Here is a 142,914-nt window from a genome sequence, read left to right as displayed (position 1 = left end):
CTTCAGGATTGGCTAGTCTGGCCTGTCATTTTCTCAAAGCCAGAGAGAGACAGCCAGAACTCGGTTTTACACCGATCAACATTTCTATCCACTTGGGGACAATATTCAGGCTAGGGGAACTCATATTAATGTTGAAATACCTCATAAAATGAAAATTTCATGCCATGGGACCTTTAACAAATGTATTAGTCTGGCATCAATGCAAATATGTTTTCACAATATGTAACACTTAATTAATCTAATATTTTAAGACAGATAGATTAGACAAAAAACAAAAAACAGATAAATAGCTGATATACATGTCAGTTTTATGGTTAAAGGGATAGTTCTCCCAAAAATGAAAATTAGCCCATGATTTACTCACCATCAAGTCATCCGAGGTGTATATGATATTCTTCTTTCAGACGAAATAAAATCTGAGTTATATTAAAAATGTTCTGGCTAATCAAAGCTTTATAATAGCAGTGCTCGGTTTTTGAAGTCCATAAAAAAATGCATCTGTCCGTCAAATAATGTGCTCCACGCGGGTCCGGGGTGTTAATAAAGGCCTTCTGAAGCGAATCGATGCGTTTGTGTAAGAAAAATATCCATATTTAAAAATGTATTTCATTTTTTTCTATGGCTCTGCATCAGCCGTCCCCGCGTCATCACTTCCAGCAAATATGGTCAAAATGCATGCAAAATACAGACGCGCTCATAGATATAGATTCCTCATTAGTGCCTGCGTGGATCGGTCGAATGAGGCATCTACGTGTATATATATCTTTGATTGCGCCAGTATTTTGACCTTATTCGCCGGAAGTTATGGCGCTGGGAATACTAGATGACATTCGTCTGATAAGAGGTAAAAAAATAACATAAATACTGTTCGGTTTCTCGCAGAAACCAATCGTTTTGTGTCTTAAGACATCAATGTGTCGCCACGAGCCGCATGGTTTAATAAGGATTCGTATGTCTATGTGTTTTTACTCTCATTGCTCTCATACTCAATATCCCCATTGACATGCATTATACGACTATCACACTGCAACGGTTGGAGTTAAAAATCTTAATTTGTGTTCTACTGAAGAAACAATGACACCTACATCTTGGATGCCCTGTGGGTAAGCAGAAACATAAAAATTTGGTTTTTGGGTGAACTATCCCTTTAAGCCCACTTAAAATTTTAATTAAAAAAAATATTACACCAAATGTAGTAAATGTAGTATTAAATAATTTGTACCTCTACCTTCTCATCCTTATAATTAAACAGACCTTTTTGTTACTGTATTGATAAGAATTATTAATACAGTCACTCATTACATACACACAGAGGTTAGCCAATCATAACAATGGTCATTTACATATAGAAATAACCTGTTATGATTGGCTAACATCTGTGCGTATGTAATGAGTGACTAATTGACAGTACAGAGAGATGCTTTTTTTTCTCCCTTGTGTGTGTAAAATAGAGATGCGAACATAATTCGCTGTGCGTACACACGGTGTGACCTTACCATCAGGCAGGTGTCGGCACTCCAGCTGGTCCTGTCTCAGTTGCCCCTAGCTACTGTCTTTAATAAGCTGAGACTCTTAATGGATCTAAAAATACACACACACACCATGAAGTGTGCACATAATTGTAATTCTGGAGAGGTTGTTGATTTGATTTTCTCTGTAGATGGCATGTTCGGCCGCTGCGAGGCTGCTCCATTAACAGACGTCTACACATACGACGTCACGACAGCAACGGTGCAGAGATTCCGCATGCTGCTTCAGAGACTGGCACACAGAGGTGGGTGCAACAATGTCACCATAGCAACTGCACACATCACTGTCGCCATGGTTATAAAGGCTACTCCTAGAGCTCCTCAGTATTCGAGGATCAAATCAAAGGCTCTGTGTGTCTGACAGTTAATGTAAGATGAGTGTGTGGCGTTTTACCTAGAGTTCATTTCACATGTCAATATCTTCTGCTTTGATTCTGTTCCTGCAGGGCTGTCTTGGGAAGATGACGTCACTCAACAGGTTTTAACGAACGAGTTCTCCAAACTACGCAAAGTTTCCCTTCCATTACCGGAGCACAGGTGAAACACACTAACATTTGCCAGTTAGTTTGTTCATAGCTATAGGAAAGAAAAATCAAAAACAGGATCTTTTATTAAAGCCGGCATGAAAAGAAAATTGCGATCGTCTTTTCTGTACATCTGAGTAAAACGGCTTTTGCTTAAGTCTCCTACTTTTTAGATTTTTCCCCCTGCAAAAAACAACAACAAAAAACTAATTTGTCTCCCATATAGTTGTAAAAGATCAATAATCTCACACACTGTGCTCAGATTTACCATCATACTAGTCTGCAATTAAAAGTCAGAGACTATAATATGAACTCAAACACTTCTCATCAAAACTATACTTATTTACATAACTGATAGCAACTTCTGGATAAAAACAGTCCTCTGGGTATGAAGTTTAGCAACACAGTTTATTCAATTCAATTCACATTTAAAAAATGATGTGAATGAAAGTGATTTAGCAATTTATTTAATTGGTTAACAGTAAGTTTCCTTCCTATATACGGTGAATAACTGTTATAGATCTATAGAAGATGCCACCTTATATTTAATGTTATTTTATAATAAAATAGTCAGTCTTATTTTTTTTCACTAAGTGCAAATAGCTGTAGATGTAGATTTACTAAGTGAAATAGCATGCTAAGTGAAAATAGTGATATTCTATTTACACCATATAAAAGTAGCAGTTATTTGCAATATGTGTAAATGGTAATTACATGTAATTTATACTTTATTTTGACAGACACATACTATTTGCACCTCAGTATTGTTGTACATTAACAGGATGCAATAATAACAGAGTGTAAATGATTATATTTATTAAAATTATTAAATGGATGCCGCCTTAAATAAAAGCCCTCCCTACACCTACCCCTACCCCTACCCAATAAATGCTTTTATTATTAAAAGCATCTATCGCTAAATGGCATCTATTGCTAAACTGCACTGGCTTCCAGTTCATTTTTGGATTCATTATAAGGTGTTGCTCTATGTCTATAAAGCTGTCCATGGTCTGGCCCCAGAATATATTACGGATCTGATTCATATGAATTCTAGTAGACCTCAAAGATCATTAAATTGCCTACTACTCGCAATTCCTAAAACACGTCTCGTGGTCGATTCCTAAAACCCGGGTCGATCGCGTCAAAACCAAGATCCTTTAGCCATATGCTTTACTGATTGCCCCCTGAAGACATTGAAATACGAGCGTTTTAAAAGAAAAATATTGTTTGGCCCAAACAGGCATTGTTAGGTGGAGCTAGTGCGAATAGCACTTGCCAACAAGACACGCTATTTGCACTTGGTGTGGATAGATACGTATTTGGCTAACCTAAATGCTGTGTTCATCCTGCTTGGTCATTTTATTGGGTTATTTTTAACATTTTTACCCAGTGCTGGGTAGTTTTTCTGTGGTCACGCTATGAATTTGACGGGTTGAAACTTAAATGTCTGACAGACGAAATGGCACAAGGTAAAGCTGTTTTTGGTAACACTTACAATAAGGTTAATTTAGTAGGGAGGTTAAGCCCAAAAAATAGGCCTTTGACTTCAAGTCATGATGCAAAGGTCACCTTTGGTATGGAAGTACCTTAGGGTCATACAAATAAATGTAACCTAAGACACAAGTGAGATCACACTTTGTATCAGAAATGAACAGGTTTTTTAAAAAATGGCCGCCAATGTGCAGAAAATACTGTAGAGCCCATATCTTTTCTTCTGTTATCGCTATAATGTCAAATTTGGTGTCAAAGTGTACATTTTTGGGGTCAGGGAATCCAATAAAATTGGTTTCAAGTAAATATGCACATTTCACATAAAAATTGTGTCATCAGAGTGACTTTACTTATATTTTCCTTCATTTACATTTACATTTAGTCATTTAGCAGACGCTTTTATCCAAAGCGACTTACAAATGAGAGCAGTTGAAGCAACTAGAACAGTCAAGGGCAACAATATGCAACACTATGCAAGTGCTGTAACAAGTCTCAGTTAATCTAGCACAGAACAGAATTATTATTATTTTTTTTTTTTATAAATTAGACAGAGAATTAATAGAATGATAAGTGCTATTCTTGATTGGTCAGGTGCTGCTGGAAGAGATGTGTCTTTAGATGTTTTTTGAAAATGGCTACAGACTCGGCTGCACGAATTGAGATAGGCAGGTCATTCCACTAAGTGGGGGCAGTCCAGGAAAAGGTCTGTGAGAGCGATTTCATGCCTCTCTGGTATGGCACCACAAGGCGTCGTTCACTGGCAGAAAGTAAGTTCCTGGAGGGTGTATAAATCTGAACAAGCGAGTTTAGGTATATTGGTGCAGAGCCAGTGGTTGCTTTGAAGGCGAGCACCAGTGCCTTGAATTTGATGCGAGCGGCTATTAGTAGCCAGTGCAGACTGATGAAGAGAGGCGTGACATGCGCTCTCTTTGGCTCATTAAAGACCACCCTCGCCGCTGCATTCTGGATCAGTTGCAAGGGTTTGATAGTGCATGCCGGAAGGCCCGCTAGAAGAGCATTACAGTAGTCCAGTCTGGAGAGAACAAGAGCTTGTACCAGGAGTTGTGTTGCCTGCTCTGAAAGGAAGAGTCTAATCTTCCTAATGTTGTATAGTGCAAATCTGCACGACCGAGTTGTTGCAGTAATGTGGTCAGTGAATTTTAGCTGATCATCAATCACAACCCCAAGATTCCTCGCTGTCCTGAATGGAGTTATGGTTGATTAACCTAGCTGAATGGAGAGATTGTGATGAAGTGCTTGGTTGGCTGAGACCACAAGCTGTTCTGTCTTTGCAAGGTTTAGTTGTAGGTGATGTTCCTTCATCCAGGCAGAAATGTCTGTTAGGCAGGCAGTGATACGAACACCAACCGTGGGATCCTCTGGTTGAAATGAAAAGTAGAGTTGAGTGTCGTCGGCATAGCAGGGATAGGAAAAGCCATGTTTCTGATCCCAGTGATGAAATGTAGATAGAGAAGAGAAGTGGTCCAAGCACTGAGCCCTGGGGAACACCAGTGGCTAGATGATGTGACTTAGACACTTCACCACTCCATGACACCCTGAAGGACCTACCTTAGAGGTAAGACTTGAACCACGGGAGAGCAGTTCCTGAGATGGCCATCTTCATGAGAGTTGACAGGAGGATCTGGTGATTAACTGTGTCAAAAGCAGCAGACAAATCCAGGAAGATAAGTACTGTGGATTTGGAAGCTGCTCTTGCCTGTCTCAGTGCCTCCGTAACCGAGAGCAGGGCAGTCTCAGTTGAGACTTGTTGTTGTTCTTTTCAAGAAACGTAGAGAGCTGGTTAAACACAACTCGCTCAAGTGTCTTTGTAATGAAAGGCAGAAGGGATACCGGTCTGTAATTTTCTAAGAGTGCTGGGTTTAGAGAGGGTTTCTTAAGCAGTGGGGTTACCCGAGCCTGCTTAAATGCTGTGGGGAAGGTCCCGGTGTGAAGAGAGGTGTTGACAATGTGAGTGAGTGCAGGAGTAACAGAAGAAGAAATGGCCTGAAGGAGGTGGGTGGGGATAGGATCAAGCAGACAGGTAGTGGGATGATTAGAAAGGATGAGTTTGGAGACATCTGCTTCGGAGAGCAGAGAGAAGGAGGGGAGCGTGTGTGTGATGGTTGTTGAGATGTGTGTGTCGGTTTGTGGTGTGGAGAATTTGCTGCTGATGGAGGAGGTTTTGTTTGTGAAAAATTATGCAAAGTCATCAGCTGTAAGAGTTGATGAAGGAGGGGGGGGGGACAAAGGAAGCGAAAAGAATGTTCTGTAAAGTGCACGGGAGTCAGACGAGTTGTTGATTTTGTAGTGGTAGTATGTAGTTTTAGCAGTGGAGACATTAGTTGAGAAAGAAGCAAGAAGAGACTGATACAGGGTTAGGTCAGTAGCGTTTTTAGTTTTGCGCCACTTCCTCTCTGCCGCCCGGAGTCCAGAGCGATGTTCGCGGAGAACATCAGACAGCCAGGGGGCAGAGGGGGTGGTGCGGGCTGGCCTGGATGAAACGGGACAGAAGTTGTCTAAGCAAGATGTTAGAGTGGAGCAAAGAGTGTCAGTAGCACTGTGAGTGTCTAGTGCTGAGAACTGAGCAGGTGGAGGGAGTGAGGATGAGAAAGTGATCTGAGGTGTGCAGTGGAGTAACTAAAGTGATGTCTGTGGAGCAGTAGCATATGTAGATAATAGGGCTGCACGATATGAGGAAAAGCTGCGATGTGCGATAACATTGTTTAATATTGCGATGACGATATGACTTGCGATAAATATTCAAATGTGAATGTTAGCTATACTGTTCCTATGTCTTAGTGCTTTAATAGGTCGTGTTCAGTGTTGGGCAGTAACGGAATAGCCTACATGTACCTACATGTACCGGCACCATGTATTCAGAATAGCCTACATATTATGAGTAACTGTATTCCGTTACAGTTATAATTTAAATAGTTGATATTTAGAATACAGTTACATCGTTGAAATCAATGGATAACATTAATGATACTTCTCTGTTTCATGAGTTTATTTACTCTCTAAATAAATTAAGGCAACTCAATGCATTTCTCAGAACGCCCCAATATGAAAACAAAAAAAATGCACAGTTTGCGTGATCAGTCACAATGGAGTCGGAAGAGGAGCAGAGGGAGCAAGAGGTAGAGATGGAGCCAGAACAACAGAGCCAGGGAAAAAAAGCGTTTTTATCTTGGAAATTCAAACAGCATTTCATATTTAAAAAAAGAGAAGGGAGAACGAAATATGACACGGCAGTGGAACTGTGCAGTGGAGCGGTGGTGGGAGTGGCGGCTACAAACGCATGCACGCCTATATTTTTTATATAGCCTATATTATATATATAAATTCGTCATATATTCGTTAAATATATTATTCGTTTATATTTTTTATTTTCAAAATGTAGGCTATTTAATTGAGGTGTGTATATATATATATATATATATATATATATATATATATATATATATATATATATATATATATATATATATATATATATATATATATATAATATAAAATATATAGCCTACACCTCAATTAAATAGCCTACATTTTGAAAATAAAAAATATAAGGCTCAAACATGCGTGTTTATTTTAGTAGGCCTACTTCCGTCAGGGAAACAACATACTACAGTCTGTAAAACATTTAAATAAATATCTGTAAATAATCTAAATATAAATAATATAAGTTAAATATTAGTTAACTTCTTAACCCGCACCGGTTCGTGGGCGGGGGGGTTGACGGAAGTGGGGGGGTGTGTACTTTTATTTACTTTTGTTTTATACAAAATATTCAATCAACTATCACAAACTATGCATCATTTGAAAGCTAAAACACTCAAGATTCATGTTCTGAACTTGTTTTTGCAATAAATACACCAGAGAGGAAAGGGTTAAATGAAACGCTAAAGGACCGTCCATGTAAACATTAGCAAAATATCAGCGTTACTCATCTTTCATCTCCTGTCGTTCAGATCAGATCGGACGAATCCAATAAACACCCGCATACATCTCTGTGTAAGAGTCCATTCTTCAAAATGCATCCCACTTTTTAATCCAAAACAACGAAAAAATAGGGAAAAAACTAAAAATCCTCCGTTGTTTGCAAGAGAGTTTTGAGTTAGCGTGATCAATCATGTCCATTTTCAATGAAATATCGATTCTATTCCGTGTCTGGCAAACTCCCCCTGCTAGAATAGTTTCTCCCACGTGCAATGCTTCAACCCTCGTCTCTCTCCTTCAATCAGAGTCTCTTCTGGGATGCATCATATAGAGGAAGTGCCTTACAGGCTTGGTGAGCTGTCAATCATTGCGCCCATGGTTTTCGTTGGATAAAGGCACTCGGTGCCCAGCCAATGCCTTTCCAACAAAGGTTTGATTGATGGACTTAGTAACCAATCAAAAGGCATTATCTTGCGCAGTTTGCGTAAGTAGGCTTTGGTGAATACTGTTTGTGCGCTGGCTGCGCGTTCTCCATGGCGCAACTGCAGTGGAGCGCGCAGTCTCTCACTGACGCTTCCCATCAGCTAAATGAGTTTTTTACACTTTGTAATCTCTGTAAATAGTTGCTTTAGTTTTTCAGTAACTGTTTATCCATTATAATTAGTAGTATATTGCAGTTTATTGCAGATTTATTTGAATGAAAAACTACTCTTTACAATAGCAAATGTTCTGAAATAAATGGCCTTTTTGAAATGACGCCTAGACTTTTCTTGACATAAAAGCTCACAGAAGCTACATTACTGAGAGAATCATCCTCATATTTGAATCATGACATGATTAGACATTCAGTTTTATATTTAAGTTATTTTCAGGCTCTTAACATTAAATTATAATATTTTTTTCCCTAAGTGAAAACAAAAAACAAAAAACGTGAGTCACTTACATGTATATTTACATGTATATTACTCTGTTCCCATATTACTTTGAGTTATTATGACTCTTGGGTAGCAATATTTCAAGTGTCTAGTTTAAAATAAGACCAGGTTTATGAATATAGACCATAGGGTTTAAGAGCTGCAGACATTTTCATTTGGGTATATCGTTTTCAAAGAATTCTCAAAAATGGGGCGCTTGTTAAGTTAAAGAAAAAAAAAATTATATTTCCCCATAGACGTCCGTCATATGCCTCTTTGCGCTGAAAGGGAAGACACGAGCAGGAAAAAAGCATCGTTTTCTAATATCTTCATGTTTTCTCCCGATGTTCCAAAACTGATAGGCTACTTGTAGTAAAATGTTTAGAACGAAATTATCTTCCGCAGGGTCAAGAACTGAGGCTTTGTTTGATTATGCGCTGTGAGAGAAAGCGAAACTAAAAATCTCCAGCGTGTATGAAATGCGCTATACACAAAATCTTGACCAAGTCTAATAGCAAGCACAAACTGTGTTAAATAAAGTAAAGTTTGAAGTAAAATCTGTATCTGTCCTACTCCATTTTCTACTTTACCACAGTAAATGATCCGAATATAGCCTACTCCTAAATAAATCAAACAAGGAAGAAATGTTTAATCCCCTGTCAGAGACAAAAATGAGGATTTGGGAAAATAAATAAGAGATTCCATGTCCAGTAGAATAAAATGGAGTAGGCTAAGCCTATTGTTAAATTCGTTGAAAATCGTGTGACCAGATAGCAAAACGCAAGCAATTCAACTTAGGCTAAATTTGGCTCACCACACAAAGCTTCCTCTCTCGTGCGGCATGAATCCATATGTTTCCAACATTTAATTGTGAACATTTAAAATTATTTATTTTGTAAATAAAGCTTTGTGCTTCACTCGTAAAACAGCTTCACATACAAAAAAAAGTGTTTTGGCCGACCACCGCCGGTGCTCCTGCTTAGTTGACGTGCAACTTTACATTCTCCTATGTGCTGATTTACTAGAGCCGTTTGCCCCGTTTGACGTCAGCTAAATATTTTGTGTTTAGTAAGCAATTTGATGGCCGCATTCCTACACTTATAAAATGCAATTCAATGTGGAAGGAATCCAAGTGTTCAGAATACGTTACTCAGATTTGCGCATGTAATAAACTGTTATCCCTTATTCATCGTGTCAGGCTGTCTGTTGCGATGTGTTCATCGCGCGAGTTCATATCGCGATGACGATGAAAATTCGATGTATCGTTCAGCCCTAGTAGATAAGGTCCAGATGTTTACCTGATTTGTGAGTAGCTGTAGTAGATACTCGCTTAAGGTCAAATGAGGTCAGAAGAGTGGTGAAGTCTGCAGCCTGGGGTTTATCAAGGTGGATGTTGAAGTCACCAAGCAGTACCAGAGGAGTGCCATCCTCAGGGAAGTGAGAGAGTAAAATATCCAATTTCTCCAAGAAGTTACCCAGTTGACCTGGAGGGCGATAAATAACTACAACATGGATTTTAGCAGGGTGAGTGATAGTGATTGAGTGTGATTCAAATGAGCAGTTGCCAGATGGAGAAGGAATGGGCTCAAATTTCCAATCATTTGAGATGAGCAAACCAGTACCTCCACCCCTCCCAATCGGGCGAGGGGTGTGTGAAAAAGTGAAATTATTTGAGAGAGCTGCAGGAGTGGCAGTGTCTTCTGGTTTGATCCAGGTTTCAGTTAGAGCCATGAGACTGAGATGTGAATGAGTGGAAATAGATTAAATAAAGTCTGCTTTGTTTCCAGCAGACTGGCAATTCTAGAGACCAATTGGAATTGACATTAATGTTGCAGAGGAAATAGGTACACTACGCATATTATTAGGATTACGGCGTGAATCAAAAACTTTAATTTTGTATTTAAGCAGTGCAGCTACTTCTGTACATTACATTTGTCCTAAGTAGCATGAGATTTGGACCAGTCAGGAGTAGCCTATAGCAAATCAGTTCCTGCAACAAAACATCCCATCTGCACCAGGAGCTGTGACACCTGTTGAAGGTCAGAGGTGACAGGTTAACACTTTGAGGTTCGTATGACTTTCTCATTAAATAGAAACATGTTTTTAATGTTAGATAACTAATAACTAGCTAGCTAGTAACTAGTTGGCTTCATTATAACTAGGTTGCTAGTAACTAGTTAGCTTCATCATAACTGTATTAATTTTTATTGAAGCAAGCACATAGCCTACCAGGCGTTTTAGGAAAAAAGGGTGAACAAATTGCAAATCAAACTCAACTGATTTTGTATCCTCAATAGGTCCTGAGTTTCTATGCCCTAAGGTACTTCCATACCAAAGGGGACCTTTGCATCATGACTTGAAGTTAAAAGTCATTTAACCTCCCTACTAATTAGTTAACATAGGGCTTTGTAAACACAGGGGGGCGGTACTTCTGCCTACGTCTAGCGCGACCTTTCACAATACAATGCAAAATGCAATTTCCTTTGATAATTACCCATGATTATCTGCTTATCTGCTACTTTTATAGTGATTTCTGCAGTCATGGCTTAAATCTTGATATTTCGACAGGCCACAGGGTTATGGGACTGCTGTTGGAGAAAGGAGAATGAAATCATCGGAGGCTGAGGTTAGGAAGACCCTGAAATACCTGCAACACCTGGGACTGCTACCAAAAACATCACAGAAGGTGAGTGAAGTGTGTGTGTTCTCTGTGATGGGTAGGTTTAGGGTTAGGGTTAGTGTAAGGGATTTAATATACAGTTTGTACAGTATAAAAACCATTATGTCTATGGAGACTGGACAGTCCCTACAAAGATAGTAAACCAGACGTGTGTGTGTGTGTGTGTGTGTGTGTGTGTGTGTGTGTGTGTGTGTGTGTGTGTGTGTGTGTGTGTGTGTGTGTGTGTGTGTGTGTGTGTGTGTGTGTGCATTTCTGTTCTCAACTGATTTTGCCTCAGGATTGATAAGTAATCAATAAGTAATTACATTGGGCATCAAGGGGTGACCAAACACAGTAGCAAAATGGTTTATCATATAAAAGTAAACAAAAAACTTTAAAATCAAACATGAAATTAATATAAACTGGATAGGCCCAATAATATGCAAAATTATTAACATGGCAGGCTGAATAGGACAAATTATAGTTTGGTATATTCATAAACATTAGCAAGTGTGATTTAACAATCTATTGGTTTTAAGCTGTTTTAAATGTTCATCCTGTGTAGGGGTCGGAGCTTCAGTATTATCGCCCTGGAGGACCACGCCCTGCCACTGACTCCTCCCCTCCTGAGTTCATTCCAGAGGTTCCCTATCATTCAAAGTCTTACCCCGACCTCAGCCAATACCAGAGCGATGCGGCACAAGCTCACCAGCAGCAAGAAGGATCAGATCTACTCACAGCCGCTCTTCAGAAGTATCTTTCCAAGAACATACCACCTCAGCCTGTTCTGGGGGAAAGATCCAGAGCGGACCGGCTCTTTTTAAAAGATGGATCAACAAAGACTTCTGCCAGTGATTCTCTTACACCTGTGGATGGTATGATCTTCTCTTCTCTTCTCTTCTCTTCTCTTCTCTTCTCTTCTCTTCTCTTCTCTTCTCTTCTCTTCTCTTCTCTTCTCTTCTCTTCTCTTCTCTTCTCTTCTCTTCTCTTCTCTTCTCTTCTCTTCTCTTCCTTTTTGCACCTGTTCACCTTTTCAGTGATCATTTAGTGTCATCTGAAACCTGTACTACTTTCTGTGAAATGCAAAACGAGATGTTTAGCAGAATATCAAAGCTTCTCTTTTCCATACAACAAACAGTAGAAAGTGAGAGTCTGTCAAGCTTAGTCAAGCCCAGTTTTGTGAAGAGAGAGCCATAAGTAAACTGGGCTTTTTTTCTGGCAATTTTACTAGTGGAACAAAAAGTAAACCCTTAACCCTCTATTTCACGATATTTCCTCACGTTAATGCAGTAAGTCATTTTAAAAGTATTTTTTTATCAAATGGATAGTTCTGGTCCTTGATTATGATTGGTCACTCTACAAACATACACCAGTGGCGCATTACATTTACATTACATTTACATTTATGCATTTGGCAGACGCTTTTATCCAAAGCGACTTACAGGGACCTTATTACAGGGACAATCCCCCTGGAGCAACATGGAGTAAAGTGCCTTGCTCAAGGACACACTGGTGCTGACCACTGGGATCGAACCAGCAACCTTCTGCATATCAGTTCCATGGTTTAACCCACTGGACCACCATCTCACATTCTCGCATTAAATCAGTATTACTGCGCCACTGCGTCTGTGTGTTGGTTGCAGCATCTGTTTTGTTTTTCAATCATTCCGACTTCTGGAGAAGGCAGCTGATCGAAAATTTGTTGTAAAACACGACTACTTTTGGCATGTGGAAGGAAAAATATAATATTTATATATATATATTAGTGCTGTCAATCGACAGTAGCCTAGGCATCAGTATCACCGATAACAATACCGCTACTTTTTTCATAATTTAAGCCATTAATTATAGCCATTCAGCATTACAGTAAAATTAGTAGCTATATGTTTTACCTTTTATTAGGCTTTTAAAAAATACAACAACTTTTAATTTAAGTAAACTTAAAATAAGCTTCACATAAACCCATTATAACAAATGTCACATTTACCTGCGCCCCCGCGGCTTTCTGTGCACACGAGTTGTTTGTGTGTCTGTATTCACAGAAGCGTGCCAATATCGCAATATCGCGCTTGAATTGTTTAAAAGCATTTGCATGAACAAGAGTGTGGTCATATACATTATGCTAGCCAAAGGATAATGGGAAAAAACGGAAGCTGCGTTAATTGCATTAAACTAAACTAAAATTCATTGCATGCGTTAACGTGTCAATTTTGACAGCACTAATATATATGTTAAACAAATCTAATAATAAAAACTTTTTTTTTTACCTTTCTATGCAATAGAGGGTTAAGTCGTTCTCCATTGCAAATTTGCCATAAAAATTATGTAAAAAAAACTTTCTCACAGAATCCTTCATCTGGAAAGTTCTGCGGAATGTGGGAAGACACAGTGTGGATGTGAAGAGCCTAAGGGCAGCAGATCTGGATAAGCTTGCTGTTCTTATCGCAGACGCTCTGCAGGTGGTGGAACATCAGCCAGGTCAGGGAGAGACGCCCAGAGACCTGGAGACACAGTGGCGTCCTGAGGACGAGGGAGAAGACGTGCAATACGAGGACCAGCATCCTGAGAGTTATGCAATGGATCAGACCCCTAAAGACAGTGCTCAGAAGCAGAGGGAGGTGGATGAGGAAAGTTCATCTGTCACTCAAAAGACCATCCTGCCTGTGACAGGTAACATCATCTGAAGCAAAGCCAAGTATTCACTCATACGTAGACAAACATTTATAATGATCATGATATTTCTCTTTTAGAGGGACAGACAGTAGGGGAGGAGAAGAGAACCATGGACAACAAGGTAGTACTAGTGTTGGTTGAAGCTCAGAAACATACATCATGCAAGTAAACAAATGCAGATGTTTTCTGTCCACTCTTAGGCCACATTTACATTACATTGTTCAAGTGACCCATTTCCGATTTTTCCTCCCATATGGCACAGATCGGATATTACCCACAAGCGTGTAAGCAGGAAAAAAGCACATTATCAGATCAATTTCAGGCCTCATTCATATGTGGAAATAAATCTGATATGAATCGGATACATGCATTTGCGTCTGCCATGTAAGAGGACAGATGGGATATTCCCCTGTCAATGTGAGTTGTACGTCAGGTGGACACCAACCGCGATCACATGACTCTTTAAAATAGCACAATGAAGGACGAAGGCTTAACCCAATGTTTTGCTGACCTTAAAGATGGTGCAGAAAGCAAAAGCCATTTTTACTATTTAACAGAGAACATTGGCATCAGAAGAATTTATCTAGTTTAATGTTCCAAAAAACAGTCAGTGTGTATCAGATTCTCAGGGGACTGACTGAATGTTGAATTACATTTCATTAAGATAAAAATTATATAATTATAAAACAAATATTATGCATGGAATTTTCCTTCAAGTATGTATTTACATTCTGCTTGTGTTTATTTCCTATTTCAGCAGGAAGTGGGCTTTTTAGGAAAGTTGCTGCAGTACCTGGATAAAACCTCCAGCTCAGAACCAGAGCCTGTTGAAAAGGGGCAGGGCGTGTCTGTAGAGAAGGTTCGTAGCCGAACAACACACCGGGAGGTGGGGATGCAGAAAAAGGCCATAGAGAGAGTGGAGGAGGTAGAGGGCTGGGTGCAGGCAGCAGCTATAGCGCCCTCCTCTGGCCTGAAGGAAAACCCTGCACCCCACCGCAAGAACATGAAAGTAGAGGATCTTCAGTTGGATGTTCAAAGCAACGCTAATAATGACATCTACGGATACATTATTACTGACACAGAGTAAGACCCTCCCTCTCCCTTTCTTTCTTTCTTTCTTTCTCAATTAAATTCAGTGTATTTTATTGGCCAGGGCTGCGTTTCCCAAAGTTGATCGTAGAGACCATTGGTGGCACTGGCAATTGTTCTACGATCAACTTAGGTTTACGATGCTTTTTGGGAAATGCAGCCCTGTTTTCCACACATTATTAATGAAGCATTCAATCAGTACAAGAGCAATAGTAAATATATAAAATATAGAAATTTGTTTTCTGTTTAAAATGTAATATTCCTGTGATGGCAAAGCTGAATTTTCAGCATCATTACTCCAGTCTTCAGTGTCACATGATCTTCCAGAAATCATTCTAATATGCTGATTTGATGCTCAAATAACATTTTAACATTTATTATTATTATCAAATTTGAAAACAGTTGTAGGGATTAATATTTTTGTGGAATATGTAATTATTAGTAATTAATTCATATTTGTTTTTGGATTATTAATGTGTCCTTGCTGAATAAAAGTATTATTTCTTTAAAACAAAAAACTTACTTACCCTAACATTTTGAAAGGTAGTGTATATATTTTTTGTATTATACGTTTTTAATCTAAACATTATTATAATCGCCACACTCGGTTGCAGCATGGAATGAAATGAGAAGGATCTAAACACAGCAGATAGTTTATTAAATGCAAACTCAAAGAAACTAAACACTAAAAGTAGCAAAACACAAACAGAACAACTGGTACACCCTGACGATGAACAGAACAAACAAGACACAGGTCATAACTCAATCAATCAATGAAAAGCAGCAGACTTAAGAACCCAGATAAAGGAAACTGATCTAGAAACGATGAAAACCATCTGTATGTTTTGTATGTACTAAACATGGAAAGTTTTTCCTTCGCATTTTTCACGTACAAACGACATTGTCGTCAAAACGATCCTCTCAAAAAATGCTGTATGCCAGGTCAGTAGTTTGCGAGGTCACTTTGTAAAGAAACACTACACACCTTTAGACTGAACACATAATACGCATTTGCATGAAGTCACCGTTTTCCGAAATGTGCACTTTGAAACCCGTTTTCAAAAGTTTGCGTTTTCAAGCCCCCAAAACACTGGTCAATACGGCATAAGAAGTTTTCAGTTTTTAATTGAAAACGGTGTTGTGTAAACGTCCCCTAAATGTCAAACTCAAGCACAGAACAAACAAGACGTAATCCTTACAATAATGTGATCAGAATCAAAAGCTTTTCAAGATCTCTTTTAAAAGTGTCTCTTCCTCTCTGGATCAGGAATCTTCCCACTGATAAGGGTTTGTATCTGATGGAGTTGGTGGCTCGTAAAGCGAAGATTCAAATGACGGATTTCTCAGAGCTCTCGTGAGTTGTGATTGTATATATTTTGTATGTATTTTGTGTCTGTATATGTCTTTGTGTCTCCATCAATGCATGTCTGTTAATTATTTCTCAAATCAGGATAAAAACCACAATGGTGTAAAATATATATTGTAAGCTTAGAAATGAGTAAAGTAAATATATTTTTACGTTTAAATGCACCATTTATTGTATTTATTAGTTTTATGGTTAAAACGCTAACCAAGGGTATATTTCATATTTTTGGACACCAACATGATTCCTCAAAATAAGTTGTTGTGTGCTTCTGTATTTTTGTTAGTGTTGTTAGTCCAGCTGTGACGTTTCAGGTCCGCCCAAACGCTCAGAACATCACTACAACGGATGTGGCTAATGTAGCAGGTTAGTTTAGTCATTCAATTCAATTCAATTCAATTCAAATTTATTTGTATAGCGCTTTTCACAATACACATTGTTTCAAAGCAGCTTTACAGAAAGTGCATTTCATAAATGTACATTGAAAAATGTTAGAAAGAGAATGTTAAAGAAAAATGTTAGAAAAAGTTAATCAATCATGTATTAATTTAGGCCATAACAATGCTGGCGTTGAGTCGTCTCTTCACAGGCGTCGAGTCGTCTCATCACAGGTGTTGGGGCATCTGAAGTCTCCATGAGAGGCTGGATACAAACTGGAGCTGACAAACTATTTACCTCGGAACTAGTTTCCCGAGATAACAACAGAAAAGCAGATGGGAAATAATTAGCATAGCTGCTGTTCAGAATATTAATGCTTTTGATCCGATTTAACTGTAGTATAAAATGTAATTATTATTGCTTGGCTAAAGAGGTGCGTCTTTAATCTAGTTTTAAACTGGGACAGCGAGTCTGAACCTCGAACAATATCAGGAAGACTATTCCAGAGTTTAGGAGCTAAATGTGAAAATGCCCTCCCTCCTTTAGTGGACTTAGATATCCTAGGAATGACCAGAAGCCTCGAATTTAGTGATCTTAAAGAGCGCAATGGATTGTAGGGCGATAGAAGATCCGTTAAATACACTGGAGCTAAACCAATTAGGGCTTTATAGGTCAGTAGCAATACTTTGTAATTGATACAGAACTTAATAGGTAACCAGTGTAGAGATGATAAAATTGGTGTTATATGATCATATTTTCTTGACCTAGTAAGAACTCTAGCAGCTGCGTTTTGGACTAACTGTAGCTTGTTTATTGATGATGCAGGACAACCAGCTAATAAAGCATTACAGTAATCTAGTCTCGAGGTCATGAATGCATGAACTAACTTTTCTGCATCAGAAATAGATAGCATGTTACGTAGCTTAGCAATGTTTCTAAGGTGGAAAAATGCTGTTTTTGTAACATATGAAATATGATTTTCGAAAGACAAGTTGCGGTCTAATATAACACCCAGGTCTTTTACTGTAGTGGATAAAGTGACAAGACATCCTTCCAAGTTAAAGTTGTATTGTGAGAGGTTTTGTAAGAGTTAACTAATGATATACAAGAAGCTTTTTCATGAAAGTCTCTGTTCAGACTTATGACTACTCTGATCTTCTCTGATTCTGATTCTTCTCTTGTATCAGTCCATCAAAAAGAGGAACTGGAAAAAGAAGTGAAAGTCAAGATCGTGGAGGCTGGAGTCACTGATGTGAGATTCTTTCTACTTTTTTCTCTCATTGTCACCTCTCTCCAAGTTAATACTCAGAATAAAATGAATCAAATATACTGCATAAAAACTATTGTTAATCAAATCACTGCAAAAATTAAAATTGAGGCACTATTTGGGGTTCCTCATATCGCCACACTTCTGAAGAACTTTATAAAACGCCAGTTCTCTAAAGAACTTGCAAAATGAAGCCCATAAATCCTGCAAGAGTTTGGAAGACTGTCAGTGGTTTATCTATTAAAATTATAAGAAGGTTTTGAGCCACTTGAAACATTTAAAATGAAGCTGTCCATGTTTACAGCAGGATCTGAGTCACCTTCAAAAGGATGCTTAGATATTCTCAAGAAGGTTCTGCCAGTGTCTGAAGAATAAATAAAGAACAAAACAGATACATTTTGACTCTGACAACAGCTACAGCATCCTTTTCTTTATATATATCAGAGAAAATAAATGCACTTTCAAATTGAAAAAATTCCTCATCTTTCTCTTTTTCTCTAGAGAAGTAAACTGAATCAGATTCCCACCAAGTACAGTCGCTCTGAGTCTCTGAAGTTTCTGATTCTGACTGTGATTTCCATCATCTGCATCATTGGGGTGTTGCTGGCGTCCAGCGTGGTCTACTGTCTGCGTCACCGCTCTCATCACAAACTCAAAGAGAAGCTTACCAACCTTGGCTCCGACCCCGCCACTGATGCCACTGCTACCTACCAGGTACCAAAGAGTGTTTGTGTGTGTTTGTAGTGTTGTTCCTTCGAGATTTTCTTTGATATATGACATTTCCATCTCTCTCTAGGAGCTGTGTAGGCAGCGAATGGCAGTGAAGCCTCCTGTAGAGAAGTCAGATCCTATTCACTCTTCTCGTATAAATAGTGTGTCATCTCAGATGAGTGAGGGCCCGATGCCTAGTCCCTCTGCTCGCACTAGCACCTCCTCCTGGAGCGAAGAACCCGCCCACTCCAACATGGACATCTCTACTGGTCATATGATATTGGTACGCACCCAAACAAACACACACCACGAAAGTTTAAAAATGTAACACAGATGCATTAATTCAATGCCATTGGAATAGTTGAAATCTTCACTCACAAATATAAACTTAAAATTGAAACTTAAAATTAAGTTAAACATTTTATTAAAACGTAGTAAAATTTTTTTTATTATTTAAACAACATTTTATTTTTGTAATTTATCACAAATACATTTTTTGAATGTATTTTTGAAAGAAGTCTCTTCTGCTCACCAAGGCTACATTAATTTGATAAAAAATATTTAAAAACAGCAATATTGTGAAATATTATTAAAATGTTTAGTAACTGTCTCTATTTTAATATAATTTAAAATCTGAATTTTCAGCATCATTACTCCAGTCTTCAGTGTCACATGATCCTTCAGAAATCATACTAATACGCTGATTTGCTGCTCAAGAAATATTTCTTATTATTATCAATGTTGAAAACAGTTATGCTGCTTAATATTTTTGTGGAAACCATGATACTTTTTTCAGGGTTCATTGATGAATAGAAACTTTAGAAGAACAGCATATATAAAATATAATTATTTTGTAACATTGTAAGTGTCTTCACTGTCACTTTTGATCAATTTGATGCACCTTTAATAAAGGTCTTACTGACCACAAACTTTTGAACGGTAGGGTAATTTTCTGTTTCATAAGAGGCCTAATGCATAAAGACAAAAGACATGCAAAAATATCCTGTATGTTCCTCTGTGTACACTTATAGGCATATATGGAAGACCACCTGAAAAATAAGAATCGTTTGGAGTCAGAGTGGGAGGCGCTCTGTGCGTACCAGGCTGAGCCCAATGCCACCACCATCGGACAGAGAGACAGCAACGTCAAGAAAAACCGCACAAGCACAGTCATAGCCTGTGAGTCAAACATACATATTTGTTTATTTATGTATGTCCTGTAACCATTGGTGTATTAATGCATTTCCATGCTGTAATTGAGCTTTTCAAATTGGTAATTAAAATATGTGGGGGTTTTTTCTTTAGATGATCATTGCAGAATAACTCTGAAGTTGGAGAACAATCAAGGCAACTCGGACTACATCAATGCCAGCCCAATCGTGAGCCCAAACTACATACTTCAGCAAAAAGCAACAAACTATAACTCAAACTGCACACTACAAACTATAGTGCAAACCACACACTACATCACAAACTGGATAAACCACTAGGTGTTGGAAACTTCAACCCTGGTTGCTCCAGGGTGACTGCACCTGTTGAAAATACTTAGCGTAAAATTACTTTAGAAGGCATTGATTAACTGTCTGTGGACCAATTAACAAAACAACTGAGACCTGCTTTATTACCACTGTGCCCTTAAGGAAGACACTTAACCACTTCAGTGCTCTTTGCCATCACAGTAGGACAGCGCGATTAATCGCAGGCTTAAACTGATTTTCCTTATTGCGATTTAGAAATCGCAATGGCTGCGATAATTTTTTTTGCGCAGCTTGTCAATGTGGCACGACTCTGTGATCAGTAGTAAATTCTGCTCCATCTGAAAGCACTGCTAGTTTGAGTCGTGCAACATGCATCAAACATGAGAAGCATTTATTAACCTCTTGTCCAACAAAAGACAACATTTAATAACGCGTTTTTACTCACTTCATAACAACAGTTGAGCATCCTTCTGTGAGATGATGTGGCTTCTTACACAGAATAAGGCACACAACATATTATTTCATAGTATTCTATACAGTGATAAAGGCTATGTCGGACAGCATTGAAGTATAAACATTATTATCATGAAAATACCCGAAATGGGTTGAAGAACACAAATAAACCATATATTGTCGCAGTCACATGCTTATTAGTCATGTTCAATCAATCAAAGTGTTTCAATCTTCTGTTTATTCAGCTACAGCAATAGTATGATGGCCATAGGGGGATGCTTTATGCTACTCCTGAGGTGCATATTCGGAGTTTCTGCACGAGAGCGCCCTCTGGCTTTCAGATAGACCAGCATTTACCCCTGATCACAGAGCCGTGCTTCACTAACAAGCTGCGCATCAAAAAAATCACAACCTTTGTCAAATCGCGTGGTTTCATTTCGATTAATCGGCACCCTACATCACAGTTAACATTATTTTGCTATGTTCAAAATCGAAAACTTTTCTACTATGAAGTATGCAAAAAACAGTACGCCAACAAAGTATGTCCGAATGCATAGTATTCGAAAAACAGTAGGCGAAAAATACCCGGATTACCTACTGCTTCTGCTGAAATTCTGAAATGCGCATTCGAAGGACACTTTTCTATCCCATGCGGCTACGCGAGAGGATTTGTGAATAGCAGTGAAGCAACACAACTGACGCCATTGGTCAAATTATAATGACAACATGGCGATATAGTACATCTGAATTTCATTATATTACCCATATAGAACAACATACTTTTTTAACAGTCAAGAAGTAAGTTCTAAACCAAATGTAGTACCTACTATACAGAATGAGATTTCGGACACAGCATTAGTATTATCAACAGAAAAGTCGGCAGTCAGCCTAACACTCAGTACAGATGTTATGGGCAGCATTAGTTGATTTGCATAAGTGAATTGGATACTATAACGATGCAGACTGTGCATGCAAATAAATGGCACACTTCATTCTTTGTGTTTTGATGGCTCATTCTGTAGTATCATTTACATATTTATTATTTAAACCATATTCAGTCTGATTGCATGTGATGCAGAAAGGTTTATTGTGTGTTTTCTCTCTCTCAGATGGATCATGACCCTCGTAACCCTGCGTACATCGCCACTCAGGGCCCGCTGCCCTCCACCGTGGCTGACTTCTGGCAGGTAAACTGCATTATTTGTTTGTAATCTGACATAGAATGTTTGTGTTGGTTAGAGTGTGGTCGTGTGTGTTCTCTAACACAAGGTCTGGAAAAGCCTGTGTGTGTTGTCTTGCAGATGGTCAGGAAGAGCTTGTACAGTATGTGTCTGTGTAACGTGTGTGTTCTCTTGCAGATGGCCATGCAGTGTGTGTGTAACATTGCGTGTGCTCTCTTGCAGATGGTCTGGGAGAGCGGGTGTGTGGTGATTGTCATGTTGACTCCTCTCACTGAGAACGGTGTGAAACAGTGTTACCACTACTGGCCCGATGAAGGCTCCAACCTCTATCACATTTATGAGGTACCCTAAACACAAATATTTTCCTTGCAGAGAAAGGGCGACTGCTTGTGGGTTTTTGTTCTGCTGTTTTGGTGGTAGAAAACCTGACAAAAGAATCAGCTTATGTAACGGAGGAAAGGTAGTAAGAGCTGTGCAGGTAAACCTCACTCCCATGGCCTCAAGAGTCGTGCTAGAGGCTGTGGTCTTGCCCATTCGAATCCTGCTCTGAGAGGTTCGAGTAGGAACAGTTACATTTAGAGTTTTCTGTCATATTTAGACACATTTGCTCAAGTCTACTGATAGGATTTCATCACATCAGCCTGTTTGACACAATACAGCAATTACATTGTTTTTTCAAAAACCTTTGTTTCAGTCACATTTTTACAGCACATCCACCATATGTATGACCATCAGCAGGGCAATGTAATGGCAGTGAATACAAAATCACATGACGAGATCGAATCGATCGTTTTCTGATCGATCTCAAGTTAGCGCAGAACCTACCAAATCTAATATTTGTGGACATTTATAAATGTTTTTTATTCCTGAAATCACAATTCATCTCAATATACTGGCACGATAAATGGAGATGGATAGTGGATTAAATACACAGTATAAATGTCTTGTGCTAACTTGCTAAAAAAAACTAAAAATGCTTTCTGGGACCTGGTATGGATCAAATCCCGTGCTAATTTTTTTTCTTGATATTTCTGTCCATATGTTTTTGTATTCACTGCCATTACTTTGTAGCCTAGAAATCTATCAGTATCAAGATGCATTTTGACTAAATTCAAGCATTAAAGAGAAAACAGTGTCTTCACTTTTATCTTTTTACACATTCATTTCCCACATATAATTGAATGAGGAAAGGAAAAACAAAAGAAAACAGCAACAACAGACTAGCATGTTGACTACTTGACCATACATTTTGCTCTCCTTTCTTTCTGGCCAGCAAATTTCTCAATGACTCTCTGATTAAAGTCAGTCATCTCAGTAGTGTCATGACGTTTGCATTGTTCAGTTAGATATTTGAGGTCTCTTACCCCCGTTGTTGTCCACAAAACAGTACCGACACTTTGAAATAAAAGACAGGGAAAGCAATGAAGGGCATTGCTAACAACACATCCAGCCAGCCACCTACGTTTCTCATAACAAGCGCGTGAAGCTCCGAGTGCAGCTGCGTCCTGTCACTGGCCTGTTGCTGGATTTGTAAATCGTGTTGGTCCAGTTCGGGATCCTCTATCCTATTTTTTCTTCCAATGAACGCGTTGTGAAATAATTTGGTTTAACTGCTGCCATCTCTACGAAAGTGATCATCCTAACAAGGTTTTGGCGGAGTCGGAGTGACGCTTTAGTGGCCAAGAGCGTAAAGTTGAATGACAGGTGACGAGAACCAATCAGATTGGATAAAATAACACGCATCCAATTCTGATTCGCCAGGGACGCAGCGACCTGCGTCCGGAGGAGGATCTTTAAGAAACCAATTAGAGACCAGCATCAGGTCACATGCTGCCCGTATATTTTTGGACTCAGATAGACATCCATTTGTCCGGCGTCCCTCGCCCATGAAACCGCATGAAAAATATTGAAGAACATATAAAATAGTTAACCGTTCAAAGCCAGTTTTTATTAAATGCTGAGGCTCTTACTAACAGCCGGCACGTCGTATGAGTAAACTATTTTATTTTTATTTCACTTTTATATCATTTTTGTATACATGTATATTTCTGGAATTCTGACGGGGACGGCACCCCAGCGCCCTCTATTGACCAGCCGCCACTGTTGTCACCACTGATAGCGCTCTGGGTGGTTGTGGCGGTATCCTATTGCGTGCAGAGGGAATTTGAAAGAAAACTGTTTATCCCGCCTCTCGGATTGAGCCATGCCAATGGTGTGTTCCCAGACACAACATCTTGATGTGGGTCTGGCTTGTCAGGCTAATTACTTTGCCTTGCGGATGATTATAAATATGGCATATGACTGAAACGGATTAATATACAAGTAAAGAATTTGCTGTAGAATAAAGTATATATTATAAGTAAAACATGTAAGTAATTTAACATAATTGCATCAATACTAGTGGAAAACGGTTGAAATTATAGGCTATGAATAAAACAAAATTGTTTTAAAATGTTTAGGGTTGTTGTCTTAAATGCAAAGCCACTGAATTAACCACTGAAATTTAGCTCACTAAATTTTGCAATTTACATTTATTGTTGAGTAAATTCATATTGTAAAATGAATGTGTGATTATATGCACATTTATTATAAAAAAACAGGCAGTTTTCATCATCTTGTGTATGTTCCTTGTAGAGGCATAAGGCCAGCATTTTTGTTTTAATTTTGTTTTCAGATTGTTTCAATGTTAATAATTTAAGATACAAAGTGTAATTTTTAGATTGAAATTGATAGTACATTGAAAAATTAAAATTCTGTCATAATTTACTCACACTCATATAATTTAAAAACTGCATGAGATTCTTTCTTCTGTGGAACATGAAGATATTTTGAAAAATGTCTAAGATTTTCATGAGTATCCCTTTAAGTTCTCATGTAATAATAGCTGCAATTTAATGCAAATGCAGAACACTATAATGGGACAATCACAAAACAGTGACTATAATTTTTGATTTGGTTTCCTGTATTCTTTATTTTGCCCTCTGTATCTAGTGATATTTGCACTGCTGTGTGTGGTGCAGTTAGGTATAATAACATTACTCTTTTTTTCCTCATATGTTTGTTAATGTAGGTGAATCTGGTTTCTGAGCATGTGTGGTGTGAGGACTTCCTGGTTCGAAGCTTTTACTTGAAGAACATGCAGACTAATGAGACCCGTACGGTCACACAGTTTCATTATCACACCTGGCTGAACGACCGAAGGCCCGAAACCAGCCAAACCCTGCTCGATTTCCGCAGGTGCGCGCGTGCACGTGTTGTTTGGGTGTTGTGCGAGCGTGTGTGTGTGTGTGTCAGTTCCTGAGCGGTTGCCAGTGTCATTTTTGTGGTCGTGCAGCTAGTTCACTGGCTCCAGTTGCATAGTCACAAAAGTGATCATTGACAACTGCGACTCTGCATCCAACTGCACCCTGGGATACCAGCCCACACCCTCAACCTCTCTCCTCCCTCAATCTTTGTTCAACCTTTCTGCCTTCTAACCTCTGACCTATGATTTCCTCCTTTTCTTCGCCTCTTACACACAATTCTCTGTGTAGATCTGTTCTCTCTGTCTTTCTTATATTTTCAGTTTTTGTGTCAGAATAGTTGTTTCGTTCTGGGCCCCGCCCCTGTTATTGCTGATCTGCACAACCAGCAGCAGTGTTTATAAATGTAAATCAGTAACATGGCTGAAGCTAATGTGGCTGTCTGTGTGTTTGTGTGGGTCAGGTTTTGTCTACATTGTGCTGATCAAAATAGCTCAGTAAATAGAATGTATTAATACAAAATTAATTAATTAATAGAATAATATTAAAATGAAAATAAAAGAATGCAGAGAGGTTTGTATCAAGTTAAGGGGTTGGGATATAAAATATTGTTAGCTTAGTACAGTATAAAAACAATAGAAGACAATGGAAAGTCATCAACATGACAGATTCAAACAAACGTGTGTGATTTGTCCTGCATAATTAATCGTATTTAATCCCCAAATCTTTTATAATAATATTTACGTCAAAACTTTAATCTGTTTTTATACACTATACTGTTCAAAAGTTTGGGGTCAGTAAGATTTTTTTTAAGAAACACTTTTAATCAGCAAGGATGCAAAAGTGACCATAAACACATTTATAATGTGACAAAATATTTAAATTTCAAGTAATTGCTGTTCTTTTGAACTTTCTATTCATCAAATAATCCTGAAACAATGAATCATGGTTTCCACAAAAAAATATTAAGCATCAAAAACTGAACTTTTCAAAATTGATAAGGTTTTAGAATGATTTCTGAAGGATCATGTGACTCTGAAGACTGGAGTAATGATGCTGAAAATTCAGCTTTGTCTTGACAGGAATATATTAAAATAATATTTCACAATATTACCGTTTTTACCTTATTATTTTTTCAAATAAATGCAGCCTTGGTGAGCAGAAGAGGCTCTTTAGCATAAGAAAAATCTTACCGACCCTAAACTGTGGAAGGGTAGTGTATATTTCATTTTTGTATTAATTTATCATTTTTTATTATATGAAACTGATTCACTCCATCTCTTCTGTAGAATTTTGCTGCATCTGAAGTATCTTTACAAGTTCCATATGTCTGTGTGTATGGGTGTGTGTCTGTGTTTATGATTGTATGTGTGTCTTCTTTCCAATAGGAAAGTAAACAAATGCTACCGTGGAAGGTCATGTCCTGTCATTGTTCACTGCAGGCAAGTAAAAAACATTCACACACACACACACACACACACACACACACACACACACACACACACACACACACACACACACACACACACACACACACACTTAAATATTGTGCTGTCTGATGTATATTTTAAAGGTCCCATGGCATGGCATTTTTCTATTATTTTATAATGTTTCCTGAGGTGTACTTATATTGTTAGTATGATTTTTACATCATAAAAAGTCATAATTTAGAAATAAAAGGCATTTTTTCTATACTGCTGTTTGCCCTGTGGCTGAAGGCCCTGTTACAAGAGGCGTGTCTGCTGTGAGACTTCAGTAAAAACGCCCACTGTTGTGATTGGCTGACATCTTTGCATTTGATATGAGCGGAGGGGGTGTGGTTTAACGAGGTCTACGAGGCACGAGCTGCTGCCAGAGAGACGGATGGACCGGAGTTCACTTCACATCGGTTCTGTCAGTCTCAGTTCAGTGAACTGTTTTAGTTACAGCATATACTTCAGGTTATTAGTTTATTTCTAGTCGGAGGGGCTGTCACTCATGTCAGAAAGTTAGTAACTTTAGTAAATAATGGATCAGCGCTGACTGGAGACGCGAACCGTTTAGAACGATTCAGTCCGATTTGGTGAACTGATTCGGTTCACTAAAAAGAACCGGTTCAAAAGAAAGATCGTTCGCGAACCGGACATCACTAATGTACCAGAGACTGAGCTCAGCGATTGCTAACAAAGTTATTTATAGTAACTACTGAGTTGTGAGAGCGCTGTCTGTCAGCGCGAGTTTATTGTGTTTGTATTTGAGAGTTCTGAATAAACACGAGTCCCAGTCACGCCGAGTCCGTCTTCATCATTATTACCAACTTTGTAACACATGCAAAGTACCATTACAGCTGTCGAGATGAACGAGTTATGAGTAAGTGTTGATTATAGCATTATTTTTAGATGTTCCTATCATATGGAAAGCGTCAGTGACGCGCATTGAGTACACAGCGCAAACAAAGACACAACAGCAGTAATCGAATGTAATCCAGTTTATTGTGGGAATAGCTGGCTAGCCTAGCCCAGATACCCTCACGCTTACCCCCTTCTGCTTAATCTCGCGCCGCGTTTGGTGCCTCCGCTGTGGGCCAGATGCAGTACTGGGGGTCGGGGATGTTGGAGGCCGACCGGACAGTGCAGCCCGAGCCTCGGCGTGTGTAAGGTTTATCTCTAAAGATGTAACGACTGTATGCACATTGTAGAACCGATAGACGCGACGAGGACGTACAAAAACACTGACTCACAAGATAGAAAACACGAAAACACCGTTCAGTCGGGAGAGAGAGAAGCCGCAGCGTGTGCACGAATAATAAATAATTAGCTACACATAAGAAATCACTGATCACAGATCAGAAGGAACTGAAAAAAGACTTCTGTTTTCATTTGTACATCCAAACACTGAGAAACTGCCAGCGTTCACTCGTTCACAAGCAATGATGCAATGATCTCTCGAGCGTTTGCATGGGCCTGCTAGATTCTCTGGGTGGAGGAAAGGGAGGGAACCGTTCCTGCTTGGACGTCAAACCAGGAGACTTCAGGATTGGCTCGTCTGGCCTGTCATTTTCTCAAAGGCAGAGAGAGACAGCCAGAACTCGGGTTTACACCGATCAACATTTCTATCCACTTGGGGACAATATTCAGGCTAGGGGAACTCATATTAATGTTGAAAAAACCTCATAAAATGAAAATGTCATGCCATGGGACCTTTAATACTCTTGCTCTTTTTCAGTCAGAGAAGCCTGAAAACAGCCACTGTTTCAACTAGATTTATATTAGAAGTAAAATACAGTAAATAAGGCATGTATTCAACACAATTGTTCACTAAATGAACAATAGCAAGGGATGCAGGGATGACGTCAAAATCCGGGAGATTTTTCCGCCTTGAGATTTTTCTATGGGGTTTTATAATAGGGTTTTTTTACTTTATAAGTAAAATAAAGCCTGTGGTAAACATAATTTGACAAAAATATGACATTTTGTTCTACAACGTACACTACACACACTCACACCCCAAACTGTTACTTATTAGAACTAGTTTCTTATTGTCAAAAATAAATATAACTGCTTCAAAATTTGCGTTTTCAGTGTGGGTGTGAGCAATTTATGCTGTAGAACAAAACGTCAAAGTATCATCAAGTTATGTTTACCACAGGCTTTATTTTACTCGTAAATTGAAAAACCCCATATAGGAAAATCGCATGGGAACCAGGGGCAAATTAGTCTTCTGGGTTTTGACGTCATCCCTGCACCACTGCATATATTTTTTACAAAAATATTTTAATACAAAAAATATGCCGACAAATTTTGCCTGAATTTTGCAATTTTGCCTGAAATTTTGGAATGTTGCCTGAAATTCAAATCAGTGGGCCCACAACCAGGGCACTTTTGGGATAGGAAACAAGGTTTTAACTCTTTCCCCGCCATTGATGGAAATTTCCGGCTTTCCGTTATGCGGTAGGGGAGCTATTACACATCTTCTGAAAGAGTACTGAATTTTCTGATCAAAACACAGGTTTAGAAGAAGCAGAATACCTGCACATAACCTGCTTTCTGTTATACGTCCCTGGATGTAGTCTTTAAGAATAAAAATTCTCAGCGGTTTGCTCAAAAAGTTGCTTGTGTATGAAATGAATGAGGCTAGAATCATTTTTGTTGTTGTTGTTGTTGTTTAAAGCAGAGAGTCTATTCTTTCTTTTGATATATTGCATGTTCAGTGTAGCAAAGTTCGGTATAGGGAAGGAAGGAAGAAGACAGGGTCGGCTTGACTGAGACTTGTGGTATTTATTATCAAAATCAACAACTCAAACAAAATATAAACAACAGCTCAGTAAGTTTCTTTTCCCCTCAAAGTGTCCTCCAGAGTTTCCTTAGTCCCTCTGTGCCACGAGTCTGCAGTCAGTCTCTCTCCCAAATGTCCTCTTCCAGGTGGCTTTTATCTGGTCTCTCCACGCCCATTACTGGAACAAGACACAAGTGTTCATCATTTGCACTTAACCCACTTATGCCAAGCTCGTTTCCCAACTCTCTCTCCCGTCACAGACCTCACTAAACCACGCCCCCCCTGGCACATTCAGATATTCATACAAAATATTCTGGGGTCCATTCAATTTTTGTGAAAATGATCAAAAACGCTGGCGGCTGGCAACTTTTAAAAAAAGAAACGCTGGCGGGGAAAGAGTTAAGAGGGCGACAGCTGAAAGCGCGCCTACTCGCCATCTTTGTGTTTGCTACACTAATTTCATGTGCTGGCTGCAACTAGCAAAAGACAGATGGTTGGAAGAAAACACGTTTGGCTGTTTTCCATGCTCATGCTGTCATGATGACGTCAGAGGGAAAGCAAAGTCGTGTGAGAGACAGAAACGAGTTGTTACATTTTGACTAAAGGTTAAGCTTGTTTTTAAATAGCCGACACAAAAAAATCTGTAAACAGTTCTGCGACAGATCAGTCTGACAGCGCTTACAGAAACGTCCTGTTACAAAATAAAAGTATCTGTAATATGTTTAATTATTGAGGCTTTTTTTTGTTTTGTTTTATGTTGCCGTTTTCTTTTTTCCATTAGTGACGGAGCTGGACGGACTGGGACGTACATTTTGATTGACATGGTGTTGAATAAAATGGCCAAAGGTAAAGACAAAGAAAGCAGTGGATCAGATATCAGTGGCAGTCACTGTAATTACTGATATAAATATGACACAAGATTCTGTGCTTTACAGGTGCAAAAGAGATTGATATCGCTGCTACGCTGGAACACCTGAGAGACCAGAGACCCGGCATGGTTCAGACCAAGGTATGTACATACATATAGGCACTTATACACTGAAAAAGACACAATATCTTTTCATACTGAAATATACTCTGTGTCCTCCTCAGGATCAGTTTGAGTTTGCACTGACGACTGTAGCTGAGGAAGTGAACGCTATTCTCAAAGTCCTGCCACAGTGATACTTCCTTTCTTCCTACCTTTCTGTTTCTCTCTCTTGCTATCTTAGTTGTATATACACTCTGATCTCATGTCTGAGAAGATATATGTCCTAAAGAAACTATTTTGTCTGTAAAATGATTGGACTATATTCCGTAGTAATTAGGAAATTGTGTATTGGATTAGCTATGTGTGAAATATGAAAGAACATTTTATTTATGTCTTTACTTCATAATTTTCTTTTTTTCAGATATTAATTATTCTCTCATCATTGCTGTTTCTATTGCATATCACACAGAAATTTAAAATAAGACCAGGTCTGTTCTAAATATATAGTTAATTGGTCCGGAATTTATTGAATTAATTTGTGCTTTGTTATTTATGATTTAGAACTGTGTTCCATGGGTTATGTGTGACAACTACAGTTTTGCTGATTATCAGAGACCCACACAAAGCGTTAACATCCTGCACGTGAGATTTAGACCAAGAACACGCGGAGACTATTTCTGCCTTTCCAAGCCTAGGAAACTTTTAAATCATTCATAAATCAAAACTTTTGTTGTAAGACTAAAACTCTTAAGAAGCACTACCACTTTCTTGTGGTATTCAAATTGAATCTGTGCGCACAAACAGCGTGGATAGCAAGTAGAAATGCATGCAAGACTTGTGCAGAGTTGTGCTTTATGAATTTACTGCAAACTTGTGCATAGAAAATGTAAACAAATAAAATTCTGGCAAATTACAGTCTGAGCTCCATGCTGTTATTGAGAAGTTTCATGAGCATAAGGAGGAGTTCAGATCAGTGAACATCCACAAGAGCAATACAAATTCACTCATTTTAATAAGACATATCCTGACGCTCTATGTGGATATGCAATTCATCTCTTAATACAGATATTAATGTAGCCTGACCCAAATAGCAGCTCATACATCAACAAGAAAACAAATAGGAGGCTGTTCCTGAGCTATCTGCAGTGATCCTAAAGATTAATTTGGGGATATGCTGTAAAAGTGATATGATTAAAAAAAAGTGATACAAATATTCTGTGATGGGTCGGTTTCTCTGTAACATGTCTGTTTTGACTATACGAGTAATCGTTGTTAAACCCCCATTGAAGATTGATCATTACTAACAAGCTCATCTGTATGAACAAGTTTAGACTGCATATTTAAATTCAACATTAACAGACTATCGGTGTGTTTTGCGACTGAATAAGCTGTTTTGATCCTGTGCAGCTCCATAATAAAATTTCTTGTGTCTGTGAAGTAAAGCACAAATTCCTGAGTGTTCAAACATGCAAATGCACATTCGTTCTCAATCACGTGGGCACACACAATCTATCAATAATCATATAACCAACCTTCCTGTAGAAAGACACAAACCGTTTTTGTGTTTATGAGAGGAAATTATGATATTATGTATTGATTACACTGACATTCATTGTTTTTGTTCTTAATTTCTTAAAGGGTTCACCCCAAATTACATTTCTGTAATTAATTACTCACCCTCATGTCGTTCCAAACACTAAGACCTTTGTTCACCTTCTGAACATAAATTAAGATATTTTTGATGAAATCCGAGAGCTTTCTGAATATTCCTATTTGTTGTTTTAATTGCCCTTTGACCATAAAACTTTCTGTACAAGTTTGATGAAGAAACAAATTATACTTTGTAATTAAATTACACATGGCAGTTAAGGTTACACTTTATTTTACAGTGTCGTTGTTACATATGTTACATGTAGTTACTATAGTAAACAGTAAATTATGCATAATTACATGCAACTAAACCAAACCCTAATCCTACGCTAACCCTATAATAAATACATGTTGTTCATTAATATTACTCAGTACTTACATGTATAATTACACTTTAACAATGACACCTTGAAATAAATGAATGAATTACTGTCATGTGAGGTTATTTCAAGCTGAGGTTACAAGGTGAAATTTAAGCTTTAGTGTACATAGTTTTGGTTGCAGAAATACAAATATGCATAAGAAGAGATGAAATTTCATATACTTATTCAAAACATTGGTCTATTGATCTTTAGTGGAAAAGTTTTTGAAACTTTAGATTTAGAAACTACTCCCTTAACATTCATCAAATGGAATTATATTTTGGTAACACCAACATTTTTTAAAGCCTATTATATAATGCATAATAAAAGTATTACTAATGCATTAATTACTCCTTGTAACGCACCTTATAATGCATTGTATGGTCTCATGAATAATTATAACCTCAGTTATAATACTTAATAAAGTATATAACATGACAAACAACCAATTTCAGGCGTACCAAGGAATCAATAAATGTAATGCATTTTAACTTTGGTTACAATTATTTATGAAAATGTACAATGCATTACAATGTACATAATGAATACTTTTATGATGCATTATATATAAAGGCTTTAAGTGTTACCAATATTTCATGAACCTGTTGCTTATCGTGATCATTGTTTTCTTTTAAATTAATAAATAAATACACTTTCTTTTTTTTTACATTATTTTTTTATTAAAATGAGCAAATTCTCCCTCAGATTCTCCAGCCTCCACCTCCCTCTTAGAATTTTCCATGCGGGAAAAGCTGCTGACTCGGCCGGCACTGCCATTGCCTGTGAAGACCTGGCTGGCACTGCTGCTTCCCGTGGGGTCCTGAAATGTACAGGTGCACCCATTGGGGTACTGTTGGGCTGCCTCAGTGGCTTGGAAATGTTTAGTTTTTTCCTCTCTGGGATGGGCAAAGGTGCTCCCTGAAGAAAAGAGGTTATAGGCTGCCTCAGTGGCTTGGAAATGTTGAGCGATTTCCTCTCTGGGATGGGCACAGGTGCTCCCTGAAGAAAAGAGGTTATAGGCTGCCTCAGTGGCTTGGAAATTATAAGTTTTTTCCTCTCTGGGATGGGCAAAGGTGCTCCCTGAAGAAAAGCGGTTATAGGCTGCCTCAGTGGCTTGGAAATTATAAGTTTTGTCCTCTCTGGGATGGGCACAGGTGCTCCCTGAAGAAAAGAGGTTATAGGCTGCCTCAGTGGCTTGGAAATGTTGAGCGATTTCCTCTCTGGGATGGGCACAGGTGCTCCATGAAGAAAAGAGGTTATAGGCTGCCTCAGTGGCTTGGAAATTATAAGTTTTTTCCTCTCTGGGATGGGCAAAGGTGCTCCCTGAAGAAAAGCGGTTATAGGCTGCCTCAGTGGCTTGGAAATTATAAGTTTTTTCCTCTCTGGGATGGGCACAGGTGCTCCCTGAAGAAAAGAGGCATACGGCTTCTTCTGCAGAAGCTCCCCCCTCAGCGGCTCAGGGATCTTCAGCTTCTGCCTCCTCTGTCCTGTTGAAGGAACAGACATAATCATGTAATGCTGACCAGATTTAATGAGTGATTCTTGGAGAAAATCTAAAGACATATTGCTTCCACTATTTCAAAATGATAGTTCAATGAATTGAAAATGATTAGTTACTCGTCCCAGATTAAATTATTAAAATGTTTAATTGTTTAAATCTATAAGTAAAATTGAGAGAAAGGAGGTACTAACCAGCTGAAGGCTCTTGTCGACCTGTCAGGCATAGGTAGGCCTACTCCCTGTTGGAAGCTGGTGGGTACTGGTGCTGCTTTTGTCGACCTGTCAGGCATAGGTAGGCCTACTCCCTGTTGGAAGCTGGTGGGCACTGGTGCTCCTTTTGTCGACCTGTCAGGCATAGGTAGGCCTACTCCCTGTTGGAAGCTGGTGGGTACTGGTGCTGCTTTTGTCGACCTGTCAGGCATAGGTAGGCCTACTCCCTGTTGGAAGCTGGTGGGTACTGGTGCTGCTTTTGTCGACCTGTCAGGCATAGGTAGGCCTACTCCCTGTTGGAAGCTGGTGGGCACTGGTGCTCCTTTTGTCGACCTGTCAGGCATAGGTAGGCCTACTCCCTGTTGGAAGCTGGTGGGTACTGGTGCTGCTTTTGTCGACCTGTCAGGCATAGGTAGGCCTACTCCCTGTTGCAAGCTGGTGGGCACTGGTGCTGCTTTTGTCGACCTGTCAGGCATAGGTAGGCCTACTCCCTGTTGGAAGCTGGTGGGTACTGGTGCTGCTTTTGTCGACCTGTCAGGCATAGGTAGGCCTACTCCCTGTTGCAAGCTGGTGGGCACTGGTGCTGCTTTTGTCGACCTGTCAGGCATAGGTAGGCCTACTCCCTGTTGGAAGCTGGTGGGTACTGGTGCTGCTTTTGTCGACCTGTCAGGCATAGGTAGGCCTACTCCCTGTTGCAAGCTGGTGGGCACTGGTGCTGCTTTTGTCGACCTGTCAGGCATAGGTAGGCCTACTCCCTGTTGGAAGCTGGTGGGTACTGGTGCTGCTTTTGTCGACCTGTCAGGCATAGGTAGGCCTACTCCCTGTTGGAAGCTGGTGGGTACTGGTGCTCCTTTTGTCGACCTGTCAGGCATAGGTAGCCCTACTCCCTGTTGCAAGCTGGTGGGCACTGGTGATCCTTTTGTCGACCTGTCAGGCATAGGTAGCCCTACTCCCTGTTGGAAGCTGGTGGGCACTGGTGCTCCTTTTGTGGTGCAGCCCGGAGATGAGGTGAGTTTTCTCTCCTTAACTTTTTCGGACACAGCAACCACAGTTGTTTCCCATTCCTCCACCGCTCCACACCACTGCCATGATGCAGGGTCCCCATACGCAGGCTCCTCAGATATGGGGTTGGAGACCTCCATAATGGCCCACCACCGCCCCGCAGCAAGAGCCATGCTGAGCTCATCCGATTCAGATGCTCTACGCGCTACACTCTATTTAAAATAAAAGGACATCGTTGAAGATGGTCAAAACAAAGATGATCGTAAGAAAAAACACTGTTAAAGAAAGAAAATTTGAAGTGATGAGTTGAGTAAACATAAAAGAGGCAAGGGAGGATGAAAGCATCTTTGAAATGTATTCAAAGTTAACAATGAAGTTGAATTTTTTTTTTAGTTTTTATCAATTTATCTGCTAATGTACATAATTCAATTATCTATCATGTCGGTAGTCCAAGCGTAATTTATTGACTGCACAAATAAAAGAGGATGACAACAATACACGCTCCACTCATTAAACTGACCAATAAGAAGTAAATAAATGCTGTTTGCTTCTTTCCAAAATGTGGCTTTTAAAGACACAAGAAAGGCTAAATGAAAAGCTTCTTTTGCATTTGTAACCATCAGTAATGGTCAGACTCAGAGGTAACATTAAGGCCAATCAGCTTACAGTGTCACTTCAGTTACACATCACATCAGCTATTTGTTGATGAATAAAATATAATGAATCTCAAAACAGAGATAGAATGACATGTCCATATAAACATTTCTCATAATAAAGGAGTGGTTGATGGAGTTTCTCGACAAGATGTATGGGTGCATAATCAACAATTAGGCTATTTAAAAAAATCAAATAATTGGTCATTATTGATTTACATATCACACATCTCATTGTACACTGCATAGAGTCAATAACATTCCACTGTTTCAGATTCTCAGAGTTATGAAATATTAATTAAAATTAATATCCCCAAACCCCTGTGTAAAAAGCGTACTTACGATCACCCGCCAACTCGCTACAAAGAGTTTGTTGCCTCTGCACCAAGGTTACTCACCGAATGTTCGAATAAATGACGTGACAATTAACCACATGGTCCGTTGTCAAGAGTCTGAATGATGGGAGACATACCCAGCTAACAAAAAGTTGTTGTCAGAACGTTTTGTTAACATTCCCTTTAAGTTATGAAATAATGTTTTTGGGAATGTTTTGTACACGTTGAAAACGTCCAGTTTTTTTAATGTATTAAGAACGTTTTGTGTGGGGTCTCTGCGAACGTTACAGGAACATTCTATTCAATTATTTTGAAAACATTACGAAAACGTTATTACGGAATGTTCTTTAAATGTTTCAAATGTGCGTTTTCTTCATGTATTAAGAACGTTTTTTCTTGGTTTATGTGAACGTTGCAGAAACATTCCATTCTATCATCTTGAAAACGTTATGAAAACGTTATTACAGAATGTTCTTTAAATGTTTAAAATGTCCGTTTTTTTATGTATTAAGAACATTTTCTCTTGGTTTATGTGAACGTTACAGAAACATTCCATTCTATCATCTTGAAAACGTTATGCAAATGTTATTGGTTAATGTTCTTTAAATGTTTAAAATGTGCGTTTTATTCATGCATTAAAGTTTTTTCTTGGTTTATATGAACGTTACAGAAACTTTCCATTCTATCATCTTGAAAACATTATGAAAATGTTATTAGTTAATGTTCTTTAAATGTTTAAAATGTGCGTTTTCTTCATGTATTAAGAATGTTTTTTCTTGGTTTATGTGAACGTTACAGAAACATTAAATTCTATCATCTTGAAAACATTATGAAAATGTTATTAGTTAATGTTCTTTAAATGTTTAAAATGTGCGTTTTCTTCATGTATTAAGAACTTTTTTCTTGGTTTATGTGAACGTTACAGAAAGATTCAACTAAAACAACTAATTAAGTGTGTTGTGTGTCCTCTTTTCCAGAAGTCTCTGCTTCGGGCTGAAGTGACACCTTATTGAGGCATCTGTAGAAACAAAACATAGTATTAGTATATCATTTGCATTGTTTTCTTTATTAATTTTTTACAAACTACAAAAATTACAAAAGCCTTACCTTATCTCTGTGTGGAGCAAACTTCAGTGTTTCTGATATGAAGTCCTCAATTACTTTTTCCAGCACCTTGGTGTGTGTTTGACGACAGGCATCTTAAAATCCAGTAAAGATACACAAAACCCAAACATGTTACTGTTACTTACAATAAATTAAGACTAAGCATACAGTATGTACAATATACTGCTCATTTTCTCAATACCTCATATGCAGTCTTTGGACTAGCTTGCTATGAAATATACTGTATCTGTTGACTCAGTGCTTTGTTGGAATCTTTTTGCTCTTTTCCAGCATTTGTTATAGGCCTGATTTTTTTCTTTGCATAATTGTATTTGTACATATATTTGAGTTGCTTTATTAAAAAATAAACTGGGGTCCAAAAATATAAGCTATGGGGCAAAAAAGGATCATACCCTGTTCATGTCGAACTCCATTTGGATAGGTTTGAGAAACTGTTGAAAAATCACTGTGTGTGTGAGAAAGAGAGAGAGAGAGAGAGAGAGAGAGAGAGAGAGAGAGAGAGAGAGAGAGAGAGAGAGAGTGTGTAAGTACTGACATACAGATGATTCATTTTCTAGTTAAACTTGCAACTAACAGCTACAGAAATGTATAGCAATTAAAATTAAATTAACTTTAATAATAATTACTATTATAAAATATTAATTAATTAAATAACCTGATTTTATTAAAATGAGTGATGAAATTTACAGACAAAAATGTTTTTTTTTTTTTTTTTTTTTTTACAAAGACATAGTGGCCTTTATATTTCAAAAGAACAAACAAGGGGAAAATATTGTTGACAATTTTTTACAAACTGAATGGAACTTTGATGGCATTAAATTCACAGGTTAAGACTAAACATACAATTATTATAAATAATGATCATAGTAATGTTGCCGGAGCAACAGAGAGAGCACGCCCTGGCACACTTGCTTTTGGTCCAACAGGGGGAAAACGGCTAATGTTAATTAATAAGTATTTTAAGTTAAAAATTTATGTTATGAAACATGTAAGAGTCACTAATTCATAAAACATAAAGCGGCAAAGCCCATCTGCACTCAAATAGTAATTCAATTTAACACACGCCAACCATTTAAAAATAATCCCACATCACAACAAGTAACTGTTAGCCTATATTTGTCACCCCCAGAAATGACTGCAGGAGTACTACCCAGTCATACAAATTTTGCATATATAACAAAACAACAACAAAAAACACCAACGTCTAATCGACTCACCTTTTAGAAGTCGACATATATAAAGGTGAACTGCAGACTTTGGATACCATTGATTTGAAAATGGCGCTGCACGGAGCGTATACACCGATGTGACGTCAGAACGTGGAAGATGGCATGTTTGTTATGAGAACGTTTTTGCGCAACATTATGAGAACATCAGTCAAGCACAAATAACATCATAAAAACATTCCAACAATGTTGTTCTAAGAATGTTTCCTCTCAACGTTACGAGAATGTTTTTGAACTATGAAAACATTATAAGAATGTTCCTGAAACATTATTTTAGGAATGTTTTTTTCTAACATTTACATAAATTCTACATAACGTTAGTGAAAGTTATGGAAACGTTCCCTGTTAGATGGGTATATAGGCTAAGCTGCTTCGTTGGATTAAAATTAAATTTGCAATACAAATACGGATTAAAGTGACTAAACATGTTTAATTCATAATTGTTCATACACGTAGGCCTACATCTCCGTTGTCCTTTTGTACTGATGTTCATCACAAACTAGACTACTTTTTATTATTTATAGGTAGGCTATAGCCTATAATTTTTATAAACATTTACAACTGCTTGAACTTGAGTTAGCAAAGCTGCAGATCATAGCATAGTGGGATATACAACTTATTTGAAGTATAACAGACCACTCAACCAAACTTAGTCAACAAATATTACAATAAAAAGCGTATTTCCTAGAAATATTTTTTTATTATTGAAGAATGACCCATTAGCAGAACACAAAGACTAATGACATATAAAGCTATTACATTAATTGTAATTTAAAAGTATAAAATCAAAAGAAACATCATTGAGCCTCAGATACTTTTATTTTGTAATGTGACTTTTTTGAACAGGAAGTTACTGTCTACTGTGTTATCAGTCTGATCTGTCGCAAGAGCTTTTTCAGGGGTCATATAAAGTCTCGGAGTAGTCCCGGAGAAAATGTCCGCTGTTATTCCTCGTATCGAGCAGCTGTCATCGAGAGTGGTGCGTGTTTTGGGCTGTAACCCGGGGCCCATGACACTGCAGGGCACCAACACATACCTGGTCGGCACAGGGAGAAGGTACAAGTACAACACTCGTCTCATACAATTATGAGTGCACGAGACAAATGAAGTCATTTACTTAAGTTATTTTCCATGTACAACCTATTTATTGAATGTAACACATATGTGAATATTTATTAAATGTCCCTGTGTGTCTGTCAGGCGAGTGTTAATTGATGCAGGCGAGCGCGCGGTACCGGAGTATATTGTCAATCTGCGCGAGGCTCTGAAGCAGCACGAGACGTCCATACAGCACATTATAGTCACACACTGGCATCATGACCACACTGGAGGAGTGCAGGATATACTCACACACTTTAACACAGGTGAACAGGTTTAGACATTTGTGTCCCTAATGTCATTTCATATATAGTGAAACATTTTAAGTAGGGGAAGAGGGGCACAACCACTTTGTGTAAATCCACTTGGGGTTCAGAGTAGTTATTTTTCCCAAATTAATTTCCCACATGCCTAGTACAAATATGTGGGGTTTTTTTAATAATACGATGTACACTTTTTTCTTAATTTAACCCGAAGAATGGAAGTGAAATGTGACAACATGCCCCATAGGTGGTAACATGTGAGGGGCACAATACAACATGACCAAATGTAAAATGTTATCTGATACAATCAAAAAAATATTTAAGACAAATGGAATTATTTTGTCAATAAAATACAATTATTAGTTTGACAACAAACACACCACAAAACTCAGCTATACAGCATAGCTAAAAACATATTAATAATTTATCATTTCTGAAAATTGATTTTCCGTCTTTATTCACCTTTTTCTCATGGCTTCTCAATAGAATTCCTAAAAGTATAGAATAGAATAGCATTGTAATGCAGTGTGACAACGTGCCCCACCTGCACAACCCGGCTCGTGTCTTCTGCTGGTTAGATCAGCATTAAAGAACAATATCAACTGTTAAATAACAGATAAAAGATTCAAATAATATCAGATTTGTCTAATTTGAAATAAACACACTAAAAAAAACAGAGATTAATTATTTTTTTTACTTTTGCTATGGTTAAATAAATGTTCAGTGATATCTTTCCGAAGATATTTTAATGTTGGTGCAATTTTCTTCTCGATATAGTGTTGATATGGCAACTAGTATATACACTTTGTTTCGTCATGTTGGCATGGCATGTGTGGAAAGTTTTAAATCATGTGTGTTATAACCAACCCTGTGTTAGGTTGTGCCCCGCTCACCCCTACTCCTCATAATTTGAAAAGCTCTCAGCCAAATCATGTTTTAATAATGTAAATATCATTATCTTGGTATAAAAACTATGAGAAATCCTCACTAATATAGCTGCATGTGTTTTATGAAGAAGCAGAGCTGAGGGTCAGTAAACTCCCTCGGTGTCCTCCACAGGACGAAGCAATCGGAGACGAGAAGAAAAAATATGAATATCTCAATGATGGTGAAGTGATAAAGACTGAGGGTGCAACATTACGGTAAACTCTCACACACACACACAGATTCTGTACATGATAGTCTTTGGTCATGTTAACATGCTTATATTTATACACTGCCTTTCACAAGTTTGAGGTCAGTAGGATTGTGAAAAGTTTTTTTAAAGAAGTCTCTTTAGCTTTCGAAGCTCTTTAGCTTTAAAAAAAAAAAAAAACATTAATACTGTGAAATATTATTACAGTTTCTTTCTTTTTTAAACTATTTTATTTTTAATATATTTTAAAATATAATTGATTCCTGTGATTGCAAACCTGAATTGTCAACCTCATTACTCCAGTCATCTTTGTCACATGATCCTTCAACAATCATTCTAATATGCTGATGGTGTATTTTTTAGTTTTAGTTTAGTTTATTTGCACAAATATCAAATACCGTATTTACAAGAAAAACAAGAAAATACAATCCAAATACTGTGCAGGGAGAGGCAGAAAAGCCAAAAGGGCTTATTTAAAGCCTCTATCTAAACAACAAAGGGAACAAAACTGTAAAATTAAAGAAAGATTACAATAACAAATATATAAATGTATTATGACTGAATCAAATTAATTACAACATATATCAAAACCCCAAAAATATATATACCAAAAACAAACCCTATAGGGTACATACAATACATGAACAAAAAAATAAATCAAACATTTTCAAAATATTTTTTTTTTTGTGGAAACCGAGGAAGTTCAAAATAACAGCATTTATTTGAAATAGAAATCTTTTATATAATAATAATAATAATAATAATAAACTTTATTTTATATAGCGCCTTTAAATGCAACTTCTCAAAGCGCTTTAAAAAAAGGACAGTAAAAGAGAGAAAAAAAACAATATACTAAACATATTACAAACATAAACCAGATATGCAGAAATACAATATACTAATAAAAAAAACTATGAAATCACATATAAGCAAGTCTGAAAAAGGGAGTTTTAAGAAGGGATTTAAAAACACTAACAGATTACGCATGTCTAATCTCATACGGAAGAGAGATCCAGAGTTTTGGAGCAAGGGAAGAAAAAGCCCGGTCAACCATAGAGCGCAAGTGAGTTGAGGGAACAGTTAGAAGGCCAGAGTCAGAGGAACAGAGATCACTCATTGGACTGCAAACAATTAAAAGTTCTGATAAATAATCTGGTGTCAGACCATGCAAAGCCTTATAAGTAAGCATTACAATTTTAGGGGTGATGTGCTCTCTAGACCTGGTCCCTGTCAAGATTCTAGCGGCTGAATTTTGGACATGCTGCATTTTATTTAGGGTCGTTTTCGAAACCCCTGCCAGCAAAGCATTGCAGTAATCAATACGAGAGAAGACAAATGTATTGTTTTTCTGCCACAGAAAATTACAATATGGGGTGCAATGTTTCTGAGATGAAAAGATGTTGTTTTAACCGTGTTCTGAACAAATGTTAATTGAGCATCAAAAATAATCCCCAAGTTTTTTAAATCCAAGACAGCGCCATCTACATTAAGTGTTAAGGATCCAGCTTTACGCACCTGATGGGTTGAACCAATGAGCATAACCTCTGTCTTATCACTGTTAAGGCAAAGGAAATTGGGAGACATCCCTGTTTTTATCTCAGGAATGCAGTGTTCCAGAAAAGCAACAGCTGCATGGTCACACGTAGATCTGGGTGTCGTCTGCATACAAATGAAACTTGAGTCCAAGAGTTGTAAGAAGTTGACCAAGGGGGGAAATATACATACTAAAGAGTAAGGGACTCCCTGGGGAGATCCTTGGGGAACACCAAATCTGACTGAGTCAATTTTGGACTTGTGTAACGAGGCGTGGCTTTGGAGACGCTCTGAAGAGAGGGCAGGATCTCATTCGTGTGTTTGGAGGAGGTGTGGCTTTGGAGACGCTCTGAAGAGAGGGCGGGATCTCCTTTGTGTGTTTGGAGGAGGCGTGGCTTTGGAGACGCTCTGAAGAGAGGGCAGGATCTCATTCGTGTGTTTGGAGGAGGTGTGGCTTTGGAGACGCTCTGAAGAGAGGGCAGGATCTCATTCGTGTGTTTGGAGGAGGTGTGGCTTTGGAGACGCTCTGAAGAGAGGGCAGGATCTCATTCGTGTGTTTGGAGGAGGTGTGGCTTTGGAGACGCTCTGAAGAGAGGGCAGGATCTCATTCGTGTGTTTGGAGGAGGTGTGGCTTTGGAGACGCTCTGAAGAGAGGGCGGGATCTCCTTTGTGTGTTTGGAGGAGGCGTGGTTTTGGAGACGCTCTGAAGGGAGGGCGGGATCTCATTCGTGTGTTTGGAGGAGGCGTGGCTTTGGAGACGCTCTGAAGGGAGGGCGGGATCTCATTCGTGTGTTTGGAGGAGGTGTGGCTTTGGAGACGTTAGGCTTGTTCGACTTCACCCAGCGATGCGCAGACCGATCGGCGGCTGACTTGAAGCAGTGCATGCCGGTTAGAAATTTTGTCCGACTTGAGGCAGCGCCGACGCCACGTGACAGTGACGTATGTCAACAAAGTGCCGCGAGAGCGATTCGAGAGCAGCCGGCGATTACAGCCGGTGCAGTTTCTCCAAAGCAGCTGCTCGAGGCTGCACGGACTCTGATGACGACACAGCCGTTCCACGATTGGCCAGATTCACCGCATGACAGCGATCACGTGTGTTTCGTGTTTATTCTAAAACCTTCAGCTCCACTAATGCGCACAAATCTGTTTTTTATAACAGTAAAACCTCCTTTAATGTAGTCGCGATGTTATATTGTCATGTTTATCAAAATATAACTGATTAAAAACATAGACCCCACTTCATTGATAGTGTAGGCTTATATGTTGAACTTTATTCTTGTAAAAACACACGCTGTATTAAGCAGTGCATAAAGTATTACATGACAATAATGTCTCTGAAACATCTGTGTATTGCCAAATATTGCATTTATTTCACTTCAGCTGATAAAGTATGCAAACACAGCGCGAGCGTCACCGCGGGAAGCAGAAAGTGTCCGACTTCACGTCTGTGTTTGCAGCTCCTCCCCGCCTTCACGCGGCTACTCTCGCCGATCAGTTGCTTCCAGCCGCAGCCGATGTCGAACACACCTGTTCTGAAGAGAGGGCGGGATCTCATTTGTGTGTTTGGAGGAGGTGTGGCTTTGGAGACGCTCTAAAGAGAGGGCGGGATCTTATTCGTGTGTTTGGAGGAGGCGTGGCTTTGGATACGCTCTGAAGGGAGAGTGGGATCTCATTCGTGTGTTTGGAGGAGGCGTGGCTTTGGAGACGCTCTGAAGGGAGGGCGGGATCTCATTTGTGTGTTTGGAGGAGGCGTGGCTTTGGAGATGCTCTGAAGGGAGGGCGGGATCTCATTTGTGTGTTTGGAGGAGGTGTGGCTTTGGAGACGCTCTGAAGAGAGGGCGGGATCTTATTCGTGTGTTTGGAGGAGGCGTGGCTTTGGATACGCTCTGAAGGGAGAGTGGGATCTCATTCGTGTGTTTGGAGGAGGCGTGGCTTTGGAGACGCTCTGAAGGGAGGGCGGGATCTCATTCGTGTGTTTGGAGGAGGCGTGGCTTTGGAGATGCTCTGAAGGGAGGGCGGGATCTCATTTGTGTGTTTGGAGGAGGTGTGGCTTTGGAGACGCTCTGAAGGGAGGGCGGGATCTCATTCGTGTGTTTAGAGGAGGCGTGGCTTTGGAGACGCTCTGAAGGGAGGGCAGGATCTCATTCGTGTGTTTGGAGGAGGTGTGGCTTTGGAGACGTTAGGTGTGTTCGACATCGGCTGCGGCTGGATGCAACTGATCGGCGAGAGTAGCCGCGTGCAGGCGGGGAGGAGCTGCAAACACAGACGTGAAGTCGGACACTTTCTGCTTCCAGCAGTGACGCTCGCGCTGTGTTTGCACACTTTATCAGCTGAAGTGAAATAAATGCAATATTTGGCAATACACAGATGTTTCAGAGACATTATTGTCATGTAATACTTCATGTACTGCTTAAAACAGGGTGTGTTTGTACAAGAATAAAGTTCAACATATAAGCCTACACTATCAATGAAGTGGGGTCTATGTTTTTAATCAGTTATATTTTGATAAACATGACAATATAACATCGCGACTACATGAAAGGAGGTTTTACTGTTATAAAAAACAGATTTGTGCGCATTAGTGGAGCTGAAGGTTTTAGAATAAACACGAAACACACGTGATCGCTGTCATGCGGTGAATCTGGCCAATCGTGGAACGGCTGTGTCGTCATCAGAGCCCGTGCAGCCTCATGCAGTCGCTCTCGAGAAACTGCACCGGCTGTATTCGCCGGCTACTCTCGAATCGCTCTCGCGGCACTTTGTTGACATACGTCACTGTCACGTGGCGTCGGCGCTGCCTCAAGTCGGACAAAATTTCTAACCGGCATGCACTGCTTCAAGTCAGCCGCCGATCGGTCTGCGCATCGCTGGGTGAAGTCGAACAAGCCTGTTCTGAAGAGAGGGCGGGATCTCATTCGTGTGTTTGGAGGAGGTGTGGCTTTGGAGACGTTCGGAAGAGAGGGCGGGATCTCATTCGTGTGTTTGGAGGAGGCGTGGCTTTGGAGACGCTCTGAAGGGAGGGCGGGATCTCATTCGTGTGTTTGGAGGAGGTGTGGCTTTGGAGACGCTCTGAAGAGAGGGCGGGATCTCATTTGTGTGTTTGGAGGAGGCGTGTCTTTGGAGACGCTCTGAAGGGAGGGCGGGATCTTATTCGTGTGTTTGGAGGAGGTGTGGCTTTGGAGACGCTCTGAAGGGAGGGCGGGATCTCATTTGTGTGTTTGGAGGAGGCGTGGCTTTGGATACGCTCTGAAGGGAGGGCGGGATCTCATTTGTGTGTTTGGAGGAGGTGTGGCTTTGGAGACGCTCTGAAGAGAGGGCGGGATCTTATTTGTGTGTTTGGAGGAGGCGTGGCTTTGGAGACGCTCTGAAGGGAGGGCGGGATCTTATTTGTGTGTTTGGAGGAGGCGTGGCTATGGAGATGCTCTGAAGGGAGGGCGGGATCTTATTCGTGTTTTTGGAGGAGGCGTGGCTTTGGAGATGCTCTGAAGGGAGGGCGGGATCTCATTCGTGTGTTTGGAGGAGGTGTGGCTTTGGAGACGTTCTGAAGAGAGGGCGGGATTTAATTTGTGTGTTTGGAGGAGGCGTGGCTTTGGAGACGCTCTGAAGGGAGGGCGGGATCTTATTTGTGTGTTTGGAGGAGGCGTGGCTATGGAGATGCTCTGAAGGGAGGGCGGGATCTTATTCGTGTTTTTGGAGGAGGTGTGGCTTTGGAGACGCTCTGAAGGGAGGGCGGGATCTCATTTGTGTGTTTGGAGGAGGCGTGGCTTTGGAGACACTAGGTGTGTTCGACATCGGCTGCGGCTGGATGCAACTGATCGGCGAGAGTAGCTGCGTGCAGGCGGGGAGGAGCTGCAAACACAGACGTGAAGTCGGACACTTTCTGCTTCCCGCGGTGACGCTCGCGCTGTGTTTGCACACTTTATCAGCTGAAGTGAAATAAATGCAATATCTGGCAATACACAGATGTTTCAGAGACATTATTGTCATGTAATACTTTATGCACTGCTTAATACAGCGTGTGTTTTTACAAGAATAAAGTTCAACATATAAGCCTACACTATCAATGAAGTGGGGTCTATGTTTTTAATCAGTTATATTTTGATAAACATGACAATATAACATCGCGACTACATGAAAGGAGGTTTTACTGTTATAAAAAACAGATTTGTGCGCATTAGTGGAGCTGAAGGTTTTGGAATAAACACAAAACACACGTGATCGCTGTCATGCGGTGAATCTGGCCAATCGTGGAACGGCTGTGTCGTCATCAGAGCCCGTGCAGCCTCATGCAGTCGCTCTCGAGAAACTGCACCGGCTGTATTCGCCGGCTACTCTCGAATCGCTCTCGCGGCACTTTGTTGACATACGTCACTGTCACGTGGCGTCGGCGCTGCCTCAAGTCGGACAAAATTTCTAACCGGCATGCACTGCTTCAAGTCAGCCGCCGATCGGTCTGCGCATCGCTGGGTGAAGTCGAACAAGCCTGTTCTGAAGAGAGGGCGGGATCTCATTCGTGTGTTTGGAGGAGGTGTGGCTTTGGAGACATTCTGAAGAGAGGGCGGGATCTCATTCGTGTGTTTGGAGGAGGTGTGGCTTTGGAGACGCTCTGAAGAGAGGGCGGGATCTCATTTGTGTGTTTGGAGGAGGCGTGGCTTTGGAGACGCTCTGAAGGGAGGGCGGGATCTTATTTGTGTGTTTGGAGGAGGCGTGGCTTTGGAGATGCTCTGAAGGGAGGGCAGGATCTCATTCGTGTGTTTGGAGGAGGCGTGGCTTTGGAGACGCTCTGAAGGGAGGGCGGGATCTCATTTGTGTGTTTGGAGGAGGCGTGGCTTTGGAGACGCTCTGAAGGGAGAGCGGGATCTCATTTGTGTGTTTGGAGGAGGCGTGGCTTTGGAGACGCTCTGAAGGGAGGGCGGGATCTCATTTGTGTGTTTGGAGGAGGCGTGGCTTTGGAGACGCTCTGAAGGGAGGGCGGGATCTCATTCGTGTGTTTGGAGGAGGTGTGGCTTTGGAGACGCTCTGAAGAGAGGGCGGGATCTCATTTGTGTGTTTGGAACATGGCAACGAACTGCCTTCGGTCTGATAGGTACGATTTAAACCAGTTTAATCCAGTCTCCGTGATGCCAAACACAGATTCCATATGATTCAACAGGGAATGATCGACGGTGTCAAAAGCCACACTGAGGTCCTGTAACATTTTGTAACATTATGAATGTATTTACTGTCATTTATGATCAATTTAATGTATCCTTGCTGTACTGATTAAATTTCTTACTGATACCCAAACTTTTGAATAGTAGTGTAGAATAAAATCATTTATTTTATTATTTTTTATTTTTATTTACTCACATTCTGATTTTTTATATAAATTCGTTGACCATTGGTTTTCATATTGTTTGTGCTGCATATAGGGTGCTGTTTACCCCTGGACACACAGATGATCATATGGCATTATTCTTGGAAGAGGAGCAGGCTGTGTTTTCAGGTGACTGTATTTTGGGAGAGGGCACGGCCGTGTTTGAGGACCTCCATGATTACATGAAGTCACTGCAGAAGCTTCTCAGTGTGAAGGCCGACCTCATATATCCAGGTGAGTCTGTGTGCGTGTTGTTACAGTCTTTTTTCCCCAGAGTGCTTTCTACATGACATTTTCGATGACACTATGAAATGCTTGTTATTTTGGTGTGTCAGGTCATGGGCCAGTGGTCCACAACGCAGGTTCTAAGATCTGTGAGTATATAACTCACCGGAACGCAAGAGAACAGCAGATCCTAAACGTTTTGCAGGAGAATCGTGGAAGTGCATTCACCTCCAGCGAACTGGTTAAAGTGGTGTACAAGGTTCAACTCTTTTCTGAATGATCTTAACTCTTTAAAGTCACCATGAAATCAAAATGGACAATTCCTATGTTTTGTGGAATATTGCAGTGTTTATTATAAATGATTTATCCATGCACATCATTATTTGTTTTAATGCATATTCCCTCAAAATCTTTAGTTAAAATAACTTCCCGTACCTCTTGCAGTGACATGTCATCTCTTCTCTGATGATGTGTTTACTGGCGTGAGGGCGGGGCAACCTGCCACTCACATGACATCACAGCATTAGCAAACCACAACCATCAAAAGCATTTTAGTTTTTAATGTTTTGACAGCGTCAAACCTGCAATCCACAAGGAGAGAAAATAAAATGACACATGTAAAGTGGGGGCCAAAATCTTAGACATTAAACCCTAAGAATTTTTTTTTAAATTTACTTCTAGGTGATAATCATATGGCAAATGTGTGACTTTGTGAACTCCTTTGTACAGGCAAGGAACAAACCGAATTCTTAGATGACATTCTGAAAGTCAACCTCATTTTTCATTTCAGCTTTTCTTCCATTTTCTAGGCAGATAATACAAATTGTAATAAAAACATTACATTTGTATGAAATCCGAAAAATGCAACAAAAAAATGCAACAAAAAAAAAACAATTGGATCCCACTGTGTGTGAAGTTAACTTAATATTTGTTGGTTCTCTTTAAGCGGTCACTGCTTTATAGTATATTGTACATTAATTATAGAAATGTAATGTTATTGTTTTCTAATTGTGTTCATGACATGATTTTCATGTGGTTTTTTTTTGCATGTTGTCTGTATGCCAGGAGACCCCTGAACACCTGCACAGAGCAGCAGAGTTTAACTTGTCGCACCATTTAAAGAAACTCCACAAGGAAGGAAAGATCTGCCTTGGTGTGTGTGTGTGTGTGTGTGTGTGTGTGTGTGTGTGTGTGTGTGTGTGTGTGTGTGTGTGTGTGTGTGTGTGTGTGTGTGTGTGTGTGTGTGTGTGTGTGTGTGTGTGTGTGTGTGTGTGTGTGTGTGTGTGTGTGTGTGTGCGTGCGTGTGTGTGTGTGTGTGTGTGTGTGCGTGCGTGTGTGTGTGTGTGTGTGTGCGTATGTATGCGTGTGTGTGCACAGATGTTTTGCTTGTGCATATTTGTGTGTGTGCACGTGTGATGGTGTATGAACACTCAATGTTTTTTTTTAAATGTACAGTTATTGTCTTAATGTTCTTTTTTCCCCCCTTACAGCTGAAGGCTCAAATGAAAAGCAGTGGAAGAGCAATTTGTGAATTTTTGTGCATCTAATAAAAAGTTCCTGAGATGGATTTATTTTGATTTTGATCAATATGTCTTAATTCTGGAAACACTTTAGAGGAGGCTGGGTCTAGTTGTCACTTTTTTCCCGCTGAGTGAAGGTTTATTTCTATTTAGGCACATACCATTTCTGCAAAACAGCTATTTAACATGTCTAATTTATTTTCTGGAAAAAAACAAAACCAAAATAAAATAGTTTACCTTTTGTGACAACATGCCCCAATAGCAGGCTATTTGCATGAATTTAGCAGACACATTTTTCCAAAGTGCATTACAAATGAGCACATTTAAAAATGTATGTAACACATAAAGGGTCTTAAAATGGAAAACATGTAAAAGGTAACAACCCTCGTCTCAATATAATCTGATTATAAATGGAATATATCCTGGTCAACAATTGTTCAATTATTGTCACCATGAGAGACAGTGTCCAATAATACGTACATGTAAAATAAAGCAGCTTTTATTAGGCTAATAATGTAACAGGATTATTATGGTAATGTACATGACTATACATGTGTGTGTGTGTGTGTGTGTGTGTGTGTGTGTGTGTGTGTGTGTGTGTGTGTGTGTGTGTGTGTGTGTGTGTGTGTGTGTGTGTGTGTGTGTGTGTGTGTGTGTGTGTGTGTGTGTGTGTTTTCAATGGCCTTCAGAGATGTTAAGTGGCTGAAGCATCTCATTAATGAATTCTGTTTGCCAGACCACTGTCAATAAAAAATGTGCTAATATCTTTAAAAACATTTAAATAAATGATCATGTTTTGTTTTAGTTCTTATGTTATTCCTTATTTCTTTCTTTATCAGTAGAGGGCATTGTTTCATAGACAGCCAGTTAAACAGCGCACTGCGATTGTTTATAACAAACTCCAAATTTAAAATAATTGTAATTCATTACAAAATGTTTAATAACTTTTCCTTGGATTATGAGGAAAACAGTATTTGCACTCACTGCATTTAAAGAGTTAAAAAAAATACGAGGGGGTGATGCAGCCAGTACACCCTCATTGTTTTTGTTTTTTTTGACAGGAATCGTGAACCGGAAGTAAACGTTTATTTTCTTGCAACTCGCTGCGGTACAGACCAAATGCGCTTGGAGGAGATACTGCCTACAAAGATACCGTGAAGAACGGACAGTCCTACAGCTACCCCCTCTGTCCAAGGACAAGGATATTTTGATCACACGGCGAAGATCTGATGGTGTGTCGGAGCCGTGTGCAGAGGGAGGCGATCGATAACCGTTTAATGGCGCCGATGGATTTAAACGGGGTTATTATTAATCCAGCGCAGATAACGGGGCAGAATGCGCGTGTGTGATGCGGCCGAGCGTGCGCGCTGCGCCGCTGCAGTATCCGCGCAGAGGCGCGTGAGCCCTCGGCGGCTCGTCGATTCACTGTTGTTTTGGTGAATATGCGCCTAATTGAATCGAAAATGTTGCTGTAGACGAACAAAGAGCTCATTAATATATTGTCGTGATAACACATATCTGTTTACAAGCATCTGTTAAGGTGTTTTGTTCTGTTGGAATGAGCCAGCGCAGAATGCCTGCGTCTCTGTCGCGCTGATAAAGGGGTCGTAGAGCGGGTGTGGACCGTTATCTGAAGCTCTTAGTATTGTAGGACAGCATTTCCGTACAGAAAGGATAGGATTTGTCAATGATAAGCCGCGGCTGGTTTATCTGACTGAGTCTGTTATGTTCGTGTGTCAGTGTGCGTGTGTGTACTAGACGCGCTGAGCTCACGCTGCCCGTCAGGATGGCATCCAGTGAAGTTGGGGAGGCCGGGGAAGGGGACCTCGCACCCGTGAAACCGTTTCCGCACTTGAGTGAGGAATCTTCTCAGGGTTTGAAATCTAAGAGCCTCCCCGTGCTCAGCGGTAGTCAGGACGCGGATCAGACTCTGCTCTCTGCCCCGCACAGCTCGCCCCGGTGCGGCTCCCCCGTCAGGACAAAGTGTCGTGAGACGGAGCGTCGAGGCGTAGCTGCGCTCTTGACGTTCCGGCTGTCGCGGGTGCCGGTGAGGCGCTATGTGGACGGGATCCTGTCAGACTCTCGCTGCTTCCTGTTCTGCATGTGTTACCTCACCTTTATTCAGTCTCTGATGGTGTCCGGATATCTCAGCAGTGTCATCACCACCATAGGTAACACACCTGACAACATTCTCTCCTCTCCTAATCTCAGCTCTTCAATTAAAGGCACAATGTGTAAGATATTTGGATCAAAATATCCACGAACCACAAGAAAAGTGTTATACATTTTGTTGACTTGCATTATCTCAAATGTTTCCAAGATTGTTTAAAATCCAGAGAAATAAGCCGGTTTTATTTTGTAGAAACCATGAAAACACCAAAGACGCTGTAATGTATTGTTACATTACATTATTGTCCCTTTTCACATTTCCAGGTTTCTCAGAAGCGGCAGTCGTCATAGATAGTTGGGTTAACTTTTATAGCGGTGATTGAGAGTATACATTACATATATTTTTTCTGTCCCCATTTGCTCAAATAGCAAAAGAAAATCTCCACAAGTGATTTCACAACTTTCAAAAAGAGGGGGAAAATAGTGAGATTTATAACGGCAGTCAAAAGAGAGAAATATTTTAATATTACCATCACTCCCAAAGACGCTGTATTAGAAACGCCCTCACAGCACAGCAGCGGTAACTTTTTTTTTTGTAATTTGATGCAAAAGTAATATAATACAAAGTATTAGTGTCATAAATGTACATGCATTTAAAAAAAAAAAAAAAAACGTTGCAGGATTTACGGTATTGATGGCCATTAAAGCAGCACTAGGTAACTTTTCAACCTTCATAATATATTTTCAAGACTCTTGTGATGATGCATCGACTTACAATAGGTTGAATGACACGTCTGCCATAGCCTGACGGGGTCTGTATCGTTTTTAATCGTACTTTTAAACTTCGGGTTTCGGGTAGTAACCCGAGAACAAAAAGAACTACAAAATTCGACTGCTTTACGGCATATACGTCACTTCCACCACCACCCCCACTTCCTTAAATTCGGACGTGCGAGACCGAGCCCAACTATCGTTTGTTTGCCGGATGTTATCGTCATGGCCGAAGCAGCACAGAAAAATAAGAAAGCAAAGGTTTTGTCGGAGGAAAGAAAAAAGAGGAAACGAGAAAGTGATCGGATTAAAGGCAGGACGAGGATCAACATTGGGCCAGCGTTTGCTCGTTGGCCTGAGCTGAAGGAGGAGGGGCTACATTCTTGCAATTAAATACATAAGACGTACAAAATCATATTTTAGGATACCTAACATGTCTGTGATATTTGTTTATTTGTCTTGCCTCAAGCTAAAATGCAAATCGATTTTTCAAATTTGCAGATTCATCTATGGTAGCTTGATATTATAATATATTGACGATATATGGTTATTACCTACCACTCAAACATTTAATTGAAGTATCATATAGATTCTGTAAAACGGGAACCAATAGACTAGGCTACTATAATGACGCTGGCTTGTAAACGTGAGCATCGCGATCATTTGGCGTTTGAAAAAAATAAATCCCATGAAATGATATTCATATGACATGCTGAAACATATACCACTGTACCTGGGATGAAGACATTTCACACGCGACGCAAGCAGAACACCTGCATGTGAACTCCTCCTGGGGCCCGTTCTTCGTACGTCGCTAACTCAGTTAGCTGGATTTGATTGTTGACGATTTGGCATGATCTCGGATTGTTTGGTTCTTCGAAGCTCATCCTGGACTTGCTGTCATAGTAACAGGTCCATAAGCTTAAACCTGCTCGGGAGCAGGCTTATATCATATGAACAGGATTAGATTGCATCTTGAGGTGATACTTAAAATCTGTCCCAGCCACTGCTACTTTATTACAAGAGTTCATTACTGAAACAGGGGCAATAATAATCATTTTAAATAATAATATAAAAATGTTATAGTGTATATGTATATGAGAATGTATAATACTATAGACACAGCCACTTGATTGAGCGATTTATTTGTGATGGAATAATTACTTTATATAATTTTGTTTTTATTGGTTTACACACATGTTGTACAGTTAATCTGAGATATTATGGGAGTGGCTTGATGCAGCGCAAGAGAGGATAATTTTATCTTGACCCATAAGAAACTGTCACATTACAAATCTGCTTCAAATTAAATTACAACATTGAAATAAAAATGTAAAGGTTGTACAAATACTGTATAAAATCGTGAATATAAATAATTGGTAATCATGTTTAAAAAAAAAAAACATTTATCATTTATCTATTATAACTTTTATGTTGGTTTGGTCGTTTGGCTGTATCCTTATAAAGGTTCAGAAATTTGTGGGGTTTGTGTAATTTGTCAAGTTTTTTGCCAGGTGGCTTTTTAATTATATGATGTCATTACGTTGCTGTCTTGACGCCAGCCAGTCGCTGCATTGCTGATCGTGGTTTCGAGTATCGATGCATCTGCCCTCTTCAGAGAACACAAGAACGAGCAGTGATCTTAGATCATTTAATCCAGATATTTTAATCAAATCCGCAAATTCGTTTGAAGAACCAAATTAGCCAGAGATCAGTTATCACGATTAAAAGATCTGGGATCTGTCAAATCATCTTAGATGTATTAAGCGAGGTACGAAGAACGGGCCCCTGCAGTGTTCAGGGCTATCATGGTTGTCATGTCAACAAATGCACGTGCCATGCATCCCCTGATGTAAGATGACAAGAGTTTACGACAGTAGTAGAGGACAATACTGTTTCCCAACTGTAGGGGGACCCCGAGAGCAAAACCTACCGAGTGCTGCTTTAAAACGCGTCATCACAGTCTGTGAAAAGGGTATATTATATTATTATTATATACTTGATTAGACAAGGGAACAACTGTTTTACTGCACAAAAACTAATTACTGCACAGTAAAACAGTGTCTAAAATTATAAGCCATCCAGCATTATTAATATGATATTCTAATATTGATCTAGCCTACTGCAGTAACGTTATAACATCATTTTCAACACCCTTAAATGTATCTAATATGATCAACAGCGCTGTTACCCCACATACGCTTGACCAGAAGAAGTGGAAGTTGCAACTGTGGCATAATAAAAGTTCCGCTGCTGTCGAGCCGTGTGTCGCGCTTGACTCTCATTAGCAATCGCTTCACGTAACGTTAATAATCTCATCTAGGGCTGAAACGATTCATCGAGTTACTCGATTAACTCGATTACAAAAATTCCTTGAGGCAAAAATTCTGCCTCGAAGCCTCGTTAAATTCCTATGACGCGCACTATACGCGCAGGATCTGATTCACACGGACCGCTGTTCAATGTTCAGGAAGCACACCATAGCGCATGATACATTTTGAATTTAGTTTAGATTCTAGATGCCTAGAATCACTATAGTAACTGCATGTTTTACACAGTTTATGTAAGTTGATTACCGTTCTTATAGCTGCCACACACACACACACACACACACACACACACACACACACACACACACACACACGCGGCGGCAAGCCCCGAAGCCAGATCGCTTTCACTTTCATCCTCATAAAGTTTGTCAAGTAAATGCTTTTAAAGCCTTGCCAGTTTGAACATTGAAGCGGTTGTGCACTATTCAAAAACAACAATACGGAAAACGTATCCGTTCAGTGCTCAGCTTTTTTCTGTGACACGGAGAGTTGAGCCGTGTCGCGTCTTTGACAACGAGCGCGCGCCCTAAAGGCTGACCTCTTTTCGCGTGAAAATCGCGCGCGGAGAGCAGCGCAGAACTGATAGTAGAAAATCAATAACACACACACACACACACACACACACACGCATGCACCCTCCTCTCTCTCGCGCGCGCCAGTCAGACCAATCGTGGCAATGCATCACATATGCTTAAACTTTTATGTAGCCACGCAACAATAATTTCAGCATGCGTTCACTGTATACACCGGGACGTGATGTTGTGACGCGATTTTTCGAACGGATGCTTCACCTTAAATGCACCGCTATGCAAGTGATGCAAGCCAAATGCAGCGTTCTATTAAAAATGAATGTATGAATTTCTGCTGTACCAAACTGCAATAAAGCCACACACACACACACACACACATACACACACACACACACACACACACACACACACACACACAGGTTGCTAGGTTACCATAGCAAATTGGCTCACCACATGATATATTATTTGTTAGTAGCCTAATGGTAAATGCTTCAGGTGTAGAAATCTATATAAAAGATAATTACTTTGATGTCAGCGCTAGATTACAGCATGAAACCTGTTGTGCATATTAATAAATTAAATTGCTTTTCATTTTCGTTATGTGCTAGATTAATCGATTACAAAAAGAATCGATAGCTGCAGCCCTAATCTCATCCATGAACATGATTTCTGCCCGAGTCCCGTCCTGATTGTTCTCCACTGGCTGTGAGGTGAAGATGACAACTCCCAAGATTTCCGCGCTCAATTGGAATTCGGCATCATCAAGCTGCGCCTTTTGTTTTTCTAATATGCAACCTCTAGTGGTGAAAAACTACATAGTGTGCCTTTAAGGTCTCATGTTGTCTCATCTCGTCAAATCTCACACCAATCTCCGTCCATCCCAATTTCTTAGTTTCAACATCTTTTCTTTTCCCAGTTCTCATATTCTCATTCAATGTTGGCGTTTAAGAATTTCCTGTGTTTTTCAGAAAAGCGGTACAGTCTGCGGAGCTCGGAGTCGGGTCTGCTGGTCAGCTGTTTTGACATTGGTAGTCTCCTCGTTGTGGTTTTCATCAGCTACTTCGGTGGGCGCAGTCAGAGGCCACGCTGGCTGGCTGTAGGAGGCGTGTTAATTGCGGTGGGTGCCGCCCTCTTCTCCCTACCTCACTTCATCTCTCCGCCCTATCAGCTGGAGGAGCTGAACAGCACAGTGGGGGGTGAGGGGCTCTGTGCCAGCGGTAATGGCAGTGGGCTGGAGAGGCCGGCACTGTCCAGGTGCCAGCGGGACCGGGAGGAGAGTGAGCACGCCCTGTACGTGACGCTGTTCATCTGTGCTCAGATCCTCGTGGGAATGGGATCGACACCCATATACACACTTGGACCAACTTACCTGGATGACAATGTGAAGAAGGAGAACGCTTCCCTGTACCTGGGTGAGTCAGTGTGTTTGGGTTTGTTGGAGTGTAATATGTGTGCTGGTGGGTAGCTTGGTCCAGGGCCAGATTAACGCATAGGCTGTATTATAGGCTGCTATGCCTTGGGACCCATGTGATCAGGGGGCTTCTGTTCAGCGTTTTTTTGCATATATTTATGATTAATCTGTTATACTAGTGTTACTGGACGAATGTTTTAAAATAAAAGACAACTGACGAGAGCACAGTGCACATGACGGATTGTTACATCATCCGTCCCTACGTCAGTTTCAGTTGTAAACTCACTCTACACCGGTGTAGGGAGCTCGCGTTTTCTAAACTGGCGCTTGTCAAGAACAGGTTATCTGACTGTTCATCTGACAATGCCCAATGCCATTGGATCAGAGCACTGTCAATCACTGCCTTATTCGCTGCCCATTGTTGCCTGTAAATTTGACAATGCTCAACACAGTTGGATCAGAGCCCTGTCAAGGCTTTGGCAATGTAAAGTCGACATTTTGCCATGCCAATAAAGCTACTTGAATCTGAATTTGTCTGAATCTGATTGTTTTGCGATGCATGCAGAGTTTGTCAAACAGGGAGCTCTGTTCATGCCATGGTATACAAACTTTTTAAATATAGCCATGTCAGTGTTCTGATTACTTTTCGTTTGACTGATCAAGCGATTATATATAGCTAGTATGAGTAACAAAATGCTTTCTCTGTGTCCAAATTTGACTGTATCAATAATGCAATGACTGACACTTCAAATTAAACAAATAAAAATCTCAACATTGTCAAAAAGTAGTCTTTAGCAATGTCTAAATATATATCCAAATGCAAAACCTAATACAAGTAAATTATTACGTCTGAAAACAATGTTCCAGCTACTAGCCATGTTTATATACATTTATATATAGGCCTATACTACTATCTAGAGGTTACACCATGGTAAATATTTAGTACTGTAAAATCCCCTTATAAAACCAATATTTTCTGTTTTTCCTGGTCCCCCTGACTGTTTCTTGGTCCCCTCTGTGCCACCCCATTTAAAAATCCAGCAGAGATTGAATTTCTTCACTTGGATAGCCATTATTAGTGATATATTATCACTAATATTTATGATGATTTGAGTCATGCACATGTGTTTGTATTGGGTGTGCATGTGGGTTGTCTTGGGGAGTGGTTATTTTTTAAGATGCATGTTTTAAAATTGATTAGTACCCTGAAGAGACACTGAACTATTGGACTTAAAGGGAACCAGTTTGTCTATGTATCTATCTACCCATTTCTGTAAGGGCCACCTACCCAAATTCCTGAGATATCATTCTTGGCTTCGCAGTGTTTTGGCCTGGAAATAATGAATACTTCAGGTGACTTAAATTTAATACATTATAATCTGCAAGAAATTGTTTACAGACTGTGTAGTATTATTTATATACTCTTAGTATTTATTAATATTTTCAATTGGCTTTTATTTTGATTTGTATAATTTCAATTTCATTTTAATTTTAGTTAAATTTTGTGCTTTTTGTTTGTTAAATATTTCTATTTAGCTTAAATAGTAACTCTCAATTTTAGGACTGATATATATATATATATATATATATATATATATTGTATTCTCTACATGCAATGAAAAATAATTTAGGGGATTTATCACACCCAAGGTATCACATCCAAAACGTTTAATATCTATGTGTCCAATATTTACTAAATGTATTTACTTTACTCTGAAAAAACTTTTTAAACAGAAAATCAACATTTGTGACTGACAATCTTAATTTTTTTTAGAAAGTGTGCATGGTAATGGTCCATGCCGATATAATCAAAACTGCAAATATAAACTGTTTACACTAGTCGACCATTAGAGTGTATATACGTGCATGTGTGAGTAATGACATGAATGTCCAATGTGTTTGACAGGAAGCCAAAGGGCAGAAAACAGTGCCTTTTTTAGCCTGTTAGTTATTTTTTGCTCTCGGACTTGAATTCTGCCATGGAAAGTCTGTAACTGCTTCTCACTGATGTGAGAAGATACCTACAGTAGCATGTGACCGCTTAAAGAAAGCCCACTATTCTCTTTTGTGTGTGTTTAGCTATCATGTACGTAATGGGAGCTCTTGGACCAGCCGCTGGGTACCTGCTGGGTGGGATTCTGATCGGATTCTATGTCGACCCCGGTACCATTGTCAATATTGACCAGAGTGACCCACGGTTTGTAGGAAACTGGTGAGGAAAATCTTGTCTCTTGTTTGCTTTTTATCAATGATACACAATTTATCAATAAAGTTTACATACAGTAAACTTCACACCGTAACCCTGTCTCTGTCTGGCTCTTTCTCAGGTGGAGTGGGTTTCTCCTGTGTGCTGTGGCAATGTTGTTGGTGATCTTTCCCATGTTCTCCTTCCCAAAAAAACTTCCGCCACGCCACAAGAAAAGTAAAAGACGTGTAAAAAAGGGGGCAGGTGATTTGTCCAGTGATGACGAGATGATGAAGGAAAAGAGCCAGGCCGTCTCGTCCTCCATGGGTTTTGGCAACAATATCAAAGGTGAACCTTAATATCAGATCTAAAGTCAGATTCTAATCTGATCAGATCTAAAATCCCACATCCAACTTGCTAGTTATCTCTTTAAAAAAACAACAACACTTGACCAGGGGTGCGTTTCCCAAAGCCAAATATGGTCACAATTTCTGTCGTTACCAATAAAATTCAATGGAACGTGCGACCATAGTTGGCTAAAGGTGCTTTTGGGAAACGCACCCCAGATTTGTAGTGGTTTCAAAAACCCTCACAACACTCTTTTGGTCATCATTGAAGAACAATGTCACACTATATATATTTATCTATTATTTGTTATTACCAGTGTCATTTTAGTATTATATATTTATATACTTTTATAGTATTTATTCCTATTTTGAATTATATTTATATTCTCAGTTTTTATTTTAAAGCTGCAGTCCGTAACTTTTTCTGGTTAAAAATGATCCAAAATAAATTTGAGCAAGTACAAAACAAGCATAGTATGAGAACAAAGTATAACAATAATAATAATTAGCACGGCTAGATGTGATAAGAGCGATCGTTAGATTTAATCACTGTGGTAGTGCAATTTATTGTAATGTTTTGTTCCCAAAAGTGGTAGTCATGTAACTTACTTGTTCAGATGACATTTTCTGGTGAAAATTCTTATTTAGGTTATACTCCAAGATGGCTGACAGCAAAGCCGCACATACTCCTCAAAACATTAGATTAATCCGCGCTGAGGAGCCGCGCTGACACACAACTCACGTACAGATGATAACTGCAATTGCAGGTTTCAAACAGAGATTGTGACACAGAGGCAAAACTTATGGACTGCAGCGTTAATTTGAGCTTTTATAATTTTGTACTTTTGTTATTTTCATAATTTTTTTCTTTGTGTAATATTTCTATTTAGCTTTAAAGGATTCGTTCACTTTTAAATAAACTTTTGCTGATAATTTACATTATCCCCCCCCATGTCATCCAAGATGTCCATGTCTTTCTTCCTGCAGTCGAAAAGAAATTAAGGTTTTGGATGAAAACAGTCCAGGGTTTTTCTCCATATAATGAACTTCAATGGGCCCCAAACGGTTCAAGGTACAAATGACAGTTTCAGTACAGCTTCAAAGGGCTTTAAACGATACCAGACGATGAATAAGAAACTTATCTAGCGAAACTATCAGTTTCAGCGAGAAACCGAGCAGTATTTATGCTATTATCTTACCTCTTATCAGACGAACGTGATGATCAAAGTGAGGTAAGTGAGGTCACTTATTGAGGTCAAAATATGAGCGTGGTCATAGATATATCGATCGTAGATTCCTAAATCTATTGATCCGTACAAGCGCTAATGAGGCATCTACGTATACATCTATGACCACGTTCTATTTTGAGCGTGGTCATATACCTCACTTAGCGGAAGTTATGGCGGAGCTCAGAGATGATCACGTTTGTCTGATAAGAGGTAAAATAATAGCATAAATACTGCTCGGTTTCTCGCAGAAACTGATCGTTTCGCTAGTTTGGTATCGTTTAAAGCCCTTTGAAGCTGCACTGAAACTGTCATTTGGACCTTGAACCGTTTGGGGCCCATTGAAGTTCATTATATGGAGAAAAACCCTGGACTGTTTTCATCCAAAACCTTAATTTCTTTTCGACTGCAGAAAGAAAGACATGGACATCTTGGATGACATGGGGGTGAGTAAATTATCAGCAAAAGTTTCATTTTATTATTTTAATTTATAATTTTTTTGTTGTTGTAATCATTTTAGTACTTCAACTTAAACATTTTGTTTCTGTCATCTTCATCTAAATCTAATTTTCATATTTTATTTTATTTAATTTCAGCTTTAATTGAATTAACGAAAAATATTTGTAATGGTTTTAGTTAACAATAATAACACTGATTATTAGTTAGAGCAAATTTTGGATGACTCAAATTATAAATATGTCTGTTTCTCTCTCTGCCTTTTTTTCTCTCTCTCTAGATTTGCCAAAAGCAGCCGTGCGTATATTGAGTAATGTGACGTTTCTGTTTGTGAGTTTGTCGTATACGGCGGAATGTGCCATCGTCACAGCCTTCATCACTTTCATTCCCAAATTCATTGAATCTCAATTCGGTGTTCCAGCATCTAATGCCAGTATATACACAGGTACAACACGCACACACACACTGACACAAATATGTCGATCTGATCACAGGACTTCCTGTGGGTATTTATTAAGTGTATTTCTGTGTGCAGGTCTGATCATCGTACCCAGTGCAGGTGTTGGTATATTTTTAGGAGGGTACATAATTAAGAAGCTGAAACTAGGCGCAAGAGAAGCAGCAAAGCTGGCCATGATCTGCAGTGGAGTGTCTTTGCTCTGCTTTTCCACACTCTTCATCGTCGGCTGTGAGAGCATCAACCTTGGTGGAATCAATATCCCTTACACCACGGGGTAATGGAGAAACCCCTGTAGACAAGCACAATAACATTACCTGCAAACATGAGCTGCACTGAATGATGTTCGATCTTTGTTCTGTAGGCCCACGCTGACTCTGTCTCACCGAAACTTAACGGGAAGCTGTAACGTCAACTGTGGCTGCAGGATTCATGAGTATGCACCCGTTTGCGGCTCTGACGGCATCACCTACTTTAACCCATGTCTGGCGGGCTGCAGCAACATTGCGAACCACACCTCAGGAGTGAGTCATTTTGCATCTGTCCACAGACCCTGTTTCACAAACCATATTAAAAATATCAATTGAAATGTAAATTAAAAAATGCGTGAATCCAGTGCGTGGCAACCAAAAATGCTTAGGACTCTGCAAAAATAGGGCTGGGTTGAAAATATTGATTTCCCGTTTCTAATTTCAATTAGCTGATATTAATTCTTCATGATCCTAAGAATTTATCTTTTAGTCTATGCTGTTTTCAGATGATGCCTAAATAAAACTTAACTAAACATAATTTGTAGCACGCCTCCCATCCAATACATCGCAATAAACTCCCAATAAAAGCTTTTTTCTGATATGAAACCGTTTCATCTTTCAGGTTTTATTACGAAATTCAAACAATAAATACCATTTTGGCTCTCTTTAATGTGATGTAACAGTTCACTGTAGTTGCCACAGTTCAAGTGAAGCGGTAGTGCAATAGTGCATGTGAACTTTTTACTTAACCTGTTCTTCAATATTTAATGTAATGTTTGTGAAAAATTTAAATAAGTTATGCAGCCACTATTTAAAAAAAAATGTATTATTGTTATATTATTTGAATTGTCTTACATGCAATTTAAATCTTTGTATACAAATCAGTTAATTTTATATCAATATAAAAGTTTTCGTGTGTGTGTGTGTGTGTGTGTGTGTGTGTGTGTGTGTGTGTGTGTGTGTGTGTGTGTGTGTGTGTATATATGTATGTATAGCTGTATGTATATATATGTATAAACCTATTAATTATACATTTTATATTTAATATACCAGCTGACAGGGTTCCCTGTATAGTTTATAGGATTAGTCGAGATTTTTTTTTTTCCCCCTTAAGGTAAATTGATGTACTGTACCTGAGATATATATATATGTACAGGGAGTGCAGAATTATTAGGCACGTTGATTTTCTGATCATATTTTTTTTCCAGGCACATTTGACCAATTCCAAACCACAGTAATCCTAATAACTACTATTGATTTAGTATTTAATAATGTATAAGTGATATATAATTGTTCATGAAGGCTGGAAATGAAAAACACCTTATATTCAGGTGTGCAGAATTATTAGGCATGTTTTCTTTTACAGATAAATTGAGCCAAAAAAGAGATTTAACTCAGACTGAAAAGTCAAAAAGTATTAAATGCCCATGAGAAGGATGCAATACTAATGCAATACTAGACATTGCAGTTAAGGCATGACCATTGGACAGTGAAATGCTCGTTGGGTCAGCAGGGTCAGACAAAAACATGTGGCGGAGAAAAGACACCTATTAACCGCAAAAGAATTAAGAATTAAGGTGAAGAATTAAGTGTGAAACCATCAGGAACCCTTTAGTCTCCAGCGCCACCATTTTCCAGAGCTGCAACCTACCTGGAGTCTCCAGAAGTGCAAGGTGTCAGGATCTCAGAGACTTCAGTTAGGTAAAGAATCCTAAAAAATGACCCCCACTAAATAAGAATCATAAGCTGAAGTGTTGTAAAATACATGAAGCCTGCTTTTTTATAGGCTTTATAGGTTTTATAGGTTGAGAATGACTCTTGAAGGACCAGCACCACATCCTCTAGTACCACTGTTTGAAGAATTCATCTTCCAGAATCTGGCAGTACGTTTTGGGAGTTCATTTTAGTCCATCCTGAAGTCCGTTTTGCAGAGATGGACTAAAAATGAACTCCCAAAACGTACTGCCAGATTCTGGCAGATGAATTCTTCAAACAGTGGTACTAGAGGATGAGGAGCTGGTCCTTCAAGAGTCATTCTCAACCTATCTGTCCATAAAGCCTATAAAAAAACCTTCTTCATTTATTTTACAACACTTCAGCTTGTGATTCTTATCTAGTGGGGGTCATTTTTTAGGATTCTTTACCTAACTGAAGTCTCTGAGATCCTGACACCTTGCACTTCTGAAGACTCCAGGTAGGTTGCAGCTCTGGAAAATGGTGGCGCTGGAGACTAAAGGGTTCCTGATGGTTTCACACTTAATTCTTCACCTTAATTCTTAATTATTTTGCAGTTAACAGGTGTCTTTTCTTCACCACCTGTTTTTGTCAGATCCTGCTGACCCAACGAGCATTTCACTGTCCAATGGTCATGCCTTAACTGCAATGTCTAGTATTGCATTAGTATTGCATCCTTCTCATGGGCATTTAATACTTTTTGACTTTTCAGTCTGAGTTAAATCTCTTTTTTGGCTCAATTTATCTGTAAAACAAAACATGCCTAATAATTCTGCACACCTGAATATAAGGTGATTTTCATTTCCAGCCTTCATGAACAATTATATATCACTTATACATTATTAAATACTAAATCAATAGTAGTTATTAGGATTACTGTGGTTTGGAATTGGTCAAATGTGCCTGGAAAAAAAATATGATCAGAAAATCAACGTGCCTAATAATTCTGCACTCCCTGTATATACAAATTAATCAATATTTAATCAAATTTAAACGCAAACTTGTGAAACAAAATCGCATCAAGAATATTGTGCCCAGACAAATGTTTATTTAGCTATAATGATTGGCTGATTGTTCTAAACCCTTTTATTTTTTAAGTTTTTTAACCTTTAAACATACTTTAATAAATATTTGTTGTAAAAGAATCCTAATGGTATTATATGTTGTTTAAGTCAACATTTTTCATATTTGCCTTAAAATAAAAATAAATAAATAAAAATAAATAAAATAAATAAAAATGGCAATGTAAAACTTTAGTTTAGGGTCCAATTCTTACTATGAACAAGTTGCTTATTAGCATGCATATTACTAGGATATTGGCTGTTTATTGTACTTATAAAGCACATATTAATGCCTTATTGTGCATGATCATATTCGACATCCATTAATCCTACCCAATACCTAAACTTAACAACTACCTTACTAACTATTAATAAGCAGTAATTAATTTCTTGAGGCAAAAGTCAGAGTTAATAGTGAGAATTAGACCATAAACTAAAGTGTGAGCAAAAATGTAACTAGCAGAAAAATTGTTGTTGAGACGGTCTACGTCAGTATTGTTGACATTTTCGTGTGTTTTCTCCCACTCAGATCAGAAACTATTCTGACTGCGCATGCGTTCAGAGCAGACAGGTGATCACACCATCAGGAGGAAACCACGAACTCCAGGTGGTGATCGTGAAGACGTACCTGAACGAGAATGGTTACGCACTGGCAGGAAAGTGTGAGCGCACCTGCGGAACACTCATCACCTTCCTCATCTTTCTCTTCATCGTCACTCTCATAACCGCCTGCGCTCAGCCGTCTGTCATCATCGTTACGCTCAGGTCTGCGTCTTTCCACGTCCTCTGATATAATTTCTCTTTTGCTCTTTGTTTCGCTCATCTCTCGCTCTGATTTTTCTGAGCAGGTCAGTGGAGGAAGAGGACAGGCCGTTTGCTCTGGGAATGCAGTTCGTTCTTCTCAGGACTCTTGGTAGGATTGGACAGATTTGACAGAATTCATCTTTTATTTCTTTGACTGCAAAGCTGGGCTGCATTTCCCGATAACGTTGTCTCTTAGCGTGCTACAAAGACTATAAAGGTACAACTTCACTAAAGGTATACCATTTCTAGGCGTCTTCCCCGAACTATACCTTAGGAGGTTGCTTAAGGTAGGGCTGTACGATTAATCGAAAAATAACCGAAACCGACATTCAGAACCTCTAACCGACGTATTTTTCCCATGTCGGTTATTTCGGTTTTCACGTGACTCCGCCCCGTCAGTCACATCAAGTGCAGTTTGAAGGCACTCAGAGAGATGCAGGAGCAGTTATCTTTGTTTATAGATGCCCAGAATCACTATAGTAACTGCATGTTTTACACAGTTTAAACAGGTCAGTTAATTGCTGTTCTTATAGCCTACTCGCTGACACACACACACACACAGAGAGACGGCGCGCGCAAGCCCCGAAGCCGCTTTCACTTTCGTGCTCATAAAGTTTGTCAAGTAAATTTGTTTAAACGCGACAACGCGCGCGCCCTGAAGGCAGACCTCTTTACCTGCGTCCTCACAAAGCTTTGTCATTTGTATGTGGTTTAAGCCCTGTCAGTTTGAACATTAAAGAGGGTTTCGACCATCATATGTGTATTATGTTGAACTAATGCCTGATATATTGAGACAAACGAACACTCAGACAGAAGCTTGCCGGTCACGTGAAGATCGCGCGCAGAGAGCAGCGCAGAAACGCAGGATCAACGCTGTCCTGTGACCAAAGTAAAGTCACTAAAGTAGCTTAGAAACTCAACCGTTATGGGCATACATTTTAATACCTTTGAAGTACGTACAAACCACAGCTTCATAATGAATAGAGACAGTAAGAGTAATTCACACACACACAATCACTCTCTCATTAATGCATTCAAATAAATGTAATGTAGGCCTACAGTGTTAATTTATCTGTATCTGATGTTCAACAAGCAGAAATCTGCCCCATATACAATAACTGCTGAAAGTGAACCGTTTCCTTCAAGTATTTTAAAATCACAAAGAAATGCACTTTTTCATTAGAAAAAAAATTCCACCTTTAATAGTAGAAAATATTTACAGTACAAACCTTATCAGTGAACTTACTCAAAAACCTTATGAGAAAAAAAAAAAAAAAGCAAAATAATCGTTCATTAATCGTAATCGAGGTCAAATGTTCAATTAATCGAGGTTTTTATTTTTGGTCAAATCGTTACAGCCCTAGCTTAAGGTATACCTTCTTAAGTGCGACGTTAGCAGGTGCTGTCTGTGGTGGTGGTGCTGATTTGGTTTATCAATGGCTCAAAAATCGATTATTCACTGTATGCAGGGGCTGTTTCACTGCGTTATGTGAGAAAGCGGTGTTCTTTATAAAAGGCACTTCAGAAATTGTTGAAAGTGCATTTATCAGGACTCGTGAGATCTTATAAATATAATCCAAATTGCAAACTAAATCCAACCTCTCATGTCCAAACGTATCATGTATCAACCCACTGGCAGTATGCCATTTATATTATCATAATATACACTCACTTAAAGGATTATTAGGAACACCTGTTCAATTTCTCATTAATGCAATTATCTAATCAACCAATCACATGGCAGTTGCTTCAATGCATTTAGGGGTCCTGGCCAAGACAATCTCCTGAACTCCAAACTGAATGTCAGAATGGGAAAGAAAGGTGATTTTAAGCAATTTTGAGCATGGCATGGTTGTTGATGCCAGACGGGCCGGTCTGAGTATTTCACAATCTGCTCAGTTACTGGGATTTTCACGCACAACCATTTCTAGGGTTTACAAAGAATGGTGTGAAAAGGGAAAAACATCCAGTATGCGGCAGTCCTGTGGGCGAAAATGCCTTGTTGATGCTAGAGGTCAGAGGAGAATGGGTCGACTGATTCAAGCTGATAGAATAGCAACTTTGACTGAAATAACCACTCGTTACAACCGAGGTATGCAGCAAAGCATTTGTGAAGCCACAACACACCTTGAGGCGGATGGGCTACAACAGCAGAAGACCCCACCGGGTACCACTCATCTCCACTACAAATAGGAAAAAGAGGCTACAATTTGCACAAGCTCACCAAAATTGGATAGTTGAAGACTGGAAAAATGTTGCCTGGTCTGATGAGTCTCGATTTCTGTTGAGACATTCAGATGGTAGAGTCAGAATTTGGCGTAAACAAGGCATGATGGATCCATGTTCTCATTCTGTTACCACTGTGCAGGCTGGTGGTTGTGGTGTAATGGTGCGGGGGATGTTTTCTTGGCACACTTTAGGCCCCTTAGTGCCAGTTGGTCATCGTTTAAATGCCACGGCCTACCTGAGCATTGTTTCTGACCATGTCCATCCCTTTATGACCACCATGTACCCATCCTCTGATGGCTACTTCCAGCAGGATAATGCACCATGTCACAAAGCTCAAATCATTTCAAATTGGTTTCTAGAACATGACAATGAGTTCACTGTACTAAAATGGCCCCCACAGTCACCAGATCTCAACCCAATAGAGCATCTTTGGGATGTGGTGGAACGGGAGCTTCGTGCCCTGGATGTTCATCCCACAAATCTCCATCAACTGCAAGATGCTATCCTATCAATATGGGCCAACATTTCTAAAGAATGCTTTCAGCACCTTGTTGAATCAATGCCACGTAGAATTAAAGCAGTTCTGAAGGCGAAAGGGGGTCAACACAGTATTAGTATGGTGTTCCTAATAATCCTTTAGGTGAGTGTATTTTGCCATAGTCTTCATTTACTCCACAAGCAGGGTTAATTGCACGCATCACATTATTGGTGTAAATCACTCATTTCTGTTAATCGATGACCTACTCAATAAAGGCGCAATACGCAAAACATATAATCAACAGCATAGCGGAGATGAAAAAAGAAAGAGGAGAGCGGCAGCAGCTGAATTTCGGGGCGCTCTGTCGGGTTTGTCTTGACAAAGTCGGACCAACAAGATCTTAAAAAGCTAACAGGCATCAGTGTAATGACAATTGTATTCTTAGCATGAAAACACTTCAATTAGCAGAATTAAATTCGTATAGACTGATGTAAAGAAACAGTGGTGGCCACTATCGGAATTAACTGTCAATAGAGATAAGGTATAGCTAAGAATCCTCCAGACCAACAAGGTTTCGGGAAATCCAGCCCTGGACAATATAACAATATTAAAGGTCCCGTTCTTCGTGTTTTTTTGAAGCTTTGATTGTGTTTACAGTGTGCAATATAACATGTGTTCATGTTTCGCGTGTAAAAAAACACAGTATTTTTCACACAATTTACTGATCTGTATACTGCTGTTCTCACCGTCCTAAAAACGGCTGGTGATTTCCTTGTTCTATAAAGTCCCCCCTTCAGAAATACGTAACGAGTTCTGATTGTGCAAGCGGTTCCTGTGCTGTGATTCGACCACAGCTTAGCGCACGTGAAAGCGGTTCCTGTGTTGTAATTTGACAGCAGTTTAGCGCACGTTGGAAAGGTCACGCCTCTTAACGGGGAGATGCATGCATTCAATAATCTCTACAGCGTCCCTGGGAAAGCCAAACAAAGGTGATTTGACTCCTGGATGAAAATAACAGCGTCTCGATGACATGTCGATAAACACACTCAACGCAACAGTTCCTTTTCTCCACGCGACCGTCCGCTTCTCCACGTGGGACAGCAACAAGACCGCGCCCCCTTTTTCGCGTTTCTTTGTGGGCGGAGGTTAGTCTGTTCTACTGCTCTACTGACGTAATTAAAGAAGGAAGTACCAGGATGTAGTCCAAGCCAGCCGTTCGCTGTAGGCTTTGAAAGGGAACTTCTGTTAAATAAAATATCTTGCTTGGCATTGAACTTTGAGCTTTATAATTTTACAGGTATTATTTATGCTCTAACAGCAACATTACACACTAACTAAAGTTTGAACAATGGAATCGCGAAGAAGGGGACCTTTAATATGCTTTTTATTTTACCATATCAGTAGACTCATTTTTGTGATCATTTGATAGAAGTTTTTGTAAGAAGTCTCAACAAGGCTGTATTTATTTCATCCAAAATACAGTAAAAATATATTTTAAATTGCTATTTATTCCTGTTATGGCAAAGCTGAATTTTCAGCATCATTACTCCTGTCTTCAGTGTCACATGATCCTTCAGAAATCATTCTAATATGCTGATCTGGTTCTCAAGAAATATTTTTATTGTTATTATCAATGTTGAAAACAGTTGTGCTGCTTTATATTTTTTGTGTAAACCATGGTGCCTTTTTTTTCGGGATTTCTGATAAATATTTCAAAAGATCAGCATTTATTTGAAATATAATTTTATTTATAACATTATAAATGTCTTTATTGTCTGTCCTGATCAATTGAATGTCCTTTCTGAATAAAAGTATTTAATTTCTTCCAAAAAATAAAAAAATCTTACTGCCCTCAAACTATTGAATGGCAGTGTTTTTAAAATATCAAGACATATATTATATATTAAAAGGCTGAAAAAATATGGATTTTTTTTTTTTTTGGGCACAGCCCTAATGCTGACTACCAAAGCGTTTTAAAGCGCTTGCTAATTAGTGAATATTCAATTTTGAATTTTTAATATATATATTCCCTCTTTCTTTCTGTCTCTCCAGCCTACATCCCCACTCCTATCTATTTTGGAGCTGTGATTGACACCACCTGTATGCTGTGGCAGCAGGATTGTGGATTCCATGGGTCCTGCTGGGAGTACGATGTCACTTCCCTCCGCTTTGTTTACTTTGGGCTGGCGGCGAGCTTGAAGTTCCTGGGCTTCCTGTTCATCTTCCTCACCTGGTATTCGCTGAAGCGGCGTGAGGAGCAGACGCACACACACACGCACACGCACACACTTTCCCCACTGGACACAGTGAGCCACCTCATCTGCCATGCCGGAGGTCATAAAGGCCACGCCCGCACACGCTCCTGCCCTGTCTTTCTGCCACGGCCACCTGAACTCTCCCATGCTGCCATGCCAACTGCACACGCCCTTAGCCGTGGTAACAGTTGCCCTGGGAATGGCCTGAAAGCAATAACTCCGCCCATACGGTCTCTTGAAAAAGTGGCAGTGTGAGTGTTGGAGCCATGCACACACACACACACACACACACACTTACACTCGCTCATACACATGCATGCAAACATACAATAATGAGGGCCCGTTATTATGTAAATGAAAACACGCCACACTGCTTATCGCCATTGCTGGTGCCTTTTTTTAAAACACACACACATACACGTCAAACACACAATATTGCAGTATTTTTGTGACGCACTGATTAGTAATAAAACATTTGACACAATACCTCAGCAGGATGAATACCTCTGATAATCATCACATACAAATATACACATTCTAACACATTTACCATAGTCATCTCATCTAGTTACCTGTAGTGTTAGTTGTGCACATACTCTTCTGCTTCGCCTGTACAGCAGATAAATACATGTACTTGTTTACCTCATTGATTCATCCATTCATGTTTCAGTGAAGGGAAAGAGACTGCACTTTTTACTATGCAAACTCCTCCCACAGCACTGACTCGGGTGTGTTCGAATTGAAGCAGAACGATCGGTGTATAACATCAAAGTACCGTGAGAGCGTTTCAAAAGCATTTGGAGCCATCTGCTCTCTAATCACTCTTGCGGTACTTTAAAGGAACACGCCAACTTTTTGGGACTTTGGCTTATTAACTGTATTCCCCAGGGTTAGATAAGTCCATACATACCATTCTCATCTCCGTGCGTGCCATAACTCTGTCTGACGCACCCACCGCTAGCCTAGCTTAGCACAAAGACTGGAGGTATATGGCTCCAGCTAGCCTACTGCTCAATAAGTGACAAAACTCCCAACATTTTCCTATTTACATGTTGTGATGTGTATAGTCACAGCGTGTACAAATAACAAGGTTACATGAGACACAGCCATCTTATAAACGTATACACTGCTCACGCACTGCTCTACTTCGGGGGAGTGATTTGCTCGCAGCACCTGAGAAGCAGCGTTGTTACTTCCGTCAACAAAACCAGCGTGACTAGGTAGCTGTTTTTGCACAATGAACCCACAGACAAAAATTAAAACTGCCCATCCCCCCTCCAATTAATTCCAGAGAATTACCTCTAGCACCGCTCATTTGTAACTGTGACAGAGCTCGTTCGTGACAACACAATACTAACATTACTGGGGAATTACATTAGATCTAGCTAATGGTACAGCCGCGGGTGATCCGCTTTGTCCTGTCTGTACTATCGATGGGATGGCCGTATCCTTCAGCACACGTTTCATGGTCCGTGTGGCAAATTCCATTTTTTTCAAAATAGTCGTCCTCTGTGAAATGTTCAGAGCAAACGCGATGGTGCTTGATGATAGCTATAGGTGTGTTTGGATCTATATCCAGAGCAAGCATCCATCTATTCATCAGGTCAGCTTTTTGGATTGGAATTCTATGAAATATCATTGTATTACCTGGTCTCCCCTGTTTATTGTCACAGTTCTTTACAATACAGCGAACACCCATGATTGTAAACTATCTAGTAATTGCTGACTCTATTACTCCAACTATGAGCGAACTCTCTGCGTCAGACAGAGTTATGACACACACCGAGATGAGAATGGTATGTATGGACTTATCTAACTCTGGGGAATACAGTTAATAAGCCAAAGTCCCAAAAAGTTGGCGTGTTCCTTTAATGTCATACACGGATCGGTCTGCGCAGAGCACTTCAAGTTGAACACACATCTTTTGATTCACATTAGCCCCTCCCAATCTTTAAACTCCTCCCCTAAAACAACCTCAACCTACCAACAATATTAGCCATGCCCAGACTAAACTCCTCCCGCAGTATCGACTCCACCCAAGCAGTGGCTCCTCCTAAACTTTAAACTTCGCCCACCGTATTTCCATTTATTTTTCAGATGTTCTGTTGTGTGTTGTATTAAATGTTTAGCTTTTTAGTCCTACAGTTACAGTGTGTGCAACAGTTGGTGCAGTGCACACATCTGTTAAGTCTTTGTGACTTTTTTTTCATAACCTTTGAATTTTGTGCATAATATCAGTATTAATAATATTTTCTTCTGTTGGTGTTGATTGTATGTCGGTGGTCAACAGTCATCTCTGTAAAGAACAAACGCATCACGTATTATATAGGAGATACGTCATCTCATGTTCAGACACGCATCATGTATACTCTTGAAAAAATGCTCTCACCCCCTGAAGATGGTGATCTGTTTGCGCTGCAATTGAGCCAGTATTTGTGATGTTTATGGTAAAACGCGTGATGATTGTCAGCTCTAGCTCTGAGCAGAATCAGCTTCATTCCTGATCACTGCAGGAATTTGGTGGAAACAGAGCAGAATAGACACTGAACTACTGCTGAGGAAACTCTCCCTCTTTTTCCCCAATCCTCCCTATGTTACTGTGTTCTGTTTGCAAACAGAAGACACGTTGATACAATTATTTATTTGGAGTTACTTAAAGGTTTGTCTAATCGGGGGCAAACCTGGAAAAATTCTTTATTAACTGTTTTGATTTACTTGTACAAATAAATGCTGTGTCAATAAATTGTCTAAATAAAATTATTTTGATTTGTGTCCTGTGATTTTGTGTGGTTTGGAATGTTACTTTAACAGCTTTACATTAGAAATGTAGTCATTTTAGTAAATACATAACACTGCTTTTAACTCTTTTAGGTACGCTGACAAACCAAAGCTACCATTATGCTCTTAGAAAATTTGCATCTGAACCCAGGATAAGCCATTAGGACTAAACCTGCTTGTAAATTGCTTGATATGCAATATCACCAAATATTGGATTAAAAGATTTAATTTGAGCTTATGCACCTGTTTTTTGAGTGGAAAAGGCATTATTTCTGGATAATTGATTCAATATTCATCAAAATACGGAAAATAATTGCACTGTTTTTCACACTAGTGTGCTTTTAATGTGTTTTTTTGTTTTGTTTTTTTTACAAAATGGAACACAGTCACACTTGTCCTGGAGGACAGATTTTGTATTTTTTGATACTGGTTTATTGTAGTCCTCATTGATCTGAGGATAGAGTTCATCTCTGAGAAAAAGAAAGCATAATAGTGTGTTTGTGTGGCAGTGTGAGTACATGTATCCACGCATGCACAGGCCTGAGGCCTTTATTTTTGCAAGCACACATCGTGTGTATATATGTGAACAGTGTTGGGGAAAGTTACTTTGAAAAGTAATGCATTACAATATTGCGTTACTCCCTTAAAAAGTAACTAATTGAGTTAGTTAGTCACTTTGTAAGAAAAGTAATGCGTTACATTACTTTTGCGTTACTTTTTCTCACCTGGGCTGGGCTTGTTTTTGTTTTTGTTTTTTTTAATAACAAAAAAGTTATATTTTTGTGCAATGGTAAAGACCTCTTGATACCAAAATTGATATAAGCCCCAGGCTGAGGTAAAAATGCAGATTCCCGCATGAACAGTAGAGGGCGCAGCTCCATTCTGGATAATGGTAGAATAGGACGCAGGAGAAAAAAGTTTTTCCAATAAAAACAAAAAATCTAGTAATTTTCATCATCAAAGGTCAGCAGCAAGACATTGGTAAATGAATTATAAAGGTAGATTATGCATAAAAATAGTTAACATTTAATTGTTGGAGGTTTGCATAGTACTCTGATTTTGCATTTGACTGATTTTATTCATTTTGAGGAGTGCAGAATCTTTATTGTGCAAGTGAGATGAATAATTGCTCACATTTAGTCTAGAACTACAATAACCATCATGTTCACACACACACACACACACATCGGCACTTATTTCTCTCAACATGGGGGCAGGAGAGCTGTCAGTCAAATTAATGGGAAAAAGTAACTTGCATTACTTTTGTGAAAAATTAACTCAGATATTTTGTTGTAAATTTGAAAAGTAATGCGTTACTTTACTAGTTACTTTACTAGAAAAAGTAATATTATTACGTAACTCAAGTTACTTGTAATGCATTACCCCCAACACTGTATGTGAACATGATGAACATGCTCTGAACATTTTCTTATTTTCAATCTCTCCCATTAATTTTCAGTGGTCAATGGATAGTCATTTTTGACCAATATAAGCTCGTATCAATGAGGCCTACAATCATTAAGTTTCGAAAAAAGAAATACAAGTTGACAAAAAGATTTAATCCAATATTTGGTGATGATATAGCATTACAAGATATTTGTACGTTGTTTTTGTTTTTGTATGCCAGCCATTTTTGACTGGGAACGCCACAAGTGTGACTTTGTGCCATTTTGTACAGGAAAACTTTCTGGTTAAACATTCAAACACACTAGTGTGATAAACAGTGCATTTAAGTATTTTTAAATTAAAATGACTCGATTAAAATTAAAATGACTCAAACAAAACATAAGGGTTCAAATGTTGCTAGTGCAATGCAACCTTCTCACTGGTTCTGCAGTTCCAATGATTTGTGAGGCTCCTCCCTCCGGTAGGTGGCGCTGTGAGTGCGTTTGCGCGGTACCACGTGTATTGCTCTTCGTTACACGCGTCCGCTGCGTGTGTCGGCCCTTCCCCGTGCTCTGTAGAGGAGTCGCGAGCGCTGCTATCATGGCGCTGTACAACTTTAAAAAGATTATGGTGGTTCCCACCGCTAAGGTATGACATTAACGACATTTTTTGACTCTCAAATGTGGGGCCAAATGCTGTAGAAAGTGCTGCTGGTGTTGCCGCTAATAACGGACATTGACAGTATGTTGCTCGCGCTGTAACGTTACACACGTGCGCGGTGTTCGGCCATTTAACTTTTCATGTGTTTCAATTATATTTATTCCATTACTGTCAACATGCTTTTACTGGTGTCATATGTGAAAATGAAGAACGAGTGGTTATGTGTTTATAACATCTGGGGAATGATGAAGTATTAATGCGGCTGAGATCTTTGGTTGGTTAATAAGGCAATCCAATTTACGTTAGATCAGCTCATTTTGAAAGAACTCAGCCTGTGTTTACTTGACATTTTTTGTGTCCATTTGTTGTCGCTTGTTGAATTAAACCACTTGCCCCAAATGTGTGCCAAGATTCCTATGGTCATGGAAAACCTGCACATTTTTAGAGGACTTAAAAAATATTTCCATTCCTGGAAAATTAATACAAATATAGTGGAAAGTTAGTGGATATAAGTTCTTCTAATTGTATTTCATTGTCTAATTGATATTTGTGAGTGGAACTTTTGTATTAATATTTAATATTGTTAGTTATTATAATTTGTTTATTGTATAAAATAATTAAGTAATCACTAATATTGGTATTTGTTATGTGAAACCTTTAAGTAATAGGATTGTAATATTTGGAAAATCATAGTCATGGAAAGTATTTTTCCAAAATATGTGAGAACCCTGGTGTGTCATAATAATGTAATGCTATTTCTTTGCTTGATTCTCTTCATGCAGGACTTCATAGATCTGACTTTATCCAAAACCCAGCGAAAAACTCCCACTGTTATACACAAACATTACCAGATCCACAGAATAAGACATTTCTACATGCGCAAAGTCAAATTCACCCAGCAGAACTACCATGATCGACTGTCACAGATCCTCACTGACTTCCCTAAACTGGACGTAAGTGTCGCACAAACTTCACAACACATCATGATCACAATCATGCCTCCTTTAGTAGATAAATGACTTTCTATGTATCTCTCTCAGGATATCCACCCCTTCTACGCTGATCTGATGAATGTGCTGTATGATAAAGATCATTATAAACTGGCTCTTGGTCAGATCAACATCGCCAAGAACCTCATTGATAAGTGAGTCTTTTGGGTTTATCGTCATCATGCACATATACTCTTTAGCTTTTTTGTGTGGTTGATTTAAATATAAATATGTTGGCTGATACATGAGATCATTTACATCCTTTGTTTGTTTAAAAAATATATATCCCATATGAGTTCTGCTCATATCTGCAGGTCTATGAAATTCATGTAACTGATTAAAACTGTGTCTGCATTTCTAGTGTTGCTAAAGATTATGTGCGGCTCATGAAATATGGAGATTCACTCTATCGCTGCAAGCAGCTGAAACGGGCCGCACTGGGTCGCATGTGCACCATATTAAAGAGACAGAAGCAGAGCCTGGAGTATTTGGAACAAGGTAAAAAAAAAACTTTGTGCACTTCCACAAATACTTTCCAGCATACCAGATGGTTTTTGAAAAAGTCTCTGATGTTCACCAAGGCTGCATTTATTTGATCAAATATACAGTAAAAAGCTAGCCTGGTGTGGCCATACTCAATTCTAGTCAGAATATGAGTCTGGTACCGCTCCATTGAGCTTTGATTATGGGGCGTGTTTCAACCGAGCCAGGAAAGACCTCAATTGGATAGACCCACAACCAATCAGAGCAACGGAGCGACGCGTAACGTTAGTTGTCAAATGTCAACAGAACTCAACTGCACTGTGTTACCAAGTCCGTGTTTTTCTCCATGTCAGCGGGTTGAAGCGACCCCAATTATGTGATTATATTAACCCAGGAATGCGAATTTTAGCAGGCAACCTTGCCAAAATAACATATTTTGCCAACCAAACGCCATTTTTTTCCGGAGAACCCCCCGGAAAGTTATTGTTTTGGGCTATAGTTTTGAGTAGCGATTGTGCGCGACATTGCAAAAACACTTGGAAACCCTGTCTGCACGCACGCTGGATTAAGTAACGTTACAAGAAAAAGATGAGTGTAAACGATCTTTGCCAGTAATAAAATAATTTAAGGATACACAGAGTACTTACCAACACGATCATCGTTTCTGAGAGAAATAGTGAAGGTGAATGCATATACGAACAAGTTCTCCGTTTAGGATAAGAGCAAATTCAACCCAAGAGCCTTCGATGACGTGGATGATTACGTTACTGTTGATCATCTGTCAATCATCGTCTAAAGCCCGCCCTGACAATTTCATTGGTCCGAACAGTTTCTGTTCGGGCATAATTACTCCTCTATGGAGCGAGTCCAGACCGAATTGCCCGAGCAAAAAAGTTTGTGGGCGGGGCTAAATTCGGCTGGCATCCAGGCTAGTAAAAAGCTGTAATATTGTAAATTATTTAAATAACTGTTTTCTATTTTAGTATATTTTAAATTGTAATTCAGAAATCTTTCTAATATGCTGGGCTGATGCTCCAGAAACTGTTTGGAAACATTTTCAAGATTCTTTGAATGGAAAGTTCAAAACATCTGAATAGAAATCTCTGGTTTTTGCTGTCACTTTTGATACATTTTTGAATGGTAGTGTATATTTTGGAGTAATGTTTGACTTCACCCATCAAAGCATAAATGCTCAACAAAAATAAATACATTGTATGCACATTTGCACACTGTTAATGCATATTTATCTTTTCATAGTGCGGCAGCATCTGTCCCGTTTACCCACTATTGACCCAAACACCAGAACCCTCCTACTGTGTGGTTACCCCAATGTCGGCAAGTCCAGCTTTATCAACAAGGTTTGTTTGTGCATGTGAATGTAGGTTAAATGTCAAATCTGTGTGCGTTGTAGGTTTGTGCGAATAGACTATAATATATATTGAAGATAGATGTCACTCACTTTCTGTTGTGAATAATTGACTGGGGTTTGAGACTTTTTCACCAGTATAACGCTCATATAATTGACAAAAGGAGGATTTGACTGAGGAGAACCATTAAGTTTTAATGTTTGTACAGGTGACCCGTGCTGATGTTGAGGTCCAGCCGTATGCCTTCACCACCAAATCTTTGTTTGTGGGTCACATGGATTACAAATACCTGCGCTGGCAGGTGAGTGGTAGAAAAATATGGTTCCCGGACAACATTTAACTGAACTGACTTAATATTCAAACATTTTACCATTTAATATAATACAAATGTTCCTGAAGTTATGTGTTATTTACGGGTCTGTGTTTGTAGGTGGTTGATACCCCTGGTATTCTGGATCACCCTCTTGAGGAAAGGAATACCATAGAAATGCAGGCCATCACTGCTCTGGCTCACCTGCGTGCCGCTGTCCTCTACGTCATGGATGTGTCGGAGCAGTGCGGACACACTCTCTCACAACAACTAGAGCTGTTTAACAATATACGGCCATTGTTTGCCAACAAGGTACACACACATACAAAGATGTAAACTTAAAATGAATGAAGTAAAAAGACATGTTTTTTTGGGCTGAATGATGGCAGTGATCATTATTTGTGTAATGCAGCCTCTGATCGTGATGGCCAATAAGTGTGATGTGAGGAAGATCAGTGAACTCCCAGAGGAGAATCAGGTAAATGACATTCTGAATCCTCTTATACAAGGTAGGAATTCCTGGAGCTGAAAGAAACGTAAAGGGATTCATTCGATTATTTACGCGGCCTCATCTCATTCCAAAGCTGTATGTAGGGCTGCAGCTATCGATTCTTTTTGTAATCGATTAATCTAGCACTTAATTAATCGATTAATCGGATACATTTTTTCCGTGTTTTTAAACAACCAAAACAAATAATGCATAACGAAAATAATGCATTAAACGAAGAGGAAAAGTAATTTAATGTATTAATATGCACAACAGGTTTCATGCTGTAATCTAGCCCTGACATCAAAGTAAATATCTTTTATGTAGATTTCTACACCTGCAGCATTTACCATTAGGCTACTAACAAATAATATATCATATGTGGTGAGCCTATTTGCTATGGTAACCTAGCAACCTGTGTGTGTGTGTGTGTGCGTGCGTACGTGAGGCTTCATTGCAGTTTGGTACAGCAGAAATGCATACATTCATTTTCAATAGAGCGCTGCATTTGGCTTGCATTACTTGCATAGCGGTGCATTTTAGGTGAAGTATCCGTTCGAAAAATCGCGTCACAACATCACGTCCCGGTGTATAAAGTGAATGCTGAAATTATTGTTGCGTGGCTACATAACAGTTTAAGCATATGTGATGCATTGCCACGATTGGTCTGACTGGCGCGAGAGAGAGAGAGGAGGGTGCGTGTGTGTGTTACTGATTTTCTACTATCAGTTCTGCGCTGCTCTCCGCGCGCGATCTTCACGCGAAAAGAGGTCATGCCTTCAGGGCGCGCGCTCGTTGTCAAAGACGCGACACGGCTCGGCTCTGTCTGTGTCACAGAAAAAAGCTGAGCACTGAACGGATAAGTTTTCCGTATGGTTGTTTTTGAATAGTGCACAACCGCTTCAATGTTCAAACTGGCAAGGCTTTAAAAGCATTTACTTGACACACTTTATGAGGATGAAAGTGAAAGCGATCTGGCTTCGGGGCTTGCGCGCCCCGCGCGTGCGTGCGTGCGTGTGTGTGTGTGCGTGTTTGTGTGTGTGTGGCAGCTATAACAACGGTAATCAACTTACATAAACTGTGTAAAACATGCAGTTACTATAGTGATTCTGGGCATCTAGAATCTAAACTAAATTCAAAATGTATCACGCGCTATGGTGTGCTTCCTGAACGCTGAACAGCAGTCCGTGTGAATCAGATCCTGCGCGTATAGAGCGCGTCATAGGAATTTAACGAGGCTTCGAGGCAGAATTTTTGCCTCGAGGAATTTTTGTAATCGAGTTAATCGAGTAACTCGATGAATCGTTTCAGCCCTAGCTGTATGAGTTTCTTTGTTCTGCTGAACACAAAAGATATTTTGAAGAATGTTTGTAAAAAAGCAGATAGAGCAACCATTGATATGGGGGGAGATACTCAATCAAATATCATCTTTTGTGTTCAGCTGAACAAAAACTCATAGAGGTTTGGAACAACGTGAGGGTGAGTAAATGATGACTGCATTTTAATTTTTGGGTGAACTATCCCTTTAAGCTCCAAAAATGTTGAAAAAGTAGGTCCATAAGATTTGTGCATTTTGCAAGGTTTGTTCGGTCACAAAAAAAACTGGAAAAGTCATGGAATTTTAAGATGGCAATTTTTCCATGCCTGGAAAAGATTTGGAAAAATAAATAAACCCAGAAAGTTTTGGATAAGTCATAGAAACTTGTTTCAAAATATTTATGTAATGGAATATGTTTAGGTGATAATATTGTTTAGACAAACTACTGTACTTAACGATCATTCGATCCATCAGACTGCCGCATTCCATCAGATTTCGTTTTGCAGGATTGAGCATTATAAGTGAGATGGTGGTCCAGTGGGTTAAAAACCATGGAACTGATACGCAGAAGGTTGCTGGTTCGATCCCAGCGGTCACCACCAGTGTGTCCTTGAGCAAGGCACTTTACTCCATGTTGCTCCAGGGGGATTGTCCCTGTATTAAGGGCACTGTAAGTCGCTTTGGATAAAAGCGTCTGCCAAATGCATAAATATAAATATAACCAATCACGCACATTTCTTTTGAGCTTATAAATGTGGTGACTTTCAGATTAGTCATTGCTGAAACGTTCTGTTCAGTGCGAGTCCTTTGACAGAATTCTGACTGAAACTCGCAAATTCTCCCATAATTAAACAAAAGGCTTCCTTGATTTTAATGGGTGTGCTTAAACTCGCACTAGACCCATGTTATGGACAGCTTCACAATCAGTCACGTTCTCTGCTCCCTTTCTGTATACAGTTTATTCCAGTTAATACAATTTATTCATCATCAGTTAGTTGCTGTGATTTTAAAATTTAAACTTCGATTTTTATTCCTATTTTACATCTACTGTATACTGTGTGTGTGTGTGTGTGTGTGTGTGTGTGTGTGTGTGTGTGTGTGTGTGTGTGTGTGTGTGTGTGTGTGTGTGTGTGTGTGTGTGTGTGTGTGTGTGTGTGTGTGTGTGTGTGTGTGTGTGTGTGTGTGTGTGTGTGTGTGTGTGTGTGTGTGTGTGTGTGTGTGTGTGTGTGTGTGTGTGTGTGTGTGTGTGTGTGTGTGTGTGTGTGTGTGTGTTGTAGTTCATTCTTTCGCTAGTCCAACTATAGTTCGCTGTTTTACAACTACAAATGAGACCAGCATGCATCTTATATTGCAGCCATTCAGCTTTCATGTAATTGGCGCGAGGCTCTTTTGGATTGTACCACAGACACCTCAAACAGATTTTATTCTTCAGCTTCAGTTCTCCAGTTCACGTGAAAGTGAAGGCAAATCTTTCTTACCAGCCATCTTGCACAATGACCAAATAAAATTATGATATTCCCGATAGCACTAAAAAAGCGATGTAAACCCCGAACTGATTCGCTACTGCCACACGGACAGATGTCAGACTGGCTGAGGATTCTGTGCATGCGTTTGCCGCCTGTCAGCGCTCGCGCAAGTATACTACCGAATGTGTTCTATTTCTAGGCGCATTACTGTAGGTCTTAAAGTGAAAGCAACCCAATATAGCCTAGCCTATACCCCCTCCTGTCTGTGTAGTTCATATTAATCAAACAACAACAACGGGGAAAAACAAACAGTAGCCTACCTAAACTAAAGCACTGTTTGTATCTGTATATTTAAGTTGTACTTATTTGTCCTATTGTCAAACAAGATTCATGCATTTTTTTGTTTTATTGCCATGTGTGACTATTGTGCATCTAACATAATGATATGGTAAATGTGGCATCCTAATTATGAAAAAAAAAAAACAACAAAAAACATGCACATTTCTGAAAATGACCACCACCACAAAATCAGTAATTTTGATCTCACAAAAAATTAGATATATAATAAAATACACATACATGCACACACTCACTCTACTGGTCAAAAGTTTGAGAATGGTATTTAAAGAAGTCTCTTCTGCTCACCAAGGCTGCATTTATTAACATTTTTTATATTTGAATATGCAATTTATTTCTGTGATTCAAAGCTGAATTTTCAGCATCATTACTCCAGACTTTAGTCACATAATCCTTCAAAAACCTTTTTTTTTTACTTTCTATTTCAGATAAATGCTGTTCTTTAGAACTTTCCATTCATCAAAGAATCCTAAAAAAAATGTTTTACACAACTGTTTTCAACACTGTTAATAATCATAAATGTTTGATGATCATCAAATCCTCATATGAGAATGATTTGTGAAGGGGCATGAAGACTGGAGTAATGATGATAAATTCAGCTTTGATCACATGAATTTTGATGAATTCACATGACACTTTACTATATATTCACATAGAGAACAGTCACAACAGAACTGTCACAATATTACAGATTTTTTTGTATTTTTAATAACATAAATGCAGCATTGGTGAGCAGAAGAGACTTCTGTAAAAACATTAAAAAGTCTTACCGTTCTCAAACTTTTGACCGGTAGTGTGTTTGTATATTAATCCTGATGGGATTGAGCTATGAGGAAGTGCAAGTTTACTAATATTTTGTTCAATTTTAATAAATTAATTTGCTTTGCAAGTCATTGTGATTCTGCATTTCCTATTGTACGGTTTTTTTTTTTATTGCGTTATATAGGTCTTAAATTTAATTCATAATGGTCTTAAAAATGTCTTAAAAAGTCTTAATTTGACTTGGTGAAACCTGCAGATACCCTGATGTTAGGTCATGAATGTTTGCCTCCAAAAGTAATTTTTTCTCAATTTATTAGTAGAAATGTGTTTGAACCCTGATTATATTCAGAGGCTTCTAAATTCCTATACCTTCTGAAGGATCAAGTGACACTGAAGACTTGAGTAATGATGCTGAAAATTTAGCATAAATTACATTTTAAAATGTATTAAAATAGGAGAGTTATTTTAAATTGTAATATTTCACAAAATAATTTTACTGTTTGATCAAATAAATGCAGCCTTTGTGAGCATAGGAGACCTTTTATAAAATTCTTACCAACCGCAAACTTTTGAATGGTGCTGTTTGGACTACTTTTATGGTGCTTTGTTCTTTTATGAACTTTTGGTGTGAAGATTCTCATTTTGTGTTCCACAGACTAATAACAGCATACAGATTTGAATAAAGTTTTGGTTTCAATTGAACAAGTCTTATAATAATCAGTTGTTTTTGCCACAGTGTCACCTATTTCAGCCTTTATCTAAGATCAATGCTAGAATCTCAAACCGTTTAGAGTTTGATTGATGTTATAAGAGAATGTTGTACCTGCAACTTGAGACTAAACTGAGCTCTGTGTGTGTGTGTGTGTGTGTGTGTGTAGAAAATCTTTACTGATATCGCTGCTGAGGGGGTTACAGTGATTGAGACGAGCTCTCTGACAGAAGAGGGTGTGATACAGGTGAAGACCGAGGTAAGACCAATCAATACTCTTTACAGCTTCACTTTCACATATGCTCACTTTCTCTTTGAACTATTGCAAGTTTCTTTACCCAGTCAATTTACCTCATGAACAGTTAAATGTTCTATGCACTGTGTAACGATAAATGTGCAATAACACTTATATTTATTCGACAATATCCTACCTATTTTATTCCATTCCCTGTTAATTCTATTCTACTCTGCTGTATATAGCACACCTGTACATACAGATTTGTCTATTTTTGTTTGTATATATATATACATCATATCTTTATTCTATTATTTGTATTTTACTATCTGTGTGCTGTTGTCTGTGTACTAGAAGCTTCTTCTGTCACCAAAACAATTTCCTTGCGTGCAAACGTACTTGGCAATAAAGCTCTTTCTGAAATCGGCACACAGCATAGCTTCATGTACAGGTTTCTAGAGTAAGAGACTTTTGTAGGCTTATGTAGATTGGTGGTTTAGATGATTTGTGAATTATCTTTTAATAAATAAATTATAATAACAGGCATGTGATCGGCTGTTGACTCACCGTGTGGACACAAAAATGAAAAGCAAGAAGGTTCATGATGTTTTGAACAGACTCCACCTGGCAGTGCCAGCCAAGAGAGATCAAAAGGTACTCGCTCTTGTCGTCTTAAACAATTGTCTGCTTAGTTGTAAGCTTATTTCTTCATAAATACTTCCAGCAAAGTATTTTTATAACGGTTTTTGATTTGGTCTGTGCAGGAAAGGCCTCCGTTTATTCCCGAAGGGGCTTTGATACGTAGGAAGGCAATGGAGACGGATGCTCCCAAACGCAAACTGGAGAGAGATCTGGAGGTTGAGCTGGGAGATGATTACACACTTGATCTACAGAGTAAGATATGAATGCACACATACACATGGACATAAAATATACACACTCAAGATGTGTCTGACAAAATGTTGTCTTGTGTTTTCAGAATACTGGGATTTGATGAATCCAGAAGAAAAGCTAGATAAGATTCCTGAGATTTGGGAGGGTCACAATATTTCTGATTACATCGACCCGGAGATCATGAAGGTATTAAAACAAATGCCATAGCTTTAATCTGTAACTAGGGGTGTGAAGAGATGCATAGCTCACGAGACGAGACACAAGGCACAGTATTTTTAAGAAATCCTCAGACAAAATTCATGTCTGAAAAAAAATTCTGCAGGTACATTTTGACTCCTCATCATTCTGAGTATGAAATATAAAATGCATTAAAAGACAATAATACTCGAGCACTGTAAAAGGTTTTGCCCCAAACTCAACTGACTGGCTTCTCTCCCGTATGATTTCACACGAGTCTCTTACATGAATTATGAGCTTCCAGAACTTCTGATTGAGGCTGCGCGTGACCTCCTAATTTAACTCTTCCTCAGATTGAAAATATAAATAAAAACTATACATAAAAATAAATAACAGTTTAGTTTTATTAAATGCAAACAATAAGTGCAACCATAATCAAATTACTCTCTCAATATTCAAAGTGCTAACAGAGAGCAAAACAGAGATCAGAGCTAAGAGGTGGTTACCACTACACGGCCCAGCCTAAGGTAGCTTTGATATTGTGAGACTGGCTATTGTATGTCGCCTCATTTGCGTGCATTAGGGAGCTTGTGTTTACTTTCGTTTTCCATTTTCCAAGCCCATTATATCTAATTTCAGGACTAGGGAATCCATAGTTGCTCACTTAATTTTTTTTTTTATTTCTTTTAAAAAAAATGTTTGGTTACATCCTACATTCACACCAATATGTTTTCGTTTGACGCTGCATCTTTTTCTCTCTGTTTTGGCCTTTCGTACACACTGAACCAGTTTTTTTATTGACCCAACATGACATCATGACTTTGCATAAACATACACGCCACTTTCTAAAGCCAAATGTCGTGTTATCTGTACGCATTGAGCTATGTCTATATGTATGTCTACTCCGCGTGTATGTCTACGCCGTGTGATTCCGCGTGAATGTAAATGGATTTATAAACATACTAAATGATGTTTTATTGAAAATGTAAAAATGCAGAATGTTTCTTGTGATGGGTAGGTTTAGGGGTAGGGGCAGTGTAGGGGGATAGAATGAAACGGCGTTGATAAACACGCTAAAAAGCAATTATGCGTCTTGATAGCACGCCAAAATGGCATACGAATTGGCGTGTCATACATACGCCATTTCATGAGATCAGTCTGATTGACGAAAACAAAGCTTTATAAACGCTGTTTTTGCGTTGTAGTGTGGACTGTGAAAACGGAAGTATTTGAAAACAGTGATGCATGTTTAATCATGTGACACCATATTGTACCGATAGCTATTCATGTTTATACTGTTATTGGGCCCGTTATGTGCTACTCACTTTCACACAGTTGCTAAAATATTACTTTGCATACTCTTCATATTGCAGTCCTGCAAAGCTGACGTTTCAGTGTGGAAGAGAAACTTTTGCAAAATGCTAGTGTTGACAGCATTTGGAAATTAAAACGTTTTCAATTATTTTTTGTGACGATTAATGTTGACGTTGCTTCAGAAGACATGCTCTGAATTTCTGTCCTTTCTCTTATTCTCAGAGGCTGGAGGATTTGGAGCAAGAAGAGGATCTGCGTGAGAAGGCCGGAGAGTACGAGTCTGAGGAGGAGAGTGAGGATGAGGAGATGAAGGAGATCCGACAGCTGGCCAGTCAGATTCGTGAGAAGCGGAAGCTGAAGATTCTCGCCTCCAAAGAAAAAGACACTCAGGGACCCAGAATACCCCGCACTGCCAAGAAGGTCTGTCCCTCTGTCCAGCAGGCTTATTTTTTGTATACGTTTAAATAATTAATTAGTAATAATTATTATTGATTAGTTAGCTGGTTTTTAATAATACTCTGTGGGAATACAGGTGGATAGAGCGACTCTGGAGAAGGAGATGTCTGATCTGGGTTTGGACATGACTGAAAAAGATGATGTAAGAACCTGTACACTTAAAGTTTTTCCATTGTTCTGTATTTCTGTTGGTCATGGTGATCTGTTTCTGTGTACGCTGAACATGTTTGTGTTCACCTTTTGTCCCTCTAGAGCCACTATGCTCAGAGATCTCGCTCTCTGGTTCGAAAGAGGAAGAGGGAAGTCTCCGCACCACCGACGTCACGTACTCGCAGTCAGAGCGCCTCGAGACCACCAAGGAGTCAATCAGGAGTCAGAGATGCCAAGGTCAGATTTAAAAAAACTGCCTGTATTATTTTACAAGACAAGTTTGAAATTAAGTTGTGTATGAAAGATGTTTAGTTGTATATTAGGTTATAGAAAAAGACCTTGCATATGTTGCAAACATGTTCATTGGACTGACTGTCTGTCTCATTTCTTCCAGATGTTGAAGAAGGTGAAGACTATGATGAAGAGCTCACAGAAGGACATGAACAGGCAGGGAAGGAAGGGTGAATCTGATCGACACGTGTTTGATCTCAAACCTAAACATCTCCTTGCTGGGAAGAGGAAATCTGGTACCAACAGCCGCAGATAAACGCAGCCTTTATTCACTTGCATCCGACTTGTGTACTCATACCTGTCCTTATGCCATGATTAATAAATATGTTATTCTGTACTTTTTACCAGTTCTTTCTGATACAGGTGAAAATACACCTGTAAACATGAAAGAATGATTAGTTATTAAAATGTATGTAATCACATCATTCTAAGTGTCTGATATCATGCAGAATGATAATGGAATCTATAGGATCATGATTTATAAATCTTTGTCATTTACAAAACAAATGAACAAGAAAGATATTGAAGCTATTGTTTGCTGTTGGAGTTAAATAAACCAACCAAAGTATTGAACCCGAAATTCATGTGTGAAATTGATTCCCCTCGATTTAAATCATGGTAGTGTCATAATGTTTGTCTTTCTGTGTGGGATGGAATGGAATGTATGCATGTATTTTTTTTTTTAGCCTGCTCCAGGCTAAACTAATTCGCAATTCCCATCGCCAACCTTATTCTGTGTGTCAGTATTGTTGTAAACTATTATGGAGAAACTGGTTTTCAGCAGGTAAATTATTTAAATATTTAATGTCATATTTTGTAGTGTATATCGGTACTAGCTACCTGTGAATTCAGTAATCAGGCTTTAAGTTGCAAATAATATTAGCAGTTTACAGATTTTGGTTAAGTTTTAACAATACAAAAATAGTTTACATGTGACTTTTATTTTGACAACATCTGAGCAAAGCCCCCCGGAAACGACATCAGCCTACACTAGCAACAGTCTCAGCGCGTTTACACCGTTTCAGACAGAAAATCAAAACAACACAGGACAGTCTCAATTTTCGGACCACGAAAGCGGCTGTTGCCGTAACCTAAAGTTGCACTGCAACACACACACTTGTCCGCGGCACATACAGGCGTCCCGAGCGCGAAGGATGGCGAATTACCGGGCGTTTCACACCCAGCTCGCGACCATCATGGAGACCCTGACTCGTGCGGCGGTGGCAGAAATCTGCGAGCTTGTGGACGACGGCTACGCCGTTTTACACATCGAGATCTCACGCCATCAGAAGGAGAACGAGGAGCTCCGACGGAAACTTCAGCTTATAGAGTCTATCGTTGCGGCGCGGGGGTACAGCGACGAGCCAACGGTAGCGCGAGACGGTCGGTGTGACAGTAGTGCTCGCGAGTCGCTAGTGGGCAGAAAAACGTCCGGAGGCGGAGAGTCCACCAGCCGGGGTGCAGTGGCAGAGGTTAGATGACCATTTATTTTGTGTGTATTTTGGGATTATAATGGAAGCGATACATATCTGTTTGTGTAAAAGTGATTATTATTTGTTACTGATCGGATTCCAGCCACGTGAGTTTCGCGATGAAGATTTGATGCAAATGCAAATCAAAGAGGAAGGTCTCGAGCATCCGCCTCTGGGAGGTGAGTAGCCTGTGCTCGTTCTTTTTATGCGTTACCATTAAAACTCTAACTTAAAAAAAAAAGGAATATGCATGTGTTGTGATTCAATTAATAAAAAATAAATCAGACTTTGACAAAACTCACAACTTAAAATCTAAATAAATGCCACAGTTCACACAAGTATAATAAGGCAGTTCATTAATTTAAACATGTACATAATTTTAAGAATATATTCTACTTTAAAAGTATGCATATTGACTGAATTTGTTTTTTAAAAAATGTATGTGTATATATATATATATATATTAAACATTTTACATTAATTACATACTGTCTTGTAAATGATCAGTTGGTGCATATGGTAAAACCTTGACCAATGAATAGTTTTTTTTTTTTTTTTTACTGTAGCATTTTACATTATTAACATTTTTTTACTAATAAGATAAAAATGGATATGAAAATGTACTGCATACTAGAAATGAGCCTGAATGTCTATGTCTACCCCTTCAAAATGAGTGTGATGTCTTCATACTGTCAAGTCACATTTATTTATATCACACTTATATAATACAGGCTGTTTCAAGCAGACTCATGGTAATAAACAGGAGAAACGGCATTAATGTCACTAAGTTCAATTATGAAACCACTGCAATTTCAGCTATACAGAAGACAATAGTGCCATTGTTCAGCTATATTCAGGTCAATGTTGATTCAATTCGGTTCAATAAGTGTCCATTTTGAAGTTCATCAATTATGAAACGTTGCCAATTCCAGATATAAAACAGGTGTGCAGAAGACAATAGTGTCACTATTATTCGACTCAATTCGGTTCAATATTGATTCAGTTCAGTAGCCGTGTCAATGTTGCAGAGTTCATCAATTATGAAACAACTTCAATTTTAGCTATGAAGCAGCTCTGCAAAAGACAATAGTTTCATTATTCAGCTCAGTTCAGGTTTTTGTGTTCGATCCGATCGTGTCTGTACAGTTGGATCGATAATATTTATAATAATAGTCTTTTATGCCCCAACTGAGCAAGCCAAATGTGTGTCAAAGCATGATAATAAACAGAAAAATAACAGCATTAATGATGCAAAGTTCATAATTTAAGATTTTTCAGTTATAAAGCCGCTCTACAGAAGACAATAGTGTCATTATTCAGGTCAGTTCACTTCAACAACAGTGTCATTGTTGCCAAGTTCATAAATTATGAAACAACTTCAAAATCCAGCTATAAAGCAGCTCTTCAAAACAATAGTCATGATTCAGCTCAATTCAGTTCAATGTCAATTCAATTTAGTTCAGTAATGGTGTCAGTGATGCAGTATATCAATTATGAAACCACTTCAATTTCAGCTATAAAGCAGCTCTACAGAAGACAATAGCATCATTCAGTTCAGGCTGAGTTCTTATCTGATAGTGTCAGTACAGTTAGACTGATAATACTTTCTGAATATTAACTTTTAAGTCCCAACTACCAGCAAACCAAGGGTGACATGCATATTGCATTGTATTTTCTATGCAAATTATAACTTTTCAGTAATTTGTACTTTATTTACAAACCTTTACAGTAAGATCATGTTTTGTAAAATATATATATTTTTATATATGGTAAAAGCATCCAGTAAAAGTCATTTGTTCAAAATGATCTAATATATCAGTGCATGTACGTTGGGGACTTGAAAATGTACTGAAAGTCCATGCCAACCCTTTTCAAAATGAGTGTGACGTGTCCATACTGTTTGTTTCTCAACAGATGAGGATGACGATGAGGACGAAGGTGAAAGTGTCTCTGCGGTAGCCCACGACTCTCCTAAGCTAGATGTTGCCGAGCTCTCGGCACAGGACTCTCACACACTCTCACACTCCCCTGACCATGACACGCACTCCCATACGCTCACATTTGCAGACACACACTCCGGCGCTGACGAGTCCCAGCACTCCAGCGTCGACTTGTCTGTTTCGGATAACGCTTCCTTCTCCCTTGCTCAAACCACGTCGGATACTCACGCTTCCCATCTCCATCGAGTGTTTCAGGAAGACTTGTGTTCGAAGACTGATCTGGACCCGGTATCCGATTGGGCCGCACACTCTGTCCGTAACACACTCACACACTTGCAGACCTCACCACAAAGGGTTGGTGGGTCAGACTCTTTTGTATCCCATAATTCTCCCTTGTTTGCTGCGCAGCGGCTCGTTGCTCTGGGTAACGTCTCAGGGTTCGGTCTCTATGGGCGGTTGGGCGCTCTACGGGGAGGTGGAGTCGGCAAACGACACTTCATCTGCTCAATCTGCGGGAAGAGTTTCACCACATCGCAGAGTTTGGACACGCACATGCGCATTCACACTGGAGAACGGCCGTATCGCTGTGAGCAGTGCGGGAAGCGTTTCACGCAGTCTGGACACCTCACGGCTCACCAGACTGTCCACACCGGAGAGAGACCGTACGAGTGCACCCGCTGTGGAAAACGGTTCGCAGGGAAACAGTACCTGCGCATACACACCAAGAAACACCACCCTGACTTGCACGCGCTCTCTCATATACCGACTAACACACAGCAGGACACGTTGCCCTGAAAGATTCACACGCTCACAACAGAGAATGCAGGACGTCATTTTTGTAGCTTTTGTTGTTTGGAAGTGTCCTGCAAGAGTTGAATATAAGACATTCAGTATGCCAAGTGTAATTTTGCAGTGGTCAGGTCATTATTTTGCAAAAACTAAAGCAGTGAGATGCATTATACATTATATACATACTGCAGGGAGACTGTATGGACCCAACAAGTGTACACTAGAAAGTTAGTGTGAGCGCATTAAAGGCCTGTACACACCGGGACGAATATCGCGCGCGCTTATCGCCAGCGTTTTTCGGCGCGTCTTGAGTGTTCACACCCAAGCGATTTTCACTGGCGCTGCGCCGAGTGAACATGCACATTCAGTCGATGCGCTCCCGGTACACAAGATGGTGCTGCGGCACTTTAAGCCTCTGACACTCGCTTGTCACACAGAAGGAGAAGAGAGACAGTATTTACGTGCTTGCCAAAACCATAGACATATTATGTATATGGACAAAACCATTCACACACTTTTTGCTAACTGGCAAGCAGCATTAGCAGTTCATCTTCTTCTTTGTCTACTTACTACTTCTTCGTCGTATCAATGTGTGCTCGGCAAGACCGTTTTGTGCTTGAGCGCCACCAAGTCGTGTTTTACTGTCACTTCAGCAGCTCCAGGCACGTGAACAAAAGCGCCGATCTCATTGGTCGGACAGTTTTTTACGCGCCGCGTCAAAATAAAACAAAACGAACCCGAGGCGTTTTTTTTTAAATGACGCTTTTACGCCTGGCGTTTTGCGCGTCGGTGTGAACACTCACATTGGCGCCCATTGTTTAGTCCCGAGGCGTTAAACGTCGGCGATAAACGCGTGCGAAAATCGTCCCGGTGTGAACAGGCCTTAAAGGCCTGTACACACCGGGACGAATATCGCGCACGCTTATCGCCAGCGTTTTTCGTGCCGTTTTTCGGCGCGTCTTGAGTGTTCACACCCAAGCGATTTTCATTGGCGCTGCCCCGAGTGAACGTGCACATTCAGTAGATGCGCTCCCGGTACACAAGATGGTGCTGCGGCACTTTAAGCCTCTGACACTCGCTTGTCACACAGAAGGAGAAGAGAGACAGTATTTACGTGCTTGCCAAAACCACAGATATATTATGTGTATGGACAAAACCATTCACACACTTTTTGCTAACTGGCAAGCAGCATTAGCAGTTCATCTTCTTCTTTGTCTACTTACTACTTCTTCGTCGTATCAATGTGTGCTCGGCAAGACTGTTTTGTGCTTGAGCGCCACCAAGTCGTGTTTTACTGTCACTTCAGCAGCTCCAGCCACGTGAACAAAAGCGCCGATCTCATTGGTCGGACAGTTTTTTACGCGCCGCGTCAAAATAAAAAAACGAACCCGAGGCGTTTTTTTAAAAATGACGCTTTTACGCCTGCCGTTTTGCGCGTCGGTGTGAACACTCACATTGGCGCCCATTGTTTAGTCCCGAGGCGTTAAACGTCGGCGATAAACGCGTGCGAAAATCGTCCCGGTGTGAACAGGCCTTTAAGATTCTCATACCTTCAACATGCAATACGCAATTTCTCCTGAATGGCAGGTGTACTTAAAATGTACAGGACATGTTGTTTAAAGAGTTTATAATCTAAATTAGATATAATTATAGATTATACATATATATTTGCAGCTAGTCACGGCAGAAACACTAACTGGATTTGTCTGTGTTGTATTTAATAGAAATAAATGGTTATTTCAGGAATTTTACCTCAAAGTCTTTATTTGTAGCTAGTGGGGCATTATCAATGTTCTAGATGTGTTGGAAAAAGAAATACAGATATTTTTTTTTCCTGTGTAATATGACAGTGTACTATTGTGATGTCTATAGTACTAATTAATAATTTTGAAAATGACAATTTTATTGCAACAAATAAGAAAAGTCATACAAAGGCAAGGCTTAATTTTTATTTTTAAACAGGAAAAAGACTTTCTGCTGACTGTTGAGAAAGTGATTTCTGGTTTTGGATTCATAATCACCCACGTGCATGTGGCCTATTCATAGTCAGCCGTGGTTTTGTTTTGTCAGCGCAAGTGACCAATAAACAGCTGCCCATATAAGGAGACATTTTCCATGTAGACTAAAACCTTTAATATGGAGTTGGCCCACCCTTTGTAGCTACAACAGCTTCAACTCTTCTGGGAACATTTGAGAAATGATCGTAAAATCTAATTTAAGACAGTTTCTTTGCAACATTTTATAAATGAGGCACCTGGATTTTTTTCTTGGTAAGTGAAGCTTCCAGTGCACATATACAAATACAACAAGAAATTAAAGAATAAAAATACAAAGTATAAAGACAGTCTGAATATGTACATGTTACAGAATTATGGATGATAATAATAGAGTGAATTAACAAGATATTGCACTAAGAGAGGCTTTTAACTGTCCAGGAGAGAGATGGCCTGTGAGAAGAAGCTGTTCCTAAGGGCTGCACAATATATCGAAATATCGCGATATGCATATTGCAAAGGCATGCAATATCTGAATGATTTTAATAGGCTACTTCAACATTGTGAAAAGTGTACGTTTTAGATTGACGCATGTAGCAGAGAATAGACTGGGCACACGACTGTTACTTATGTGAATTGCTTGACATGAAAAAGAGTTATTAAAAACAATAACTTGCGAAAAACAACTCCTTGCAGTCTTGCGCTGTCTGACACACCGAAACGCGCTCTGAAAGCATGTGGTCCCTTCAGTTCTGTTTCGTGTCTTGTTACACACTCGAACTGTCAAATACACACACAGTAATGTCAAAATGGCTGTCTTAATGAGTATTCATGTAAACACAGTCGAAAGAAACCGAATGAGTGTCAATAGGATCCGTGCATTAGGCCTGCTAATACAGTAAACTTGCCGCTGTCAAACAACAAAATAAAAACTGAAAATCACTCAGTGCTCCTGGCTGAATAACCTTTGTAACTATATTATGTACCAGTGTATATTTAATTAATGTAAAGACTGTTTTTAGTTCTTATTTTTAATAACAAAGATAAATTAAAATAACAAAAATAATCGTCCAGGTGTCTTTATTTACCTGGATGTTCTTGATGTTAAGTTTTAGGTTGATATAACTATATATTACCAAGTCAAGCAAAGAGTTTTTGGTATTTAAATATTGGCATTACATTTTTTGTTTGTTTACATTGATGTTAAAATTATATTGTCAGATTTGTGACATTAATAGCTCTCAAATGACTTCATGAGCACAGACACTAAAGCAACAGGTCTGTAGTCATTCAATCCTGTGATTTTGGGTTTCTTTGAGATGGGGATAATGGTGGAGGGTTTGAAGAAGGAAGGGACTGGTATTCAAATATTTACAAGAAAAGCTGCATAAGAGCATAAACTGCATAAGAAAATAACCACCCTTTCAACCAAAGAAAGAAGACGTATTACCAGTATACAATCATGAGAACAATGATGGTCATATGGTGTCTTCTTCTAAATTAATTCTCCCACTTTTCATAATTATACTTCCATCATTACATTACAGCCACCAGCACAGCAGAGCATGTGCTGAGAAATCCTGACCATAAGTGGTTTACCGTGCTTACGTGGAGATGTAACAGGAACCGATCCTCAGTGTTCAGAACTATTTGACCCGATAGTGGAAAAGCACTGAATGTGTAAAAGGTCTATAATCTATTATGCTGGATCACACAATTTCACTTGTGCATTATAGCAACCCCAAAACCCAGGATAGAGAGGCTGAGTGAATGTGGTGTGGACTCTGTGAATGAGGGTCATTGTGTCAGAGACGCTGTAGAAGGACAGAGTTCCTGCACTGTGATCCATATACACTCCTATTCTACAGGAGACGGACACTTCAGGGAGTTTAGCCTGTCTGTTATTATGCCAGAATGAGCAAATGGAGTCAGAGAAGGACAAACACCAGGACTGTTGATTACATCCAAACTCACACTCATCACCCTCTCCCTTCCTGCCGATGCTCTTATACAGCACTGATATTTCCACATTACCACTCCACTCAACCTCCCAGTAACAGCGTTCACACACACTCTCTCTACACAACACCTGACACAAATGATCAAATCGGTCTGGATGATCACAGTACTGATGGACCTTCTTCAAGTTAGTAACAACTCTGTCCAACTCTGAGAGCTTGAGGTATTTATGGGCTGAATCTGAATCCAGAGTGAACCGCTGGTAATCTGAAAACCAAACACATTTCAATCAGTAAATCTGAGTGACAATCATTAAAACAGCAAATAAACTTGTTCTTCATTGGAATGTGATCGATGATGTGCAACAATGAATGCAGAGATGAATAATACAATAAAAACTAATTTAACTTCAGCAGTGTTGCTGGGTTAACCTAAATTGAGTTTATTATATTTTAGCCACCTAGATTGTCTGTAAAGTTTTAGTTTTTTCCAATTCTGTTAAATCTTTCATCTTTAGCAAGTGTACAACATGTAAAATGTATTAGCTATAATAGGTTTTATTTGTTTTGATAAAAAACAGTTTTTGCTTTTTCTCCTTCCTCTCTTTGTGTGTGTGTGTGCACATGTTTATATTTAAAAACACGTACACTGTAGGAACTCATCCCTGCTCTTGTATTCAGGGGTGGGAATCACCTCGATGTATCTCACTGTGGAAACCATCAGACATCTTCAATGTAAAAATATACCTTTTTATCCACCTGTATTTCAATGCAATGTGTTGTAGGAAAATAATACACTATGTTCATTATATTGACACTTCTCAGAGTAAATTAATGTTTCAATACATTACCTATTCTGCAGAAGTTTTCTTTCTCTTCTTTAAAAGCATGCTGAAGTTTCTCTTCCAATTGAGATACAAAAGTTCTTAAATCATCAAAAGAGAGACGAGAACTGACAGTGATGCTGGGTGAGTGTGTAGATTCAGGAGGGACAGAGCACAGGAAGCACTGGAAACTCTACACAAATACAAACAGCAGGGAAATCAGACTCCTACTAACTAAAACACAACATTCTATTTTTCAGATCTCTGTTACCTGAAGGAAATGAATGTGATCGTCTGTGTGTGGAAGCTGCTCCAGCTCAGCGTCTCTCCTCCTCAGATCATCAATCTCCTGCTCCAGTTGCTCCAGCTGTTCTTCAGCTCGACTCACTGCAGCCTTTTCCTGATCTCTGATCAGCTGTGTCACCTCAGAGCGGCTTCTCTCAATGGAGCGGATCAGCTCAGTAAAGTTCATCTCACTGTCCTTCACTGCTGCCTGTGCAGAGCGCTGTTAGGACACACAGAGAGAGACGCATTAGAGTCAGTCCATTCACTCAGCTCTTACTGGTCCTTCACACAGCCTGTTCCCCACAGTGGGCTTCAGTGGGACTGGAAAGAGCTCCAGCACTGACTAATTGAGTCCTGAGTCTGAAACCGCTCTTCCAGCCGCCAGCAGTTGTTCTTCTGCTCAAAACTCACCTTGTGAGACTCCACCGCCTCTCTCAGCTCCTTGAGCTCCTTCTGTCTCTCCTGGATTCTCAGCTGGAAATTTCTCTGGGTCTCTTCCAAGTGTTTCTGTAGGACACACACACACAAATAACAGTAACTGTGTCTGTCTGTAATGAACGTGGGATTTCTTAATTCTAATTTTGAAATCTAATTAATTTTTTACTACTATTTATACATTCATATCTACACTGCAAAGACAAATATACAAATATATATATATATATATATATATATATATATATATATATATATATATATATATATATATATATATATATATATATATATATATATATATATATATATATATATATATATATATATATATATATATATATATATATATAAAGATATAAGTTTAAACTTGCTCTTACTTCATACCTGTTTCTCGGTCCTCGCTTCATCAGGTGATACAGTCTCATGGGTTCTGTGTTCATTCGCCATACACAGCATGCATATACAGTTCTGGTCAGTCCGACAGTACATTTCCAGTAATCTGTCATGAAGAGGGCAGATCATCTCCTGCAGTCGCCCAATGGCATCAGTCATTTTATGTCGCTTTCTTGTGTGAAATTCTTCATGAAGCTCAAAATGAATCCGACAGTAAGATTCCAGACACACCAGACAGGACTTGATGGCTTTGTTTTTGTCCCCAGTACAGATGTCACACTCCACATCTCCAGATTCAGTGTAACACTGAGCAGGACGAGCAGCTTGTAGTTTTGTCTTCTTGAGTTTCTCCACCACTTCAGCCAGCATGGTGTTTTTACCTAAAACAGGTCTTGGAGTGAAGGTCTGTCTGCACTGAGGGCAGCTGTGTTCTCCCTTCTGATCATCCTGATCCCAGCAGCCTGTAATACAGCTCATACAGTAACTGTGTCCACAGGGAATGGTCACTGGATCCTTCAGTAGATCCAGACAGACTGAACAGTTGAACTGATCCTGAGCCAGAGAAACACTGGATTCTGCCATTTTATCTCATTTACAGACAGAGATAAGCCTATAGCTAAACGACTAATAAGTTTCGTTCCTCTGTTTCCTGGTTCCGTGTTCAAAGGTACGTTTACACGTCAACTAAAAACTTGTGATGTTACGCATAGTTACATAGACGCCCCATTGGCCGTTTTGGACCGTTGTTGTGTGTGTAATATTCAGTTCCTGTGAAAAACTGTTCCAGTGGGTGGAGTATACATGAATATTCATGATATTTCCTTGTTGTGGGCGTGGCCTTGAGACAGGAAACGAATGGAACTGAAAATTTTAGTGCACGCTCCTCAAATCGCAACCATGGATTATTTCGGAAAGATAATGAAGTTTCAATGTTAAGCATTAACTGTAACAGTTCACATTTTCAAAACAATGCACAGTTTGTGTAATATGATAAATCGTCTGAGTTGTTTTACCTGATATTTTAGGCGTTCAGATAAATAGGTAAGGACACAGAGCAAACAATGAGCCTATGCTCGTCTAGGCTAACACAGATTATTAATTATTTGTGCCCTAATAAAATGTTTAAAAGCTAGCCTGGTGTGAGTCATCTTGAATTTCTTGTTAATTATACAGTCAGTGTTTCTGTTAACTACATAAACTACACCTACTGAGGAAAATGTTTTATTAATCTTGTAGTCATCATAATTAACATTGCAATTTGTACTTGATTATATAATACAGTGCATAAAGCTTTAAAAGCATTGTTCTGATGGATGGCCCAGTCTTCTTGGACATAGGCCAGAGGTTACTATTTTTAAACTATTTTAAACTGGGATAGGAAAAAATTATAGGCTACTCATGTCTTCATCACCAATGTCATAATGGCTTAATTTTGCTTTTGTGATGCATATATTGATCATCATATAAAGTTACTGTCTGTTTCAGACTGGATGTAAGAACTGAAGCCACTAGTAGCTCTGGCAGTGTGTGATCTGTACATACATGGGGGCTGTTCTCTCTCATTGAGTGCCAAGGCCCTGTTTTAATAATTATTTATTACAAAACTGTAATTATTATAAAACTGTAAAAATAAAAACAATCCAAATAAAACACACAAAAAAGATTACACACTTTATTTGTTTACATGTACATCATGTCACCATTAACCAACATCAGAGAACTGTGGATAATAAATTGTGTTGTTAAATTATTGAAATATTGACTCCAAGTAAATATTTTAGGTCAACAGAGTTTGGCTGACAAAACATTTGGGAATCCCTGCCCTACAATGTTCAGAAATGGTATCATTGTATACTTGTAAAATTAGAAAAAGATTTTCAAATGTTAAACACGATTAACACAACGTTATGGATCATAAAATTTTAGATGATTTCACCCACCATATAAAACACCTGGCATGAAAGGAAGTTGTTTTTTCAGTGCAACATATGGTCAAAGAACAGACATGAGGTATATTATTTATACAACCCCAAATCAGAAAAAGTTGGGACAGTATGGAAAACGCAAATAAAAAAAAGAAGTGATTTCTAAATTTACTTTGACTTGTATTTCATTGCAGACAATATGAACACAAAATATTTCATGTTTTGTCTGGTCAACTTCATGTCATTTGTAAAAATGCATCCTTTCCTGTCATTCAGACCTGCAACACATTTCAAAAAAAGTTGGGACAGGAGCAATTTAGGGCTAGTAATTAGGTAAAGTGGTTAAATAATGATGTGATTTGAAACAGGTGATGTCAACAGGTGATTGTAATTATGATTTGGTACAAAAGCAGCATCCAAGAAAGGTCTAATCCTTTAGGAGCAAAGATGGGCCAAGGATCGCCAGTTTGCCAACAAATACGTGAGAAAATTATTGAAATGTTTAAAAACAATGTTCCTCAAAGAAAGATAGGAAGAGATTTGGATATTTCACATTCAACAGTGCATAACATAATTAAAAGATTCAAGGAATCTGGAGGAATTTCAGTGTGTAAAGGACAAGGGCGCAAGCCTAAGCTGAACAACCGTGATCTCCGATCCCTCAGGCGGCACTGCATCAAGAATCGTCATTCATCTATAAGCGATATCACCACATGGGCTCAGGACTACTTTGGCAAACCTTTGTCAAGTACCACAATACGTAGTTACATCCACAAATGCCAGTTAAAACTGTACTGTGCCTAAAGGAAGCCCTATGTTAACAGTGTCCAGAAGCACTGTCGACTTCTCTGGGCTCGGAGGCATCTGGGATGGACCATCACACAGTGGAAACGTGTACTGTGGTCAGATGAATCAGTATTTCAGGTATTTTTTGGGAGGAATGGACACCGTGTGCTCCGGACCAAAGAAGAAAAGGATCATCCAGACTGTTACCAGCAACAAGTCCAAAAGCCAGGGTCTGTCATGGAATGGGGTTGTGTCAGTGCCCTTGGCAAAGGTAACTTGCACTTCTGTGAAGGCACCATTAATGCTGAAAAGTACATAGAGATTTTGGAGCATAATATGCTGCCTTCAAGAAGACATCTTTTCCAGGGACGTCCATGCATATTTCAACAAGACAATGCAAAACCACATTCTGCACACATTACAAAGTCCTGGCTGCGGAGGAAGAGGGTACGGGTACTTGACTGGCCTGCCTGCAGTCCCGGCCTGTCTCCAATAGAGAATGTGTTGTCGCAAAATGCGACAACGAAGACCCCGTACTGTTGCCCACCTTAAGACTTGTTTGCAGGAAGAATGGGACAAAATTACACCTGAAACACTTCATCACTTGGTGTCTTCAGTCCCTAAACGTCTTTTAAGTGTTGTGAAAAGGAATGGCAACATTACAAAGTGGTAAATGCTTTACTGTCCCAACTTTTTTTGAAATGTGTTGCAGGTCTGAATGACAGGAAAGGATGCATATTTACAAATGACATGAAGTTGACCAGACAAAACATGAAATATTTTGTGTTCATATTGTCTGCAATGAAACACAAGTCAAAGTAAATTTAGAAATCACTTCTTTTTTTTTTTTTTGCGTTTTCCATACTGTCCCAACTTTCTCTGATTTGGGGTTGTATATAAAGAACTAATAATAATAATACATAATAAATGGTTATCTCTCTCACACACACAAACATATATTTTGACCCCTGTCCACCGCCGAAAGCACCAACAGTGGCACGTGAGCATCAGATCTGGACCACGGAGCTATTATACTAAATCCAATAAAGAAAAACATAGTGCTGGGCGGTATGACCGAAAATGTATATCACGGTATTTTTCTAAATTATATCGGTTTCACGGTATATGACGGTATTTTTTTCCCCTATGCATGACCGGGTGTTAACCACATTTTCTACTGATTGAGAGAGTAAATACTGCAGTAGATTGACTGGAATGCCCTATTTTACTGTCATGACGGGTGAATATTGTAGAAAAACTCCACACTAGAGTTAATACAGGTTTGCAAAGCCCCACAAAATTATGCTATGGAGAGACAATAAAACATAGACCTACAACACACTCATTACAGGCACATGAATATTAAAATATGACCACGGATAGAAAAAAAAACAGAGTTGAGGGCACCTTAAGCATTTTAAAAATCTAACCCTATATAACAACAAACTGACAAAACGAGGGAGAAACGCGGATATTTGCAATACATTTAAGAGCACTCTCTGAACAAATGACACACATCAGTTTAACAGAAATAATAAAGCAGTTACTTTTTTGCCCATTCTTCTTTGAATTGTCAGTTTATTTATTAACTTGCATCATTCATTGTTTTTTGTATAGCAGAATAGCAGAATAATCGATCGTGTCATAGTGGTCGTGATCATATGGTTCAGTGTAGCCAAATCAGTGCACATTTAATTTGAAGAAGATGTGATGAAATATGTGCGCATACACGCTTCTTGTACTTGTTCAGAGCACTAGAGTATATGAAATATGTCCATTAAAAACTTAAACGCGCTCGCAACGGTCTATATATGTGCAATATGATCCATGAGGAGAACGCTGTTAATCTCATCACGGCGCTCCGCGCAGAAACTGCTCTCTCGCGCGCGCCGCGTGTAGTTTCTCCGCTATAATCAAGGGCTGAATCAGAAATAGCCCCCTATAACTTCAAATAGGGCATTATTTGGAGGGGACAGCGCTTTGTAGAGGTGTCCGAAACCATTGGACGTTATTGAGTGCACTCAGTCTATCCCACATCACACCGCAATAACGAGTGTACAGCCGATGTACACACAACGGTTGTCCGACTTCACGCACTCGTTTTCATTCACTCCTTCAAATAATGTGATAACGTAGGGAATAGTGAACGAGGGTATAGGGGTTTCAGATTCGGATTCAGCCATAGGCTTTAGATGCGATCTCAGCTGTGTTCTGACTGCTCTCACCAGTACAGTGCAACAGTGAAATCGGTCCCCTCTCAAACAATGACGCGCTGCGCCGCGTTCCGAACGTTGTTTAGCGACATATACCGGTATTGCGGTATCATCAAAATTCATATCATAACAAAAATAAATACCGGTATTCGGTATGAACCGGTATACCGCCCAGCACTAGAAAAACATGATGTATTCTTTTGAGGGTCCAATTTAAAAGGATAGGTTGTTCAAAAATATTCTGATGCCCTCATCTCATTTCAAAGTTGTATGACTCATTCTTTCACGGTGCATATTTTGAAAAAATGTGTCAGTGTATTTTTGTACATACAATTGAAGTCAATGGGCACCAATATTGGTTATACTAGATCCCAATGTTCTTCAGAATGTTCTTCAGAAATGATTAAAGAAATTTCATTTTTGGATGGACTATATACCTTCGATTAGTACTTGGAAACTAGTGATTCCAAAATAGGTGTATGTGGAAAGATTTGGATGTTGCTTTGTTGGTTGTTGCTTTGCTTTAAAAATATGTGTAAGGTACAAGTAAATGTGCATTTACAATTCAAATTAAATGTAAACCCTCACAAATTAAATAAAAAAGCTAAAGACATCAAAAAGTAAAATCTGTGTTAGCCTAGACGAGCATAGGTTATTCGCTCATTGTTTGCTCTGTCCTTACCTATCTATCTGAATACCTGTAATCAATCAGGCAAAACAACTCAGACGATTTATCATACAAACTTTGTTTTGAAAATGTGAACTGACTGTTGCAGTTAATGCTTAATATTGAAACTTCATTATCTTTCCGAAATAATCCATGAAACAGGTTGCGATTTGAGCAGCGTGCACTAATATTTTCAGTTTCATTCGTTTGCGTTGTCTCAAGGCCACGCCCACATCAAGGGAATATATTGAATATTCATGTATACTCCACCCACTGGAACAGTTTTTCACAGAAACTGAATATTACACAACACCTGTTCATGCGATACATCAACGAGTAAAACAAATGGGTAAACGGGGAGCTCCAGTTTTTCTGAACAAAAAGCACAATAACGTTTACATTTCTCAACCGATTTATGATCTGCATTAAGTACCAAACATTTTCTGTTTCCAATTACTTATCCCATATCTATGCGTTTGCTCGGCGGCTACTATGAGACACTTGTTGCACACTGCAGTAAGCTAGATCGATATTAGGCATGGTAAAACCAAGCGGCAACCTCCCACGGTCTCTCTTGAAACCAACACAGAAGTGACTAAAACGGCAATTCGACTGGCTGCTAGAGACAGCCTCCAAAAGGGAGTCAAATCTGTATCTCCCCAATGTTAATAATTGATGGACATAATTATGGGCGTGGCCAATTGAGTGAAAGGTGGATTGCCACTATGGTCGCACTATGTGGGTGTGGTTTCAGCAACCAGGCACCTCAGCTTATCCACGTCCTGCCTCTTAGCCCATTTAGCATTTTGCAATATCGCATTTTGTGTTTGAACAGCCGCTTGATGTGTTCTACTTTCACTGTAAGCGTGTTACACGAGAGCAGTTCATCAGGCACGCCATCATGTGGTCGGATCTTTTTCTTTTGTCATTTGTCAACATGCATAACATTTGCTAATTTTTATTAAAAGTCGCGATTTCTCTATCTGAAAATAATAAAAACGCAGCAAAACATTAAATTCGCTCAGCCCTAGTTGAGCTATATAACAATGATTCGTTTTCTGTCAGTAAATGTTATCAAACAGTTGCTCACCTGTCTAATAAAACACGTAATATATTAAAGCTTCTTTGTCGTTTGCATGGTTTCTACAAAATAAAAAAATACAAGGTCCATGTCCTGGATAAAACTGCTTATTTCTCTGGATTTAAACATTCTTGGAAACATTTAGGATAATGTAAGTAGGCCTACACAAGTCAACAAAATATATACCACTGTTCTAGTGGTTTTGGGATATTTGAATCCAAAAATCTTACATATTGTGCCTTTAACCAGTAACTGACAAGATGTTCAATTATAACTGATTTAGGCTATGGTATGTCAAATGTCATGTTAAATTAGAATTACATTAAATTAGAATAGATAAGTCTGGATCAGTAAAAAAAAAAGAACCAAATGAGTTGTCCAGTGGTTTAGTTTTTACATGCGCAAATAGCAGCAAAAACACAACATGAGGAGCACTTCTGAGAAAAACAGAATAAAAATTTGCTTGGGTGTTGACTTTGTCGACTAAAATAATCATGCACATAATAGAAATAAATCGAACCATTTCTATTTACAACAATGCTTCTCCTGCTTTGTGTAACTGCCTGCCCTAATTATTGTGTGCAAGTCATAATTATATAACCTACCGTAATACAGGCTAGCCTAAGACTCAATAAGGATTAAAAGACCAAAATGGTAATGTCACCTGGATCCACAAATCATGAAGAATGGCTATGTCTACGACATCACACTGCGGCTTTATAGCCAAAATAAATCTGAATTTCAATCTGCAAATTACCTTTGGCTACTGCCGTCATTTAAACCCTGCCCACTTGGATCTGGCACACTAACTAACACAACTTGCACACAACAATCCAGGAAGCAATAATGGATATGTTGCACCTTTACGAGTGGATCGATATCAGAAGTATATTGATATTTTCGTGTGTTTTTTTATTGCTGAGTGATTATATCAGAAATAAAGCGCCGAAGAACTTTCCCCCTGGACCATGGTCTTTGCCGATTATAGGAGACATCCATCATATCGATAATAGTAAGATTCATCTTCAGTTGGCAAAGGTAAATACAATTCCAGTTAAATAACTTGTATGCAAATCTGTGAAAACGCTAAATAGCGGTTAGTGACTGCTGCAAACGTTAATACTGACGAAAATGATAGTCCTAATGGTTTACAGTTTTAAATTGAACAAACCCACATCTTAAGACGCATCAGGACGATACTTTGAGCGTTCTAGTCAGAATGAGTACTCGAGTTGTGAATATGCCGTTGACGTTACACATCCCCACATTTCCCATATGTTCTGTATTCCCCATATTTATATTCGGCAAATGGCAAATAATGAACGCATGACAAAGGGTGCTGTCTAACTGGGGCATGGCTCTGGGGTTACTAGGGTAGGTTAGAGAGATAGGGTTAGTTAGGGGAGGTTGGATAATATTATTATCCATAGGTGGATTATTATCCACCTATAATATTATTAAAGAATATTATTCTAGCTGCACCCATTAGGCTTCACTCTCCACCCATGCACTGCAGTGAGCAGCAGGGTAGACCTAATGCTCCTACCTTAACAATGAGCTACGTAATGGAATATCCTATAGTATGAATGCATGAATCATGAAAAATTAAAGTTAATTTCTAAATAGTAGGCAAGATAATACTTCAGTATAATCATCATTATTATTATTTCAGGAGCTGACAACGTTATTTTCAGCTAGTCAGGCTGGGAATGTAAAACAGTCTGGCTATAACTCTAGTAAAACCAGCTAGCCAGGGTTTAAATGAATAAATCTTAAACTAATAAACATGTCTGAATTAAAGGCACAATATGTAAGATGTTTGGATTCAAATATCCAAAAAACACTAGAACAGTGTTATATATTTTGTTGACTTGTGTACTTACATTATCCCAAATGTTTCCAAGAATGTTTAAATCCAGAGAAATAAGCAATTTTAACCAGGACATGGACCATGTCCATGCATCGCCTATCCGCCTATCCGCATATCCGCGTTACCTTCGATTTCCGGTTTTATTTTGTAGAAACCATGGAAACACCAAAGACAATTTAATAAATTATATGTTTTATTAGACAATGGAACTGTTTGGAGACGTTTATAGACAGAAAACTAATTGTTGTACAGCAGGGATTCTAGGATTTTCATTTTAGGGGGGCTCAGAGTCAGCCCCCAGTGAGGATATGAAGAAAAACAAATTGGTAAGACTTTAGTTTAGGCTCCAATTCTCACTATTAACTAGTAGCTTATTAGTATGCATATTGACATAGTGGCTGTGTATTATTACTTATACCTATAAAGCAAATATTAATGCCTCATTCTGCATGACCATATTGTAGGCTACATCCCTTAATCATACAATGTAGGCAGGTTTATAATCAGAGATCCAAAATGTGAGGTTAGGGTAACTAAATGTATTAAATTAATTCACAATATGCCCACATCCATTACTAATCTTATGCCCAATACAGGCTGAAAAAAGTTGAGCTTTTTTATTTACTGAGCTACACATGGAATTATTACATTTACAATATGCACACATTTATTACTAATATTACTTTGTTAATATTTCTTGTTTGTTAATTAAATTATAAATGACATTACATAGGCCTATTTCAAATCAAAATTGCAAAATTCGACAAAAGTTTATTAATTTGCCTGAATATTTTTGTCTGACATAACATTTCTGACATAAAGAAGCAGCTTTCAAATATAAAACGTTTAGTTTAGCTACTTACATATATCTCACTTGACATCGAGTCCTGCTGCTAAAAATCGATTGGTTTTCTCAAATATTTTGACATTGATGAACGGTGACATACCAATGAGGCTCAGATGAAAGCACACACCTCTGCTTCTGAAGTCCGCTCTGCTCGACGCCGCTGCAGATTGAAGAACACGCTGATTAACGCAGATTAAAAAACGGGACAAAGCCAAAGCCTCCCGCCAGTTTCATTTGTATGAAAGGTAATCACACATTTTTTAAAAAGGGCCTAGTGACGCCCATGTTGTACTGTAATACTGCATTTTCTCCAGCATACGATATGTTTTAAAATTAATTGGATGCCATTTAGCAACACATGCCATCCAGCATTTATTAATACAATATTCAAATATCGATCTAGTTTACTGCAGTGTGCAACAAGTGTCTCATAGCAGCACAGAGCAAATGCACAGAGTAACGTTATAACATCATTTTCAACACACTCAAATGTATCTAATATGATAAAACAGCGCTCCGTTACCACACATACGCTTGACCGGAAGAAGCGGAAGCTGCGACTGTGGCATAATAAAAGTTTGGCTGCTGTCAAGCCGTGTGTCGCGCTTGACTCTCATTAGCAATCGCTTCAGCTGTCTCGTTCAGCTCCCACAGCACTCGGCCCTGCTCTGCTTCATTCTACAGTAACATTAATAATCTCATCCGTGAACATGATTTCTCTCCGCGTCCCGTCCTGATTCTTTTCCACCGGCTGTGAGGTGAAGACGACAACTCCCAATATTCCACGCTCAATCTCGGCATTATCAACCTACGCCTTTGTTTTGAATAGGCGACCTCTAGCGGTGAAAAACTACATAGTGTGCCTTTAATGAATGTTTATAGTTTGTCAATTTATCTTCAATTCATTTTATTTTCATGGCAAACATTGCATCATTGTAGTCAGTGTAAACGGGATAAAATGAACAAAGAATTACAAACCACTGAAACCTACTATCATATGTTATATATGTTGATTTTCAAATAATATTTTACAGTTTGCAGAAAAATATGGCAAGATTTTCAGCCTTCGAATTGGACCAAGAATTGTTATGTTGGATGGATATAAACTAGTGAAGGAGGTCTATACACAACAGGGTGATAACCTCGCTGATCGACCCTCATTACCTATGTTCTCTGACATCATTGGAGACAGAGGTCAGTTGGTGATTAACATTTCACCATAGATTGTCAGTAATCTATTGGGTATCAATCACTAATCTACTGGGTTTGTTTTGTGAACAGGTTTAGTTGTCGCCAATGGCTATAAATGGAAGCATCAGAGGAGATTTGCACTCTCAACTCTTCGAAACTTCGGATTGGGAAAGAAAAGTTTAGAACCATCCATCAGTCTTGAGTGTTGCTTTCTGAATGAATCCATTTCAAATGAACAAGGTATTTACTGAGGTTTGCTGCCTGAAAATAATTGACAATGCATTTGAATTTGTAAGCACAGTGTGATTTACACCAACTACTTTTCCAGGTCGACCATTTGACCCTCGATTTCTGTTGAACAACGCTGTCTCAAATGTGATCTGTGTCCTTGTGTTTGGTAATCGATTTGAGTACAGTGACCATGACTTCCAATCTCTGTTGAAGAACATCAGTGAAGCTATTTATCTGGAAGGAGGCGTCTGGCCTCAAGTAATGGTTTTCTCATTTTAACAAGTTAACTTAGCTTTTTCCACTACTCATCTGCTTTTTGTTTTGATTTCTTTAGCTTTATAACATGTTCCCATGGCTCATGCGGCGACTGCCTGGACCACACAAGACAATTATTGCTCTGTGGAAAGAAGTGATTGGCTTTGTTCGAGAGAAAGTGAATGTACACAGAGCAGATTATGATCCATCAAATCCTCGAGACTACATTGACTGCTTTCTTGCTGAGATGGAAAAAGTAAGACCCTTTCTGAGTTGGAACGGGAATGCTCTGGTAATAATAATGTATGGCTGTTGAATTGAAATGCCTCTCATTCATGTTGTTTAGCTCAAGGACGACACAGCCGCTGGGTTTGATGTGGAGAACTTGTGCATCTGTACTATGGATCTGTTTGTAGCAGGAACTGAGACCACCGCTACCACTCTGTACTGGGGTCTTCTCTACATGATCAAATATCCTGAGATACAGGGTGAGAGCTTACTATGAGAAATGACATTCCTATGCACATAAAAAGTAATATGTACTCATACTAACTAAATGTTGTATCTTCAGCCAAAGTTCAAGAGGAGATTGATCGTGTTGTGGGAGGGTCACGGCAGCCATCTTTATCAGACAAGGACAGCATGCCCTACACCAATGCTGTCATTCATGAGATACAGAGGATTGGAAATATTCTCCCATTAAATGTGGTCCGGGCTACTGTGGAAGATACTCAGATAGGACAATACTCTATCCCAAAGGTGCATGGGCCTAGTGATGTTTAAAGCACTATAAGAATGTGAACTTGAGCAGAACCTATTAATTTAAGCACAGTAAGGGCAGTGTGTATAATTCTACTCATGTGGTTATGCAGGGCACAATAGTGACCGGCAGTTTGACATCAGTGCTGTTTGATGAGTCCGAGTGGGAGACGCCTCACTCTTTTAACCCGGGTCACTTCCTGGATGCTGAGGGCAATTTCAGGAGGAGAGATGCCTTTTTACCCTTTTCTCTAGGTATAGGCAAACTCTGTTTCCACAAAAATAATCCAAATATATATATACAGTGGGGAGAACAAGTATTTGATACACTGCCGATTTTGCAGGTTTTCCTACTTACAAAGCATGTAGAGGTCTCTATTTTTTATCATAGGTACACTTCAACTGTAAGAGACGGAATCTAAAACAAAAAAGTCACATTGTATGAATTTTAAATAATTAATTCGCATTTTATTACATGACGTAAGTATTTGATCACCTACCAACCAGTAAGAATTCTGGCTCTCACAGACCTGTTTTTCTCTAAGAAGCCCTCCTGTTCTCCACTCATTACCTGTATAAAAGACACCTGTCCACACACTCAATCAAACAGACTCCAACCTCTCCACAATGGCCAAGACCAGAGAGCTGTGAAAGGACATCAGGGATAAAATCGTAGACTTGCACAAGGCTGGGATGGGCTACAGGACAATAGGCAAGCAGCCTGGTGAGAAGGCAACAAGTGTTCAAGTTCAAGATGACAGGTCAATCTCCCTCGGTCTGTGGCACCATGCAAGATCTCACCTCGTGGGGCATCAATGATCATTAGGAAGATGAAGCCCAGACCTACACGGCTGCACCTGGTCAATGACCTGAAGAGAGCTGGGACCACAGTGTCAAAGAAAACCATTAGTAACACACTACGCCGTCATGGATTAAAATCCTGCAGCGCACATAAGGTCCCCCTGCTCAAGCCAGCACATGTCCAGGCCCGTCTGAATTTTGCCAATGACCATCTGGATGATCCAGAGGAGGAATGGGAGAAGGTCATGTGGTCTGATGAGACAAAAATAGGGCTTTTTGGTCTAAACTCCACTCGCCGTGTTTGGAGGAAGAAGAAAGATGAGTACAACCCAAAGAACACCATCCCAACTGTGAAGCATAGAGGTGGAAACATCATTCTTTGGGGATGCTTTTCTGCAAAGGGGACAAGATGACTGTACCGTATCGAGGGGAGGATGGATGGGGCCTTGTATCGCGAGATCTTGGCCAACAACCTCCTTCCCTCAGTAAGAGCATTGAAGATGGGTCGTGGCTGGGTCTTCCAGCATGACGACCTGAAACACACAGCCAGGGTAACTAAGGAGTGGCTCCGTGAGAAGCATCTTAAGGTCCTGGAGTGGCCTAGCTCGTCTCCAGACCTGAATCCAATAGAAAATCTTTGGAGGGAGCTGAAAGTCCGTATTGCCCAGCGACAGCCCCGAAACCTGAAGGATCTGGAGAAGGTCTGTATGGAGGAGTGGGCCAAAATCCCTGCTGCAGTGTGTGCAAACCTGGTCAAGAACTACAGGAAATGTATGATCTCTGTAATTGCAAACAAAGGTTTCTGTACCAAATATTAAGTTCTGCTTTTCTGATGTATCAAATACTTATGTCATGCAATAAAATGCAAATTAATTACTTAAAAATCATACATGTGATTTTCTGGATTTTTGTTTTAGATTCCGTCACTCACAGTTGAAGAGTACCTATGATAAAAATTACAGACTTCTACATGCTTTGTAGGTGGGCAAAATTGGCAGTGTATCAAATACTTGTTCTCCCCACTGTATATACATTGATTATGCTGTACAAGCCACCCATTAAAAGATATAATGTTCCCATATGTACCCATAATGTTCTCTGATTTTCAGGAAAGAGAGTGTGTCTTGGGGAGCAACTGGCCCGGATGGAGTTGTTCCTGTTTTTCTGCTCTCTGCTGCAGCGCTTCACTTTCTCTTCACCAGCGGGTGTGGAGCCCAAATTGGATTTTAAACTGGGGGCCACCCTCTGTCCCCAGCCTTATGAATTGTGTGCAGTGCCACGCTAAAACAAGCAACACACGTAATTTTTCCAGTAATTGTTTTTTAAAAATCTGTTTTTAAAAAAAAGAACCCATAATGTGTATCTCTAAAAGTTGCTGGGTGCCTACATGGTCTGTTTTAGCTTTTTTTGTTGGATGCAGACTGGCTAAAATTTGGGGACGGGAAACGAAATCATGCCCAACTGTGATCATTAATCTTCTGAAGACAATGATTTAATTAAATAAGTGTGATAGTGAGTAATAAATAAATAATGAATAATACATAAAGTGTTGATTATTTATCTAATGTGCAGGAATTACAAAGTTTAGTAACTGTGAGTAACTTAGACAGCTAAGTAACTTTAACTTTAGACAGCTGGTTGTCTGATCTGAGCTATTATGAATACATTACCATTCTTTTATTGTATTTTATGTTAATATATGCATTTCTTGTTTACATCATGTGTCCTCATGTGTGACATGGTTAGAATTTGTCACATTTTGATGTGTTTGGACAAGACCATTTTTCATTATTTTACTGTATAATTATTTATTCTACCTTACAGATTTACATGCACTCATACACCATACAAAAATATACGTAATTCATATGGGTCAATGACAAAAGAAAAATAATACTTTTTTTAAGATAAAATAATAATTTTAAGCAAAAAAATTTAAAATGCATTTTTATGTCCAAAAAATGTATGGTGTTGATTCATATTTTTTAAGACAGCATTAACCCTCTGGTGCTCTTCTGTCATTTTTGAAATTCTAAAAATCACTGCTTCATCGGAATGATATGAAACTTGGTGACTTTGTTGGCATTAGGTATGTAAACACACAAAAAAATTGAGGTCATGATTCATGCATGCTAATTGGTCGTAAAAAAAAAAGTTTACCTTTCATTATCGTCAGTCACAAAGACAGACCATATAGGAAATGAATGGAAAATCGGCACAAATACAAAAATTCACTGAATATTTGTGTGTACAATCTACAAACCGGCCACAATGCTGAAAAAAAAGTACACCGCAGCACGCACGCATGCGCGCGCACACACACACACACACACACACACACACACACACACCTATGAACTACTGAACCTATGAACCACTTTTGAATTTTTTTAAATCACAGCTTCTTCAGAATGATATGAAACTTGGTGACTTTTATTGTTTTAGGACTGTGAACACACAAAAAAATTCAAAAATGACCACCATAGGAAATGAATGGGAAATCTGCAAAAATATACAAATTCACAGAATTTTTGTGTGTACAATCTACAAATCGGCCACAATGCTGAAAAAAAGTACACAGCAGTAAAGGGGTGACACTCTTAAACATCAAGAGTGTGATATTGACACATTCACTCACGCACGCACGCACCTATGAACTACTGAACCTATGAACCACTTTTTGAATTTTTTTAAATCACAGCTTCTTCAGAATGATATGAAAATTGGTGACTTTTATTGTTTTAGGACTGTGAACACACAAAAAATGTAAAAAATGACCACCATAGGAAATGAATGGGAAATCTGCAAACATATACAAATTCACAGAAATTTTGTGTGTCCAATCTACAAATCGGCCACAATGCTGAAAAAAAGCAGAGGTGGACAGTAACTAAGTACATTTACTTGAGTACTGTACTTAAGTACACTTTTTGAGTATCTGTACTTTCCTTGAGTAGTATTTTTTCTGGAAACTTATGACTTTTATTTCACTACATTTGAAAGACAAATATCGTACTTTTTACTCCACTACATTTCTAGCAAGGCCCGTGAAGTAGAAAGTCGTAGCTGCTTTGAAAGTCAGTGGATGATTTGTTTTCTTCTTTAAAACGTGATTCGTTGTTTTGTTTTTTGTTTTGTTTTGCAGACAGCCTATCAGTAATCACTCTTGTAGGATCACATGAAGTTCAATGATTTCCAAGTATTTTTTGAACACTAATCAATTGATGGCAAAATAGAAGGCGGCAGTTCCCAGACGCAGTGCGCGCAACAATGGCCATACTTAAAAGTTGAAATTCAGAAGAGCAGACGTGGATAAGTCTGAAAAAGTGTGACGACACAAAAGTGCACACAGAAAGCTGCCTCTCAGACGCCAGACCACAAGTATTGAATTTTAGTCTTTTGAATCTACTAAAATCTTATTATAGTCAATTAAAACTAGACTAAAACTAAAACAATTCAGATGCCTAAAATGGTATAATCAAAAGACTATGACTAAAACTAAATCAAAATTTGCTGTCAAAATGAACACTGGTATGAAATATGATTGGTCAAATGATTTTTATAGATTTACCTGCCAAGTTGCCATAGCCTTGTGGATAGAGCGCTAAGCATAGGCAACGTTCGACAATGGTGTTAGTTTGCATGCAAAAACGTAGTTGGGCTAATAATGTTAACTGTATTTGTTAATATTTCCTTTCAGAAATATGTTTTTACATAATCCTGTCAAATAAACACAATGTAGAAACCTTTCTTTTCTAGTATGATTTTGACTTTGATAAGAGCTTTGTAACTTTTAAACAAGTATGTAAATGAGTTCAAGGTATGCTAGCATGTCAGATGGGCATGACTGGCTTAAACCACCATGATAGAACAGCGTGCATTCATACAACAATGCAAAAATAATGTGTTTACTTTTACTTTTGATACTTAAGTACTTTTAAAAGCAAGTACTTCTGTACTTTTACTTAAGTAAAAAACTATCTTTACAACTTTCACTTGAAATGGAGTAATATTTAACCAATAATACTTTTACTTTAACTCAAGTAATGGAGTGGTGTACTTTGTCCACCTCTGAAAAAAAGTAATCAAGAGTGTAACATTGACACATCCACTCACACACAGACACTCACACACTGTATACATAATTATTATTATTATAAAAATGAATAAACTAACACTTTAAATCACTATTTATAACAAAAAAAATATCTAAAACTTTATAATGAATAGTCTTTGAGACGGTTTTAATATATATTCAAATCCATCTATCATTAAAATCTAAAAATCATTAAATGTGTTCAAAAGAGACCTAGTGAATTCACAAGCCTCTCCATAGAGGCCTCTAGTGATTACACCCATGGTTGCATAAATTCTTACAAAATTCCAAAAGAGGGCGCTAATTTTCCTTCAAAAAAAATATTTGGAAGGCCCTTTATTTTAAACCTGAAATACTGTTTATATTTATATATATAGTATTATTTTCAATGGCAAAAATAGACCATAATTATTGCAGAAATATTAATAAGTACCATCAAAGCATCTCAAAATACAAAAGAAAATAGAAAAAATATTATTGAAGAAAAATAAATTACATTGGTTTTACTGGGGTGGAGGAAGTTTAATTTTTAGTTCTCCGGTCACTTATGACCGGGAAGATAACCTAAGGAACCCCTAAACGAAGAGCACCAGAGGGTTAATTCATTATTAAACAAGATTTCTGATTTTACCACCCAGAAAATGTCAGGTGGTGCGACCACCACAATAATATACATATACAATATACATATGAATCATTGTAAAATGCATAATCACATAAAATTATAAATTCCCATATAAACATATAAATTTCCTTTCCCTTTTCTATGTATAGGCCTTTTAGTCCAATTCATATAAACGGACACTTTTCTGTGTGTTCAGAACACAATTTTCCATAATGAGTTTTTATGTTTAAAAAACTTTTTTTTACTAAACATTATATAATGGTTTACATTTATATTTCTTACTTCATTTTACAATTGCAGTGGTAATTTATATTTTTAAATGTAAATTTCTGGTCGCACCACCTGACATTTTAGGTCTTTGAAACACCACAACTCAAAAAGTCAATTGATTTTCAAAAAAAAAATGGTCTTATAAAGGAAAATTGTAGATCAATTTGATATGTGACATGTATGAATTCGCACATAAAAAATACATGTCATGTCATTTACCCATATACACTACACTATGTAAGTCGACTCGTCCGCCATATGTAAGTGGTACTAACTGCAGAGTCAAATGACGTCCTGCTCCACCTCTCTGGACGTCTAGTGCAGTGGAGAGATGAGAGTTAGGGTGTACTCGGATATTCTAGCTCAAAAATACAATTGCTCCTCCTTGCTGGACATCTATTAAGGTGGAGCTAGACGTAAGCTCCACCCATTTGATCTGCAGTGAGCAGCCTCTCACTGAGCGTCTGCAACCATAGTTAGACGCATATATGAATATATCTGCAACAGACTTCAGCAGAACATTAAAAAGTTACCATAACAAAAGAAAAAACATAAAAAAGTACCATAATAAAAACCTGTAATATTGAGTTAATACATATAAAAATACAAACCAATGCATTCTAACCTGTGAAAGGTTAACTAATTTCTTCAGGAATTTAAATATTGGCGGTTTAACAATGATTCTCACTGTGAGCGACGACCCGATGACCATTCAAAGATGGCCCACGCACCTGGAGCAGTTGAATATGGGTTGTAGGCTATTGAAAGTGTATTGTGAGATTAAATGAGTGCACTCGATAAATATACACTATGGTTCAGACACCACTACAAATGGCTGTCCCCTAAAATAGTGCCCTATTTAAAATCCCACTGTAGTCAATCATTTCATCCTTTAAAACTCATCTTTGATTCCCAAAATTACATATTTAAACTAGTGCATTGTTCAAACGATTAATCGCATCCAAAAATTAGATGAATATACAAATTAGCCCTATCTCTACTTAATCACACAAGCTCAGAATACCTGATCCACTTACTCAGCTTTACTGTAGTAAACACTGCACAATGGCAAGTGAAATACTGGTTTAATTCAGCCATATATGTTTGAACCAGAAACTGATTCAGAAGAAGTGGAAGAGTGAATTATACAGGCTCATCTACAAGTCAACGCATCAGAATGGTAATAAGTTATGTATTGGTCTCTACAACATTGGATACATAATGGTCATTATTATAATTAGCCTTTTGTTTGACTACATTATCAAAGAGCTGATAATGTGTTGCTAATGTTACACAAACCATGTTTGCGTTTGCCATCTGAAAATCAATATCCTTAGAAATGCTTTGAATAACTTACAACGAAAGTATGGGGCGCCGTTTGTAAAGCGGCTCACGCTGAAAATAACAGCAACATTTTGACACATTTAGCTTCAAACAATGTTTAAAAAACTGGTATGAATTTTTGGCGGTCACTTTTTTAGCACATTTACAACAATATTTGTCAACTTAGAGATATTTTAAATAGTTAAATCTAAATGTTAATTGTTAAATCTAAATGTTAAATCTAAATCTAAATGTTAAATCTAAATCTAAATGTTATATCTAAATGTTAAATCTAAATCTAAATGTTAAATCTAAATCTAAATGTTATATCTAAATGTTAAATCTAAATCTAAATGTTAAATCTAAATCTAAATGTTAAATCTAAATGTTAAATCTAAATCTAAATGCTAAATCTAAATCTAAATGTTAAATCTAAATGTTAAATCTAAATCTAAATGCTAAATCTAAATGTTAAATCTAAACGTTAAATCTAAATGTTAAATCTAAATTTTAAAACCGGTTATCTGCATTCTGAATTTGCATATTAGTTAAATATTTAGTTTCACCCGATTTAGATTCATTTAGATTCAACATTTATATTTAGATTTAACATTTAGATTTAACATTTAGATTTAGATTTTGTATTTGGATTTAACATTTAGATTTTACATTTAGATTTAGATGTAACATTTAGATTTAACGTTTAGATTTAACATTTAGATTTAGCATTTAGATTTAGATTCAACATTTAGATTTAGATTTAACATTTAGATTTAACATTTAGATTTAGCATTTAGATTTAGATTTAACATTTAGATTTAACATTTAGATTTAACTATTTAAAATATCTCTAAGTTGATAAATATTGTTGTAAATGTGCTAAAAAAGTGACCCCCAAAAATTCATACCAGTTTTTTAAACATTGTTTGAAGCTAAATGTGTCAAAATGTTGCTGTTATTTTCAGCGTGAGTCGCTTTACAAACGGCGCCCCATACGAAAGGCATATAGTTCATCATATCATAATATACATCATTCACCCACTATACTGCTAAAAAAAGTACCGATTATTTATATTAACAGAAAAATATACCGGGATAACCTGGCTTCTCTTGAGACTCCCCTGCTTCGCAGCATAGTAATAATATGCTAAAGCCCGCCCACATATAATTACTCAGTAATGGTGTTGACTTATGATTTTGCACATGGGTCCAGTATCGGTATTGGGCCCGATACCAAGCTCACATACTTGTACTCGTAAAAATACGATAGACCGATACCTCACGTGACGTAACTGACAGAACTGTCCGTGCAGAGACACCGGGGTAGAAGCAGACACAATGTCAGCCTCAGGGGTGTGGAAGTACTTCAAGAATTAATGACAACAACCCACACATTGCAAACTGCATGCTTTTTTATGACAATGGTAATTATGCCCTTTGAAGGGTATTGGACACTGAAATTTGGGCTTTAAGTTTGTGATAAGCACATAAAAATTATACTTTTTTCATTCGAGTAATAATAAAGAAGCGGTCCTACATTCATTATTCCCACTATATTGTGCTTGGAAAACTGCCACATAACCGAAAAAAAAAAAAATTAGTAAATGTATCGGTATCGGCGAGTACCAGAAGAAAAGAAAAATATCGGTACTCGTACTCGGTCCTTGTAAAAATGGTATCGGTGCATCCCTAGTTGTCTTGATTTTCACCACTGGGGATCTTAAAGGGTATAGGAGAAACAGGCAATAACTGGGGGAGACATACAACATGTGGACCTCGAAAATGTGCTTCAGTGCATTGAAGCTTTTCTCTGATTGTTTCAGAAAAAAAAAATCAAAGATATAAGAGGCTTCATTTCACCATCCCTAGTTTGCACGGTTAAAGGTTCTCTTTCCCACTGTGATGCTACAAAATCAATGTATGTTACATTGATAAAACATAAGTTGGCGACTACTGATACTCTAGGTCAGGGATGGGTAACTTTGGTCTTAGAGGGCCACTGTCCTGCAAAGTTTAGCTCCAACCCTAATCAAACACACCTGAACAAGCTAATCAAGGTCTTCAGGATTACTAGACAGCTACAGACAGGAGAGTTTTATCAGGGTTGGAGCTAAACCCTGCAGGACAGTGGCCCTCTAAGACCAAAGTTGCCCATCCCTGCTCTACACACCAGAACTAATGTGTTATGGATGATGACCACAAAGCTAAGGGAAAAAGTTTGACTCATATTTATTGAGATTTTTATTTAGCAAGCTAGGATATTATCAATGAGGGAAAAGGCATTTAGAATGTTTACATATGTTACTATGCTAGAAAAGCATCATTACATCACTAAAGGGGTTCCACCAGCATGTGCCAGAAAAGTTTGCAATCATACCATGCCGAACAGGAACCTATCCTCACATTTCTCAGAACCCGATAGTGGAAAAGCACTGAATGTGTTAAACAGTCAGTAATCTATTAGGTTGAATCACAAAATTTCACTTGTGAATTATAGCAAATCAAAAAAGCAGGATAGAGAGGCTGAGTGAATTTGGCGTGGACTCTGTGAATGAGGGTCATTGTGGTGTCAGAGACGCTGTAGAACGATAGAACTCCTGCACTGTGATCCACATACACTCCTATTCTGCAGGAGAGGGAGACTTCAGGGAGTTCAATCAGATTGTAATTGTGACCAAATGAGCATCCGGATTCAGAGCAGATCAAACACCAGGACTTATCATTACAACCTAACTCACACGCATCTCCCCATGCCTTCCTTTTGATGCTCTTATAAGACACTGTTATATCCACTATACCACACCACTCAACCTCCCAGTAACAGCGTCCACACACACTCTCTCTACACAACACCTGACACAAATGAGTGAATCGGTCTGGATGATCAGGATACCGCTGGACCTTCTTCAAGTTAGTAACAACTCTGTCCAACTCAGAGAGCTTGAGGTATTTATGGGCTGAATTTGAATCCAGAGTGAACCGCTGGTAATCTGAAAACCAAACACATTTCAATCAGTAAATCTGAGGGACAATCATTAAAATAAACTTGTTCTTCATGTTTTCAATAATGCAATGTGATGTGCAATGCAATCAAGACTGACATAAACACAACTAAAACACTTTTCATTTGTTATAACTGGGTTAACCTAAACATTATTATACTATATTTTAGACTTGAATTGTATTGTCTGTAAAGTTTTTTTAGACTTTAATCTTTAGCAAGTGTACCACATGTAAAAATGTCCTTTAAATATTTATTTGTTTTGATTAAACAACGGTTTTATTTAAAGGGGCACTTCAGCGCTGGGAAGATGAATGTGTATTTAAACTTGATTTATTTTTGAATTTGGTGCCTTCTAGACTGAGAAAAGACAGAAAATGTATTTGTCTCATGTGGTTAAAGACAACAACTCCCAGAATGCACTTGCTTCGCTGCCCTACGAGGCCACTCCCTACACCGCCCCATACGTCGTTTTGATCTTCATAATAATACAATAATTTCGTTCAGTTAGAGAATAAACACTTCAATTCAAAACTGAACGTGTCTTTTCAATAAAGTGCGAGTGAGCCGAACGAAAGTCACAGGACAAACGCAGCAGGAGTCAGAGTTTATTCATCCCGAGAGGGAAGTAAGAGCTGAGCAGAGCTGAGGTAAGCGCGGCTGTCATTCTCAGCGCGTGTCCAGTCTGGCACGTTTTCTGATCGCATATGGAAGCTAAACTTTCATAGGAATTAATTGAAAAGTTGAAACACTCACTTTGCTCTGCACCGCCCTGTTATGAATGCCCGAGGCCGAGCGAATTTACATTCTGTGCGTGAGATCTCTCCCCTGTTGAGAGGTTGAAAATATGCGGAACAGCTCTTTCTACTGGCTGTAGTTTTTAGCCTATGGCCAAAAAATCCTCCGATGACGCAAAATGACAATATTTGCGTCATCGGAGGATTTTTTCCAGAAATAAAATGCATTATTCTCTCGTCTCAGGGGGATATGAGGGGAGGAAAGTACCATAATTCAAATATACTACGGGGCTTCTACTGATACAAAGCTTAATGCTAAATCACTGAAGTTACCCTTTAACTGTTTTAACAACTGTCTTTCTCTCTGTCCACTCTTTCTGTGTGTGCGCTTATGGTTATTGGGGGAAAAAAATTTAAACTTACATTGTAGGAACTCATCCCTGCTCTTGTATTCAGGGGTGGGAATCACCTCGATGTATCTCACTGTGGAAACCATCAGACATCTTCAATGTAAAAATATTTAATTTCCATCCTGTATTATAATGCATTGTGTTGTGGGATTATGTTGTTTTTATGATGTCCATTATATTGTCATTTCTGAGAGTAAATGAATGCTTCAATACATTACCTATTCTACATAAGTTTTCTTTCTCTTCTTTAAAAGCATGCTGCAGTTTCTCTTCCAACTGAGAGGCCAAAGTTCTTAAATTATCAAAAGAGAGATGAGAACTGGCAGTGATTCTGGGTGAGTGTGTAGATTCAGGAGGGTCAGAGAGAGACTGGAAACTCTACACAGACACAAATACAAACAGCAGGGAAATCAGACTCCTACTAACTAATACAAAATATTACATTTTTCAGATCTCGGTTACCTTAAGGAAATGGATGTGATTGTCTGTGTGTGGAAGCTGCTCCAGCTCAGCGTCTCTCCTCCTCAGATCATCAATCTCCTGCTCCAGTCTCTTCAAGAGTTCTTCAGCTTGACTTATAAGAACCTTTTCCTGGTCTCTGATCAGCTGTGTTACCTCAGCGCGGCTTCTCTCAATGGAGCGGATCAGCTCAGTAAAGTTCATCTCACTGTCCTTCACTGCTGCCTGTGCAGAGCGCTGTTAGGACACACAGAGAGACGCATTAGAGTCAGTCCATTCACTCAGCTCTTACTGGTCCCAAACACTGACACAGCCTATTCCCTACAGTGGGCTTCAGTGGGACTGGAAAGATCTCCAGCACTGGCTCCTCACTGACTGATTGAGAATTCTGAGTCTGAAACCGCTCTTCCAGCCGCCAGCAGTTGTTCTTCTGCTCAAAACTCACCTTGTGAGACTCCACCGCCTCTCTCAGCTCCTCAATCTCCTTCTGTCTCTCCTGGATTCTTTGGCGGAAATGTGTTTGGGTCTCATCCAAGATTTTCTGTAGGACAAACAAATTAGAAAGTGAAAAAAAGTGTCTGACTCTGTTGTGAACATGTGAGATGTCTTAATTCTAATTTTGAAATCTAGTTCCTATTTATCCATTCATATATCTACCACAGTACACTGATATCTGCACTGCAAAGGTAGACTATTCGCACCGTGTGTGGGGGGAAAGGGAAGTAAATTTGCTCTTTGCTTTTATTTCATACTTCATACCTGTTTCTCTGTTCTCTCTTCATCAGGTGATACAGTATCATGGGTTTTGTGTTCATTCGCCATACACAGCATGCATACACAGATCTCGTCAGTCCGACAGTACATTTCCAGTAATCTGTCATGAAGAGGGCAGATCATCTCCTGCAGTCGCCCAATGGCATCAGTCACTTTATGTCGCTTTCTTGAGTGAAATTCTTCATGACGTTCAAAATGAATCTGACAATAAGATTCCAGACACACCAGACAGGACTTGATGGCTTTGTTTTTGTCCACAGTACAGACGTCACACTCCACATCTCCAGATTCAGTGTAACATTGAGCAGGACAAGCAGCTTGTAGTTTTCTCTTCCTCAGATTCTCCACCACTTCAGCCAGCATGGTGTTTTTACCTAAAACAGGTCTTGGAGTGAAGGTCTGTCTGCACTGAGGGCAGCTGTAGACTCCTTTCTGATCACCCTGATCCCAGCAGCCTGTAATACAGCTCATACAGTAACTGTGTCCACAGGGAATGGTCACTGGATCCTTCAGGAGATCCAGACAGACTGAACAGTTGAACTGGCCTTGAGCCACTGAAATACTGGATTCTGCCATTTTACTACGTTACATGCGCTCATAGACAGAGATAAGCCTACAACAGCCGAAAGATAAATACGTTTCGTTTTCTGGAGAGTATAAGTTTTCTTAGTTTGAGACACGTGTATTCATGATCGGATGTAAACAACCGTCTTCTTCTTTTGTTTTATAGCGGTTGGCAAACCAGCTTTAGGCGCATTTCCGCCAAAGTATGTATACATATCTATGATTTCCGCCACCTACAGGGAAGGAGTGTAAAGCCCCGAAGAAGAAAAAAGACAAATAAATCCTTCTAATCAAATCTGTATCGGAAATATTTTAATAGACCCGTTCATCATACACCCTTTTCTGTGCATTCTGAAATATAATGTTGTTTAATGTTATATTAATGTCTTCAATGTTATAACATTAATTTCCATATCTCTTGATTTTTCGACAAGTTTGTTTTCTCTCTATTATATTAGGCTATATTACAGCACATGCTCAACTGTTTCTGCTTTTCCACAGCAAATATACAGCAATAATTTTATCCTATATAGAGAATAGCGTGTCTCCTTTTACAGAGCCTGTAGGCTACTAATCGTCAATGAAATCTATGTTTTTGACAGCTTTTTCCAAGCTCACAACAGAGAATGCAGAATATAATTTTTGATGTTTGTTTTGGCTACTAGTTTTTTTTTTTCTCTCTTTCTCACATTTATATATTTTGTTGTTTGGAAGTGTTTAGAAACCATTTAGAAGAATAAAAAAAAAAGACATTCAGACTGAAATCTTCTGAAGATTTGCCTACAGATTTGCCTTATCTTTTACTTTTAACATGCAAAAACCAAAGCAGCGAGATGCATTATACATTATAGGCTACATGGAAGACCATATGAAAACCAACACTACAAAGTGAGCACAGTAAGACTTTCCTTCAACACGGAATACGTAATTTCACCTGAATGGCAGATGTACTTAAAATACAAGAACATGTTGTTTAAAGAGTTTGTTATGATTTTAATTAAATATAATTATAGACAATACATTTATATTTGTAGCTAGTCACAGCAGAAACACAAAATAGATTTGTCTATGGTGGATTTAATATAAATAATTGGTTAATCCAGGTTTTGTGTCTCAAAGATTTTTATTTGTAAGTTAGCCTATTGATATAGATGTGTTGGAAAAAATACAGATTTTTCTGTGTAATATGACTGTACACTATTGCAATGTTACTGAGGGAAAATCTAATGATTCAACTTCACTAATTAAAACGTATTAAAAAAATGGAAATAAACATATAAAAAACGAGATTCCTTAAGGGATAATGTAATTCTGTCATAATTTACTCACCCTCAAGTTGTTCCAAACCTGTATGAGTTTCTTTGTTCTGCTGAACACAAAAGAAGATATTTTGAAGAATGTTTGTAACAAAGCAGATAGAGCAACCATTGACTAGCATTGACTACCATAGTATTTTTCCCCTACTATTGTAATCAATGGTTGCTCTATCTGCTTGGTTACAAACATTATTCAAAATATCTTCTTTTGTGTTCAGCAGAACAAAGAAACTGGTACAGGTGAGTAAATGATGACAGAATTTTCATTTTTGGGTGAACTACTACGGTATCCCTTTAGTTTAGTCCTCTTTTTTCAATCAATGCATGCAAAAACAGTCACACAAACGCAAAGGTATTTATTTTACAACAAGCTACATATACATTTTTTTCTTGGATTTACACCTTGTAATGTGCATGTGGCCTACTCACAGCAATAATTAATTTGTTCTGACAGCGTGTTTCCAACAGCTGTTCTCATAAGGTTATAGGTGACCTGCTCAATGAATAATAAGATGTTTTAAAGCCACTTCCATGCCTGGAATCACATGCGTTTCCAGCAGAGTTCTCAAACCACCGGACAAAGAATAGTCCACATTCATATTAATAGTTTTTGTAATGAACCGATCAAAATATTACAAGAACACCCATGTTCTCAGTTTGAGTCATTCTCTCACTGAATCCTCAAAGCAGTTGATTATCTAACCCCCTTATTGAATGGTGAATTATTACTTTCATTAAAACTTTAAATGCAGTTTATTGTGTTTGTACTTAAATTCATGAGAGTTAAATCAGCGTAATCACCAATTGGTGTTTATATATAAGTTCAGCTGATCGTAGAACCCTGAGAACCCTGGTGCCCAGTATTATAAATGCATTTAAGAAAAGTAGGAAGGAAGGAAAGAAGGAAATAAAGTAATTGTACTTTATTTATACTGTATGTAAAACAACTTGTGTCCATTAAATGCTGGTATGTATTTACAAGTAAACGCTAAGCATAAACTAAATGAAAAATGATGTCCCGTTCACCCTAATAATAATAATGTACTCTCAATCACGAGAACAAGGATGGTCATATTGTATGTCAGTACAACATTACAATTGTACAACACTACAATTGTATGTATAACTGACATGAAACATATTGTTACTGACAATGAGAATTCTTCTAAATTAATTCTTCCCCCACTCTTCAAACATTAATTTGATCAAGTGATTATTACTGTAAAATGTTATTTCAAAGACAGAATGTATTGCTTATAAACTAGACCCCATAAAAACAGTTACTGATACTACTCAAAGTAGTGAAATTCCAACATCAGGCTGAATGAAACTGTGCCGATCTGGGCCAGTTTGAATGGTTAAAGTTTCTTTTTTCCGCTCTGATGCTACAAAAATGTATTAGAATATATACACTACCTTGGCTACACAAGAGTTGGCAACAGTTGATACTCCAGGTAAACATTGGAGTGAGCATGCCATGGAGGATGATAAAGGTACAAATTTCAAGACTAGCAAAAAGGGTCTTTACTGACCTAATATTATACAAGTTATATATTGATATGAATTGTAGTAAGTTAGCTAGAGTATTGTATCTCTCTGACAAAAAAGGTGAGTAGAAAAACAATGTAGGTTACTAGAAAACCACCATCACATCACTAGGTATTCCAGCAACACGGTGGAGCACAGTTACCTCATCGACCGTACCAAGAAATCCAGTCGGGTTTAATCATACAGTGCTGCACTTAAGTGGAAAGAACCGTTCCTCACCATATTCAGATCCATTCAATCCGATAGTGGAAAAGAGAACGTGTAGCAGGTCTGTAATCTATTATGCTGCACCAATACACAAATTCACTTCTGAATTATAGTAAACCCAAAACCCAGGATAGAGTGGCTGAGTGAATTTGGTCTGGATTTTGTGAATGAGGGTCATTGTGGTGTCAGAGACGCTGTAGAAGGACAGAGTTCCTGCACTGTGATCCACATACACTCCTATTCTACAGGAGTCGGAGACTACAGGGAGTTCAGTGCGTCGGCTATTGTACCAGAATGAACAACTGGATTCAGAGCAGTACAACTGCCAAGACTGATAATTAGATCCAAATTCACACCTAGGACTCCGTCCCCTCCTTCTGATGGTCTTATATGACACTGATATACCCACACAACCACTCCAGTAAACCTCCCAGTAACAGCGTCTACACGCAATTTCTCTACACAACACCTGATACCAATGATCAAATCTGTCTGAATTATGATCATCATCAAACTGTTCTGTCTTCATGTTAGTAACAGTGTCAGCCCTTATCTTGAGGTATTGATGGGCTGTGTCCGAATTCAGAGTGAAGTGCTGGTAATCTGAAAACAAAACAACAAAACACATTTTAATCAGTAAACCTGAGTAACATTCTTTAAAACAATTAGATTGTTTGAGGGTGCACTTGCTCGAAACTCTAAAAACACGGATTCCTATTGAAATTAATGGAATTCACCTGTGAAATTTCGCGGAGCGATGTTAAATTTGACCACACCTTTAGACAGTGAGCAAGATCACACTCACAACATTGTGCTGCAGGTCAGAATACCAAGATGTCTGTGACTGTTATACAAGAGCTCAATAACCAAAAGTTGAAAATGAGCAACTGACATTTTAGTCACAAGTTCACAACATTGCAAGTTGTATTTTTGCTGAATTTCCACACACAGTAATGATGTTCCTGAATGAATCAGTGTTTTGAACGAATAGGTTGAGTGAAAGATTCAATGATTTACCTATAATGACGACAGTCATTTACTAAATTCCTGAATGAATCAGTGTTTATGAATAAATTGGTTAAATCAATGATTCAATGACTCCCTCATAGACACTATGACAGTTTGGAATAGACACAGACAAGCAGAGTGATGCAGATCCACTCTTTGAACGCTGCTCAGCCAATTTCATTCGAGGACCATTATTAATTCTTGTGTAAGTTTAATTTTTAATTTTAATTTTAAAATGTTCATTTAATTAAATTTTTATTAGGCCAGTAAAGAAGCAAATAAGACAATTAGTCTGAGTATGTGTCATGTTTCCCTATTGTTTATTCAATAAAACAAATTGAATAAACAGTTTTATTTATCAGTATTCATAAATTATTGTTTGTTTATTAAAGTGTTACTTCAGTGATTTAGCATTAAGCTTTCAGTAGTATATTCGAATATTGGTACTTTCCCCCTCATGTACTACAGTGTCCCACTAGTGCACAACACAACAAAATTTAAAAAGCATACATAAGTTCACAACAGAACTAAATAAATCCACAACACAACGAAAAATCCACAACACAACGAAATCAAGTCGTGGAAATCGCCTTATTCAGCTCCCCTCGAAGAGGCCGTCGCTGTGCACCTCTGCCCGCCCTCCTCCAGGGGATGGCAGGCCAGTGCGCAACACCCCTCGACACCTTGCTGCACCACTTCAGCTTTCGCCGGTCGAACAAATGCCTCCGCCGGCCAAGCTGCTTCGGCGCTTCACACCATGGCCATACTTCAGGTATTCCAGGCCAAACTCCTCCACTCACTGGACGAGTCTGTTCCTGACTCCGAGACTCTGAGGGACCTGCACAGCGCTACGGATCTAGCCCTACGCGCTCCTAAATCCACCGCGCAAGCTATAGGTAAGAGCATGGCCAACTTGACTGTTTCGGAGCGGCACCTTTGGCTCAATCTAACTGAGATGAAGGATTCGGACAAAGCCTCCTTCCTGGATGCCCCCATCTCCACCACTGGTCTCTTTTGTCCGGCAGTAGTGGGTTTCGCTGAGCGTTTCACAGAGGTGCAGAATATGTCACAAGCGATGAGACACTTTTTGCCCAAATGCTCCAGCTCTTCCTCTGGCAGTCAAGCCAAATCGCCACCCCCTCAGCCTGCTAAAGCGGCGCCGCCGACTTCACGCCAACAAAACGCGTCAGATTTGACACGCGCTGTGAATGACTGCCGCGATTACCTCAGCTCTGCTCAGCTCTTCACGTGCTGAATGAAGTCTGACTCCTGCTGCGTTTGTGCTGTGACTTTCGTTCGGCTCACTCACACTTTATTGAAAAGACACGTTCAGTTTTTAATTGTAGTGTTTATTCTCTAACTGAGCGAAATTATTGTATTACTATGAAAATCAAAACGACGGTGGGGTGGAGCAAGAGATGTAACCAGTAGCCGTGGCTTTGGGAGTGGCCTCATAGGGCAGCGAAGCAAGTGCATTCTGGGAGATGTTGTCTTTCATCCACATGAAACAAAAATAAATTTTCTGTATTTTTTCAGTCTAGAAGGCACCAAATTCAAAAATAATTTCACATTTCTACTACATAAATGACCCAGTTTAAATACACATTCATCTTCCCAGCGCTGAAGTACCCCTTTAATTTTTTAACATCATGTTAGCATCAGGGCTATTTACATGACACAGGAAAAAATTAAAATTTTTATATACGTAATTCAATTTAGCTTGACTAAGAAAAAAAGTTATAAAATACATTCGGGTGATACATTCTGAAATATTCCATGTAAACATGTTTCCGAGTAAACGTTTTATAGTAGCATAAACCTGTGTGTATGTGGGCTCATGTTTTCTAAATAACTTACGTTGTAGAAACTTTTTCCTGCTCTCAAATTCAGGGGTGGGAATCATCTCGGTGTGTTTCACTATGGAAAACCAACAGACAGTTTCAATGCAAAGGTATTTAATTTTCATTCACCTGTATTTTTTATTCAATGTGTTGTGGGATTATAGTGATTATATTATACTGATTATTTTGACTTCTAACAGTCCATGAATGTTAGAATGAATTAATGTTTCAGTACTTAACCTCTTTTAAAAAAAAAATCTTCCTCTTCTTTAAAAGCATGCTGAAGTTTCTCTTCTAATTCAGAGACAAACTTTTTTAAATCATCAAAAGAGAGATGAGAACTGACAGTGATGCTGGGTGAGTCTGTAGACCCAGGAGGGACAGAGAGAGACTGGAAACTCTACACAAACACAAAGACAAACAATGGGAAAAGAAAAACATGAAATCAGAATCCTGGAAATGTTTAAATCAGATTCCTGAAAATGCTCGATACCTTGCATTTTGAGCTAAATACCTTACTAAACACTACTGAACTATATTTCAGATGTGTTACCTGGAGGAAATGGATGTGACCTTTGTGGGAAAACTTCTCCAGCTCAGCGTCTCTCCTCCTCAGATCATCAATCTCCTGCTCCAGTCGCTCCATTTGTCCTTCAGCTTGAGTCACTGCATCCTTTTCCAGGTCTCTGATCAGCTGTGTCACCTCAGAGCGGCTTCTCTCAATGGAGCGGGTTAGCTCAGTAAAGATCCTTTCACTGTCCTCCACTGCTGCCTGTGCAGAGCGCTGGACACACAGAGAGAGACACGTTAGAGTCAGTCCATTCACTCAGCTCTTACTGGTCCCTCACACAGCCTGTTCCCCGCAGTGGGCTTCAGTGGGACTGGAAAGATCTCCAGCACTGGCTCCTCACTGAATGATTGAGAATTCTGAGTCTGAAACCGCTCTTCCAGCCGCCAGCAGTTGTTCTTCTGCTCAAAACTCACCTTGTGAGACTCCACAGCCTCTCTCAGCTCCTCAATCTCTCTTTCTTTCTCCTGGATTCTCTGCTGGAATGTTCTCTTTTTCTCTTCTACGCATTTCTGTAGGACAAACAAATGACAGTAAACTGCAGCAATTCATGAAGTGGAATGTCACAAAATAAAAGACAAGATGTGTCCCCATTGTGTCCCCATCCAAATAATTCTTAATTCTGATTCTGAAATCTAATTCAAAGTTTCCTTACTTTTTTCTTTATACTCTATTTATCCATTCATATATCTACATAATAGGCCTACTGCAGTGTTTGAATTTTAACTGCGCAATACTTACACACAAAGAAGATGAAGGGTAGCAGGCTTTAATAATCCACAGGGCAAATTCCAACTCAGATAACCAGTCCAACACAATGCACACACTGATGAGACCCGACAATGAAGCTCAAATAGGACTGAGCTTAAAGGTCCCATGGCATGGCATATTTCTATTATTTTATAAATGTTTCCTGAGGTGTACTTATATTGTTAGTATGATTTGTACATCATAAAATGTCATAATTTAGAAATAAAAGGCATTTTTTCTATACTGATGTTTTCCCTGTGGCTGAATGCCCTGCTTCAAGAGGCGTGTCTGCTGTGAGACTTCAGTAAAAACGCCCACTGTTGTGATTGGCTGACATCTTTGAATTTGAAATAAGCGGAGGGGGCGTGGTTTAACGAGGTCTACGAGGCACGAGCTGCTGCCAGAGAGACGGATGGACCTGAGTTCACTTCACATCAGTTCTCAGGATGTCTCAGTTCAGTGAACTGTTGTAGTTACTAGAATATACTTCAGGTTATTAGTTTATTTCTAGTCGGAGGGGCTGTCACTCATGTCAGAAAGTTAGTAACTTTAGTAAATTATGGATCAGCGCTGACTCGAGACGCGAACCGTTTAGAACGATTCAGTCCAATTTGGTGAACTGGTTCAGTTCACTAAAATGAACCCATTCAAAAGAATGATTTGTTCGCGAACCGGACATCACGGAGACGGAGCGATTGCTAACAAAGTTATTTATAGTAACTACTGAGTTGTGAGAGCGCTGTCTGTCAGCGCAGTTTATTGTGTTTGTATCTGAGAGTTCTGAATAAACACGAGTCCCAGTCACGCCGAGTCCGTCTTCATCATTATTCTACCAACTTTGTAACACATGCAATGTACCATTACAGCGAGATGAACGAGTTAGTAAGTGTTGATTATAGCATTATTTTTAGATATGTTCCAATCATATGAAAAGCGTCAGTGACGCGCATTGAGTACACAGCGCAAACAAAGACACAACAGCAGTAATCGAATGTAATCCAGTTTATTGTGGGGATAGCTGGCTTGCCTAGCCGGATACCCTCAGGCTTACCCCCCTTCTGCTTAATCTCGTGCCGCGTTTGGTGCCTCCGCTGTGGGCCAGATGCAGTACTGGGGGTCGGGGATGTTGAAGGCCGACCTGTCAGTGCAGCCTGAGCCTCTGCGTGCATGAGGTTTATCTCTAAAGAGATGTGAGTCTGCTGATGTTGAGCAGAAACTCATGACTGTATGCACATTGTAGAACAGATAGACGCGACGAGGACGTACAAAAACACTGACTCACAAGATAGAAAACACGAAAACACCGTTCTGTCAGGAGAGAGAGAAGCCGCAGTGTGTGCACGAATAATAAATAAATAAGAAATCACTGATCACAGATCAGAAGGAACTGAAAAAAGACTTTTTTATTTGTACATCCAAACACTGAGAAACTGCCAGCATTCACTCATTCACAAGCCATGATCTCTCGAGGACAAATATAGCGCTTGCATGGGCGTGCCAGATTCTCTGGGTGGAGGAAAGGGAGGTAACCGTTCCTGTGTGGACGTCATAACAGGAGACATCAGGATTGGCTAGTCTGGCCTGTCATTTTCTCAAAGGCTGAGAAAGACAGCCAGAACTCGGTTTTACACCGATCAACATTTCAATCCACTTGGGGACAATATTCAGGCTAGGGGAACTCATATTAATGTTGAAATACCTCATTTCATGCCATGGGACCTTTAAGTTGTGGAGATAACAAGACACACACACCTGAACATAATGAGATCAAATGAATAACCATGACAACTATGGCAATGTGACATAACGCCCCTCCTGGAAAGCACGTCCTCACGCCATTGAGAGAAGAAGGCGAGGAGGATGAAGAGATGGTGAAGGGATAAAGGGGCTTGCAAAAGGGCTGGGGAAGGGTTGGCGAAACAGGCAGAGGATACCGGAGGAGGCTCTGGAGGTGGATGGCTGACCGGGAGGAGGTGGAACAGAAAAGTCCAGGATGGTGATAAAGGTGGTGAGAGCCAGGGACGAGCCTTGTCCAGAGGTGTGCTGGTGGAAACCCAGTCACAGCCAGAACTATGCTCCATGGTGGCGTCGCCGGAGGGAGGAGCCATGGTGGTATGAGTCCTGACACCAACATGGGGATGATGATGGAGTTGGAGCCCACCACATACCCGAGGGTCGCAGAGACGACCTCCCGAGATGGGTCTGAATGCCAGAGGGTGAGCTGGCGCGACCAAGGGCAGAGGCGAAGCCTGAGGGTGGGCTGAGCATCCTGGAGTTGAAGGGGTGGAGGGCCAGAGAGCAGCAAATGGCCAGCAAGTCCGCAGCGAAGGCGCGGTGACGTCTGACCCAGGTGGAGCCGACTGACCGATGGAGCTCGGCTGGAAATGAGGGCAAGAGGAGTGCAGGAACCAGGGCAATGGAACAAAGAGGAGCAAAGTTTGCTGAGACTGTAGGCAGAGTAGCGTGCTCTTCTCACCCAGGAGGAGATGGATCCCAGCAGGCCCGAGGTGGAACCACACTACTGAGAGGAGGAAGGGACAAAACTGGAGAATAATAAATAGTCCAGGTTAGGAGAGGTGGTGGGAGAGGGAGGCTAGGCAGGACTGACGGGACAGATGAAGAAGATTCTGCAAACAAGAAGGTAAGGGGTAATACTGAATTATTTTCTCCTAACTCACTGTCAATATTTTGTGCTGCCAGAGTCTCACTCTTAGTGGAGAAAGGGTGGGCGGAGCTCTCATCCTGTCCCTCAGATTCCACAAACACTCCCTTGGCGGCAGATGGCGCAGCCGGCACACTCACCTGGTCAGATGCAGGCTCCGTGGCAATGTTAAGCTCACACGCAGATCAGCTCACAGTTTGTGGCAGAGAAGGGCTATGCAGTACTGGGTTCATGCTGCTCCACCCGGTTTGATGGGCTCTGGCTGGGCACTGGGTTGGGAGTGGGGCTGGTGACGTCATCCACAGTGAATGCAGATCCACAGGATAACAGCACCCACTCCACAATGGCGACAAAGCTCCCTCGTGGAGCCTCCTCTGAAAACTGCTTTTGAGTAGATGTGTTCATGAGGTGAGGCAGTCCAGGAAGGTTGTTCGGTAGGCCAGATCGAGGAAGTCCTCTATAGGTGAGCCTCTAGGGAGCGTTCTTCCTGCTCAAAGCACATTTGCTTCACAGCAGGGATGTCCATAACAAATGAAAAAAGAAACAAAAACACAAATTGGTGATGGAAAACAAAATGTAAATGAGTCGCCGCGAGTCTTCTGTAATGGGTTGTGTGGTGAAAGACAAACACACAACGAAGAAGATGAAGGGTAGCAGGTTTTAATAATCCACAAGGCAAATTTCAATTCAGATAAGCAGTCCAACACAGCATGCACACTTATGAGACTCGACAACAAAACTCAAATAGAACTGAACTTAAGTAGTGGAGATACACACCTGAACATAATGATGAGATCTAATGAATAACCATGACAACTAAGGCAGGACACAAACAGAGTCCACGGGGTGTGACAATATATAACTTCTCTGAATAACTCTTTTTCTCTAAATATTTTCACGAACCAGCAATTCGAACCCTTGTGCCCCCCTGTGGGTCCCGATACCCTATTTGAAAACCCCTGCATTAGGTATCAAAAATAAATAATTACATTTTTATATACCTATTTTTATTAAACTAGATCAGTAGGTAAGTTTTTTTACGATTACTGCGTAGAGAAAAAAGAAACAACACTGCATTTAGATCAGTTAGTAAGTGGGATCCACTTACTAGCAATGCATATAGCACTTCACTATCATGGTAAAATGTAACTATACGGTTTCTGCAGTATTTGTATGAAAAACAGTAGCCTGAGTACATTAAGTATAAATGCATGCATGCAATAGCTTAATGCAATTATATTACATTTAATATGTCTACATTAATAATAAAAAAATCTATATGAATATCAGTTAGTTTTACCACTGTAAATCCATGGTAAATGATGGTGATTTTTGTAGATTTGTCCAATTCTATCTACACTGCAAAGGCAACACAAGTTATGTATTATCACATACAGTCAGCCGAAAACACTGCAATGGCACAAATCATTAATGCAGAAATAAGTTGAAACTTTGTCTGCTCTGACTACCTGTTTCTCTGTTCTCGCTTCATCAGGTGATACAGTATCATGGGTTTTATGTTCATTCGCCATGCATAACATGCATATACAGATCTGGTCCGTCCGACAGTACATTTCCAGCAATCTGTCATGTAGAGGGCAGATCATCTCCTGCAGGCTTTCAATGGCATCCAACATTTTATGTCGCTTTTTAGAGTGAAATTCTTCATGACTTTCAAAATGACTCTCACAGTAAGATTCCAGACACACCAGGCAGGTTGTGATGGCTTTATTTTTTCCCCCTGTACAGACGTCACACTCCACATCTCCAGGTTCACCAAAATAGCGATCAAGTTGAGCGGTTTGGAGTTTTCTCTTCCTCAGATTCTCCACCACTTCAGCCAGCATGGTGTTTTTACCTAAAACAGGTCTTGGAGTGAAGGTCTGTCTGCACTGAGGGCAGCTGTAGACTCTCTTCTGATCGTCCTGATCCCAGCAGCCTGTAATACAGCTCATACAGTAACCGTGTCCACAGGGAATGGTCACTGGATCCATCAGTAGATCCAGACAGACTGAACAGTTGAACTGGCCTTGAGCCACTGAAATACTGGATTCTGCCATCTTATTGTATGCGCTCACAGACAGAGAGAAGCCTACAACCGCAGAACAAATAGGTTTTGTTTTCCTGAACCTGAGACTTTAAGTAGTTTCCTGGATCTGTGTTTGAAAAACATGCAAAACAGGTCTGCCAAGTCTGACGCATGTAAATTTCACAATGGACCGTGGTACATAATAAAATGCAAGTAGACCTGACAAATAAACCAATTAAGAAAGAGTTTGGGCAAAATAATAATAGTACCCAATAATCCATGTGGGTCCCACATGGGTTTTATCTGGGTTATATGGGGGTCATCTGGGCATGAGGCCCCAGTTAGTGTCACAATTATGTTCTGTTTAGTCGTTTCTGTCATTTCTGTATGTGTTCTCATTAGTTATATGGTTTCTGATTAGTTAATCTTCATCCAGCTGTTCCTGTTTAGTGTCCTCATTTACTTTTTCATTTTTCTGTTCAGTCCTATGTCGGTTATTGTTTGTGGTGAACGTGTTTGCTATTCTTCTGAGTTTTGCTATTTCATTAAAAGACGTTGCACTTCTAAACAAGTATATTTATTAAAAAAATAAAATAAACAAATTGTATTTAGTTTAAATACCATTATGGGTAACTGTAAACATTTTCAGTCAATTGATTACATTTGAAGTATTTCACTTGTTTTTTATGATGGTATCATAATGTAATATATAATAATGATCCTTGACTCATTTGTTTTTATTTATATGTATCTATACGAAATGTGCTCAAATAAAGTTAAAGTTTAAAAACACACACACAAATCATTCAGTATTCTGTTGGACTGGAACCAGAAAACTTTTATTTGCATATTTCCATCTGGAAAGCAGGTCGCATACATGTGAGCAATATGATTGTACACCCATAACAAAGTTCAGCAGGAGTACATTCAAATGATCAATCCAGTCAACTTGTCATCAGCAATTATCACGTCAAATCATATCATCATGAGAGGAAACCTATATATATTCACTTGCCTACATTCCTCGACAGTTTTCAGCATCCCTCCTCCACAATGACTCCTCACTCTTGGCTTGTTCCTACCACAGCCAGGACTATGGGGAGGACTCTAGGTTTGGGCCAAATACCAAGTTCGGAGCCCTCTCCTCGGAGAGCACACCAAATACGCATTACAAATACCATTTATTTGATTTGATTTATTTGTAAATGTGAACTGGTCAATCTGGGTTTACAGTCTGAAATAGTGAATCTCTCTACTGTTAAAATATACCCTTTCAGATACATTTTACAAATCTGTTTTGATGTAAATCAATTCCTATTTGAGTTTTCCTATAGATCTTTCATTTTGAATCTTGCCGTCAGCATCTTTTTCACGCAATTCATTAAATCATTGTTACTGGCAGCAATAATCAGATCATCAAACCAGATTATGACAATCACACTCTTTTTCGGTTTGTTTACTGTATACACAGTGATCAGAGGTAGTCATGTAACATTTTGTTCCAGTTTCTGACTGTTGTAAACCATACAGTGACTTGTTCAGTTTATGGACTAGTTTTCCACCTAGTATGTCTAACTTCACTCCAAATCCTTCTGGTTGTTCCATGTAAATCGCACAGTGAAGAGGAGCATTCAAATTTGCACTTTTTACATCTATCCGGTGGAGTTCAAGATCATGTTGTGCCGCCATTTGCCATTTACTATCACCTACTTGTCAAGGTAAGATATTTCACTTTATTTTAAACAAGTTTACTGTTGCTTTTATGTAATTGGAAAATTTTTGAAAGATTTTAGAATTCAGTAATGGCAGACTCAAGAATTTATTAATTTAAAGAAGCCAGCTGTACCCCAATTAAACTAGCCTGACAAGCCAGACACACATCAAGATTTTGGGTCTGGAAACTCACCATTGACAGGGCTCAATCCGAGGGGCGGGATAAACGGTTGTCTTTCAAATTCCCTCTGCATGCAATTGGATAGCGCCATGAGCGCCACAACCAACCAGAGCAAAGAAGAAGGTGAAGCCGAGCTAATGTTAGTTGATAGACCAGACCTCAACCCAATAGAACATGTTTGGGATGAATTAGAGCAGGGAGCTGTCAGGGCCATAAAGTCAGGGAGGTGACCAAGACAAAATTCTCCTGTCTGATACAACAAATATTGAACTCTTTGGCCTAAATGCTAAGCATCATGTCTGGACCCATACCATCCCTACAGTGAAGCATGGTGGTTGCAGCATCATGCTGTGGGGATGTTTTTCAGCAGCAGGAACTGAGAGACTAGTCAGGATCGAGGGAAAGATGGATGCAGCAATGTACAGAGACATCCTTGATGAATACCTGCTCCAGAGCACTCTGGACCTCAGACTGGGGTGAAGGTTCATCATCCAACAGGACAACGACCCTAAGCACACACAGCCAAGATAACAAAGGAGTGGCTACGGGACACTATTGAACATTCTCTGGAGACATCTGAAAATGGCTGTGTTGTGAACTGAAGAGTTGTGAGGTCCTGCAAAGAAGAATGGGAGAAACTGCCCAAAAATAGGTGTGCCAAGCTTGTAGCATCATACTCAAAAATACTCGAGGCTGTAATTGGTGCCAAAGGTGCTTCAACAAAGTACTGAGCAAAGGCTGTGAATACTTATATTCATGTGATTTTGTTTCTTTTTTATTTTTAATAAATTTGCAAAGATTTCAAACCAACTTCTTTCACGTTGTCATTATGCGGTATTGTTTGAGGAACTTTGAGGAAAATTATGAATTTAATCCATCTTAGCATATGACTGTATCATAGCAAAATGTTTCCGGATGCACTGTATGCAAACAACAAGGTTTACAAATGTACTAACCAACAGTAATGTATATGTGAGAAACACGCAACAAGATGACCCAATTGCGGTTACCCAGAGTTAAGAATTACCCTGGACTCATAATTTTAAGCCTTCTAAGTCTATAGTACCCTAAGTGTTCATTATGAGGTATACCGGTTTTAAAGCTTTTGCTAAGCATTCATGGTAAAAAATAGTTTACTCTTCACACATACAGTGACCACACTGTGACACTGTACAAAGGTATTTGATCTTTGTCGTCTTAAGACCATCCCTTTGAATGGTGAACAAGTGACAGATTCTTCAGCAAGACCAAAGGTTTTATAAACCAATTTATTAACTATAAATAATACATTCAAATAATAATTTTACAGTAAAGACACAGTAACATCAATAGTTATTTGACCACTGTGATGTTTGGTTGCAAGTTTTGTTTAATTGTCTGCAGCAGGCACCAATCAAAAGTCATTTTTGTAAAATGTATTTCCACAAAATCATCAACAAAAAACAAACGGTTAAAAGGTTTGATTACAAAGAGACAGTGGCAAGGCTGCATTTTGAACTGAAGAGCGATGCAATCATTGCTCCAAAGGTCACCATAAACATACATTGAATGTAAAAGTAGGACTAAAGCAGAAGTCTCCATTTTCTTTTCTTTTAATCTTATTACTGTCTAGGAGAAACCGTAAGTGATCTTTTTGTATTTTTGCCATCAAGGTTTATTTGTGAGACATTAAGAAAACTAAAAAACACTGTCACATTGTCCTCCATTTGAATGTTTTGGCATGTATTTTTCTGCAGGGTGCGTGGGTAGTGGTCCAGGACAAGGTCAGGCGTATTGGGGTGTATTTGCACATTTTCTTGACAAACACACCATCATCCATTACCAGAACATAGAACAAACAGAAAAAGGCTAACAAATCGGGGTGAAAGTCCCCTCGTGTACTGTATTAAAACATCTCTGTCTAAGCATCTGTCTGTCAGAAGACATCAGCATTCGTTGTGTATCGTGTATCACATTCATCGACGCAGCCATGCTTGCAAGCACATTATGGGGCGCCATTGGCTCAGTAGTGGGTCTGTTTTATGCTGGGATGCAGGTCGTGGTGCCAGGTCTTCCTCCAGCCCCTCTCTCCACTTCTGTTTTTAATTCTGATAAGGTAAGAGGATTTATACAAGTACACAATATTGTGTTGGTCCCTGTTTTGCTGCCTTTTTTTTTTTTTTGTTGCTACTGTTTCTATGAAAGGGTGTACATGGTCTGCAACAATGCTTACGTTTCAAAGTAACATGGATGGCAGGACCCAAGGTTTCCCAGCAGAACATTGCCCAAAGCATCACACAGCCTCCGCCGGCTTGCCTTCTTCCCATAGTGCATCCTGGTGCACCCGGCCATCCACGTGATATAAAAGAACTTGATTCATCAGACCAGGCCACCTTCTTCCATTGCTCCATGGTCCAGTTCTGATGCTCACATGCCCACAGTTGGAGCTTTCGGCGGTGGACAGGGGTCAGCATTGGCACCCTGACTGGTCTGCGGCTATGCAGCCCCATACGCAACAAACTGCGATACACTGTGTATTCTGACACCTTTCTATGAGAACCAGCATTAACTTCTTGAGCAATTTGAGCTACAGTAACTCGCCTGTTTGATCGGACCACACGGACCAGCCTTTGCTCCCCACATGCATCAATGATCCTTGGCCACCCATGAACCTGACTCTGGTTCACCACTGTTCCTTCCTTGGACCACTTTTGATAGATACTGACCACTGCAGACCAGGAACACCCCAAAAGATCTGCAGTTTTGGAGATGCTCTGACCCAGTCATCTAGCCATCACAATTTGGCCCTTGTCAAACTTGCTCAAATCCTTACGCTTGCCCATTTTTCCACTTTTCCATCAACTTTGAGGACAAAATGTTCACTTGCTGCCTAATATATCCCACCCACTAACAGGTGCCGTGATGAAGACATAATCAGTGTTATTCAATGTCATAATGTTATGCCTGATCTGTGTATATACCCTACTTCTTATCACAATATTTAATAAAATATTTATTTTTAAAAAATCCTGTGCAGTATATGGGCTCTTGGCATTTTGTGGCAGCAGCTGTATGGGATGAAGAAGATCTCAAGTCCTTCCTGACCACCGACAGCTCTGTTCTTCACATTCAGAAAGGCGATGACGACACCCTGACAGTGACTGAATCCTCTCGCGTGTAAGTGGAAAAAAACACACACACACACACACACACACACACACACACACACACACACACACACACACACACACACACACACACACACACACACACACACACACACACACACACACACACACACACACACACACACACACACACACAACACACACACACACACACACACACACACACACACACACACACACACACACACACACACACACACACACACACGGACAGTTCTATTACTTTTCAAGTGTGTTAAAACTATTTTGTTTATCATCACAGTGGAGATCTGTGTCAAAATAGTACCTGGAGCTACTCTACTTGGTTTGTGACGGACCCTTTCCTGTTCAGAAGTGGTAAGAATGGATGTACAGTCTGATCAGACTGAACCGATAATTCAGCATCGCTTTATCATGTTTAACATTACATTCTTAGAGGGTTCGTGCACAATCTCACAGCACTTTGTAACTATTTAGCATTTTGTTGAATTGGTCTAATTCGTTAATTTAGTTATTTTAACTTCAAAAGAGAAATAATTTCACATGATATAATTTCCCCTTGTCACTGTACGAGCAGATTACGATACCATTGCACTGGTCTGGGATGGCTCGTTCATAAACTGCTCTTCATGCATCGTAATGCTGTTTGTGGATGAAGACGAGGAAGCAAGTGCTATTTTATTCGGTCAGTATCATTTATTGTATCCCACCACCTTCCATGCGATCAGAGCAACATGTTAAAGTGGACAGGAAGGAAAACAAAATGCACACACATTTAACTGAACATGCACCCACCTCGGAATACCTCTCTTATACTGTAGCCTAAATGTGCTGCATTTGCAGTCACCAATGCAACGTGATTCAGTTACACAACACTTTTATTCATAATGTCTCTCTGTCTGTCTGTCTTCCATTACAGCTCGTGATGAAAAAACACCAGATGAAGTGATACAGGCTTTTAAGTCAAAAACGGATGATTTATTAATGGAAGATTTCTATCAGGCACCTCTGCAAAAAGGTTGGCCAAAGTTTGTGTCTGACGCATTTCATTCTTGATCATGTAACTTAAGTATTGCAAAACAAAGGGCGGCAATATGATGGAATTATGAGCATGTCATTCAGTTTATGTAAAACTAGATTGATCAAATATGTATCATTTATTTCAGGTTACTGTAAACTTGATGTGGCAGCTTAAAACACAGGGGTAAGTGCAAACATTGTTTCTAAACTTTGTTTTCACTGAAAATTATACATTTGATTTATTTTCGCACAATTTCTCATTCCTAAAGGTCACATGCAGCTGCAGAGATCTTCATACTCCAGATCTACAATAAATGACTGCCTTGATGGAAATTAGGATTCACTATTACTCATTTAGTGACTGATCCATTAACTGCATTTTCTGATTTGATACATTTTTGTGAATGAGATTTCTTCAAAATAAACAAAATCAATGTCAATGAAACAGTTTCTGTTTTGAGTTTGTAAAAAAAATAAAAAATAAAAATAAAAATGAATGTCCTAGATTCATGAGAAAATTCATATTAGCTACACACTCAACAACACTCACTTCTGAGATTGTGAATATAGATATCTCTCCAGAAGAGTCTCCAGAGGCACTAAATCTATATTAAACTCACTAAGCCCACAAGAGAATATAATGAAACATGTTAGCTAACAGATAAGAAAAACCCATTAGAATTAACTACAGGGGGAACCCCTGATTAGTCATGTAACTTGATGAAAGAAATAAACAAAAACTATTGTATATATAAAACTTTATTGATAAAAATGGGTAATAAGATTTTAGAATAAGATTTTTTCAAAATACACTTTAAAACTATTAACCTTAACAAACACATCTGTTTTAAGGCCCAACAACACCTTTGATAGTTTCTAACATAGTGAATTATGTTTGTGCAAATTATGTAAATGCATTTCCTTTTAAGATTATATTTTACAGTGTATACATGAAACGCATGAAATTCACATTTTACTTTCACATGCAGTGGAATAATACATAGTTTTTACTATTATCAGTAATCTTCAGTTTTCTTGTGAGACAGATTGTTAAATGCAGTTTCACTGCAGTCATCAAAGCTCAAAGGCAGGGAAATAATTCAATATTAAATATAATAATTTGACTCAATTCTGTAACAGATCACTGAACACATAATGAGGCCAGTTTAGTACAACCTTTATGTTACACAGCAGAAGATGCATTTCTTGCACTTCCAGGTTAATTTTACAGCATGCTTTGGCATGAAATTACATCCAAACATAATTTGTCAATGGGTTAAAGCCATCGTATTGGAATCACCTTGCCTTTTAACTCTGTACCCAGTGACTTATTTATTAAATAATTTGCAAAGCAATAATAAATAAAGTTTTTTAAAAAACACACAAACAAAACCTTTTTTTTCCTTTCCTTATTTTTTCAACATTTTATACGATATCTCATGGGATATAAATGATTAAATGCGTATCTTCTTGATCTAACTGATTGTTGTAATAATAATAATGCTAATTATTATTATAACAAATATAGCTGCAAGCAGCAATTCCAGGACCAGGCACAGTGGCAAAAACATCATGTAATTGGACAGAATTTCTAGTGAGGAGGTCCATAAATAGAATAACTCATAACATTTGACCAACAGGTGGCGCTGTTAGCCTTTTTAATATGGGATTGTGGCAATGGCACACAACAGCCTTTTTAGCATCCTCACCTTTTAACCTTTTGTGCTTGGCCCTCAATAATGATACATATACAGAATACTTTACAGTAAAATATTAACTATTTTATAAAGCAATATTCATTTACTCCTGCACCCAAATGTTTCTTTGCTCATGGGCACTACAGAAACATTTATACAAACACAGAATATAATTCATTTAAACACATTAGATATCTATTGGCTACCAGATAAATGCATTTGAATGATTCACTTATTCACCTTGGCTTGGTCTCAAACATGTTTGCTTTCAGATTTTCAGGCATAAACCTCTAAAGCTGAAATACTCATTTGAACACTTTATTTTATCCTTAGCTTGTTTCCTCATAAATGTCTTTGTTCTCTTTAAAACTGAGCTGGCTTTGAAAAAACTCCACCATCTCCTACAAACTAGGAGTCTTTGTAAGATTTATTTTTTATCATACTAATAAAAAACTTTTAAAGTTAAACAGTTCAGTAGCACTTAATGTACGTTGGTCATGTTGTACAGACACAGTTTACTCTTAAAGGGGTCATGAATCGAGAAATCAACTTTCCCTTGAGCTTTTGATACATAAAATGTCATGGTAATATAAGAATATCCTGTACGTTTCAGAGTTGAAAAACTTCCTTGTTAGTCAAAGAAAAGCTTTTATAGACACCAGGCCCAGAAAACGCTCGATTTCAGAATGTGCCACACTTGACGTCATCGTGTGGTGAAAAGCACCGCCTCAACAGAAAAAGAACAACGCCTGATTCTGTAGCCCCGCCCACCGACTCGTGCCACAATGGCCCTGTCCCAAATGGCACACTTCATGTGCACTTTCGGTCTTGTGGACTTACAACGGCTGCTGCATGTGCGTGTCCGTTAAGTCCACGAGACCGTAGGGTGTCCCATTTGTCATTTTAGGTCTCAGGAGGGTGCTCGCAAGAGCCCCCTTTGAGGTCGATATGTGCCCTCGATGCGCACTTCTGCCGAGCCCGCACTGGTGCGGGTTACGCAGCAGACTTCTTACCGGCAGTCAAAGCGGCATAACGTACGGCATTTAACCACGGAGTCGTTTGTAAACAAGAGACTGGATTTGCAGACAGGATGTGATTACATGAACGAATGAAGCAACACACTATGTGAGTAAAACATGTCTTTTATGTGATTGTATTGCATTGTTACAGATAGGTGGATGAGAGATGAATCATTGTGTTTGTTTGATAAATACATTTTGCGAGCCCTGGCTGTGGGTTGGGCGATTCATTCCAGTTGCCGTTTGCCACATGCTTTCACTGACAGGGGGAGCAAAAGCTCATTATAATATGCAAATCTTATCCAGTGGATGTTTACTTCCAAGTCTTAAGTGCGGCACGCCCATCAAAACTGAGCGTGTCTTGAGAGAGCCTCAAAACCAGGGCAGAAAATAGCCTATTACTTATTTATTATGATGTTTTTGAATGTAAAAACCATGCGAACGCAATAAGTTGACCTCAGACAACAGTATAAAAAAGCCAGTTCATGACCCCTTTAACTTTCTGTGAGAGCAGTTGGCTCATATATGAACATGACAAAATGATACACACATTATACAGTAAATGGAGAACATGTTCTCTTTTGGCAGCACTAATTCCCTGCAAACAGAGTTTAATTGTCTTAATACTCTAGTCTAGAGAAAGTCCCTGTGAAATAAGAGCTTTAAATCCTGTTTTAAGTGCAATACCGTTATAATAAAT

At 39.1% G+C, this 142,914-nt stretch overlaps 9 protein-coding genes across 14 annotated transcripts in view; 7 read left to right on the top strand and 2 right to left on the bottom strand.

Annotated features, from left to right (window-relative positions):
• Positions 1-31,548, top strand: part of slco5a1b (solute carrier organic anion transporter family member 5A1b) — a 45,744-nt gene extending 14,196 nt beyond the window's left edge. The window contains exons 3-23 of one of the 2 annotated variants that reach the window (XM_079818845.1): positions 1,661-1,774; positions 1,976-2,066; positions 10,966-11,083; positions 11,622-11,931; positions 13,403-13,726; positions 13,807-13,850; positions 14,487-14,812; positions 16,086-16,172; positions 16,468-16,547; positions 17,747-17,811; positions 18,328-18,540; positions 18,623-18,820; positions 19,569-19,716; positions 19,843-19,916; positions 21,578-21,655; positions 21,872-21,991; positions 24,720-24,886; positions 26,280-26,333; positions 29,927-29,991; positions 30,081-30,154; positions 30,238-31,548. In XM_079818845.1, the coding sequence (XP_079674971.1) occupies positions 1,661-1,774; positions 1,976-2,066; positions 10,966-11,083; positions 11,622-11,931; positions 13,403-13,726; positions 13,807-13,850; positions 14,487-14,812; positions 16,086-16,172; positions 16,468-16,547; positions 17,747-17,811; positions 18,328-18,540; positions 18,623-18,820; positions 19,569-19,716; positions 19,843-19,916; positions 21,578-21,655; positions 21,872-21,991; positions 24,720-24,886; positions 26,280-26,333; positions 29,927-29,991; positions 30,081-30,154; positions 30,238-30,309 (2,822 nt within the window). In that variant the 3' untranslated portion in view covers positions 30,310-31,548. The remainder of the gene's footprint in view (positions 1-1,660; positions 1,775-1,975; positions 2,067-10,965; positions 11,084-11,621; positions 11,932-13,402; positions 13,727-13,806; positions 13,851-14,486; positions 14,813-16,085; positions 16,173-16,467; positions 16,548-17,746; positions 17,812-18,327; positions 18,541-18,622; positions 18,821-19,568; positions 19,717-19,842; positions 19,917-21,577; positions 21,656-21,871; positions 21,992-24,719; positions 24,887-26,279; positions 26,334-29,926; positions 29,992-30,080; positions 30,155-30,237) is intronic. The other variant, XM_079818846.1, reaches the window with a different exon arrangement.
• A 7,459-nt stretch (positions 31,549-39,007) lies between these two features.
• lactb2 (lactamase, beta 2) lies at positions 39,008-50,113 on the top strand. Of its 2 annotated transcripts, none has more exons than XM_079818932.1 (7): positions 39,008-39,234; positions 39,379-39,542; positions 40,555-40,681; positions 47,619-47,797; positions 47,899-48,047; positions 48,854-48,941; positions 49,279-50,113. In XM_079818932.1, exons 1-7 carry the CDS (start codon positions 39,113-39,115, stop codon positions 49,317-49,319), a joined length of 870 nt encoding a protein of 289 aa, XP_079675058.1. In that variant the 5' UTR covers positions 39,008-39,112; the 3' UTR covers positions 49,320-50,113. The 2 variants fall into 2 exon arrangements, with proteins under 2 accessions (XP_079675058.1, XP_079675059.1); XM_079818933.1 differs by having other exon boundaries at positions 39,031-39,234; positions 40,558-40,681.
• A 290-nt stretch (positions 50,114-50,403) lies between these two features.
• slco5a1a (solute carrier organic anion transporter family member 5A1a) lies at positions 50,404-72,721 on the top strand. 2 transcript variants are annotated; one of them, XM_079818878.1, is made up of 10 exons: positions 50,404-51,479; positions 56,017-56,460; positions 58,539-58,671; positions 58,787-58,992; positions 60,954-61,118; positions 61,209-61,407; positions 61,495-61,654; positions 64,706-64,941; positions 65,025-65,089; positions 69,740-72,721. In XM_079818878.1, exons 1-10 carry the CDS (start codon positions 51,095-51,097, stop codon positions 70,195-70,197), a joined length of 2,451 nt encoding a protein of 816 aa, XP_079675004.1. In that variant the 5' UTR covers positions 50,404-51,094; the 3' UTR covers positions 70,198-72,721. The 2 variants fall into 2 exon arrangements, with proteins under 2 accessions (XP_079675004.1, XP_079675005.1); XM_079818879.1 differs by lacking the exons at positions 50,404-51,479; positions 56,017-56,460 and adding an exon at positions 57,668-57,812 and having other exon boundaries at positions 69,740-72,715.
• A 1,907-nt stretch (positions 72,722-74,628) lies between these two features.
• On the top strand, positions 74,629-87,104 carry gtpbp4 (GTP binding protein 4). Of its 2 annotated transcripts, XM_079818899.1 has the most exons (17): positions 74,629-74,754; positions 75,549-75,719; positions 75,807-75,910; positions 76,117-76,253; positions 77,496-77,596; positions 77,814-77,906; positions 78,036-78,098; positions 78,162-78,227; positions 78,328-78,393; positions 83,184-83,273; positions 83,793-83,903; positions 84,014-84,143; positions 84,229-84,329; positions 85,857-86,054; positions 86,167-86,232; positions 86,343-86,477; positions 86,635-87,104. In XM_079818899.1, exons 1-17 carry the CDS (start codon positions 74,707-74,709, stop codon positions 86,785-86,787), a joined length of 1,833 nt encoding a protein of 610 aa, XP_079675025.1. In that variant the 5' UTR covers positions 74,629-74,706; the 3' UTR covers positions 86,788-87,104. The 2 variants fall into 2 exon arrangements, with proteins under 2 accessions (XP_079675025.1, XP_079675024.1); XM_079818898.1 differs by having other exon boundaries at positions 78,036-78,227.
• Positions 87,105-87,502: 398 nt separating this feature from the next.
• Positions 87,503-92,476, top strand: LOC307127586 (uncharacterized protein). Its single transcript, XM_079818915.1, has 3 exons — positions 87,503-88,003; positions 88,107-88,182; positions 89,918-92,476. The coding sequence occupies exons 1-3, from the start codon at positions 87,686-87,688 to the stop codon at positions 90,736-90,738; spliced, it is 1,215 nt and encodes a 404-aa protein (XP_079675041.1). The 5' UTR covers positions 87,503-87,685; the 3' UTR covers positions 90,739-92,476.
• Positions 92,477-94,303: 1,827 nt separating this feature from the next.
• Positions 94,304-121,683, bottom strand: LOC307128560 (uncharacterized protein). Its single transcript, XM_079820471.1, has 12 exons — positions 120,931-121,683; positions 120,617-120,712; positions 120,175-120,408; positions 119,931-120,090; positions 119,726-119,785; positions 118,039-118,554; positions 96,616-97,211; positions 96,205-96,300; positions 95,780-96,013; positions 95,536-95,701; positions 95,333-95,392; positions 94,304-94,952 (listed from the first exon to the last, which is right to left on the bottom strand). Exons 1-12 carry the CDS (start codon positions 121,519-121,521, stop codon positions 94,426-94,428), a joined length of 3,336 nt encoding a protein of 1,111 aa, XP_079676597.1. The 5' UTR covers positions 121,522-121,683; the 3' UTR covers positions 94,304-94,425.
• On the top strand, positions 103,963-113,000 carry LOC307127583 (cytochrome P450 2J4-like). 2 transcript variants are annotated; one of them, XM_079818911.1, is made up of 10 exons: positions 104,082-104,334; positions 107,048-107,207; positions 107,295-107,444; positions 107,533-107,693; positions 107,770-107,946; positions 108,037-108,178; positions 108,262-108,449; positions 108,563-108,704; positions 110,360-110,549; positions 112,396-113,000. In XM_079818911.1, exons 1-9 carry the CDS (start codon positions 104,143-104,145, stop codon positions 110,533-110,535), a joined length of 1,488 nt encoding a protein of 495 aa, XP_079675037.1. In that variant the 5' UTR covers positions 104,082-104,142; the 3' UTR covers positions 110,536-110,549; positions 112,396-113,000. The 2 variants fall into 2 exon arrangements, with proteins under 2 accessions (XP_079675036.1, XP_079675037.1); XM_079818910.1 differs by lacking the exon at positions 112,396-113,000 and having other exon boundaries at positions 103,963-104,334; positions 110,360-111,255.
• A 1,480-nt stretch (positions 121,684-123,163) lies between the features above and the next one.
• On the bottom strand, positions 123,164-133,535 carry LOC307127579 (tripartite motif-containing protein 16-like). Its single transcript, XM_079818903.1, has 6 exons — positions 132,879-133,535; positions 128,414-128,509; positions 127,983-128,213; positions 127,670-127,829; positions 127,446-127,505; positions 123,164-125,183 (listed from the first exon to the last, which is right to left on the bottom strand). Exons 1-6 carry the CDS (start codon positions 133,467-133,469, stop codon positions 124,654-124,656), a joined length of 1,668 nt encoding a protein of 555 aa, XP_079675029.1. The 5' UTR covers positions 133,470-133,535; the 3' UTR covers positions 123,164-124,653.
• Positions 133,536-136,862: 3,327 nt separating this feature from the next.
• On the top strand, positions 136,863-139,964 carry apom (apolipoprotein M). Its single transcript, XM_079818935.1, has 8 exons — positions 136,863-136,952; positions 137,069-137,427; positions 138,349-138,488; positions 138,762-138,835; positions 139,056-139,163; positions 139,398-139,496; positions 139,645-139,682; positions 139,768-139,964. The coding sequence occupies exons 2-7, from the start codon at positions 137,302-137,304 to the stop codon at positions 139,671-139,673; spliced, it is 576 nt and encodes a 191-aa protein (XP_079675061.1). The 5' UTR covers positions 136,863-136,952; positions 137,069-137,301; the 3' UTR covers positions 139,674-139,682; positions 139,768-139,964.
• The last annotated feature ends 2,950 nt before the right edge of the window (positions 139,965-142,914 follow it).

This window comes from Gobio gobio, assembly GCF_949357685.1.
Source record: "Gobio gobio genome assembly, chromosome: 6".
In the NCBI taxonomy this organism is placed as follows: Eukaryota; Metazoa; Chordata; class Actinopteri; order Cypriniformes; family Gobionidae; genus Gobio; species Gobio gobio.
The sequence above is the reverse complement of the archived record's forward strand: the minus strand, read 5'-3'. Positions and strand labels throughout refer to the sequence as shown.

Excerpts from the sequence above, each read along its gene's own strand:
- lactb2 (XM_079818932.1), top strand. The coding sequence starts at position 39,113 with ATGTCCGCTGTTATTCCTCGTATCGAGCAGCTGTCATCGAGAGTGGTG. Across the intron at positions 40,682-47,618 it reads ACTGAGGGTGCAACATTACG|GGTGCTGTTTACCCCTGGAC; the intron begins GTAAACTCTCAC and ends TGCTGCATATAG. Across the intron at positions 47,798-47,898 it reads GGCCGACCTCATATATCCAG|GTCATGGGCCAGTGGTCCAC; the intron begins GTGAGTCTGTGT and ends TTGGTGTGTCAG.
- slco5a1a (XM_079818878.1), top strand. The coding sequence starts at position 51,095 with ATGGCATCCAGTGAAGTTGGGGAGGCCGGGGAAGGGGACCTCGCACCC. Across the intron at positions 61,655-64,705 it reads TTGCGAACCACACCTCAGGA|ATCAGAAACTATTCTGACTG; the intron begins GTGAGTCATTTT and ends TCTCCCACTCAG. Across the intron at positions 65,090-69,739 it reads CGTTCTTCTCAGGACTCTTG|CCTACATCCCCACTCCTATC; the intron begins GTAGGATTGGAC and ends CTGTCTCTCCAG.
- gtpbp4 (XM_079818898.1), top strand. The coding sequence starts at position 74,707 with ATGGCGCTGTACAACTTTAAAAAGATTATGGTGGTTCCCACCGCTAAG. Across the intron at positions 83,904-84,013 it reads CAGCCAAGAGAGATCAAAAG|GAAAGGCCTCCGTTTATTCC; the intron begins GTACTCGCTCTT and ends TGGTCTGTGCAG. Across the intron at positions 86,478-86,634 it reads CAGGAGTCAGAGATGCCAAG|ATGTTGAAGAAGGTGAAGAC; the intron begins GTCAGATTTAAA and ends CATTTCTTCCAG.
- LOC307127586 (XM_079818915.1), top strand. The coding sequence starts at position 87,686 with ATGGCGAATTACCGGGCGTTTCACACCCAGCTCGCGACCATCATGGAG. Across the intron at positions 88,004-88,106 it reads GCCGGGGTGCAGTGGCAGAG|CCACGTGAGTTTCGCGATGA; the intron begins GTTAGATGACCA and ends ATCGGATTCCAG. Across the intron at positions 88,183-89,917 it reads CGAGCATCCGCCTCTGGGAG|ATGAGGATGACGATGAGGAC; the intron begins GTGAGTAGCCTG and ends GTTTCTCAACAG.
- LOC307127583 (XM_079818911.1), top strand. The coding sequence starts at position 104,143 with ATGGATATGTTGCACCTTTACGAGTGGATCGATATCAGAAGTATATTG. Across the intron at positions 107,694-107,769 it reads AAGGAGGCGTCTGGCCTCAA|CTTTATAACATGTTCCCATG; the intron begins GTAATGGTTTTC and ends TGATTTCTTTAG. Across the intron at positions 107,947-108,036 it reads TTCTTGCTGAGATGGAAAAA|CTCAAGGACGACACAGCCGC; the intron begins GTAAGACCCTTT and ends CATGTTGTTTAG.
- LOC307128560 (XM_079820471.1), bottom strand. The coding sequence starts at position 121,521 with ATGGCAGAATCCAGTATTTCAGTGGCTCAAGGCCAGTTCAACTGTTCA. Across the intron at positions 120,091-120,174 it reads ATCACATCCATTTCCTTAAG|AGTTTCCAGTCTCTCTCTGA; the intron begins GTAACCGAGATC and ends GTGTCTGTGTAG. Across the intron at positions 94,953-95,332 it reads CAGGGATGAGTTCCTACAGT|ATTACCAGCGGTTCACTCTG; the intron begins GTACGTGTTTTT and ends TTTGGTTTTCAG.
- LOC307127579 (XM_079818903.1), bottom strand. The coding sequence starts at position 133,469 with ATGGCAGAATCCAGTATTTCAGTGGCTCAAGGCCAGTTCAACTGTTCA. Across the intron at positions 128,214-128,413 it reads AGGCTGTGGAGTCTCACAAG|CGCTCTGCACAGGCAGCAGT; the intron begins GTGAGTTTTGAG and ends CTGTGTGTCCAG. Across the intron at positions 127,506-127,669 it reads AGATTTTTTTTTTAAAAGAG|TGAAACACACCGAGATGATT; the intron begins GTTAAGTACTGA and ends GGTTTTCCATAG.
- apom (XM_079818935.1), top strand. The coding sequence starts at position 137,302 with ATGCTTGCAAGCACATTATGGGGCGCCATTGGCTCAGTAGTGGGTCTG. Across the intron at positions 138,836-139,055 it reads CCCTTTCCTGTTCAGAAGTG|ATTACGATACCATTGCACTG; the intron begins GTAAGAATGGAT and ends CTGTACGAGCAG. Across the intron at positions 139,497-139,644 it reads TCAGGCACCTCTGCAAAAAG|GTTACTGTAAACTTGATGTG; the intron begins GTTGGCCAAAGT and ends CATTTATTTCAG.